Raw genomic sequence first — 144179 nt, forward strand, 5'->3', positions numbered from 1 at the left:
TTATCATAAAATTAAAATGATGGCTATAATTCTATATGAAGTTTAAAATATGGTTACTTTTCCAAATTTCCCGATTCGGGACCACCCCTTTTTGAAAATTATTATTTTCTCTAATTTTCATCACCGTAACTAATCTATCTCCTCGTCGTGGCTAAGATGCGCCGGTTGATCTCTGAGTCCATCTGCATCTTCGCATCCTCGTCCTAGTCAGTTATCAGTCCTATCGCCATCGATCTCGTCGAATCCCAGCTCAGCTCGCCCACGACACCCATCAGTCCTATCGCCATCGATCTCGTCGAATCCCAGCTCAGCTCGCCCACGACACCCATCAGTCCTATCCCAGCTCAGCTCGCCCACGACACCCAGCTAGTAGCTGCCGCTGAAATCAACGGCCGAAACAAACTTCTGTTTACTGATAGATTTAACTAAGAAGAATCAGAATCAGAATCTCCACTTTGATCCTTAGTCGATGAGAGGGAAGGGGAGGGCCCGCGGGATTTCAGTTTCCTTGTCGTTTCGTAAGAAATGGAGGAGACAGAGAATAACGGAGAGATGCATAAATGACAAGGGATATTAATCGGAAAAAAGCTTGCCATCAAGGTAAAATTGAGAACACAGTGTTGGGACCATTTTAATTAAATAAAGTTATTAGATGATTTTTTTATTAAAATTTAAAGTTTTCAAATCATTTTCAGTAGTTTTTCCTTATAAATTTAAATATGCTGCAACGATATTGAACTTGTACTCTATGGGTGTGTTTGTGGCACCGGATTATTTCGGACTGGATTAACTTCAGGGATTAAGCTAGACTGGCTTAGACTAGATTAAACTGAATTGATTTAGTGAAACGTTTGATGCAGTGTCGGATTAAGAAACAAAATAATTAATAAATTTTAATATTATATTTGTTTAATTCATAAATATTATATTGTATTATTAATTTATCATTTTCCTTTCCAATCTCTCACTATCCTCTCCCTTATTTTCTGCCTTTTTTCCCTCTGGCCCACTATTTTCTTCTTCCTCCCCATTCTCTCACTCCCCTCTCCCTCATTTTCTTCCCTTTTTTTTCTCCGGTCAACCATCTCCCTCCTCTCTCTCTTTTTCTCCCCCATTTCTCCCAATTGCTTCCTCAAAGGAGGATCTGTGTATTAAAAAGGAGGATCTGTGCATTTTCTTCCTCAAAAGGAGGCCTTTTTTCTTGTTCCTCAAAGCAGAGAGAGCATTGCAAATTGGAAATCACATATCAAATTTCTACTATAATTTATGTTTTACAACTCCAAATTTGATTTCGTTTTTTCCTACAAATTTCTGGAGTAGTGCACTGCAACCCAAGGTAATAGATTTATGGGTTTATCACAGATTTTGATATTTTATGTAATTGGATTTATAAGCTTTAATCTTTGAATTGAATTGTTGTTTATGGTGGATTAAACTTATTGCAAGCTTAACTGGACAAATTCATCGCTGAAGCAAAGAGGGGGTTGGGTTCGTGGGACAAAGATCGGCGAGTTTCTGATTTGATGACTGGAGAAGGGGTTGTAGCTCATGGACAAAAGAGAAGGCAAGATTTTGTGACTGGGTTCACGGGATGATGGAGATCGGTATCGCATGCTTGTAGACGACGCACGCACTAGAGATGGGACTAGCAATCCTCCAGTTTTTGGGGGGTCTCACTAAGAACAGCTAGTAAAGCTGTTAGTCCGTGCGAGTCCGACTTAGTGTCATTAAACTTAATCCTGGTGCAGACCAAACAAGGGACTATAGTCTAGTCCAGTCCAATCTTTCCTAATCCGATCAAACAAACGGGCCCTATATTAATTACTAAATATAATCTTTTAAACTAAAGTTAATTGATTCGGAATCTTCTTCATAATTATTGTTTGTATTATAGTAATCCAATTTGTAATTGTAATTAATGTATGATTCCTACTTAAATAGAGATTTGACGTAACCCTATATATGGTAATACTTTACCAAAATTCATAAGGAGTCATATTTCTACATGGTTATAAAACAAGTTCTCCCTCGTGTGAAGCCCAACATTCATACGAGCTCCACGTTATTCTGTTTGTGTTGTCCACATGTTAGGCTTGAAAACTCTTCACATGTGAGATGACGTGTTAAGAGTATGAATCTCGTATTGGAGAAATAAGCGACTTTGAATGTGCTTATAAGTAATTAAACTATTTCTCATATTGCTAATTGATTTTATGGTAGAACCTCAACTTTCTTATATCAATCATCAAGTTTATTATATTTCTTCCACCAATCAACCTCGTCATGGTGAATTTGTTATATTTCTTCCATCAACCAGCCTCGGCATGATGAATTTTGTTACACTTGTCTGATCAAGCTGTGTGTGTTAAATAAAAATTAAATAATTCAAAATCTTCTCTGTAATTATGGTTTGTTTTATAAGAATGTAATTTTTAATTGTAATTAGTGTTAACAAGAGCTGCAATTGTCAACAGAAAAAGCTGATGTTTGTCAACATGGACATGGCAATTGTCAATGTTAATTACTATCCACATAAATGTTGTCAAGCTCGATCACCATAATAAGTAACTTATTCTTCATTTTTCTCATATCAGTTTGATCTGTTATTTCAACTTCACTGATTCTAAGCCTACTTAATGGCTAGTGATGATGAAGTATCGAACCCACCAAACCAATCCTTCACACTAGGTGAATCAAACTCCACCACACAAGTTGTCACCATTCAAAGTGATAATTCCAATTTCTCAGCAGGAATTCAACTTGATGAGGGCGACTATTCTATATGGCATCAAGTCATAGAGATGAAAATTGCTGGTTGAGATAAACATGGGCATCTTTGCAGTGATACTAAGCAGCATACAGTTACAAACCCACTGTACAACAAGTGACGAGCTGAAAATTGCCAAGTCAAAAGTTGGTTATTTGATGCTATGACACCCAATCAGATGAAGCGATTCATTTGTTATGACACTGCCACGCAGGTATGGGATAAAAAAGACTTACTTAAATGGCTCTGATGAAGCCAAAATTTACAATCTTCATAAAAGGTCATTCACCATGAAGCAAAAAGGAGCTCCTACTACTAATTATTACAGCAATCTCATCGAGATTTTTCAAGAACTTGATCAACCTGGTCCCACAAACATGAAGGACCCAGATGATATCTCATCAAGGCAACAAGAAATCGAGCGACTTCGAGTCTATATTTTTCTTGCAAGATTAGGTAGCAAGTTTGATCAAATTTATGGTGAGATTTTGAAGATGGAGCCTAAACTTGGTCTTGAAGGAGCCTACTCTCATGTCAAACGTGAAAGCAACCAACAAAGAACCATGTTAGAAAGTGCCACCATGCCTAAAGCTACCGTGCTCTTTACCACAAATTCTCGATCTCCACAAGGACCTCGACTTTAGAATATAAACTCATCAACAGCTGATCAATTTCATAATCGACCACCCATGCAGTGCACCGAATGTGGACTGAAAAATCATACTATTCAAGGATGTTATGAGATTATTGGCTATCCAGAATGGTGAGTTCACAAAGGACGAAAGAAGGAATCCAGCAGAGCATCATTCACCACATTTGAGTCTTCTCAAGATGTTAGCTCATCTGACCATGTCCCAAAAGCCGTGAACACCTCAGGTATATCTAATTCTACATTCGCTAATACTTGTAATAGATTGTGGATTATTGATATAGGTGCCACATATCACATGATGTCTGATGCTAACATTCTTCACTCATTAAAAACAGTCAACCAGACAACCAGTGCCAAATTGCCAATGGTTCAATCTCTCCGGTTACCAAAGACAACTCTTTTTCACTAACTTATTCATTCAATCTTGATCATGTCTTAGTTGTACCATCCCTAGATTACGATCTTTTATTTGTTTCTCAAATTATTGACTCCCTTAATTGCTCTTGATGAAATTGGGGTTCCACCATAAAACTAATTGGCAATATAGGGAGTAGCTCAATACCATATAAGCCTATAGCAAGGCATGTCCCTCATCGATGTGGGACAAACTTTTCCTCATATCATCAAATTTCAACAAGTCATCACATGTGTGGCCGATTTTCAAGCCTACACATGAACAACAACTGGGGACACGTGAGCATGCGTGGCCCTTGGGCTTTCACACGAGGGACAACTTGCTTTGATACCATGAAGAAAGTTGAGGTTCCACCATAAAACCAATTGGCAATATGGGGAGTAGCCCAAAACCATATAAGCTCATATCAAGGCATATCCCTCATTGATGTGGGACAAACTTTTCCTCACATCATCAAATCTCAACAACTCTGTTTCTTTTTTACCACTATATTGTCTTTTCTAAGATTTGCTCACCAGGGCTGTGATTGGTTGTGGTATTAAAAGAGGCAAACTATATTATTTGGACTTAACGGAAGAATACAACAATAGATTAAGTCAAGTGCATCATGTAAGCAAAGATGAATCAACCCGGATGAAGAAGATTTAGTTATGGCACATACGATTAGGACATCCCTCATTTGGTTATCTTAAACTTTTATTTCCTTTAACTTTTTTCCTAATTCAAAGAATCAGATTTCATTGTGAAATTTGCATTTTGGCAAAAAGTCATCGTGTTTCTTATCCATTAAGATTAAATAAAAGTTATGTGCCATTCATGGTTGTTCATTATGATGTTTAAGGTCCTGCCAGAATTCTTACCACCTTTGGCTTTAGATGGTTTGTGACATTTATAAATGACTGTACTAGAATGACCTAGGTGTTTCCAATGAAGCACAAAAGTGAAGTTCCTACCAAGTTCACTATTTTTCATCAATATGTTGCAACTCAGTTTGACAAGAAAGTTCAAACACTCAGGTCTGATAATGGAGGAAAATATGTCAATCATGCCTTGCACAACTATTTACAGGAGCATGATATTGTTCATCAAACCACATGTATCTATACACCTCAACAAAAGGTGTGGCAGAGAGGAAGAATCGACATCTCTTAGAAGTGGTTTGTGCATCTTTATATGGTGCCAACATGCATTATAAGTTTTGGGGAGAGGCACTATGTTCTGCAAAATATCTCTTAAATTGTACACCATCCAACATTCTCCAATATCAAACACCATTCCAAACACTAAACCACATTCTGACCTTTCCATTTATCCCAAACTTATAACCACATGTCTTCGGGTGTGTGGCTTATGTACAGGTTTATCCACATCAACAAGGGAAGTTTGATCCATGCGCCCTCCGTTGTGTATTCTTGAGCTATTTTGATACAAAAAATGATACAAATGCTTTCATCCTCCTACCCAAACTCTATATATCATTGCGGATGTCTAGTTTCAAAAGGGAGAGACATATTTTTCAACAGGAAACAGTGAGTATCCTCTTCAGGAGGAGAATATTATGTTTGAAGATGATACCTAAGACATTAGCAACTTTAAAATTGTTGCAGAAATTTTGGAAACTAAGAAAAATGTTGATAAGTCGGCAGATGACTATAATCAAACGATACATGCAAAAATAGAATCATCAACTCCAACAACAGACACAAAAGCACATCCAACAACGTTAAGTCCCGAATGCTTGTAGTTGCCTTCTTCGACAGTACCACACGATCACTCAGCCCCTGAACACAATCAACAAGTAGCTGATCGATCTAATTCTATTTTTGACTGAGTCAAGTCAAATTAAGCTTACTAAATATCAACGTCCCCCTAAAAAATTTCAAGGGATTCCTAAACAGTTATATGATCCTGATCTTAGAGCCAAGGTTAAATACCCAATTGCTAACCATGTGCCCTTTCATTGGCTATCTACATCATGTGAGGCATTTGTAAATCAATTATCCACTGTATCTATTCCTTGTAGTGTAGAGGATTCTATGAATGATCACAGGTGGATTCGTTTAATGAATGAAGAAATTGAGGCACTCCAGAAAAATTCCACTTAGGAGTTAACTAACCTACCTAAGAGGAAGAAAGCAGTTGGTTGCAGGTGGATATACAAAGTAAAATTCAATGCAGATGACATTATTGAGTGATACAAAGCAAGAATAGTGGCAAAAGGCTACAGGCAGACATACGACATTGACTACGAAGAGACTTTTGCCTCTGTAGCTAAGATTAGCACTATTCGTGTACTCTTATCCAACAAACCATGACTGGCCTTTGCAACAGTTTAATGTAAAAAATGCTTTCTGTTTGTACCATACTTGACCAATCCCGAAACTACTGAGCACCGATCAACGTTATACCGTCACAGCGCGACACGTGTCGACATCAGAAGTCAATTATAGCGCGACACGTGTCAACATCAGAAGCCAATCGCAACACGACATGTGTCAATGTCAGAATGAAACTAGAAACTCTCTTCTATAAATAGAGATCATTCTCTCACAATATTTCCTAATGTCATTTGTACTAAATCATTCACTAGTACTCACTAAATGAGAGCTTAAACCTATGTACTTATGTAAACCCTTCACAATTAATGAGAACTCATCTACTCTGTGGACGTAGGCAATTTGAGTGAACCACGTACATCTTGTTTTTGCTTCCCTGTGTCTATCCATTTTGCATACTTATCCATACTAGTGATCGGAGCAATCTAGCGAAGGTTACAAACTTAACACTTTCTATTATACCAAAGTCCTCACTGATTTTGTGCATCAACATTTAGCACCGTCTGTGGGAACGACACTTATTCCCACTCTCTTCAGCTTTGCCAACCTGGTTTCCACCATTCATACACTCTCTTTTGACCAAGCATCCCTCTCCAACATGGGGAGCGAAGGAAGTCACAACACACAGAATGACACCCCTCTTGCACCTAGTACGAAGCAATGAAAGAATGAAAGAAAGCAGGTTGTTCTTCAAGCTAAAGTCGATGAGCTAGAAGCTCAGAACAACAAGATAGCAATGAAGAATGAGGTCCTACAGGAGCAGTATGAGAAGCTCTTTGAGACGCTCCATGAAACTAGGCGTACTCAAACACGCGAGCTCGTTGCCCCTGTGGACATCAACCATCATCTGGTTGCCCCCCAACACTGAGGGTCGCCTCCCTTTGACATGGGTATTCCTGATGAGGAGTGAGTTAATCATTAAAACATTGATCAACATGAGACTTCTCTCAACCCATATGCTTCGACCCGAAGCTGAAGAAGTGGAGGAAGACACCTCCTTGCAGAAGGGTTGGAATGATCAAAAGCCATTTATTATGACTGCCGAGACTTCCTAAAGCAACTTTGAGAGAATCCCCTCCACATATGCTCGAAGATCAATGACCTAAGGGTTTCTGAAAGACTCGGTCCCCTCTCACGACCCAGGTTAGCTGCCAATCTAGGGAAGGAACGACAGGTCCCAGAGGAACATGAAGGTACAAGGGACTCTGAGGTATTCCGACAGACTCGCCCTAGACGTCAGTACGGGGAGTCTAAGAAAAAACCATAAGCCCTTGCTTAAACTTTCCTACTTCCAATAGGCGATGGAGACTTACGAAAGAAAATTCCAGTAGTACATGACTCCACTCAGGACCCCCTTGTCCTACAGCTCTTTGAGGAAGTAAACAAGTTGAAGGCCGAACATCAGGCTGAGATACCTGACTGGAACCAACCCAAGCCTAGCCCTCTCACCAGAAGGATCCTCGACACCCCTTCAAGCGAAGACAAAACAAAAGCTTGGTTTACAACTCTATACTGGAAGGGAGAACCCAATTGAACACCTTAACCTCTTTGAGTCCACCATGGCATATCAGATGCACACTGACGAAGAGTGATATCTTCTCTTCCCCTTCACCCTCTCTGGCGAAGCTTTAAACTGGTATTGCCGTCTTCCACCTGAGACAGTATACTCATTTGAGGAATTGAAGAAACTGTTTGTCTATCAACACATCTTCCAGACCGATCGCTTGCATTCTGCAGATGACTTATACACTATTCGCCAGAAGTCGGATGAGTCACTACGAGAGTATGCCGGTCGCTTCAACCATGAGTATTCTCGCTGTGCTGAGGCAGATGACAAGATCGCCTTCAAGGCCTTCTCGACAGACCTACGTGATTGTTTCTTCAAGTACATGATCAATGCCAACACTTGAAAGACTTACTCTGAGGTGATGGCATATGCTTACAACCACGCCTCCGCCGAAGCAAGGACATACCAAGGGAACCCCCATATGGTTAACCCCTATCAACAAGTGGGAAGTGGAAGTTAAGTTCTACCAAGTGAGGAGATATTGGTCATTCAGATACCCATTGCATCATCTCCTGCCTCATTTAGCTACTCGCTAAGTCACCAAACGTATCTGTCTCTTGGTAAGAGGAAGGATTTTTACTCTCAGCAATCCCATTACAACAAGAGGGATAAAAGTTCGTATCAAGACAACCAGGGGTGAACGTACCGTCGACTATTATGACTATGGGGCCAAGCCTTACTTTTTCAAAGTGAAGGACTAAGTACTGAAGGAAATGCTATTATAAGAAGGCATACACATTACAAATGTTTTGACTCTCAACCGCTTGAGATCTTTTGTCACACAAGCCATTCGATAAATATTTAAAGAGGGAATTCAGACAACTTCTTCTGAGTTTTTTGCGTTCCTAGCACTGGAACACTTGGTCTACACTGACCTACCATTATACTCAAACTCAGAGCTTCAACATGCGTACTTTGACACAAAGTATGTGATACTAAGTGTTACAACCAACATGGTTCACATATTAAAAGCATGGATCCCTTCATGCATAGCAAAACATTAATAAACATCACTCATATCAATTAACATAAACATCATACATTCCAACACATCCATACATAAGTCAACTATGCTTCGAAAGGGTTCAACATACTTTGTGTCTTCGACACTTGCTACAATGTGCCTCAACACCTTACCCTTATTCTCACCAACCAGGTGATGAAATGTGAAGAATAAACTCATCTTCATACCACCAACTAGGTGATGAAATGTACAACCCGTACTCTCTTTTATGCCACCAACCAGGTGATGAAATGTATAACCCGTACTCTAATATCATTTGGCAACTTGCCACTCATGCCACCAACCAGGTGAAGAAGGAACTCATCTTCATGCCACCAACTAGGTGATGAAATGTAAAACTTGTACTCTCCTTCATGCCACCAACCAGGTGATGAAATGTATAACCCATACTCTAATATCATTTGGAAACTTGCCACTCATGCCACCAACCAGGTGAAGAAGGAACTCATCTTTATGCCACCAACTAGGTGATGAAATGTATAACCCGTACTCTCCTTCATGCCACCAACTAGGTGATGAAATGTACAACCCGTACTCTAATATCATTTGGTAACTTGCCACTCATGCCACCAACCAAGTGAAGAAGGAACTCATCTTTATGCCACCAACCAGGTGATGAAATTTACAACCCATACTCTCATTCATACCACCAACCAGGTGATGAAATGTATAACTCGTACTCTAATATCATTTGGCAACTTGCCACTTATGCCACCAACCAGATGAAGAAGGAACTCATCTTCGTGCCACCAACCAGGTGATGAAATGTGATGAAAGGTGACGAAGGAACTCACCTTCGTACCACCAACCAAGTGATGAAAGCAACTCACCATTCATTCCACCAACCAGAAAACGAGTGGTACAACTTGTATATATGAACTCCTAGCATTCACAAATAATCAAAAACCCTCAAGTTTTACAACTCAACTAGGGGAGCACTTATGCCCAACAAGAGTTATAGTCACCAACAAAATCTTATTGCAAGCCAACAACAACTTCAATGCATGGCATACGAAGATCAAGCTATTCAGCCCTCTTGCATTTGCTTTAGACATTTCTCCTTTGTAACAATGCAAACACTACAACTCGTAGAAAGCTTCACACACTCTTAATCAAGACAGTGTGAAGCAAAACCAATTTATGATGCCAACAAGAGCTTCATCAATGGAGGGCAACCACAATTCTCAAAAGCTTCACACACTTTTGATCAAGACAGCGTGAAGCAAAACCAATTTATGGTGCCAACAAAAGCTTCATTAATGAAGCAAACCTTCGACTACTACAAGGTGTGGCTTGCATCATAATCTCTTGCTCAACAGTGTGGAAGCAAAATTTGTATATGTTGTCTCTCCCACATTTTCAAATTTCTAATTTTCCCAACAAAAAAAAACAAAAAAAAAAAGAAATTGGGAAATTCAACAAAGCTTCATCAATGGAGGACAACTACAAATTCTCAAAAGCTTCACACTATCTTGATCAAGATAGTGTGAAGCAAAATCAATTCATGGTAGCCAACAAAGCTTCATCACAAAAGCTTCATCAATGGAGGACAACTACAAATTCTCAAAAGCTTCACACTATCTTGATCAAGATAGTGTGAAGCAAAATCAATTCATGGAACCCAACAAAAGCTTCAACTCCAAATCTTCACCTACAATGCTTCAACTCTAAAGCTTCACATACAAAGCTTCAACTTTAAAGCTTAACCTACAAAGCTTCAACTCTAAAGCTTCACCTACAAAGCTTCAACACAAAAGCTTCACCAACAAAAGCTTCATTAATGGAGGACAACTACAAATTCTCAAAAGCTTCACACTATCTTGATCAAGATAGTGTGAAGCAAAATCAATTCATGGTACCCAACAAAAGCTTTAACTCCAAAGCTTCACCTACAAAGCTTCAACTCCAAAGCTTCACCTACAAAGCTTCAACTTCAAAGCTTCACCTACAAAGCTTCAACTCCAAAGCTTCACCTACAAAGCTTCACCCACAAAAGCTTGAATACAAAAGCTTCACGTACAAAAGCTTCACACACTCTTGATCAAGATAGTGTGAAGCAAAATCAATTCATAGTACCCAATAAAGCTTCAACCTCAAAGCTTCACCTACAAAGCTTCAACACCAAAGCTTCACCTACAAAGCTTTAAAATATATATATATATATATATATATATATTTTCGGAAATTCGAAAATTCGGAAATTCAAAAATTCGGAAATTCAAAAATTCAAAAATTCGAAAAAAAAAAAAAATTTGAAAAAAAAAATTGCCTAGGCCTCCTCTTATTTGGACCTAACAACTTTCATAACAAATGTATATGAAGGAGGAGTTTTAGGCTATTACTTAGAAAGGAAAATGGTGAAGTTTTATTACTTTAGAAGCTTGGCTACTAGCAAGACACCTCATTCGTCAACTCCCTCGACCAGAGACTTGGGGGACTCCTACCATATGCTACTGCACCTTGATACTCGGAAGTCTCACGACCACTCAGTGACTTGGATTTTTCAAGTCTCCAACCAAGAAGTTTTCCTCACTCGGAAAATTAAGGGAACACTACCTCAACATACATGCTTCACTCATAAAGCTTCAACAAAAGAAAAATTTCAAAGAACTTAGTGAAGAAGGCTTTGGTGTATTTAACACAATACGTTGAAATGAAGCAAAACTTATTTATTGATATCTCCGATAAGTTAAAAATATGTACATATACATGAGTCAAAATAAACAAACAAGAGGGAGCCTTCATAAAGGTTGCTTAAGAGAAGTCTCAGCAGTCGGTAGAGCCCCAGAAAGAGAAGGCACCGGAGGGTGATCATTTGGAGCCTCAGTGTGTCAACCTCCATGCTTCGTGGCAAGGCAGACTGGCAAAAATGCCCAACCTTTACTCACATTCGAGAAAACACTCCCAACAAGATTGCTTGCTCAAAAATCAAAGAGGCACCGCTCTCCGATTCTCAAGAGCCAGACTCCTAACATGATTACTTGCTCAAAAATCGAAGAGGCACCGCCCTCCGAATCTCGAAAGCCATACTCCCAACAAGATTACTTTCTCAAAAATCAAAGAGACACCGCTCTCCAAATCTCAAGAGCCAGACTCTCAATAGGATTTCTTCCTAAAAAATCGAAGAGGCACTGTTCTTCGAATCTCAAGAGCCAGACCTCCGATAGGATTTCTTGTTCGAAAACCGAAGAGGCACCGCTCTCCGAACTTCGAGAGCCAGATTTCCTTGGATAAAGCTTGTCTGCAATCTTCACACGCAATATCAGCTTTCCAGATACCACAGATCACTTTTTCAAAGTGCTCTGACAAAGTTAAAACACGTGAAGCTTGCAGTTCCCACAACATTGCTATGACCAAGAAGGGTAAAGGAATATCATTACTACTTGTTGTTAGGGAGACTCCTATATATGTCGACCTTCATCCTCCACGGACAGGCAGACCTGCAAAAATGCTCAACCCTTCCTCATATCTGAGAAGACACTCCCAACGAAGCCTCTCGAAATACTCAGCTTTCTTCCCCCCAATAATACCTATGCAAACCAGCCACACCAGAGCAAGAGTATCTCATATCATCAGGGTTAAAAGCAAGAGTGTCCCATATCATGTTTTTTCCCTATCTTTTCCTTTGCCCTTGCTCTTACCTGTAGGATAAGGAGAAAAAACGCAATCAGTCGGAACCTGAAATCAAACTTCCGATCTGGAACTGATTTCCCAGAATCTTTGCATGGTTGTTTGCCTAACATTGCTCTCGAGTACTCATCCTCAACTGTTGTCAAGGTCACGAAGTCCTTCTGCAAATATCTCAGAATAGTTGATACGATATTGACGTTTTACACTGAAACTGCCACGCATAGATGAGTCGCTGAGAAGTAGTGCTCTGAAGGACCATTTAAATGCAAAGGTTGCATTGCACTCCTGCATCGGGGACAAATGCTGTAAGAGATTGAAGTAGAATGATCAATGATGAGCTGAAACAGATCACTACAGCACGATGCCCTTCCTGCAGAACCACATAACCCAGACAGATGAGTCTAAATCAAATCTAAACCCAGCATCGCTGCTCTATCCGAAGAACTCAAGAAGCTTCAACAACCTTTCACTGACACCATCGCCAAAGAGCAAAGCCTCGCCATACCACACCCACTACTTTGTCGACAGCAAAAGTATCCCATATCATTAAGGTCAAACGTACTCTAGATTTGATAGACTTGTTTTGACCCTCAAATTCTTGAGTCGGCCTTATACTCTGGAGGAAACCAGAAAACCGTCTTGCCTAGTTCAAGAATAAGCATGTGGAAAGTTACTTCTTCAAAAGTAAAAGTATTTCATATCATCTTTTCTCCATTTGCTTCTCCTTATCCTGGTTGTTGTTTACGACATAAGGAAAAGGAGAACAATCAACCGGAAGTCGAAGTTGAACCTCCGATCCAGGTTGCTTGCTTGGAAGTCTAATTGCTTACCTTGTCTGTTACCTCCTTCGGAAAATCTCCTAACTCGGTAACTTGGGGGACTCCTGCTATAGGGTTTGTATCGCACTTGATCAAGCCCGAAACTACAAGTAAGCTTCAAGTGAAATTGATACATTACCTTGTGCGTCTTCATCGGTTAAAGATACCACCCATGGATTGAGGAAAAGTACTTCCAGAGAAGACGCCACATCTACATATGAGACAGATAAGGCAAGTGAAAATGATACCATACTTCGGTACTTAGAAGTTTTGTGATTACTCAATGGCTTGGATCTTGCAAGTCCCTAACCGAAGAGCTTCCCTTACTCGGGAACTTAGGGGAGCACTGTTTGTACCATACTTGACCAATCCCGAAACTACTGAGCACTGGTCAACGTTATACCGTCAATGACCTAGAAGAGTTTCCATCCAACCAGGAGGCCAATCACAGCGCGACATGTGTCGACATCAGAAGTCAATCATAGCGCGACACGTGTCAACATCAGAAGTCAATCACAACACGACACGTGATGTCAGAATGAAACTAGAAACTCTCTTCTATAAATAGAGATCACTGTCTCACAATATTTCCTAATGTCATTTGTACCACTGTCTCACAATATTTCCTAATGTCATTTGTACCACTGTCTCACAATATTTCCTAATGTCATTTGTACTAAATCATTCATTAGTACTCATTAAAGGAGAGCTTGAACCTATGTACTTGTGTAAACCCTTCACAATTAATGAGAACTCCTCGACTCCGTGAACGTAGCCAATCTGGGTGAACCACGTACATCTTGTGTTTGCTTCCTTGTCTCTATCCATTTGCATACTTATCCACACTAGTGACCGAAGCAATCTAGCGAAGGTCACAAACTTAACATTTTCTATTGTACCAAAGTCCTCACTGATTTTATGCATCTACACTTTCCTTTATGGAGATTTAGAAAAAGAAGTTTATATGGAGCTTCCTCCAAGATGCAAGCTAGATCTCAATCAGACCAACACATTTCTAAACTAAAAAAGTTATTTTATTGTTTAAAGCAATCACCGAGATCTTAGTTTGGGAGATTTACCAAATCGATGAAAATTTTCGGATATAAGCAAAGCAACTTAGATCATACTCTTTTCTTAAAACATAAGAAAGGTAAAATCACTACTCTTATTGTATATGTGGATGACATGGTGGTTACAGGAAATGATCCAGAAGAGAATGCAGCACTACAAAAGTATCTAGTAAGTGAATTCGAGATGAAAGATATCGGTGCCTTAAAGTATTTCTTGGGCATTTAGGTTGCCAGCTCACAACAAGGAATATTTCTATCACAACAAAAATATATTCTTTATATTTTGATGGAAACCGGGATGTTATCAAACAAACCAGCAAATACCTGAATATCCTAATCAAATACCTACCAACAAAGAGAGATAGCATCGACTTGTTGGTAAACTAATATATCTTGCGTATACTAGACCAGATATAGCATATGCAGTTAGGATGGTGAGCCAGTTTATGCATGCACCAAGTGAAACACACATAGATGTTGTAAATCGTATCTTGAGATATTTAAAGTCAGCTTATGGGAAGGGATTAATGTTTTCAAAACATGATCATCTAGACGTTGAAGGCTACATTGATGCTGACTGGGCTGGTGATGTAACTAACACACGATCAACATTAGGATACTTTGTTATTGTTGGAGGGAATCTAGTCTCTTGGTGTAGTAAGAAATAAAAGGTCGTTGCTAGATCAAGTGTTGAAGTAGAATACCATAGCATGGCACATGGAGTATGTGAATTGCTTTAGGTAAGGAACTTACTGAGAGATTTGGGATTTAGGCCCAAGCATGCTATGCGTCTACATTGTGACAACAAGGCTGCTATTGACATTGCTCACAATCCAGTTTAACATGATCGAACCAAACACGTGGAAGTGGATAGACATTTAAATTTTATTAAAAAAAAACTTGAGGCAAGACTCATTGAAGTACCATTTGTAAAATCTGAAGATCAATTAGCAAACATTTCACCAAAGCAGTCACAAGTACAGTATTTCACAGCTCACTAAGCCAGTTGGGCATTCATGATATCTATGCACCAATTTGAGGGGGAGTGTCAACAAGAGCTACTATTGTCAACAAAAGAAGCTGTTGTCTGCAGTGGCGGAGCCAAAAAATGAAGCTAAAAAGGGCCTCTAAGCCATATGAAAGAAACTGAAAAAATTAAAATATAATAACTAACAGGGGGAAAAAGGTTTAATTTTTGTAGTGGAATGAAAAATTTTAAGAGAGTAATAAAGTCACATTTTTTTTTTTGAGAGATAATTATATCGTAAGCACTGAACTTCTTTATAAGTTCCTAATGAAGTTGATCACAAATTAATAAGCATGGCTCAAAACAACAACTATAAAAATTATCTTTCAAGGTAAATTCTTCCTCTATTCTATATATGCGTGGTTTCACTGTAAAACAACACTTTATCATGCAAAATAAGGAACTGACTAAGGGGTGGTTTGGGAGTGAGGTGCTTAAAAAAAAAAGCACCCATGAAAAAAAGCTGTGAGGGTTTTAGGTGTTTGGTAAACTGAAAAAAAATGGCTTATTTTGGAAGCTACTGTGAGAATAAGCTGAAATCAAAGGAAAAAGCTGAAACTGCTATTTGTAGCTTTGGAAAACTGGCTTTTTTTCAAAGCACACGGAGCTACAATGCTCCTTTAATGAAAAGACCCACTATCAGATTGTTTTTTTTTTCAAAAGCACTTTTACAAAAAAGTTTACCAAACATTCTGCTGATTTTTTTCACAGCCGCTTATTCTCACAGCAGCTTTTTTTCAAAGTGAAACAATTTTTTTTTTTTTTGTTTAATAGAGAAACACAATAAAACTAGCTAAGAGCAAACACACATAAATCGAAGAATACAAAGTATCCAACTAAAAGCATACAAACAAAAACTACAAAATAAAACATTTCAGGATAAGCCAGGATCTCTCCCGGTCCTTAAGTGGCTCCGCCACTGTCTGTCAACATGGACAGGACATGGCAATTGTCAATGTTAATTATTACTAACAATAAATGTTGTCAAGTGAGGTGGAAACATGTTGTTGTTATAAATAGGCAAAATTTATAGAGAGATAACATTTACTCGGGACAGGAACGAAGCAGTTGCAGAGTATTATACCAACACAAGCTGTTGCTGAGGAAGTAATGTATATTATTGCTATTAGATATATTTCTCTTTTCTTTCTTCTTCTTATTCACTCTTTTGCACAAATGAAGTGCTCTATTTATAGAGCCACTTCAATGGAAAATTACAAAACATTACTATTTAGATTGTGAGTATATAGTACACACATGTGGGCAAACATACCCATTATTTACAACACTCCCCCTTGGATGCCCACATATCAACATCAGTTGCCTTATTAAAACCTTGCTTGGAAAAACCCTGTGGGAAAAAAACCATAGCGAAGGAAAAAGAGTACAACTTTACCCGGATGGTGTTGAGCATGCTTAGGTTGCCTCGTTAAAACCTTGATAAGAAAAACCCAGTGGAAAAAGTCCTAAGCGAAGGAAAAAGAGTACAACATGCATGTATCATGGATGCTCCCCCTGAATTGTATCTCCCCCTGATTCCGCATTCTTCAAATCTGTAAGCCGACGTAATCCGATTTCCTGTACCAACTTCTGAAATGTGCACTTTGGTAGAGATTTGGTGAACAAGTCTGCTAAATTTTCATTGGAACGGATTTGTCTGACTTCAATAACTTTAGCCTTCTGAAGCTCATGTGGGCTGAAAAATCTTGGAGATATGTGTTTAGTCTTATCACCTTTGATAAATCCTTCCTTCATCTGGGCGACACAGGCTGCATTATCTTCATGGATGACAGTTGGAGTGTCTGTCTTTGAAGGTAGACCACATGAATTCCGGATGTGATGGATCATTGATCTTAACCAAGAACATTCACGACTTGCTTCATGTAGAGCAATTATTTCCAAATGATTGGAAGATGTTGCAACTAGCGTTTGCTTCGTTGATCGCCATGAAATTGCAGTATCTCCATTCGTGAACACATATCCATTTTGTGAGCGGGCTTTATGCGGATCGGAGAGAAAACCAGCATCTGCGTATCCAACAAGGATTTGTTCATTTGTGGGCTTGTCTGAGTAGAAGAGACCCATATCTGTTGTCCCACGAAGGTATCGTAGAACATCTTTGACTCCCTTCCAATGACGAATTGTTGGAGCAGAGCTGTACCTGGCTAACAAGTTAACTAAAAAAGCTATATCTGGTCTAGTACATTGTGCTAAATACAATAAAGCACCTATTACGCTCAAATATGGTACTTCTGGACCAAGGACCAGTTCATCATCTTCCTTTGGACGGAATGGATCTTTCTTAATGTCTAAAGAACGAACGACCATTGGGGTGCTAAGTGGATAAGCCTTGTCCATGCCAAATCGCTTCAGTATTTTTTCAATGTAAGCTGATTGATGGACCAAAATTCCACTAACACAATGCTCGATCTGCAGGCCTAGACAATATTTGGTTTTCCTAAGGTCTTTCATTTCAAATTTGCTTTTCAGATATTCAGCAGTTTTATGGAGCTCTTCAGGAGTCCCAACTAAGTTCATATCATCAACATATACTGCCACTATAGCAAATCCAGAGTTGGATTTCTTAATGAACACACAAGGGTAGAAGACATTGTTGATATATCCTTCTTTAATCAAATACTCACTGAGACGATTATACCACATTCGCCCAAATTGTTTCAGCCCATATAGTGATCGCCTTAATTTGATTGAGAACATACCCCGTGGTTTGTTTGTTGCTTCAGGCAACTTAAGTCCTTCTGGGACTTTCATATATATGTCAGTATCTAATTCTTCATATAGATACGCGGTGATGACATCCATAAGTCGCATGTCAAGTTTTTCTGAAATCACCAAACTTATTAAGTAACGGAACGTAATTGTATCCATTACAGGAGAGTATGTCTCCTCATAATCAATTCCAGGTCTTTGTGAAAAGCCTTGTGCAACGAGTCGTGCTTTGTATCTAGCAATCTCGTTTTTCTCATTGCGTTTCCTTGTAAATACCCATTTGTAACCTACAGGGTTTACATCAGTTGGGGTTTGGACTACTGGTCCAAAAACACTTCGCATTTCCAAGGAATTTAATTCTGCCTGGATTGCATCTTTCCACTTAGGCCAATCTTGTCTCTGTTTGCATTCATCAACAGAGCGGGGCTCAATATCATCACTTAATATGATTTCAGTGGCTACTGCGAATGCAAACATATCGTCAATGATTATTTCATTCCGATCCCACAATTCATTAGTACATGCATAGTTTATGGAGATTTCTTTGCTTTCATGTACTTCTGTCTCTTCAGGGCCATTTTCTTCTTCTGGAAGTCCAGAGTCATGAATTGTGGATTTGTCATTTACTCTCTCTTCCTGAATGATTTCATTTGGATTCAGTTGTGCTCTCGTCTTTCTCTTCCGAGGGGCTGAATCTTTTGAACCTGGTGGTCTACCACGCTTCAGGCATGCACCAGATGAATCATTCGCTGCCACTTTATTTTGTCCAACAGGGACATCAATTCTGGCAGGTGCATTTGCAGCTAGTATATGCGATTTTGTCACTTTCATAGCGTCATTAAATGCATCTGGCATTTGATTGGCAATGCTTTGAAGATGAACGATCCTTTTCACTTCATTTTCACATTGAAGGGTTCGAGGATCAAAATGAGACAAGGTGGGAACAACCCATGTCAGCTCTTTCCGTTCTTCTGGAACGGTCTTTTCTCCCCCTAACGATGGGAAGACTGTCTCATCAAAATGACAATCAGCAAAATGAGCTGTAAACATATCACCTGTCAAGGGTTCCAAATATCTAATAATAGATGGTGAATCAAAACCCACATAAATTTCCAGTCTACGCTGAGGTCCCATTTTAGTGCGTTGCGGGGGTACAATAGGCACATAAACAGCACAACCAAAAACTCGTAAATGTGAAATGTTTGGCTGATGTCCAAACACGAGTTGTATTGAAGAGTATTGGTGGTAGGCTATAGGTCTCAATCGAACCAATGATGCAGCATGTAGAATGGCATGTCCCCATGCAGAAACAGGCAATTTGGTTTTCATAAGCAGAGTGCGGGCTATTAACTGAAGCCGCTTGATCAATGCTTCTGCTAAACCATTTTGAGTATGGACATGAGGAACAGGGTGTTCAACATCAATGCCCAATGTCATGCAGTAATCATCAAAGGTTTGAGACGTAAATTCACCAGCGTTATCAAGTCGAATGGACTTAATGGGATGATCTGGGAACTGTGCTCGCAACTTAATTATCTGAGCAAGAAGTCTTGCAAAAGCTACATTTCGAGTAGACAATAGGCAAACATGTGACCATCGGGTAGATGCATCAACCAAAACCATAAAATATCGAAATGGTCCACAAGGTGGTTGAATAGGTCCACAAATATCCCCTTGAATTCTTTGCAAAAATGATGGGGATTCATCATCAACCTTTAGTTGTGATGGTCTAATTACCAACTTCCCTTGGGAACAAGCCTTGCAAGGTTTATCATTCGAGATATTAATGTGTCTGCTCAGTAATGGATGTCCATTAGAGTTGGTAATGATTCTACGCATCATGGTAGATCCTGGATGACCTAGACGGTCATGCCAAAGCATGTAAACCTTTGAATCAATGAACTTCTGGTTCATGACAGTATATGCCTCAACTGTCTTTATGTATGTACAATACAATCCACTCGATAAACCATGCAACTTCTCCAATATACGCTTCTGGGTATCATTGGAGGTAATGCATAAATATTCCACATTTTCTACACTTTTCGTTTCAAGGTGGCATCCATTTAGACGTATGTCTTTAAAACTTAACAAATTTTGAATGGACCGAGTAGCATATAATGCATTCTTTATAGACAATATTGTTCCATTTGGTAACATAATATGGGCTTTTCCTGAGCCTTCAATTACATCTGATGGTCCTGATATTGTTGTTACCTTTACTTTTGCAAGTACCAAATTCGAGAAATACTTTCGATCTCGAAGTATTGAATGCGTGGTTGCGCTATCTGCAAGACAAAAGTCTCCGCCATTGATCTTGTTTTGAGAATAACCATAATTTTTATCCATGATCTCTGAGTAAAGAAAAAGCAGTTTATTCATACTGGAATACTACTTTTATTGAATTGAAAATGCGAGCATTAAACCACATGTACAAATAACATGAGTACATTAAACATAAATAATTCAATCGAACCCATAAACTTCATTCCCTCTTTCATTAATAAAGTCTGTAGCATCCAGGTGGGTTGTGTTTAACTGTCCTGATAAATTGGTCACTGGATCAGGGTTTTCCATTGGTTTAGCCTGGTCAAGGAAATTGATCTCGACACCCTTCTCCTTGAAGGAGGCTTGATATAGTTCCACCAGATGCTTTGGGGTGCGACAAGTACGCGCCTAATGTCCGTTGCCACCACACATATGGCAACCTCCTTCATGATTTCTAGGAGTGTTCACATGAGCTTTTCCTTTCTGCCGATTGGTATTTTTAAAGCTCGGGCCTGGATTATACCTTGGAACCTGGTTGTGAAACTGGACACCATGGTTCTTGCTTTTCCCTTTCCACCGACCTTGCTTGTGGCCACGTCCTCGTTTGTAATTATTGCCACGGGAGGATATGGTATTCCTTTCAAGGGAAGCAACATTCACTTCTGGGAACGGTGCTGATCCAGTAGGTCGGGAATTATGGTTTTTCATGAGAAGCTCATTATTCTGTTCAGCTACCAGGAGCACAGATATCAGCTGGTTGTATTCAGTGAAGCCTCGCGCTCTATACTGTTGTTGCAGTACCATGTTAGAGGCGTGGAATGTGCTGAAAGTCTTTTCCAATAACATCTCCTCAGTGATAGTATCCTCACAGAGTTTCATCTGAGAGGTAATTCTGAACAACGCCGAATTGTACTCAGCCACTGATTTGAAATCCTGGATCCTTAGGTGCGTCCAGTCATAGCGAGCTTTTGGAAGAATCACCGTTGTCTGGTGATTGTATCTGCTTTTCAAGGCATTCCAAAGGGCTAACGAATCTTCAACCGTTAAGTACTCGCTCTTTAGTGCCTCATCAAGATGGCGACGAATAAAAATCATGGCCTTTGCCCGATCTTGAGAGGATGAGCTGCTCTCTTCCTTGATGGTATCTCCAAGATTTGCTGCTTCCAGATGGATCTTGGTATCCAGTACCCATGTAAGGTAATTCTTTCCAGTAATGTCCAGGGCAGCAAAATCAAGCTTTGCCAAGTTTGCCATTTTCTTTTCTGAAAGAAAAATGAGGTGTGTAAGAACTTGCAGTAATATGTGTACTGGAGAAATATATTGTTAGAACTTCTGGTTCTTACAAATTTTTGATCTTCAGGCCAAAATGATAAGTACTCGAAACTTCAGGCTCAAGATTTACACAATTAATGAGAAGGGCAATTGTACCGCACCATTCTCATTGAAATAAGTATAGGATGAACGATTATTCTGCACTACTTTAAACAGCAGGAAAATTTAAATATGTAGAGCAAGGTGGACGATTATACCGCACCACCTAAAATTGCAATAAAATTTAAATTGCGATAAAATTTAAATATGTAAAGCAGGGTGGGTGATTATTTCACACCACCTAAAATTGCGATAAATTAAATATGTAAAGCAAGGTGGGTGATTATTTCACACCACCTAAAATTGCGATAAAATTAAATATCGGGAAAATTTAAATATGCAGGATAGAGCGGGCGATTATACCGCTCCACTTAAAATTTGCAGTAAAAGTAGATCTGCAGTCCAAGATAGGCGATGATACCGCACCATCTTGGATCGCAGTAAGATGAAATTTGCAGTTCAAGATGGGCGATTGTACCGCACCATCTTGGATTGCAGTAAAATCAATATAAATACTATGTTAGTAATCAATATCCAAACCAAACAAGTAATCAAAGATGTATGTAACCGCTAGTTGGAGAACTACGAGCAGGCATGGAGCAAATAGTTCGTCGCGAGGATATACCGCGCAGTTGAGGCAGATGAAGAAGATGAACAGGAAAAACCTTAGAGGAAACATTTTTTTTTTTTTCGTTCGGCAGAGAGAAATGAGAGAATGATTTCCTTTATTGTTTAGTGAATGTAAATGAGACATGGTTATACTTAGAGACTCGTGCTGATAACGTGTTATAAATAGGCAAAATTTATAGAGAGATAACCTTTACTCGAGACAGGAACGAAGCAATTGCAGAGTATTATACCAACACAAGCTGTTGCTGAGGAAGTAATGTATATTATTGCTATTAGATATATTTCTCTTTTCTTTCTTCTTCTTATTCACTCTTTTGCACAAATGAAGTGCTCTATTTATAGAGCCACTTCAATGGAAAATTACAAAACATTACTATTTAGCTTGTGAGTATATAGTACACACATGTGGGCAAACATACCCATTATTTACAACAGTTGTTAATGGTTTTAGATATTAATCATATAGTTTGTAATATAAGGAGCACCTTACAGAGCCAATGTAATAAAATGAAAAGAAACTTACAACCCATTATTTCTGAGAATTAGCATAAGATTCCTACTTCAATATATACTAAATAGGGATTGACATAACCACACATACATACATACATACACACATATATATATATATATATATATATATTGTAATACTTTACCCAAATTAATACAAGGAGTTATATTTTTACATAATCAAACTACTCGTAAAATTTCGTAGATACATTGAGTTAATTTCAAACTCTTTCAAATTTTAATTATTTGCTTTAAGAATGTATTGGCTCTTTTAAAAATGTGAAATAGAATTGTAGAATGGGAAGCATCATATGATGCTTCACGTAAGAACATGGTAGGCTTTTGACCAAATAAAAGAGCATGGTAGGCGATCTTAGTTTGCGGTAAGCACATAGCGAGAGTAAGGGGGATATCTCATTGAATATTCAGGTGTCAGCTTATGATACAGGCAACAAGATTCTGCTACTTTTGAGCAAAGATTCACGGGACGAATTGCATCTTCAAGGCCAGTTGTCCTTAATTTATTTTGATTTATAATAAAGAAAGAAAGTCCAATGGCCCAATAATTCGACAAAAACCATCGTAATTAGTATCTTAAATTAGAACCTTAAAACTTTTGTGCCAAATTACACTGCCTGACTTTTCCCAGCTCAAGAGAGGATCTAAATCCTTAAATTAGAACCTCAAACTTTTGTGCGAAATTACACTGCCCGACTTTTCCTCGTATCATTATGATCCACCAATCTTGAGATTGAATTTCAACCCCATCTCCACTTCTTTATCTACCAGTTTTATTTATTCTTTTTATTTGTCGAATTGTACTAGAATCTGCGGTATCCACATTTATATAAACCGCCTTTTCCCTGTGCTGTATTGTTATCTTGTATAATCGAAACCCCTTCAGTCTCCACACACAAAAATACTGGAGTAGTCTCGATTTATCCAGTTGGTGCATGATGGCTAGTCCTCCTCCAAACCCAGTGCCGATTGCATACCAGGGAGGGGCGGGGGCAGTGCCAGACTGGTTGAACAAGGGGGACAACGCATGGCAAATGATATCTGCCACCCTCGTTGGTCTGCAGAGTGTGCCGGGTCTCGTCATCCTCTACGGCAGTATCGTTAAAAAGAAATGGGCGGTTAACTCAGCCTTCATGGCTCTCTACGCTTTTGCCGCTGTGGTCCTCTGCTGGGTATGCTGGGCCTACAAGATGTCCTTCGGGGAGAAACTCCTCCCGTTCTGGGGCAGAGCTGGCCCGGCTTTGGGCCAGAAGTTCCTCATCAACCGGGCAGCTCTCCCCTCCAGCACCCACAAATTCAGCAACCACACTGTCGAAACCGCTGAGGTCGAGCCGTTGTATCCGATGGCTACGATGGTGTGGTTTCAGTGTGTGTTTGCGGCCATCACACTGATTCTGCTGGCGGGGTCGGTGCTTGGGAGGATGAACTTCAAGGCGTGGATGATGTTCGTGCCTCTGTGGCTGACGTTTTCGTACACGGTGGGTGCTTTCAGCTTGTGGGGTGGCGGATTTTTGTTCCAATGGGGTGTCATGGACTACTCCGGGGGTTACGTCATTCATCTTTCTTCCGGGATTGCCGGCTTCACCACTGCGTACTGGGTACGTTAATTTGACCCTGTAAAAACCAAATTTCCACAACTTACTAATTTCTTCCCATTTAGTCAAAGTCTAGTTGTCCTTTATTTAAATTAATTATTTGTCCATTAATCCTTTCTCATGTTAGGAAATAGGAATGAGGGATCTTTTTCGAATTTTGTTTGCGAGGATCAAGGAATCTTTTAATAGTGTCCATTTGTCGTAAATTGTGCAGTCAATTTTTATCAAATACTATTTGTATTCAATTTTAAATATAAAATTTAAAATAATTTTCGATCGCACGATATATGATGAATAGACATGATTGAAAATCTTCGGAATCCTCACAAAGAGGATCCTCATTCAGGAAATAGTGGCTCTCCTTTAACTTGTTTTCTTATTTTAATTTTAACTAATGCTAGGGAAACTAAAAATTTTAAACTAAATTTGCAAATCAAATAATGTAATTGTTGATGATTAAACTATTACTTAAGTATTGATTAATGTGCTTATTTTCTATTAATAACAAATTATTTAATTTAAAATTTTGATTTAAAAATTTGATATTCTTAACATTACTCCTTAAATTGCATGATTGAGTTGTGACTTAATGTTCATTTCTTTTGGTATCTTCCAAAAATTATTAATTATTTGATTTGACATTCGGTGTAGGTTTTGTTCCACTGGATAGCCATCAATCACACTAGTTATTTGACATATATGCAATTTTTTTTTTTTTTGGAAAAAGACATATATGCAATTATGCACTGTATTCAAATAAGAATTAATTTTAATAATGATAGTTGATATAATCACATTAACATGTTATTTCACATGTTAGACTCCTATATATATGTGGGTCATTCCGTTGAAGGATTCAGCAAATAAATTTATTTGAAGGATTATGGGGCCTAATTTATAATGAATTTTGACAATTCAACTGATGAATACTTGTTTCTTAATTCATTAATCTTTGCAAAAATTCATCAAATTCAAAAATCATTAGGCACTTAAATAGAATAAAACCATTTTTTCCATTACAACAAGTTTATCTTAAGGAAAACTAATGAAAAGGGCTTGAAAACTTTAAATAAAGGGTAAAGTGAATAGTACCAGGATTGACTTTTTAGTGTAAAAATGTGGTTTTTCGTTAAAGTGAACAGTACCAGGTGTTTTTCGTTAAAGTTCCCTAATGGCCATCAGATATACAGACTGTTTCAAGAAAATGGGCCGGGTCAAACTCTCTAGATTCAATTACAAGGTTTTCTAGCTATGTTCATGTAACCATGGAAAAAAAAAAAAGAATTAATGAGTATATGTTCAAAACTCCATACAAATTGTTCTTTTTCTGCTTAAAAAACAATTGTTTATATGGATGGTCTAACGTGTTGGAATGACAAAATTGATTTGACTAAGCTTAAAGAATGAAGGCCAGATCATGCTGCGTTAATTTGAAGTTGTAGCCGCATGCTTTGTGCTTGGATGTTAGTATTTGAATCTTAATTAGGGTTTAGATTAAAAATTACTTAACCCTGCTGGACCGTGGACATGGACATCAAAATATTAAAAACAAATCTAATTGCAAATAAACAAAAAGAAAAGATTTCTATATGAATTAGTATTAAATGTCGTAGTTGCAAGCCTTGTGCTTGGATGTTGCGTGCTAATTTTGAATCTTAAATAGGGTTTAGATTAATAACAACTTAATAAGGGTGGATCCTGGACGTGGACAGAAATTTTTTATATTTATGAGTGTAATATAGTATTGTGAGATGTGGACGGACATGTAAGTTTGTATTGTAAGAGTTGACAATATAAGGTTGTATTGTATGAATTGACATGCAGGTAGGACCAAGAGTGAAGAAGGACAGGGAGAGATTTCCACCAAACAATGTACTGCTGGTGTTGGCAGGAGCCGGGTTGCTGTGGATGGGATGGGCGGGTTTTAACGGCGGAGATCCGTACTCGGCAAACACGGACTCATCGATGGCCGTCCTCAACACCAACATCTGCGCTGCAACGAGCCTCTTGGTCTGGACTGTGCTTGATGTCATTTTCTTCGACAAGCCCTCCGTCATCGGAGCTGTCCAGGGAATGATCACTGGCCTCGTCTGCATTACTCCTGCTGCAGGTATATACATGTCTTGTATAACTAGCGAGGCACCTTAAAAACAAGTTAAGCAAAGTTGACTTTTATTTTTCATCTAATTTCATACAAACATTTCTCTCTCAAAGAAAGTTAATACATAATTCGATGCCTTAAAAATATTTATTTATTATCAAACTATGTATGTCGCAATAGTTGACAACTTGAAACACACTACGTACCTACATCCTTTGTTTAAAAAAATTCTAATTATAGAGCATATTCAGATTAAATATCAATTCATTATATAGGTTTTAAGGAAAAATGAAATTATCAAGTCCAACTCATTCTATTTGGATTATATACATCACAATTTGTGGACCAACACTTATGCATATGAACATATACATTTTGCCCTATTGCACATGGCACATATGCCACCAGCACAAATGACGGAAATTGTTGCAAGTCACCGTCATTGGTGTTGAAAAAATTTCCAATTGACGGAAAATTTTAAGTCATTGTGCAATAGTGGTATTAAAAATAACAATATGTGCAAGTGTTTCATTTTCAATTACGTTCGTTGTGTGAGTTTATTAGCATTTCACATGTATATACAATAAAATTACATAACTTATTAGAAAATTCATCATTTTACAATTTTTTTAAAGTCATTTTTGGACTGTGACCCTGAGATTGAAAAATTTGATTGTTCAGTTGCTAAAAATATTTGGCCAGTCTGGAAACGTAATAGGATTGAGTGGCGATCATTGTAATTATTTTGCATTATAGTAATATGTATAGAATTGTTTTGGTTGACTTTTCCAACGGTACTTAAACTAAAAATTAAACAAAAAATATGATATTTTAATTAAAAGTTTTCTTTGAATTTAATATTTAAACTAAAATATTTCCTATTTATACTTTGCACTTCTATGGGTTTGGAGCTATTTACAAGAGTCCACAATGTAATTAAATCAAAAAATTATTATGTTAGTGTGTGCGGAAAGACATAAAAAGAAAATCCTGATTATAATGTACAATGTTTTGGCGAGGAACTTCTAAATTCTAATGGATTTAAGTATAGTGATGAAAAAATAAATCACAAAAAGTTAGATGACAGAAGAGTTAGAAATACACCATATGAGCATTGCAAAAGGTATATCAGAGGGATTTGCATATGACTATTTTGAAGGAGTCATTTACAAATTCTTCCTACATGCCTTTGTAGTACTCATATAATGCATTTTCTAATTCCTTCTACATAAGTTTTTGTGATTCGTTTCTTCTTCATTTTGCCTAAATGTCTTAGAATTTAGAATTCCCTCACCCCAAGCATACCTTATGATTGTTATCCCCCTACATCTATGACCTATATACTCTTTTCTTTTCTTTTTTTATCATAGAGTACTGATAGAAAATTGTCGCGTGTGTATGCTATTGAATTAGGTCTTGTTCAAGGATGGGCCGCAATAGTGATGGGAATTATGTCAGGCAGTGTGCCATGGTTCACAATGATGATCGTAGACAAGAGGTGGAAAATGTTATCCGCAGTTGACGACACCCTCGGCGTAGTTCACACCCACGCTGTGGCCGGCTTTCTTGGCGGCATCTTAACGGGTCTCTTCGCAGAGCCCCAACTGTGTGCACTCTTTTTACCGGTCACAAACTCACGAGGAGGGGTTTACGGAGGAGGCATGCAAATCCTCAAGCAGATTGTAGGAGGGCTGTTTGTCATTGGATGGAACCTTGTGGTCACCTCCATTATTTGCATCGTCTTAAGGTTTATAGTTCCGTTGCGTATGCCGGAGGAACAATTGCTGATCGGGGACGACGCAGTGCACGGGGAAGAGGCGTACGCATTGTGGGGTGACGGTGAGAAGTATGATGCTACTAAGCATGGGCTTTACTCCGATGATACGTCACACCCTCATAACCATCCATCAAGTGGTGCCACTCAGGTGGTCTAGCTTTCTTATTGCATGTGGTACATTATACTGGTGAATAGTGTGTTAAGTTTCTACTCATGTATCCGTGATTTGAAACTTTCTCATCTCTTAAATTATTGTAATAGTTTTGAACTTTTCCTTATGTATATCTTCTCTCTCTTTTATAGGGAATTACAATTATGTTTCACAACTTATCACCCCTTGTACAATGGTACTAAGTACTTGTAAGTACTATAGCCAGTCCCCATGAATTGTTTGTAATTGTATATTGCTTTCTCGATTTGCATTGGCATCACCTATGTTATGGATGTATCTAAATCAATTGTTATGTGTTGATTTTTTTTTTTTTTTTGACAAACCACAGTTATCCACCCCTTCCAGAAACCGGGAATTGTTAAGTTTTGATAAAAAGAAGAGGAAATTAGGCTTGCATCCCTAATGATGACATTGCTTTGATAAAAAAATTGAAAACCATTAAGATTTTAGTCACAAGATGTTAATGTCTAGCATCCGAATTGAGTCTCCCTAAAAAGAATTCTATCTTTAATCAACTCTGGCTCATTGTAATTTTGGGCATAGGGTTTTCCTATAGACCAAGGGAGCTTTCAAGATTTTGCATGGCAGAAATAGCGATATGGGGCAATATGGCGCCTTGGCGCAATATGGAGCGAGTCGGCCCAATCTATGGGTTTCAATTAGGATCAAGCGTTACAACGACAAATTTGTTTTATGCGTTTCATGTAAGAGATAAGAGTCTGACAGAGAATTGAAGGTGATGATGGTTTGCCAACTTTTTTCTTCTGACTTTCAGCTTAACAGATCAAGTTCGTTTACAACGATAATATTCTTTCGTACCACTGAAGTTTCTAAAATTAATGTAAGATAAAATAAAATAAATAAAAAGTTCGATTACAACAAATATATTCTTATAAATGGACCTAAACGAAACGAAACTTGTTAAGTGTGGCTCACTACAAGGTGTTCAACTGAAGCTAGTACTGTTAATAAACTAGCATTTATCTTCTTTCAAATGCCAATTTGGGGAAACTTTACTTTGTTTCCGATTCCGAACTCACAAAAGTGAATTTTCCGAAACAACTGCCTAATGGCTGTTATTGGAAAGATGAATTGATGATCAAGTTTCTTGGTTCAATCGAACTCAACACCTAAAGAAATATCTCATGCATATATAGACCATACGAACATGTTCCAAACTCATATATAATATCCCACAACTTTATTTTCCTTTCTCCTCTCTTATATATCTTTACACACAGATTTATATAATTATTACTAAGATATGATACAATTAATAATTTGTAATATTCGAGATATGAAGTGAAGTTTTTGGATTAATTTAGATTAGAGCATCTAATTATTAAGGAACACTATCTTGCCTTGGACAACTGTATAGCTTCTTGATCATGTGTAGACTCTTCGGCCCAAGCAAACTGGTGAGACAAGAGTGAGAATTCACGATTCCTTACACCTTCGAGCTGCTCCCACTCGGCCCATCTCTCTGCTAGATCCACTCCTTGTAGCAATCTAACAACTTCTGCCATTTTTGGACGGTCCTCTGGTGAGCTTTGAGTGCACAGCAACGCAACCTGAATGACTGTCTCAACTTCTTTTGGATCATGCATCTTCATGTTTCTGTCCACAATGTCGTCAAGCCTATTTTCTCTCAGCAACTTCTTGATCTGTCGACATCGTATTTAGGTCATTCAACACAACAAACAGAAAGTAGCAACAATTAAAGCACAAAATATGAAAAAGGAGTTCAATGTGGTTGAAACTTCTTCTCAAAATATCGAGAGCTGCATTGGAACCCGAATAAGTTTGAAGTTAAAACGACAATTTATCCTAAACCCTAAACCATAAAACGTACCACTTTAACAGGAAAAAAAATCCCATTAAAGAATTTGTACATATGTCGAAAGAGTTCGAGAAATTATAAAAAGAGACGATAAATCTTACATGATCAAGCAGAAGAACATCCTCCTCTTCTTCCAGCCGAGCAAAATCTATTGCACGCTGACCAGTGACAAGTTCGAGAAGTGTGATACCGTATCCAAAAACATCAGTCTTTTCTGACGATTTTCCGGTGGACAAATACTCCGGGGCAATATGCCCCATGGTTCCGCGTATTTGAGTGGTAACATGAGTTGATTTTGTATCAACCAGCTTTGCTAGCCCAAAATCTCCAAGAACAGGCTCAAATTTATCATCTAGAAGAATGTTTGCAGCCTTCAAGTCACGGTGTATTATCTTCGGATTGCAATGCTCGTGTAAATACTCCAAACCATGGGCTGCACCGAAAGCAATGTGTTTCCTTGTCGACCAGTCCAACCCTTTCTCACCAGGTTTTAGATCTGAAACATATACCAGGGATAAAATGTATAATCAAAATATTAAACAGTCAAGCATAAATAGAAGTTCAAATTATGGTTGAAAACATGCTTGTGTTCCAAGCCACTCACACATGAAACAAGGAAATAGAAAGTTGAACTCACGCAATGCTCGTTTGGGGACATACCTCTCAAGCGATATGCAACACTAAGATTTTTCATGAACGGATAAACAAGGATTCTCTCAGATGGGGTTGTACAATATCCAATCAACCGTAAAAGATTCCTGTGAACTGCAACACTAATGAGTTGTACTTCTCTAAGGAATGCAGCCTCTCCACCAGGACTGTTATAATCAGTAAGGCGTTTCACTGCAACATGTACATCGTTTGAGAGGACACCTTTGTAAACTCTTCCAAAGCCTCCTTGTCCAATTATGTTGCTTTCATCAAAGTTATCCGTGGCGAGCTGAATTTCACGCCAAGAGAATCTTTTCAACTGGCCAAAGGAAATTTTGCACTCATCTTCACCTGCATTTCATGCATTTGAAACGTTCAATGCAGTTCATCGGTAAGAAATATTTATTCATCTGATTTACTAACCTCCTACAAATCAATTCTTACCTTGTGAGAGGGACATGATAGGTTCTACCTTAATTCGGTTGAGATGATTTCAATTTAATTTTCCATAACGATGCTTAGTAGAGAGTAAAAGTGATCGCAAAAGTTAAAAGGCAAGGAAAATTTACCTGCAACGTCAACAAAGACATCATATTTTAGTTTGTGCATGCGATAGTATCGATATGCGAAAAGAGCCCCAATCAACAGAATTACTGATACACTGCAACTTGCCGAGGTTATAACTGTTCCAAGTTTTGATTTCCTGTTTGAAGCTGCCAAATTTTGAAGTATTAGGTTATTCCTAGGCAATTCAAACATAATTGGTAAACCGAAACAGTAGAGTTGTACAAAGCATAAACCTTGGAGAGAAGAGCCAGAAACACAAGGCTGCTTCAAGCTAGAACCACAATCAAGATGTGATCCTGTGAAACTGTATGGCAAAAAAAAAAAAACAGTTTATAACGAGGCATTAACAATGTATAATGCAGCAGCGGGAATCGAGAATCAGAGTTGGTGATAGGAATCGTACTTGAAATTTGGAATGGTAAAGAATTGCATTGGAATTCTTCCTGTCAACTCATTCGATGAAAGATCCCTGCCAAAAGAAGATTTAGAATTGGTAAAGAATAAGACCAACAGCAGGGTTCTGAACCAAGAATTGCTTACAGTTGAACCAACCACAGGAATGTGCAACACTCGGATATAACAGAATACATACAAGAACGTAATGTCGCACATATGATATGCAAGCTCACTAGGAACAGAAATTGCAGCTCTTACAAATGCTTCAAATTGGAAAGCTGACCCCAAGCATTTGGTATAGGACCTCTGAAATTATTATTTGCAAGATTTAGATTCTGCAGGTGTGTCAAGTTTGCAAGATAAACGGGCAAAAGGCCCGTTAGATTATTATTCTGGAAGTCCCTGCATAAACGAAATTGTTTTATCAAAACTCATGACTCGGATGCAAAAATACTATCTTCAGAACTAAACAAACAACTAAATAACAAAGATGTTGGTAGTGCAAGATTATTTAAGAGAAACTAGCACACTCTGGACAACACCGTTTAGGGGAAATAGGATATTGACATTCAGTGGTTATGTCTTGGCTTAGAACTCAGCGCGACGAGAATCAGGAAAGGATTATTTACAGAGGACAAAAAAAGAGATATGGACAGTTGCTGCTCGGATGTATAGGCAAAGTATTCTGTGGTGGCGAGGAACATGGCTCAGATTTTTAGGGCCTGTTTAATACTCTTATTTGAATTCAATTTTTTAAACTCAAAAACAATTTTTAAGTTTTAGGCTTTAAAAATTTGTTTGGTAAGACTATTTTCAAAAACTAAACTCACGACTAACTCAAAAATATAGTCTATTCTCTAAAAACATATAAAATGAGTTTTTAGAGTTTTTAAACTTAAACTCACTCATTTCTTTTCTCTTCCTCCTCCCCACTCACTCCAAATCTATCTCTCTATCATTTCTTCTTTCTCTTCTTTTTTTTTTTTTACTTTTTTCGTCTCTCCTCTAATCTGCTATCTTCACTCACTCGGTTCTTTCTCTCACTTATCTTTCTATCTAACTTGTCCAATCCTCTCTCTTCTCTCTCTTTCCTTCAATCATCTCTTACTTTCTTTCCTCCTCTCTCCTCTTTCTCCCTCTCTTGCGACCCCCTCTTTTTAGATCTCTTGGTCTAGTTTAAGTTGTAAGATTTAAAAAACCAATCAAGTTTTTTAGTCTTAAAGAAAATTATTTTCAAGAAATGTTTTGAGAAATGATAAAAAAATTCAAATAGGATACCAAACAAACCCTTAGTGGCCGAGGATGTTTCCAAAAAAGTATACCATCACAAATTTGAGTGAGGTCCAGATGCCTTCAAGTTTCACAAGCTTAATTTCCGAAAATCATACGTGTGCATCGACAAGTATACTTACAGGCTAGCCAAATACTTCAGCTTAGTAATCGAAGGAGAAAGTGTTCCAGAAAATCCATTTGAAGCCAGGCTCCTGCAAAGACAAATCACTTTCAAATACAGCAATGATCACAAAAATTAAAGACCAGGGAATCATGTGTTACATTTAGATGCACTTACAGGGATATGACATTTCCATTTCTACAAGTGACATGAGACCAGCTAAAACAGGGGCTCACGAAATTATCATTCCAATCTGTTATTCGGCCACTCGAATCTTTCAATGCGGTGAGCAAATCGGTCAATGCTTCACCTGCACATTATCAAAGTGAAGAATGCAGTTCTTAAATATAAACTACATCCATGCATATCGATAATGTCAGAACATGAACCGACGACCAAAAAATCTTGCTTAAAGAGTATATCACTAGCATTGTATATATACCTTCCACGTCTGGCTCCGTAGATGCAAACCCGATTGTTGGCAAAAGGAGTAAGATTAACCATTTTATGATTGGCTTGAAAGGATGCGAGCGAGAAAATACACGAGACATGTCTCCGACTTCACCTCTAGGCTCTAGGCTCTAGCCACCTCCTTTTGAGCAGACTATCTAAAGAATAACAAAGCATGTTCTACTAGAGTTCAAATCAAACAGAGACAGGGAAAATCAAAATACACCAGAATCAATAGAAAACTTAACTTTTAAGATGCATGGAGGAAAGGTTTAAAATTAGGTTAAATTAAGGATATTATGTTGTGGTACTAATTTGACGCTTGCTTGCCCCACAATCAACTGTGTTCAAGGATTATGTATGTGTTCCCACTTCCCACGTCTAATTTGATCGTTTTTTCTTCCGAGTTAGATAATTCTCCTTCAAATTCATTTATGTTTCCAACTAGTTTACCAGAATCAAAATTCATTTAGCTAAGTAAGAACTCAACCAAACCAAACCGAACCGAGCCAATAAGAATTGAGATAGTAAAAAACATTCCTCCTTGTCTAAGGTTGGAAGAATCAGATGATAATGCCTATTAATCATCCCTTGGGTGAAAAGAAAAGGCAGAAATATATGTATGAGAGGGAGTGGTTTAGTAGTCCTCCCAATACAAACACAACCATTAAAAACCTGAGAAATAAAACAACAAGGCATGGCACACACAAAACATGAATAAATAAAAGAAAAGAAAATATAAAAAACTAAAACAAATGGAGGGAAAGACAAGAACTTGCTAGTTTCAGGCAGGCATAGGCATGGGCGTGGCACACCAGGAGACCACAGGAAACAGCAAAGGACAAGGAGGACGAGGAAGGACTCTTTTAAGTTAAATAATCCAATAATCCAGTAATAGCAATAATTAAAATAAATTATCATGATTGTCAGTGCAAAGGTTGGTCCACAACCTTCCCACTGGAATAAAAAAGGAAAATATATCGATCGATCAGAAAAAGAAGAGGGGGATTTGGTTGAGTAGAGGAGACAGGAGAGTAGAGAGAATATGAAGTTGTGCGCTACTGGTTGCTTGCTGGGTGTGTGGGGGTGTGGGTGTGTGGATGTGGGTGTGGGTGTGGAATAAGAATTCGAATCCGTCAAATCAAATCATGGCATCCCATCCCATATCCCACTAATCGTTATTATTGCGTGCTTTAACCTGATAACTACAACCATTATCTTCTACTACATCCTCTTCTCGTCCTTTTTATTCAAGTCAAATATCAACCATTAGCAAGTGGTGCATGCATGTTCTTCCTTTTTTGAACCAAAAAATTATATTTATAGTGTATAATATTATTCTTCCTGGTTAATCCAGTGTTGTCGGGTTCAAACGCTTTCTTATTTCTCGTGTAACTTAAAGCAAGTCCACCCATTTTAGGAGGGCAAGAGCAAAGACGAGCAAGAGCATTATCTTCTACTACCTTTCTTCTCGTCCTTTTTATTCAAATCAAATATCATCCATTAGCAATTGGTGCATGTTCTTCCTTATTTGAACAAAAAAATTATACATATTCTTCCTTGTTAGCCTAATGTTTCTCAGGTTCAAACCCTTTGTATTCTTTGTGTAACTAAGAGTAAGTCCCCCACCCTTTTAGGAGGGTAAGGGCAAAACAAAAACAAGGCAAAGGCCATAGCATGTAAATTAAGGAAAACATAGCATTATAAAAGCATAATTAATTAACAATAAAAGGTGAATGAAGAAGATGGATATTTATAGAATAAACAAATTAAATTTCTTTCCTATTTTTTACCCTTTTTTTTCATTTTTATCGATTGAATTAATTTAACCGTTTGATTTTTCTTATTATTGAATTTGACGTTCCAGAATGTGCCACATGGCACAATCATAACTTTTTCAAAAAAATTCTAATGGTCCAGACCATCAGACCATTGGAAGTCCAATAGCTCTGCGTGCCACGTCAGGCAGCCGTTAGAATTTCTCTTGGAGCTCTAGTAGTGGGGCCACAACAGCAAAAGTTGTTGGCCCACTCACCCATTTCGCACGTGTATTACATGCGCCAACAAAACGTGACTGATATCATGTTGACATCAACTTTGCCCACTACACAAGGTCAAGCTCAAATTGCTCGGGCATTTAGGCGGGCATGTATTGGCCCACCAATTGCCCTCAACAAAATGACCTGCTAGAAGCATGTTTTTGGATTAAAGGGCAGTTCCAAAGCCCTTGCCCTCCAAAGGCACAACCGGCGGACTTGCTCTCAAATCCTCTCTCCTTTCGCTTCCATTTTAACCTCGTCATATGAATTAATTGTTTTTTTTTTTATTAAAGCCGGTCGAGGATTTTTGCGCAGTAGTTTAATTTGCTATTATACTGAAAACCACCCATCAAAATGGCACCTATTAGAATTACTGTACTAGTAATAGTGCAATATAACACACACAGATACATCGAAATCCAGATAATTTAAAAATAAACAAATAAAATCTACAAATACAAATATAAATATTTGTGCCCAAAAGCACCCATCCTTGAGCTCTATACACCCCTACTCAGAAAATCAGTCACTCACCACTCACTACATCCACACTGTACATATGCCTTCCCCCTTTTTTTTCATGTTTGGTCGAAACATTCACGATGTATAAGCATGGTGAAAATATGCACAGTAAATTTCTCCCCCCTTGCCGCACATACCACTTGACTCGTCTCCGCCGAATGACGTCTATAACACATAACATTCGGTAAACTCTATGTGATTGTGAGTCCGTCCACTCTATCTATAACATCCAGTGCTTTTTCCTTATCGATACCAAAATCAACGCCAGACGAGGGCCTACTCAAATGTAACAATTTCTCGCTTCCTTGCCCATGTGAGTAGCTGTTACTCTTACTCAATTTTCGGCCCTCTGTTGAACTAGAGCTGGCACTGTCAAAGTCCTGACTCTTACTATTACCTGGAATCCGTTTTCTCTTGCTCACATCCTGCAGCATCTCCGCGTCTTCAGTTGTTAGCATGCTTGGTTGAACTCCAGTGGGCAGCTGCTTATTTGTCTTCACGAGGGTTGTACTGGTTGTGGACTTGACAGGTGACTTCATGCCCCCCTTATCGGCACTAGACTTGGTTTGACAAGCCAAATGGTGAAGCCATAAGATTAGATCGAGTATACAGGCTTCTGTTTTTTCCTTGTCTGCATGATGGAATGTCTCAATTCGAATCGCTTCAGTCTGCGATATTGGCTTTCGGTTTGACTCGGAACTATAAAAGCAGAAGTATAAATTACTACAAAAACAGTGAAAGCCTTCAAAACACACAAAAATGAAAAAATTGTAAAAGCCAAACTTTGAAACAAGCAGTATATTGTTACTCACCCAGAGCCCGCCCACTCTCCTACCCAGCCAAAACCATGATGGGCTCTGTTATTAGTTTTTGCATCCAAACCAACAAAATCATGATCAATAACATAGAAACGTTACAGCTTACAGCTACAAAAAGAGTTTCACAAATACAAAAAATATGTATGTTTTGCAGAACAGCTAGCCATCTTACTTTGCTGTGTTTGTAGCAACTGGAACAAGCCAGTGTAGAGTTTTCTCCATCTCAGCTTTGATATCTGTAATACTAAGCTGCAGAAAAAAAAAATTGTCAAACAATTTAGTGGACACAAATCTCTCCAAAGAATGATTTGCAACAACAAAAGAACCAAAGTACCAAAATGCTGTCCACCAAAAGCAGTCAAAAGTTATGTTATGCATATTCAAGGTGCATATTATAATTATATATATAGACATATAGAGTAAAGTTCTCTTGCCATACAATTACATATGTTACCTACCTGAATTTGAACCGAACATTCAAACAAGAACCAACCTGATAGGCAAGAGAACATTGACCTAGGAATATATTTTATAGCTAAAGATAAAGAAATGAGATATTACCTCTTCTTTAACATGAAAAGACTGTAATTTGGAGCGCAAGGATGATTTTATATTAGGCGGCAAGTTCTGATATAATGTATCCTTTGTATTTTGAGGCATAGAACTTGACCGGGCTACCTATACACCGAAGCAGACTCAGAAAAACATACATATCTTTTGTAATAAATAATACCCATAATTTTATCCCTGAGCAGCTGAGCCCAAAGATCTGAAGTTACCTGTTAGAATACCATAATTTAATCTAAATAAATTGCGTAATGTCAGTGCGTGCCAAACTAAATAACTTGATTATAAAACCCCCATAATCTATTTGTTTGATTATGCATATGTCGTTAGCGCAATGAGAAACATTTAGGGTCACCATGAGAAAGTGCAACGCTCGACCCCTGATAAAGAAGCCACTTGGAGCATGAATGCTAAGTTAGGACAGCACCAAATATCTCCAATACTAGTCCGTAAAGACGACTATATAAGGTGTAACAAAAAAAAAATGCCGTCAATATTATGGTTTGAACTTCAGAGTACCTCTTTATATTATTTTGACTTTATGGTGTACTATATTTAAATTTTAACAACAAAAACAATGTCTACATTATGGTTTGAACTTCAGAGTATATCTTCATATTATCTTGACTTTAAGATGTATTATATATTCTGTTAGACCGATATATGTTTCTATATGTTAGAGAGTCATGCATAAGTTTTGACACAAGTTCTACAGACAAAATGGTATAGACCTAATGACCTTGGTGTATGTTCCAAATTTGATGACAAAGACAAAGTCAAGATTACTGGGTATCTACCATTTTGTTTGTAACAGGCACCACCTTTCTATGTTTCCACATGCTTTTGAAAAGCTGAAGCAAGTTTCTAAATGTACTCCATCAAATTTCATGCACGAAAAGGACCAAAACGGATTTTTCTTTTTTTTTCTTTTTTTTTTTTTTTTTTTTTGAAAGAAAGAGGAAAGAACAAGAAAGAGAAAAGTCTCCTTGCTCAACTTACCAACTTTGATTAAGCAACCTACCTTTCTAAGTAATATGGCACCAAATTATCGTACCTCCCTCCAAAACATGATGAAACATTTTGTTTTCTCTCATTGCTAAGGAGGGCCAAAGCCCCGAACAAACAATAATAAAGATAATTTCCTCCCTCAACATTCATATTGAAAGCATATCCTTTTATTTGGAAGTTCAGGCCATCTTATGCCTGAGTTTTGTGGAATCATCAACAATCCCCCCAATCTCTATGATTTGTTACCCTAAACATTGTTCATATTAGTTTAAACTTTAAATACACCCAGATAAAGTCTGAATGAATAAAAACAGACAAAGTAAATGATGCAACGGTAAAACTCTTTATTTTCATTAGTATCGTGTAAAATGCAAGAAAAGGACAGAATAGAGTAGTACACTCACAAGACTATCAATTTGGAGGATTATATTTGCATAGTGTAAAGAAAGTCCAGCTGGTCCGAGTCTTTGATGATTGCTCATAGGTCCCTCCACTGCTTCATGACTATCTGCATATGTAATGAAGAAGCATCGTTTCCATCAGCTCTCTTCAAAGGAAGAGGAATTATATAGAACACTTTAAAGACAATGCACTTTCATTGAAGAACTATTCCTACAGTTTAATAAAACATCTCTGCGACGACCATCAGCGGCAAAGAACAACGTCGAAGAAAATAATTTGAGAGAGAGTATTTGAGAATTTATGGGATGGCAGAAAATACCTTCTAAATAGCTTCAAAAGTAGCATGGGTAAGGGATTAAGCTCCTATCTATACGCTAATGGACTAAACCCTACAAACTAATCTATTAATAAGACTTCTGAACAAGCTTGTTGAACAGTCATCTATTCTTTGTATCAATATCTTTCTTATTTTGTAAGTACACTAAGCATGAAATGCTATTAATTAAACTAAAGGCTGTTTAAGCTAATTTATTTAAGTTAAAAAGAAAATGGCTCTTTAAGTAGTAAGAAAGTGATAATTATATGCAAAATAAGATTAAGTTGAACCACAAACTCAACTATTAAAGCAAGAGTGATAAATAGTTCTTTGTGCAACTCCAGACGAATTGGATATAGGTAGGGACACCCAAGATATAACATATTTGGTGCAACACTTGACATACTCGAAGTGGGATTTATATTCTCAGCACGCCTAATTGTAATTGGGTAGATAGGTCCAGGATAGTGTATATCATGGTGCAAGGTACCCGATGTGAAATATATTTTCTAAACAAGATAAAAGAGAAATTGTAGTGGCGGTTCACACACTCTAGATTTTTAGATGTGATCATGAATTTCATTAATTAGAAAACCTTTTGAGCCAGAAACACTAGGCTCTTTAAAGATGAAGATGAATCATTAACCAAGGCAGGCATATGCATAGTTTAAGAACCAAAGAACCATAACAGATACATACCAGCACCACCAAAGGCCGAATGTATTTCTAGATGTAAAAAGTGGACAATATCAACAAGCTTCTCCATCACCTGTATTCCAAAATGTCAAATTTTCCAAATTACAAAATGCCCTTCCTTTTTTAATGAATCAGAGAATGAACTTTCAGGTTTATATTTAATTATTTATCTATAGAAAAAAAAAAGATACATAATATAGCAAACATATTATTAACAATACAGTGCCAAAAAGATGAAACAAAAAACCTAGGTCATGTAATTGATCTTTCAGGGAGACAGATTGTTTGGATGTGTTAAGATTTTCAATTTTATACTTATTTCACTGTCCTTAATGGCTTTTCCACATTTCTTCTGCGCTCTGGAATGCAACAAGCAGTGTAAAGTTATGGTGCAAAACATATCAGAGTTTACCTAAAAGAGGGCATAGTTTAAAACAAGAAGTGTTAACAGATAAGTAATACTCTCCTTTGGGAAAGTTGCACTTATACCACCAGAAATATGAGGGGTATGTGATTGCCAACCACCCACCGAAAAGAAAATAACAATGTCAGACCCAAAATTTGTTGCAACGTGTCACCTAGGTCCGTTCCTATCGACATTTTTGTTAGGGGAAACAATTTTAACACTACTCTTTTCTTCTCCTGCACTCCTGTGCTTGTTTTTGTCCCTTCACTCACTGTTGAATGTTGACATATTCAATCATGTTGCAAGAAACAAGAGGGGGAATGCAAAGGGATAAAAAGAGAGTGTGGATATCATTTCCTGTTTGTTAACTAAGTCACGTACCTCAACTTCATCAATGTCTTCCATATTTACTTAAAAACCAAATTCAAAAACAAAAGATTAAAAAAAAACTAAGACAAATTTTGTTTTCATTTACAAAATGCGCCCCAGCTCATCCTCTTTATTTTGGGGATTAGAGTACTGAATAACTTATTAATTTCTGACAAACAAAAGAACATATTTTACAAAGTAAACTTAAAATTTCGTAATATTACACATTAATTAGCACTGGATAGATTAGCATTATCATTTATCTTGCCTATTGCACAGGTTTAAACTTTTAAAGATGGTAGACAGCACATAATAGGAAAGCAGCCATATATAAATGCAGTAACAGGAAAAGACAAATGCCTAAAAATAAAACATAATGAAGTTTTCCTATGGTTACCTCTTACCTCTTCCATACTTTTGGACCAAAGCGACTTTTTCTTTAAAGATTTAACTATTTTCCTTTGGCTTTTTAATCCTGACCTCAAGCTTCCAAGGCTGTCACCTATGAGATGAACAGCAACACTGAATTATTTAGCAGGAAAATTAATGAAAAGGGCTTCAAAACGTTGCATTTTAACCAAAAACCATCTAATAACTGTATTTAATGATAAGGACAAAAAGGAAAAAACATAAAATATAAACATGTGTGCCCAGCGCACATTAAGTCTCATAAACAATGCAGTACCGTTAAGTTTCATAAACAGTGTAGTAAGTTTCATAAACAGTGTAGTACCATTAAGTTTTATAAACAATGTAGCACTGTTAAGTTTCATAAACAATGTAGTACCGTTAAGTTTCATAAACAGTACGTGTGATGAAGAGTGGGTCCTGCGAGTCTTTTTTTTTAATATTAAAATTATGTCTTTTTCATTAAAACTTTAAGTTTTTTGTTCTTTTTATTAAAGTTTAAACTTAACCGAAGACCTTTTCACGAAAGTTCCTTTATTTAACATGCATTACTTAATGCAATGTTAATGAATACGGAAAAATAATGACTACTCTACATCAGAGCATAAATCACGACTTTTTCACATGAATGCACAAAGTAGCACATGGTGATAGACTCTAGGGTCTCAAGGTTCATCACTATGCAAGTAATACAAAGAAAGAAAATCTATTAGTCACTTTTATGATCAAATAATAAATAAATGGAAAGACAGAACTACAAGACGATAAATTATGTGAAAAGGAGATTTTATGTCTGTTCAATATCCTATCTATTTGTGATGGACACAACAAAGAAATTTATACTTATTTTAGGCATGCAGAAATTTATACTTATTTTAGGCATGCATATAATTATAAGGATAAAATTTGCATTTCTTATGTAGTATTTTGGGGACTTAGTTTTCAAGGTTCAATTATAATGCCTTGCAATATTTTGTCATTTTCGGGATTCTATTATTTTGGAATGCCTGTATAGTGTTCACTCCTCAAATGGTCCATACATCTAGTTAGTTCTGCCTACAGTTCAACCTGTATAAAGAAATGTCCTAAAAAAGAAAACAAATCATTTCATCACCCTCTTTGTGTGGAAACTGAATTACCTTCTTCCTGACGCTTGCGTGCATAGATTTGTTCCAATCGGTCCAACGCATGAAACTCATGGTATAATTCCTGCGGAGAGATGAATATAAATGTTTTGATTTTAAAGTCAGATCACTTTAAATTGAACACTGAGCTCAGTGTTGGATACAGTATTTGAGGACGCAACGGAAGAAACTTTCATAAAGGACTCTCCTATGCTTTTATGGGTCAACTATTATCAAAGCTGATGTTCTAAATATTACTACTAGTCAGTGAAACACCTAAATATTGATTCTGTTATTTTATGCTAATTGGTAATTAGTAATTACAAATAATCAGATTGCTTAATTTAAAAAATTAGATGATTAGCAGTCAACACTCACAACAGATCTCTTACAAATGATGACTAGTAATGAGGAACTAGTTTCTGACAAGATAGCTAAATCAAAGAAGACCATCTTTCAAGAGAAGAATATACTGGTAAGATGGAACAGAATTTAGTCAAATCTAATTTAAGATCCCCAAACAATAAAATATATTAGACTCAGTACAATACTCCCAAATCAAGAAGAATCGCATCAGAAAGATTGTCTTTAAAATGCTTAAGCCAACAACAACAACAACAACAAAGCCTTTTCCCACTAAGTGGGGTCTATTCACATCCCAAAGTTACTCCATTTCCTCAAAGATCCTTATGCATTTCCTACCAAACAATCCAAAACCTCCGAGAATGCAGCCCAAATTTTCCTAGTAAATTGCACTGTAAAAATGTATGGTCACAGCTCTTCCCCTTCTATGTACACCACTCACACCATTGTGAAGACAAACATACAACAGGCCTTCTCATGGAGGAAGTCACAAGTAAATATTTTCCCATGAACCACCAACCAGATGAAAAGTGGCATTTTACTTGGAGAACCAAACTCGCAGAACAACTTATATGGGTCAAAGCGTGGATCCAATTAACTAGTTGAAGAAAGATCACTCAAAAAAACAATGTACGAATCTGAATATTCTTAGAACTTTGTTCCACTCAAATTCAAACAAGACGATACTTACAGCAGTAAACAAGACCAAAGCCATCAGTTGCTGCATCAACGAACCTACATCCTCCTTCAGATGCTTCAGAGGGGTAAGTTCTCTGCTGATTCTGTAGAGCAAAATAAGACGTCACCAAGTAAAGACATGGCATACAAAAAATGAAAATGGCATTCCTAAAATAAGTAATGCAAGGCAAGTATATAGTACTTGTCAAAATATCGGTCCAAGTTGTGCCACTGAGACTCCTTGCATTGATTTCCAAAACGAACAACCTCCCCCGAAAAAATTTGTAGTTCTTCCCTATAAACCAAAGGTAAAGTTGTACAAATGAGTTATAAAATAAAGCTCACTTATCGGCAGAAAAAAAAAATAGATGGTAAGTATTTGGCACTAGATTGAGCTTCCACCTTTTGTCAGCTCCAACAATCCTTAATAATTCATCCATATCTTTGGACACCAAATGCTGCACACCTTGTGAAACAAGCACCACTTCTTTCAACTGGCGCATAGATCGCTTGGAAAGGGATTGCATTAGATTGGAACCCTTAACAATAGTGTTGGCAATCTCAAACGAAATGATTGCAATTTCATTGCCTTTGGCAGGTGCTGCGGAAGCGAAACCAGGGCCGGAATTCAAATTTGTCATGCTGCTCCCGAGTGTGTCCAAGACCTGGACTGCCTTTCCAAGGCCAGCACTGCCAGCTCTGCCCAACCGCGAACTCACCTCAGAAACCTGCAGCACTTTGCATTAACACCATTTTCATGTGGAAAATTAAACCCTACTCCCTATATACCCAAAAGGGGGCAGCAGAGACACAAGCAATCAATATTATAACCACACACAGTAAAAATAGTAAGTATTATATAAGAGAATGAGAAATGGAAGAACAAGTAACCTTAGCGGCGGCCTGCTTAGAGCGAAAGGAGCTGGATTTCTGAGACAAGGAGGTGGGATAGCGCGGAATTCCGTCGTAGAATTCATCGTCAGACTCATACGCAAAAGGATTAATTCTATCCATCTGAATCTGATTGTCTTCCTTGTCTGAAAACTGTTCCTCGTTGTCATCCCTGCGCGGAGGCTGAGGCGAGGACGGAGTGAAGCCGCCACCCGTCTTCAAGCTTGACTTGGGCTGCTCAACTTGAACTTGTTGCCGATTGATATCCCAACCGGCGCTCTTCACGCTCGTACTCCTCGACTTCTTGGAACAAACCGCTCCCATCTTCTTAATTTCCTAATGATCACCACCGCAACGACAGAGATTGGGACTTTGATAGATGAACAAGTGATTGATGATGATGAAACCCCAATTCAGAAAAAGTCCACCACCACCAGCAGAAGCAGAAGCCGAAGCCCAGAAGTAGAAGCAGCGGCTGCAGCCAAAGAAGCAGGCCGCGCTTTGGCTGTTGTTTTAATTTATTATAATTAGTGGTTGAAATAATAAGATTAAATAAATGCATAAGAATTCGATAGAGCAGCGCACTCAAATTCATCAAGTAGACGAATTTCAGCAGCCGTCTAGTCCTCTCTCTCTCTCAGACTTGTGAAACTTCACAGGGTCAGACGGAGAAATGGTCAATAGTCAAACTTTGCGCTCTGACCACGTTCATTGCCATGTGGAAGGTTTTATCCACCTTCTTATTTTATTATTACGATCTTATCATTTAAATTACTTTTCTTTCACTTGTCAAAGTAAGAATGATGATCATCAAATCATGTTCGTTTATCGTACATTGTATAATTATAAATTATTATAAATTTTTTTATTTAACATTAAATATAAATCATGTTTGACAAAAACTAACCGTACAATGTATGATAAAAAAAATGTGATTTAAGGATATTAGAATCTTTACAAAAAGAATCTGAAAATGATCTGAAAAAGATCCGAAGAGGATCCTCATTCTCAAAGTAATACTACTATTACTGTTATGGGCTATTTTGCTCAAGGAATAGACGGCAGAAATACCATAACATTGACTTTGAATGTGTAATTACTCAAGTAGTTTTAGTATCATATTTTCATGAATAATGTATAAGCAGTTGATGAAGTCATCTCATCTAATTGACACATTGAGTGAAGGTGAGTCTGCAAACAAACCGAAAAAAATGCATATAGAAGTCAACTTCACAAAACCTGAATGTGGTAAAACTCAAGGCATAACAAAACTCATAAACTAAGAAGAAAAGTGAAAAGATGAATTAAGTCAAAAGAGTAGTGGTTAATTTTTGTCCATTGATCTTCTTGAATTCATTAGATCTGAAGGACGGAAATTGAGAGGTGTGTGAGAGGTAAAAATAGGTGTGTGGATAGCACCACCGAAGTCAAAACTAAACGTCTTCAGAACGCACTAGAGGGTAACAAAAATCTAATGGGACAAAATAATCACGATCGTTGAGAAAAGAGTACACTACGGTTAAGTGAGTATACTTCTAGATACTCCACCTGAATTTGACAAATCTTCAAAGAACAACTACTAGCATTGCAAATCAAACAATTTATGCATACAATTTTCTTGAGCAAGCTTTTGCAAAGAAAATGATGATAATACTTGAACACTGATTTGTGATTACTCACTTTTAGATTTTGTCCAATGGAATTTAACACATGTTTATGTTTTTTTTTTTAAATAATGGGCTATTTAACTTTTCTTGGTCTTCATTTTTTTATTGAGTCATACCTACCTACTCCAAATCATTGAAACTCAAATTTTAGATTATAAGCTTACCTCAACTTACTCCAACCCTTGGATCAAATATAAGTTTTAACCCAAAATTAAAAATCATTAGAGGCAAATTAAAGCCAGGATTCTCCCTGGGTTAGTGGGTTGACCCACTATATATGTGTATTTTTTTTTATATTTACAAATTTACTAAATCCAACGGTTAAGGTCTAATATTATCAAATCCAATGGTAATATAAAAAAATTTAACAGTCTAAATTTAAATTCAACAACTAAAATAATTATATAAAAAAAATATTTCATGTGTTTCATATTCTTTCATTGTGTTCCACGAGTTTTATGGTGTCAATTTAATAATTTTTTTAGTTTTATCAGAATCTAAATATTTTAAGGTTAAAATGTTCATAAAATTAAATTTGGATGGTCTACATAAATTTTTTTTTTAAAGTTACTTTAAGAAAAAAAAATCATCCTGAATTCATTATTTAATAATCTTGGGCTAAAAATTTAACCCATAAAAGGGTTGGAACAAAAAAAACTGTTTGTGAGTTAAAACCTAAATTTTATGGGTTCAAAATTTTAGGTTTTAAGTCAAGGGTTAAAGATGGTCTAAGCGAGGGATAATGCTTACGTCCTCCATTTAATGGACATTTACCATCTGAACATCATAGTTAGAATCATTTATTATCTTTATTATTTTATAAAGATCATATATGCAAAAATTATTTAATTTAGAGATCTTTTAACCATTCATATGCATAAAACAAATTGATAGTTTATCATGAGAATGCTACTTGTACCAAAACAGTTTATTGGTTTAACACACATAAATGACTAAACGACTTCCAAATTCAAAAAATTTTAGATAATGATAAAGAGAACAAACAATTTCCTTTTGAACGATAAATGTTTGTTAGTCGCAAGTGGGATAACAAATGAGTCTCCTAGAACATAGAAAGCAGGCGAGGAGCCATGAGAAAAATATGGGGGAAAAGGGTGGAAGCAGAGCAGGAAAAAGACAAGAGTCCAGGACTAGGCTATCTCCAAGCTAAGAGTGGGAAATTCCAAATTTTAGTCTCGTATTTACCTTTAACAGTATGAGAACTATAATTCCCACCTCAACTTTATAATTTGTTAGATTTTGCATTTCGTTGATTTTTTTTTCTAATAATTTTGAATTTAGTTATTTTTGTAAAATCTATCTTGTTTTATTTTTGCGAACATTTTGATGTAAAAATTCAAACTTTGAACGAAAAAAATTAAATTTTTATGGATTAGAGAACAAGTGGATGGGTGTGTATAGAATTTTGGTGTTGAATCTGATTTGGATTATTCTGATCGTTAAATTTATATTTGAGTCGTTGGGTCTTTTATTATCGTTAAAATTGATTAGATTGAATTTGAGTCGGTGAATTTAAAAAAGATGTAGTTTCCTTACCACATTAGATAAAAATTCCAAAGGCGCTACAACCATTGGATCTCAACGATGCGCCAATCTGGGCCGTAGGCCCGTAGAACCCTTGCTTGTCGTGCATTCCCCCTAAGAAATCCCTCTGCCATCTTGTTGTAGTTGCGTGAGGCCGGCGTGGCTTTGTTTCGCATGATGAAACAAATTTCGCAGGACCTCGGTCCACTAGAAAGCTTATCAATTTGGGAGGGGTAAAAGACATAAATACCTACCTCAAACCCAAAATTCTATTTTACTCATCCCAAAATACATCCCTTAGAGATGATTTGGACCTAAATTTTGGGTTTTTTTTGCCACCCTCCCATTGGAGACAGCCTAAGGCCATTTTCAACTGAAGGCTGGTCAAATGGCTCGTTTTAGCCATTTGGCCCTCCAAGATATTAATATTTCAAAGAATAGTATATGACCATATTTGCCTTCATCTCCAACTGAGGCCCAAACATAATTTATTATTTAAATTTAAAAACTACAACAACTTATATTTAAAAACTAAAAATTAAATTTAAAAACAACATTAACTTAAATTTAAAAACAACTTATATTTTTGAAAGAGGTAAGAAAATATGAGAATTGAAATGGTGAAAATTTTGTGAGGAATGGTGAATGAATGATTTAGGTATTTATAGGAAAAAAATTAGATTTGTTAAGAATTAAAAAAAAAATGGCCCAAAAAAAAAAAAAAATTGAATCCAACGGTACCTAACGTAAGCTAGCTGTTGCATTTGAAATTTGGCCTAGCATTCTTGTCGGTTATATTCGACAAAAATGCTCAAATTTATTGCTTAGCTCAGGGCTGGCTGACTGGCTTATTTGGGCTAGTTGGTTGGGCCTTTGGCCATTTTTTGTCCAGTGGGGCCCATGACCCATCTGGCCTATCCTTCGGTTAGAGAAGGTTTTTTGGTGTTTTTCGGCCATCTAGACCATTTAGTTGGAGATGGTCTAAGAGCATTCCTAAAGGAAATGTCAAAAATGCCACATAAACCTACAACAATAAAAAATGGTAGCAATATATAATAAATGTTGTGTGTTATAAGTATTTGATTGGTTACCTCAATAATTGAAACCCCAAAAAGATAAAAATAAAATATAGAATGACATAATTATTTAGAGTAAACTGTCGATTTGCCCCCTGAACTATCACCCAACTTTCGATTTGCCCCCTGAACTTTTTAATTGGAAAATTAAGGACTTAAACTAATTTTTTTTGCCGATTTCCCCCCTACCGTTAGTTTTTCATAAATTTCATCCAAATTAACGTTAACTCTTATCATGTGCAAACCACGTAACTCTCATTTGTGGACAAAAGCGTCATTTCACTAGACCTTCAGACAGAAAAGCTATAGAATCACACATATTTGCATAGGTTTATATTTTAGAAATCTAAGGTTTTCAATTATTTTAAAGAATGAAGTGACCGAACTACCCACACATGTTGTGCATATGCTTCCATTTAACAGAAATTTGGATGGAATGAATGAAAAATTAACAGCAGGGGGCAAATCGGCCAAAAAAATTAGTTTAAGTCCTTAATTTTCCAATTAAAAAGTTCAGGGGGCAAATCGAAAGTTGGGTGATAGTTCAGGGGGCAAATCGACAGTTTACTCTATTATTTAATATATCAGGTGGAGCAAAAAATTGTAAAAAATGTTAAATTGCTACATAAGCCATCAAATATCATTGATGTTTAAATTTGACATCTACTTAGCAAGTGACCCTTTACCACAATGGTAGATAAATACTGCGCTCTTGCATAAAAGTGTGCGTTCAAACCCTATCGGTGACAAATCTAACAAAATCTATCGTTTGATAAAAATAAAAATTTGACATCTACTTTAAAGGTGCTTTCATATGTCAATTCACATAAAATTAACATACCAGTTAAAACTTTTTTCTACCTTTAATTTTTCTTTTTTTGAGAAAATTTTTACCTTCAAATTTGTTTTTTCTACCTTTAATTTTTCTTTTTTGAGAAATTTTTTACCTTCAAATACGTATCAATGGTATTTCCTTCGAAAACGATAGACTTGCTCTAAAACTCCAAGGGCAGCTAATTTGGCTGCAGCAGCATCTTCCCAGAAGCATACGCCAGCGCAAAACGTTTGACTTGCTCTCTCGAAGGCCACACCAGTGTCTATGGTCCAGCCTCCGCCTAGTCAAACCCCCACCCACCCCCGCCCCCACCCTCCATACAAAACACAAACGCACAACACCACCAATTAATAATAAATGCATTTTTATATTGTTGTAATAATATTTGTATCTGTGTTGACCAGTCTTCGATAAAACAAAGGCAACCAAGAGAAGAAAAACGAACAAGACGGCCGCCGGTTCGCTTGGCAGTCCATCCATCCTGGTAAAGGTGTTTGGTTGATGAGAAAGTGGGAGAAAAATACACAGGGAGAGATGAGCGGTCGGACGAGTGGGAAGAGAAGGGCGGCGGCGGAGGCGGAGCTTGCAATACAGTCGATAGGGTTGGGGTATGATTTGACCGTGGACTTGAAGCTCAAGTACTGCAAGAGGCAGCAGTCAGGGCTTGATAGTCGGTTGATCGTCATCGATGATGATCAAGTTCGAGAGATTGCGGTTCCAGGCGCAGGCGGCGTTTGCATACCCAATGTCCCAAAGTCCATCAAATGCGACAAAGGCGAGCGCATGCGGTTCGCCTCTGACGTCCTCTCCTTCCAACAGGTTTAATTCACCATTTTTCTTGAGATATAATTAGAAATTGAAAATCGAAATTGGATGTGTATTCAGTTGGGGTTATGAGGTGTTTTAATTTTTTTGATAAATATAAGGGTATTCAATCAGTATTATAAGTGATTTTATGAAATTTAACGGTTATTCAATCATGATTTTAAGGCAGTTTATTAAAATTCTTAGAAATTTGGATGATTTTAATTTTTTAATAAATATAGGGGTATTCAATTAGTAAGTGATTTTCTGAAATTTAAGGTGTATTTAATCATGATTATAAGATAGTTTATTAAAATTCTTAGAAATTTGGATGCATTCATTTAGTATTTTAAAGAAGTTTATAACATTGTGTATTCAATTTTAAAAGGTTTAGGAATTTGAGGAAATTGGAGAGATTTTGTGGTGTAGGTTAAGCATTCACAAATCTCACCTCTCCCCCCACCCCCAAGATTACGAGGGAATTGAATTAAAATTTTACATGGACTCTACAAATCAATTAAACTCCGTCAAAATTCATGGATTTATAAATCCAATTAAATACACGCCCTTAGACCATCTCCAACCCTGGGCTAAAAGCCAAATTACCCCCCAAACACTCTCCAACCCATGCTAAAATTTTAGGCTAAATGCCAAATGCTATTTCTGGGCCAAATACCCCCCCCAGCTTTCCCCCCGGGCTAAATGCGAAATGTTTATCGGAATTTAAATTTTTTTAGATTAAAATGTTCATAAAATTAATTTACAATAATCTACATATTTATTTTTTTTTAAACAATTGATTTAAGAAAAAAATTTAGGCTAATTTCATTCTTTAATAATTCCGGGCTAAAATTTTAGGGTAGAAGGGTTGGAGCAGAAAAGATGTTTCTGGGCTAAAAGCTAAATTTTCCGGGCTAAAAAATTTGGCTTTTAGCCCAAGGGTTGGAGATGGTCTTAATAAGAATGCGTGAGAATTAATTAATTGTTAATTGATTGTAGATGTCGGAGCAATTCAACCAGGAAGTGGGTGTGTCAGGTAAAATACCAACAGGGCAGTTCAATACAGCTTTTGAGTTTACAGGAGGATGGCAAAAGGACGCTGCCAACACCAAAACACTTGCTTTTGATGGAGTCTCCATCACCCTCTACAGCGTTGCTCTCGATAAATCCCAGGTTGCCTTGTGTGACCATATCAAACAAGCTGTCCCCTCCTCCTGGGATCCCGCCGCACTTGCTAGGTTACTGCTTAATCCTCCCATTCCCATCGAATGCTCATACCACACAACTTTACAAAACAAACAAACAAACTCATTTAACATTTCATTCACCCATTCATTCTTTCTTTCTTTCCAGGTTTATCGACAAGTATGGCACACATGTCATCGTTGGGATCAAAATGGGTGGAAGGGATACCATATATGCCAAGCAGCAGCACTCCTCGCCTCTCCAACCTGCTGATGTTCAGAAAAAATTGAAGGACATGGCTGATAAAATATATATAGATGCAACTGCTCACTCTAGTCTCACTTCCGAAAAGTTGTATGAGAGAGATAAGGTTTGAACAATTCAATCCTATGCTACGCTTAATACCACTCAATTCAAACAAACGTGCTTTTGGTTGTAGCACATAGAAACAGCTTTTAAAACCGCACATGCTTTTACATACTCTCTTTGAAATGCTTCCTAAGAAACCACTTAGGGAGTGTTTCTGTGCCAGAAGGTTTTACTCAGGAGCAAACCTAGCACTTTTATTAGTAATGCTTCTGCAGGTCATGTAAACCATTTTGTCAGAAACCCTAGTGCAAACTATGATCCTTGAAGAAGAACTGGAATAAAGGATTGTTCCTATCATTGGATTGCTGCAGGTTTTCGTGTTTCACTGTTGAGGAAGATGTACAATTTACATTTTGTTTATCAATTTAGATGCAGACTATTGTTTTGTGTATCCTTTGTTTTTTCCACCTGCAACAGTAAGAAGGTTCTTGAAATTTACTTTGGTCAGTGCTTATGTGCCTGGACTTAATTAAGTTGGTATCTGCTCAAACCTGTCAAATTGTATTCGTGAATTTTGTCCCTTTCTTTTTTTTGAATAGCTTTCATGTGTGATTTCACTATAGAGGTCGTGTCTTGTCACTTTGTGATGGTTCTTTGTGGTGGTTCATTATAATTTTCTTGAAACTAAAGTCTTTATTTAAATTTGAGTACTATTTCAAACATATTATGTTATTGAGACTCAATATAGAACACTATTGAATGTATAATGGAATTGGTTTGATTTAGCTGATGCATTTCTTTTGCTACCGTGCCTTCATACAATGAAAATAATGCCAGATTTATATCATGTCATATTCTATAGCTTACTTAACCTCTGTTTTAATTTGTTTCAGTTAGTCAAGGAGTCAAGGGCTATCATGGATAATATCCCATCCAGTTCTTATGCATCTGTAGAGGTGAGAAAAGACAAGAAATATCTCTTTTTAAATTGGACTTTTGTTGGGTCAAAGATTCTTCTTGGTACAACATAGACCAAGTGTACATTGCAGGTTCTGATTGTTATTGAACACTCCTGTAACCATCTGTATCAGTAACAATGCTGTCATTGTCGTCATGTTGTGGTGCTTACCAAAATCATATTTTTCATATTGGGTTACCCATAACATGTTATATGTCCTTATCTTTTCTTGCTATAAGCTTTTTGATATAATTATAAGCTTTTTGATATAATTTCTTGCTTCTAGTCACATCTTAAATTTTGGAGCGTGCAGAGGTTAAAACTGTATGCAGTTCTGCAGGGGATGTCTTTCTAGCCTCATTTGTTTAATGTCTTAAATCTTGGGTTTGTAATTCAGTTTCAGGATATTAAATTCATGTGCAAGCGGAAGGGTGGAAGCTTGTATAAAAATCTGCCCCACAATGATTGGTGTCAAACAGTTCAGACTGAACCTGATGTGATCTCAATGTCATTAGTTCCTATCCAATCCTTACTGAGTGGGATACATGGGAGTGGATTTTTGAGCCATGCTATTAATCTCTATCTTCGTTGTAAGCTGAATCCTACTTTCCTTAGCAAATTAATTTATTTATAAAGTTCTAATTGCTTGCCGAGGGAACTAATATCCTCTAAAAATAATATCCAATAAGACACAACACAACAGGCTTTTTATGAAATTTACTTGTGCCCTACAGTTTCAAAATTCACCTAGTTATGCTTAGCTTTTATAATGTCCTTTTTTGTGAGTTGCATCTGAATCCAGTACTCATTTGAGGGCGATGAAGGTGTCTTTTTTGGTGAGTTGCATCTGAATTGAATACTCATTGGAGGGCAAGTATGTAGGTGTCCTGTTTTGTGGTAACCTCCATGTGCTTTGTTGGGTTCTCCTCCTGGCAGCTTAAGCTTGGATAGCTGTGATAACAGAATAGTTTTTGTAGTCATAATTTTGTCAACAGCATGCTTTACATAAGACTATCTATTCTTAATGAATGCACTTTCTAGAGAACGACATAAATAATAGTCCGAGTGTTTGGATTTTTATTCCTGTGATTTGCCGAGTTTCTTATGAATAAAGGTTAAACTTATGTTAGTGACTCCATCCCAGAAATGTATAAACATCCAATTCTGTAGAGGTAGATTCGTATATCTTATATTTTCTCCTGGTTCTTAGTAGCAAATCGACAATCTACCATTTTCATACTAATCCAAATTTCTCTCAAATTTCTGTTTAATTTTTTGTACAACTTACGAGAAATAAAGGAAAATGTAGTACAATTGTTTTACCTTTTCCAATTTTCATCAAGCACAGATAAACCGCCAATTGAAGAGCTGCATCAATTTTTGGAGTTTCAACTTCCAAGGCAGTGGGCACCGGTGTTTGGTGAGCTTGCTCTTGGTCCTCAGAGGCAGCAGCAAAGCGGTGCATCTTTACAGTTTAGCTTCATGGGTCCTAAGCTTTATGTTAACACAAATCCGGTAATGGTATTAGTATTGTGTTTTCTTGAAGATAGAAAAGCTTTCTGTGTTTTCTTGAAGATAGAAAAGCTTTCTGTGTTTTCTTTAGATCTTTGTCCTCATAATGCATGTAAAAATGGATGTATTCTCCTGGATTTTCCATTAGTTAAAGTTGACTGAAAAGATGATAGATTAAGCATTAAGCATTCACAAACAATTTAGGGAATGTATGATCATTATTTTCTGTTAGCATAAGCTTGACTATGATATTTTACTAGTGATACCTCTACGTTATTAGCAGCTATTTAATAGCCTATACCCTCACTCTCTCAACAATGCATATTCATAGTTAAAATACCAAAAACTTGAGTGTTGCGGTTAGTCTCTTCCCCCCTCCCTATCTCCTTATGATACAGGAAAAAGTGTTTAAATAGTTTACAGGAAATGACATTGCAGAGTTCTTATGGTGGTAGATTATGGTTTATTATGCATTTAGTTCATGGTGATTGATTTTTGATGAATTACATAATAGGTTGATGTGGGTAAGAAGCCAGTGACTGGCCTCCGGTTGTATTTGGAGGGAAAAAGAAGCAACTGCTTGGCAATTCACCTGCAGCATCTCTCTACGCTGCCAAAGACCTTCCAGCTCCAGGATGCAGTGAATGGAAATATCTCTAAACTTTCATCAGACCGTAGATACTTCGAAAAGGTTCAATGGAAGAGCTTCTCTCATGTCTGCACAGCTCCTGTTGAGGCTAATGATGATTTGTCTGTCGTCACTGGCGCTCACTTTGAAGTTGGAGACTCTGGCCTGAAGAAAGTTTTATTTTTACGGCTTCATTTTTCTAAAGTAATAGGTGCGACTAATGTTAGACAGGCTGAGTGGGATGGTTCCCCTGGCTTGGCGCAGAAATCTGGATTAATTTCAACCCTTATTAGCACCCGTTTCTCGAGTGCTAAGAAGCAACCTCCTCAGCCTGCTGATGTGAACATAAACTCGGCTGTTTATCCTGGGGGCCCTCCAGTGCCAACACAGACACCTAAACTATTGAGGTTTGTGGACACGACGGAAATGACAAGAGGACCGCAGGATTCACCTGGGTATTGGGTTGTGTCGGGGGCAAGGCTTATCGCTGAGAATGGTAAAATATCTCTACGAGTCAAGTATTCTCTGCTGACCATGATTTTGCCTGATGAAGAGATGCAAGATAACTACTGAAAGCTCGTGTGCCACATACTCGGATGTTCGTATTCGCATCTCTCAGATGGAAGGCAGGGATTCTGTTGAAAAGTTTGTCGAGTTTGGGTTTGGTTGTACATAATTTATTTTGTAATATGTAACTTCCTATGTAAATTCTTCTTTATTCTTTTGTTACGTAGATTGAACTTGTCTGTCTTTGTGGTGATATTTGGATATTTGAATTGGGTGAGTTAATTGACTAGGTTGGTTTGTTGTGGTTTCGTTTTTGAATCTCTGTGTTGTTGTTTTTTTCCTTGTCTAATCGTATAACAAAAATGCTACTCTTATCCTATTTTTCACACCACGTTTGCATCACACCTCTAGTAGAGATGAGACCTACACGTGTCAGTGAGTTCTACTCTTACCAGAGAATAGGTAGAAATACAATATGAAAAGTATGATAAGTGTCGCTTACGCATCATATAACTCATAATCTTGTTATTTCCTTTTACTTTGGATGGGCGATGTACGATGAATGATCACGATTAAAGAGTCCTTAGGATCCGGCGAGGATCCTTTCCAAAGATGGAAGGGGTTTTTAGGTTCCAAGAAAGGGAATTTTGATTTATATTTGTTAGCAATTTGAAAATGGAAAATATAAATTACAACTGTGAAAAAGAATGTTTGGATTAGGAATTTTCAGAAACCGTTACATGGACATTCAAATTTGTCTAAAATTGTTTTTTTTTTCCTAGGAATGGTTTTCAAAATTTTCGGATTGGATAAAAATAATAACTGGAATTCCCAACACGACACGCCGACGATGTTCTAAAAATCGATAGATGGTAGTCCGGCAGCAGGTAAGAGCCTAGCACTTAAGGAACAAGGCAGTTTTTTTAATTTTGATTAAATTTATTATCTAATTTATATAAAATATTATAGCATGTATAAAATATGAGGAATAAGCAATAATGAGTGATTCTTTAAATATCTAACTATTTTTTTACATTTTGTTAAAAATATAACTAAAAATTGTCTATATTTTGAGATGCGACCCAAGCTATTTTCTTAAATATAATTTAAAACAAAAAAATTCATAAAACCGTCTGGCCTATTTAGACCCACCTTGTAGCAGGCTAGGCATAAAGCCTAGACGGGCTCGAGACCCTTTCTTAATTTTTAAAGTCTTAAGAATTCATCGTGGTGATACCCAACCGCCTAGCGTCTTGTGCGGGACCTTTTACCCGTAATGGCATAAAGATAAGCAACCCCAAAGGATTTGAAAAGTACAATTAAAATCGAATAATTCAACTTGCCTATCAACCTAATAATCATGTCACAAAATTGATGAAATATTTCATGCTCCACTACTCTAAAAGCAGCCAGAGCCAGTAAGAAAAATATTACAGAAACAAATGAAATATCAAAATGTGGCATTATCAATGGGACCAAGAAAAGTGAACATATTCAAAGTTCAAACAAAGGACCTAGTTAGAACACTCCCTCCAACCAGACCAAAATATGATCACCTCCTCCGAAGAGCTTACTTACCCTACCGGCCATGGCCTGCAACCAAACATTTACTAAAACAAGACCTAATTTAAATACGTAAACCAAAAAGGAGAAAACAAGATTTTGAGAATAATGTTTACCCTAATTGAGTTACAATTCGTTGTACAAAACCGAAATCATCTATAAAACATCACAGCTTATTTGGTTTTCTTCTCCTCTTCTTCTTCCTTAACAGCAGTGACATCTGCACCATCCGTGATCTCTGCACCACCCGTGACCTCATCGTCACCACTGAAACCAAATTCATTGACACGCTTCTTGTCGACTGGGTAGACCCATCTCTGGTATACGTATATCAGAAATATGACATCTGCCAGCCAAGAATGAAAATCAGTAAAAAGGGGAGATAAATATACGAACCAAAGTCCAACCAGCATTCAAACAAACACAGAATCAGCTACTCTCTTACTGGTTTCAAATAAGCATTCAGAATAAGATAGTCGCTTAAATGTAACACGCTAACCTAGGTACAAGAATGGGCGAACTTGAGGAGAAAATTTTCAGTGTGCGGGAATACAGCCCGATCCACCAAGTGTAATCATACAATTGGATGGAAAACATTTTTATTTTTTTTACAAGTGTCCAACTAATTTTATTATTACAATGGGTATTACTGCACCGTGTTCCCGGCACTCGAACTTGAGAAAGAAAAAGCTAGACACAAATTTCTAGCTTAGTAGTAGTGTTTTACAAAAGGAGAATCCAGAACACAAATGCAAATCACTGACAGTTTACCCTCCAAAGATTAATCTTAACAGCATTTCAAATATCATAACTAAGCATCTGCACACTGCTTCCCAAACATGAAGATTACGGTTGTTTGGGTTTTCAGTCCAACACACAGCTTTAAGGATGAACTATTTTTTATGAGCCACGTCACACTGGTTGACATATCAACATGATGGTAACCTAAACAGGATTCTGCCACCAATGTTTACTAGCTCACTCAAATTTCAACGAGGTAACAATGTAACCCCAAACACACAGGTTATGGACCAAAAAAGAACACAGATTTTATGGTATATGACTACTGCAGAAAATAAACCACAACTCACCATCACGGAAGACGGAAAGGCGATGTAACATTGGCATTTTTATGACGAAGGCAAATAGATCATCAATGATGGTGTTGAGGAACTTGTATGTCATCTGCCTCCACGGCATATGAGCCACTGACTTCAGCTTATAGTTAATGAACAATTGAGGGCACATCATAATAAAACCTGCAGTGACAATGTATTAAAAACAAGTGTGACACCAGCAATCATCAATTTTTAACCACAAATAAGACTAACGACCAATATATGCAATATAGGAAGATTGACATTTATGTCGTCAACTCATTATTTTGAAGTGCAGACTCTCTTCAAAGTCAATTAAACCAGGGTTACCAAAGTTAATGAAAATGGTAGTACTAACTTAATTCTCACTGGAAAGTGAAAAATATAAAGCTATCCTGAAATACAGTTATAAATTATAGTGATTAGTGCAGCCTCAATATGAGGTCCCTCATACCATCTTTGATACAATCATAGAGAGTACTGAAACAGTTTAAACTGATGACCAAGTTGTGCAATTTTCGACTACAGTAAGGAGAAATATTAGCATATAAAAACAATGGGGGGAACCGAGAACTTACCAAACATGTAGACACAGCTTGTGAGTGAAGACAGAATCCAAGAATACCAGCTCTTGTGACGCTCGTACTTAAGTGAGTAAATAGCAGAGCATGCAACAAGGAAGAAGAGCACATATGACAAATACTTCATTGCCATATCATCATATTCTTTTGTCCTATTCCCTGCATATGACTCACGGTCTCGGAACCTCAACTTAGGTATCCTCCCGGTTCTATCAATCTGGAGATGGAAAAGACGCAAATATTAAGCTTATAAGCTAGAGATCAGGATCATTATTTAAAATAGCTTTGTTATGGCACTGAGTTTCAAATCTGCAGAGTTTCAAATGTATAGAGGATTCCTGATATTTTGCAGGAATAAATTTAAAAGAAGATGCAAACAAACGTTCTACACACTCATTCCAAACTCATGAGCGTAACTCCAAAAGAGTAGCTAGAATGTCAAAAAAATGAGGAGAAACAATACAAAAAACAAAGTGAGGTGATTTATTTGGCCTAATCACTTCTGCAACATTATGCAAATTTAATCCGATACCTCTATGTGCATGGCCTTCCCAATTTTCCAAAACTCAATGCAGCAGCCAATTCCAGAACTTGCAAGTATCATCCATGAAGTATCATTATCAAGTAGATAGAGGAAGACAATGAGCTGACATATGAAGCTCACGATAACAGACTTTGCAGATAGTCCTTCCATAGATTTATTTTTGTTCCAAAATTGAATATCTGCAGAGAAAGAAAAATTGGACTAAAAATCCATCACATATCCTCATTATGTTTTTAAGCAAGCAAAAACAAAAGAGAACAATACTTACCATTCTTGAATGCCAAGAAGTCAAACACTGAATGAAGTAAAGAAACAACCATTGTGATTACAAGGAGGTAAGGGTTTCCTTCCAAGAATACTCTCTGGAAGGCATAATAAATCAATTAGCATTTGAAAAAACAAGAAAACCAATAAATATCACAAATTTGTCCTCAAGCAGCAATATTCATGAAAAAACATTAACACTACAGCACATATCCCCAGAACCACACCCCTCCCTCCAAAATAACTTATGCATCTTGCATTACAAAGCCACACAATCCTGGAACAACCCAGCTCAAATTTGGCTACCAAAACCGCCTAAACCATAAGCACAAAACAGCCAAGGCAGTGCAGAAACAAATTATCTTCACTCTCAGCACCCTCCCATTAGCATAGAACCTTCATAAGTAAGATTTACAAGAAATGTCCCTGAAAAATCCAACTTCCAGTTCTTCCGAGATTGCCTAGAAGGATGCAGTTTAACACTAATTGTGATAAAACAAAAAAAAAAAAAAGAAAAAAAAAAAGGAAACTCCCCCATTTCCGCATCACTAAGATCCATATGAAACCCAGGATTCCAGATCACTGCATAGGAAAGAGGTGACGACACATACTAGCAATCGAAGTGGTATTGGATAGTGACACTGTAAAACCTAGGAAAAGAATGGGAAAAAGCAGTTTCCCAAACTCAACACTACACCCAAACCCTCACCAGAGAGAATTGCTATCCATGGGCAGCAACTTTTGCCCCTAATCATAACATTGGAATCTTTACCATTCTCCTCCAATCATCCTACAATGCTTATATTACAATACATTGCATATCTTTTGTTTATTTTTTGAAATCCCCAGTTTTTTTATCGACCCAAACAATAATCTGATTTACCATACTTCAAGCACTGTAGGAAGTATATCAAAATCTGATAACTGATTTTATTAAAGGTAAACGCCAGAAATCTCCTACAGTAACAAAAATAAGCAATACCTTCAGTTCATCAGCCTCACCCTCGAGCATGCTTCCATAACTACGGTGAATCTGAAAAGACTGATCAATCTGCAGGAATAGTTGCCATTTGGTCATGCTTATGGGACCTATTTCCAGATTTAGAGGCAATTCTTTCACCGTCTCATTAATTGGTATCAACTTATCTCGAAGTAACCAAAATTCATTGAAGAAAATAGTTGGAAAGTAGTTCCCTGAACTAGGCTCAACATTCAAGTCTGCAAATCTAAAGTTAAGAAAATCAAAGATCCAGTCTTAGGATGTTTTACCTCAGACACCCCACATTTTAGTCAAGTTAATGCTTGATACAACCAAAAGACAAAGGTGACAAACATAAATCAAAGAACTTGTGAAGATCACATATTTTCAATCGATGATGTTAACAATAAAAACACAAATTCCAAATTATTTTTTTCCATACTGAAAAGCACCATACCCATGTATACAACCACCAAGAATACAATTTTTGTACGTGTCAAGAAATGAATGAATAAAAAAACATGAAACTCAGAAAGCAAACCAAAAATAGAAATGAATGAATAAAAAAACAGAAGAAAATTATAATGTTGGTACGTGTCTAGTTTGTGTGCAGTGGCAGAAAACTAAGACGTTTTTAACTGGTATCTGTTAACCACCAGGCATAACTTTGTTGTAGCATGTAGTTAGACACAATGAATAAGGGAAACATATTAGTCAGCCAATGTCCAGAACTAAGATGTGTTACCACGAAACCAATCATGCAGAAATTTCAATGATATGGTGTAGTCCAATCGATCCCCATCACCAGCAACCAAATTAATAGGGGAAAGTGTACAGCACTAGATTCTATAATATGCCAATATTTGTTGGTGAGTGTACTTACATGCACATAGACAAACACAACGTACTTCACAGTCAAATTAGTATACGCCACAGAAACATGTAATGCAACGAACTGTAGCATTAACAAACATTCCAATACAGATATTTCACCGTACAAATTTCATAAAAGACCCTAAAGTATGGCTGTGAAAGACAGTATGGCAAATTAGAAGGATACAAGGGGCAACATTAGGTGGAACAGCATTATGAGGGTACCTGCAGAGGAAAAAATAAAGTCAAAAAATGGAAAATTCATTTGAGAAAAATATGCTTGTATGTGGGAGAAAGAAATGCTAGCAATATGAAATAAGCACATTTTCTCTTTAAAATATAATTCACCAATTGCAATTTTATAAATAGTTTATCTTAGGAACTTGGCAAAATGAAATACCATTGAAATTAGCCTACAATATCTTAACTTTCGAATTCGGAAGCAAGTTCTGCTAAATAAAATATTCTGTCAAGAACTTGCAAAACCTTACAGTTGCATCATACTCAGAAAGCATACCGTGTAAAATCATCAACCAAATTAATAGTAATATTTGGTTTCCAATATGATACCCACTCCACAGGACCATCATCTTCAGAATCACCTTGAGTATCATCAACTACCTAGAGTAACCAAGATAAATTTCATCAGGATAAATAACCATAGCACTATAGAAGAAGAAAAAAAGGACGGAAACTCATGTTTTTTATCATGAGAATTTGAAGTTGCTGTTCTAACTTCTCTATATCTTTTTTTTAAAAATAACATACAAATATATTGAAAACCAAGACAAAGATACAGAGAAGTTGGTCAAGGACCAATCGACACCAAACTTGAAGTAACTGTAAGAGTTCAGAAACAAATTAGGCTATTCTTCATTCTCCCCATCACCCCACCAACAGCCACAGTATCCGACTCCCTTGATCGCATATCACCAACCTTCTAGTCTTGAACTATTAAAAAATATTCCTCCCCACCCCCCAACCCCCAACCCCCCGGACCCACCAGGGTCCACAATGTTCCAATCTCCATAGTTCAATATAACCACTTTTAAGTGAGAAAGAGGACTCGGACAGTGTGATCCATACCAAAAAACTTTTAAATTAGCAACCAACCATGAGATAAAGCCAACAGTTGAAGCTCTTTCTAGGTCCATTAAGTCTAGAACTCAATCGTCCATATCTCCATCCATATCCATAGTTCCCATTAAAATTCAGCAAATATCCCTTTCGACCCTTTCAGGTGGACTCTTCTAGCCCACCCAACCCCTTATTCATGGTGTAATTCTTTATAAAATTACTGTTTCTTCTCCCAAGAAAAAGACCAAACATATAGATAAGAGATTCTAGTAATCAAATTTCAAAGTTCATTTATTAATAGTAATCTTTTTGTTTCTTTTTATTTGAGATACAGACAATTTTATTGCTAACAAACAATAGCACTAGAGGGAGCAAAAAATAAAAATAAAAAAATGGTCAAGAAGAGAAGCAACTGGTGCTCAGTAGTAATCTAAACAATTTCTGTAAATAGAAAATAGAAAAGAATACAACGTACCTCAACAAGTGGTTCCTTCTCATCAGAATCTTTCGGGCCCCCAAGCAAACTCCTCTTTTTATCAGCTTTTGACTTTGGCAGGTGTGTCACAATAGCTGACAGCAACAAAAAGAGAAATTAACTGCAGTATTCATGATGAGATGGATGAATTTGAAAAGAAAATGTGCAAATGAAATCTAGGAGACAATCTTACAGTGTGTCTTTCCAAATGCAGCAAGAGGCTGATATTCCGGATCAGTTGGGTCTGGAGGGTAACCAGAGCGTGCAAAGAAAACATGAGCATAGAGACTTCCATTGTGCTTTACGGCCTGAAAGAAGAAATATTTCTACTTATACCTTTGAATTTGGCAGCCTACCAAATACTAGTACATGAGAAAACACATGGACCGTGTCAAATTTACAGAAGTTTAAAAGTAATACCTCAGATGGATAGTACTTTGTAGACAGAGTCCGGGTACTCTCTGGCCCCCAGACAGCATACGGGATATTAGTTTCATGCCACACAAGTTCACGTTCACTGCCGAATTCATTGAACTTTTCACGTTCGGAAATATACAACCACATATCCTGTGGAGAATACATAAATTACAATAATTTTAATTCTAATAATAAGAAAGGATTCAATAGTATTAAGGCAAAATCAGGCATACTCCAGAAAAGAATAACACTTAGCAGCAGTATTGACTTAACCCTTTTAACTGTTGAACCAATCAACACTTTTCATTCGGCGTATATCTTTCCCTGTATATCCACTTTGGTTCTACAATCATAACGTATGTGTTCATTTCCTTTCCACTTCAAAATTATCATTTCAACGTCCATATATATACACACACATATATATCTCGTAGCTGCTACAAATATGTACATATATATCTCGTAGCTGCTACAAATATACATCTGATACAACCAGCAAGTAATGAATATTAACTTCAATTTGTAAATTTCTTGAGGAAACAAAGGCCGGAACTTGAAATTGATGGGTGAAAAGAAAGAGAGATGGAGAGAGAGATGCAGACCAGGGGTTCAGCCTTTTGGAAGAGATTGGAGCTGAGCTGAGAGGGGTCAGAAGGAGCCTTCTTGGGAGAAAAGAATTTGGAAGCGAAGTACCAAAACACAGCCATCCGTATGATTCCAGTGATGCTCTGACCAAACCCGCCTCCTCTTCCTTGCTGCTGTCCGCCTTGGACTTGACCATCCGCTGCCGCTGCCACTGGCGGCGCCATAATCTTCCCCTGCTTCTCCTTTTCAGTTGGAGGTTTAGGTTTCGGAGAAGAGAGAGAGATCGGTGAGATCGAATTAGAGGCGTGATGGAGTGAGAGAGGGATATTTGTAGTTGTTTATTATTTGATGATCTATCGAAAAAGTGGGAAGGGAACTAGTGCTTTGCCGAATCTCTAATTCCACTCCCTCTTTTGATTGCCGACCCCAAAAGCTCACATGACACACCAAATTGATCTTTATTCCCGAAACATGAAACAAAAATGCATTTCTCGTACATATTCAAACTTAAGATATCTCATTTGTAACTGAATTGAAGTACCACTTTTCTACAATTAAGTGGAAATCCTAAGCCTTTAATGATTTCTTTTTAATTCATCTCACATAATGATATTTTACACTAAGTTGTAAAGAAATTTAGACTGTTCCACATTATAAGTTTATCGTAATAATGTTCTATTGAACTCGTGCTTTGCCGAATCTCTAATTCCACTCCCTCTTTTGATTGCCGACCCCAAAAGCTCACATGACACACCAAATTGATCTTTATTCCCGAAACATGAAACAAAAATGCATTTCTCGTACATATTCAAACTTAAGATATCTCATTTGTAACTGAATTGAAGTACCACTTTTCTACAATTAAGTGGAAATCCTAAGCCTTTAATGATTTCTTTTTAATTCATCTCACATAATGATATTTTACACTAAGTTGTAAAGAAATTTAGACTGTTCCACATTATAAGTTTATCGTAATAATGTTCTATTGAACTCGTGCTTTGCCGAATCTCTAATTCCACTCCCTCTTTTGATTGCCGACCCCAAAAGCTCACATGACACACCAAATTGATCTTTATTCCCGAAACATGAAACAAAAATGCATTTCTCGTACATATTCAAACTTAAGATATCTCATTTGTAACTGAATTGAAGTACCACTTTTCTACAATTAAGTGGAAATCCTAAGCCTTTAATGATTTCTTTTTAATTCATCTCACATAATGATATTTTACACTAAGTTGTAAAGAAATTTAGACTGTTCCACATTATAAGTTTATCGTAATAATGTTCTATTGAACTCGTGCTTTGCCGAATCTCTAATTCCACTCCCTCTTTTGATTGCCGACCCCAAAAGCTCACATGACACACCAAATTGATCTTTATTCCCGAAACATGAAACAAAAATGCATTTCTCGTACATATTCAAACTTAAGATATCTCATTTGTAACTGAATTGAAGTACCACTTTTCTACAATTAAGTGGAAATCCTAAGCCTTTAATGATTTCTTTTTAATTCATCTCACATAATGATATTTTACACTAAGTTGTAAAGAAATTTAGACTGTTCCACATTATAAGTTTATCGTAATAATGTTCTATTGAACTCGTGCTTTGCCGAATCTCTAATTCCACTCCCTCTTTTGATTGCCGACCCCAAAAGCTCACATGACACACCAAATTGATCTTTATTCCCGAAACATGAAACAAAAATGCATTTCTCGTACATATTCAAACTTAAGATATCTCATTTGTAACTGAATCGAAGTACCACTTTTCTACAATTAAATGGCAATCCTAAGCCTTTAATGATTTCTTTTTAATTCATCTCACATAATGATATTTTACACTAAGTTGTAAAGAAATTTAGACTGTTCCACATTATAAGTTTATCGTAATAATGTTCTATTGAACTCGTGCTTTGCCGAATCTCTAATTCCACTCCCTCATTTGATTGCCGACCCCAAAAGCTTACACGACACACCAATTTGATCTTTGTTTCCAAACACAAAAACAAAAATGCACTTCTCGCCAATATATTAAATTCGTCATTCACAATATTTGAATTTAAAATATTTCACTTGTAATTAAATCGAAGTACCATTTTCTACTATTAAGTGGCAATCTTAAGCCTTTAATGATTTTGTTTTTTTAATTCCTCTCACATAACTATATTTTACACTAAGTTGTAAAGAAATTTAGGATATTTCACATTATAAGTTTGTCGTAATAACTTCTATAAAAGTTTTATTTAAAAGCTCTCACTAACAAGTTTCATTAGATGGGGACACCGTTTACAAAACTTTCTTCTGTTGTGTTATATTCTAATTTTAATTCTAAATATTTTTATACTTTTTCTCCTCCTACAGTATGTTCCATACTTGTGTTCAAATAATTTTTTTCATTTGATATTTTACGTAATCCTAACAGTTTATCAATAACTTCTATAAACTTTGACCAAAATTTTGCTTAACTATGTTAATGTCTAGATTATCAAAGGGCATTCAACACTTCCATGAATTTCACTCTCATCATCTTCTAAATTAACTTGTTTATAATTACTAAATCTAAATGTTGCTTCTCTTGAGTGAGTGTTATAAATTTGTGTTTTATTTAGTTGTTTATTTCTTGTTACTTGTAAACCATGTAGTGTGTCCTGTGAGTTCATTTTAAAATGTCATTGTTTACGGATTTTGCTTCTATCATATTGATATGTTTGCTACCAAATGGTAATTCACAAATTTTTGTATCCTTGTTAATACTCAAAATTGGGAAGTCCAAGGACCAGTACGGTCAACCATCGATGGGACCTTCAAATTAGAAACAACAAAGAATCCCGAGCTGGTGGCTCAGTGGTAAATGTCAGACTGCGAGGCTTCCTTCAAATTAAAAACTGGAGGTCTTGGATTCGAAATCCACTGCTGGTATGGAAGCTAGACTTGTGGACATGAGGAGGCTGAAATGCCTGAAACAACAAAGTTTTAGTGGTTTATCCTAAAAATTGAGTTACATCCGTTGTAGTGATTTGTATACATTTGATGTGGATTGCAAAAATGCTCCACAACAGTGTGATGTAAATTTTCTTCTGTGTGTCTAGCCGCTTATAAAAGGTACTCATCCTTCTTATCTAGCCCCTTAGTAAGCTCCAAAAGTCATGAGATCTCAATTACTTTACCGCTTTAGCATTAAATGAATTAAACACGTAGGCACCGCTTGCTGGCTGCTCCATTATTCAATTGATACATGGACATGGAGATAAAGTAACACTTGCTCAGAGCTAGTTACAAGATTTCCTGGACCAACAAATGCCAAGCACCTCGCTCGGCCAAAAGTGGAGTGCATGCAACGCTTCCACTATTTTAATTTCGTTTTAGTTCTTGCATGTACTTTGTTAGTCCATAATCCGAATAGAGATCACCGTTTTCCACTGAGCAGAGACTGGCTGAAGATATAGAGAAAGAATGCATATTCTTAAGGCTCAAGTATTTAAATATCATGTGATGGTAAAACTCAGCTCGCTCCGTCATCCACACGTCACTGTGGAGCTTCAGGTCGTCTAGTATGGTAACTTCTTTAACTGGAGGTTTCAATAAGCACATGTTACCTCTCTTCTTAACTTGAAGATAATCGTCTTCGGAGCAGCAGAAAGGAACGCCATAGTTGATGACCCAATAGAGCTCTCACAGATGGCAAGAAACAACCCAACTTGAATTGCAGTAGCCTGCTATCAAATCTCCCTGCAACATCACCAATCTAGAGACCATTTCGCTGTAAAACAGTGGATGTGATGAAGTCGAGAGACCATTGTGCCCTCAACAACAGGTTACAGCAGCAACATCACCAGTCTAGATAATATGCACCATAGCTACATGATAAGATTTGATAAAGTTGAAGATTCCTTGATGCATGCCTTTAATCATATAAATTAAAGCGGAATTTTGTTCCAAGGAAACTAAATACGAATGGTTAATACTCATTTTCGGTAAGATGTAAGTATTTGTTACCATTAATGAAAGTAATTCCATGTAGGAGAGTGAAGCTGCTAATTGACAAATTGAAACGGCAAAAAAATAAAGAGCTTCAAAAATAAAATGTGCCAGAGGATTGGTGTTCGAAATCTGACAGAGGAGACATTGTGTTTGAATCAAGTTGTTCACTAGAGAAGATAATAGCAAGTGAACTTGACGACAAAGAAAAGTTGAGTGATTCATTCTGGTTCTTGGAGAAATGTACGAGAACCTAACAGAGTTCAAGAAAGCCCTTGACTGGTACACAAGGAGTTGGAAAGTACCGGTTAATTGATGACTTGGAGGTACGTTGACATTTTCTATAACATTATACAACATGCCTTGTGTTTTGTTTTTTTTTAACAAAGAAATAGCATAGGTAGAATTAACAAAAATGCTTTTATAATTTGTTAGTGTAAATTAACATGATATGTACTATTTTCTGTTTGGTAGATGTTTAGGCTTGAGCATAATCGCTAATCCTTAGGGGCAGTCATTAGCTAAAATTGATGTAGGTAATGTTCTAACAACGCTGACAATCGGCAAAAAGCATTAGAGGCATACGAAGAAAGTTGCAGGTATGGTTTCTCTAAAGAGCTATTGCATTTATGCTCGTGGTTGTGCGTATTTGATATTGTAAAATACAAGATTTTGATACGACAAACACCGAAGGTCAAATAAAAAAAAGAAGACACCAACTTGTATTTTATAATTTCAAATATGCACAACCACGAGCATGAATGCAGTAACTCTTTAGAAAAACCATACCTACAGCTTTCTTCGTACCCCTCTAATGCTCCTTGCCGATTGTCAGCCTATCTAGAACATTACCTGCATCAATTTTTGCTAATGACTGCCCCTGAGGATTAGCGATTATGCGTAAGCGTAAGCATCTACCAAACGGAAAAGAGTACAAATCATGTTAATTCACATTAAGAAAATTATAAAAGCATTTTTGTTAATCCTACCTATGATATTTCTTTGTTAAAATGAACAAAACACAAGGCGTGTAGTATAATGTTATAAAAATTGCCAACATACCAGTGACCAATTAACGGGTACTCTCCAACTCCTTATGTACCACTCAAGCTCTTTCTCGAACTCTCTTAGCTTCTCGTATGTTTCTCCAATAACCAGAATGAATCGCTGACCTTTTCTTTGTCGTCAAGTTCACTTGCTATTATCTTCTTCATGTTTGCAAACTCACAGAGCTAAAAAATAAATACACAATAAAGGCAGCAACAAATTTAATTATATATGAAGAATCAGTTATATTTCATGGTAATAAATTTGCAGTTAAACATGAAGAAATTTGAGCGTTGATGTGAACAGAGTAATGACCATCCTCGGATCTTAAATACATTTCATGACAGGTTCGACCTAGTTGGGTACTCGTTCTTTGCTGGTCTACAAGATCATTGGCATCCTCAGCAAGCTGTAAATGTTTTTTCCTGAAACAAAGATAACAATAGTAAAAACATCAACCTTTTCTTCGAAAACGCACGATTAAAGCATCCACGCCAAATTAAAGATTTCTAATTTAGGGTAATTGGCTAAAATGATCAAAAATTAAATCTCGATTGCCAAACTGATCAGACACCCTTATAAACCCGTCATATCGTTATCACCTTGTTGACCCTAAAAACTACCAAGCCTACGTGGCACGCAAGCCGAGTAACTAATGAGCTAACTATGTCATTCAGTTGTGTGCGAGGCGTGCCAACTCGTTGGCCGAGCTCGGCTGGGGAATAAAATTTGTTGATATTGCGTTGGGTGCACGGCTGACTTCTCGATCTTGCGACTACGGTCGAGGAAGGAACACTCTCGGCCTTCGGGTTCTAAAGCCTGAAGACAATGTTGCTAGTTCTGCGAAGTTCAATATCAAATTCGGCTTTCTATGTGTCGAATGTAGTAACTTGTAACACCTCACTTCGCCGAGAAGGCTAATGAGATGACCTCTGCCAATAAGGATTCGAAAATCTTTCTCGACCGACACTTGGATAGATAACCAGTCGGCCCTATCACAGTGCTGTTTATCCAAACTGAAGGTACTTCACGGTTGGCTGATTCTACGGCAACAGTGATGTTTATCCAAACTGAAGGTGTTCGCCGGTTGCCTTCACAGTGTTGTTTATCCAAACTGAAGATGTGTTGGCGAAAAAGAAAAATAAAAATCTCAAAGTTGTTGAGAGGTTTCGCGTAGAGCGAGGGTTTGCGCAGGGCTGTTTGTGTGTTGAATTGAATGTCCCTTTGTGTTGCACGGTTTCTCGTATTTATAGGGATGATGAGTACACGGTTGATAGGTTCTGAAGCTCTACCATGCTACTAAAATTCTTCCATCGTTCAAGCTTTTGGCCAAATCCTAATCTCTTTAGTATAATCTGCATGCATCTTTATCCTGTGTCTATGCGAAGCCAAACAATATTTCATGATGAGACCACGTTTTTAATGAGACGTATTTCTATCTCAAATGGACTCTGGGTTGATATTTGCATGGCTGATGGTGTTCAACTGTGACTTAAACTCTAGGAGGAAAACTGATCTGTTTGTCATCTATGACTTTTCAAACAAACTAAAAAGCCTATCTAGGAATCACATCATCACCAAAAGCCTAGCTTTCCTAGACTTCCTGTCTCATTCGTCACCCAAAACCATCATCTTTATTGTTGCATGCATCTTGACCCCAACTAAATGAATTTTAAATTCATTTTGAATTGTGCCGCACATCCACATCCAAACATCCACGTTAATGCTGATTCCTAGCTTGGAGATATATTATTTTTATAAGAAAATGTCAAGATAAATCATTATTAAAAGATAATTGTGATAAAAACCATAATGTTATCTTTTAATAAAATTATCTTTACTTTTTCATTGATGGTGTGGAGGTATACTTACTCAACGGCCTCGATTACTCGGGCCGATGGTGAAACTTTGGGTCAAACACACCTATCCACTGAAGTTATCGTTTCCTAGTTTTCTAATTTCTGTTTCCCCATATTTCTTAGCACGCAAACCACCACAAAATTCCCAACCCGATAACTGAACATATGTGAAGATTGAATGCAACTGAAAAGCCAAAAGCCAAAAGCCAAAATTGTATACCTGAAAAAGAAGAGCGTGTGGAAAACCTCGAGGCAAAGATAGAGCTCGCCGATTGACTGACAAGCGCCAGACGGGGAGGAAATGCTTTTGGGACAAGTACTTGACAGAAAGATGGTAGTCGATGTTGGCCACTTGAGGGCCTCCGTGTTAGAAAGTCAATGTAACTAGATAGGAATGTTTTATTTAATTGATTTGTAATTGATACTTTCTGTTATCGTATTCCTAGTTTCTAGGTCTTCTTGTTGTACAAGGAAAGGTATTGTATATATATTGAGCATTCTATCAATGAAAGATTATTCTGGCTAAATACAGTTTTTACATGGTATACAGAGCAGGTTCCAAACCCTAGCTCTTTTCTCTGCCGAAACCACCAGAACCTTTTTTTTCGTTCGTTGTTCTCCTTCTCCATGGCTGACAGCGACAACACCATTATCAAGAGGGGCGACGGCGAGAGTTTTGCCGACCCTTATTTTCTTCATCCTTCAGATCATCCTGGTTTGATTTTAGTCTCCAAAAAATTGACTGGGGACAACTACAACACTTGGTGCCGAGCTATGGAGATTTCTTTAGGTGCCAAGAACAAAATTGGTTTTATTAACGGCAAGGTGAACATGCCATCTGAAACAAAGCAACCCGATGCTTACGCCGCATGGCAGAGGTGCAATAACATGTTACTTGCATGGATCATCAATTCCATTGAATCTGATATTTCAGATTCAATTCTTTACTTGAAGACAGCCTATGAAGTTTGGGAAGATCTTCGGGAAAGATTTTCTCAAAGCAATGCTCCACGAATTTTTCAGCTTCAAAGAGAGATTGCCTCTCTCACCCAAGGCCAACAATCTGTGGCTGTTTATTACACAAAATTGAAGAGTCTTTGGGATGAGTTAGCATCCTATAGTTCTTCGACAATCTGCACTTGTGGCGCACAACATGAAACCAATAGACTTATGCAGTTCCTCATGGGATTGAATGAGTCTTACAGTGCTATTCGTGGACAAATCCTATTGATGAATCCACTTCTCTCCTACCGACAAGCGTATTCCTCGATCATCCAAGAAGAAAAACAACGGGAGTTAGGCACTGGATCCCGCAGTCTAACTGAACCAGCAGCCATGGCGGTTCGCCATCAGCAGCAATCTTCCAAGAAACAGCACCAACAGTCGCAGACCAGCAGCAACAGTCGACCTCCTCTTCACTGCTCTTACTGCGACGCTAAGTATCATACCGTTGAGACTTGTTGGCAGAAGAATGGTTATCCACCGGATCATCCCCGTCACAATCCCAACACGACACGCAACTCCAAACAAAATGGTGGTGGCAGCGGCTTCTCTCGTAGAAGTTCTTCTGCTCATCACGTTGCTTCTACTCCCACCATCAAGGATCTTCAAGCTGCTGTGCCCAACCTGTCCGAGAAGCAATATGCAGACATCTTTTCTGCCTTGACTTCCAAGAATGACAAATCACAAGCTGCGAATGAAGCACCACAAGCCCATGCCGCTCTCACTTCTCCACCACCCTCAGGTTTGTCTCCACTTGTTCCCGGTCGATGGATCATCGACAGCGGAGCAACGGATCACATCACTTGCTCATCTAGTTTATTGACAAATTCCATTAACAATACCTCTTTGCCGCCTGTCTCACTGCCTAGCGGAGAGAAGGCTTCTATTACTTCGATTGGCAATATTCAATTAAGTGATTTACTACAATTGAAAGATGTTCTATGCGTGCCTTCTTTCCAAGTTGATTTATTATCTGTTGGAAAAATTACAGATGGGTTACATTGTTCAGTGACTTTTTTTCCCTCTTGGTGCATTTTACAGGACCTGATTTCGAAGGTGACGATTGGTGTTGGTAAGCGACGGGGCAATCTCTATTACCTTGTGGCGTTGGCTTCTAATTCCTCTCTGCAAAACCGACCCTCCTGTCACCTCATTACCGTTTCTGCTGACCTTTGGCACCGCCGTCTGGGGCATCCTTCTCTTGGGCGTCTACAATATTTAGCAAATCAAACCTTAAATTTCCCTTTTGATTCAAGTCATCGTTGTCATGTTTGTCCGTTGGCGAAACAAACTCGCCAACCTTTTAGTCGTAGCTCCATTTCAACTTCTAGTTTTTTTGAACTTTTGCATTGTGACATTTGGGGTCCTCATAAAACTGCCTCCTTTACTGGTGCTCATTATTTCTTAACTATCGTTGATGATTTTTCTCGTTTCACCTGGGTTTTCTTAATGCGACACAAACATGAAACACAACCTACCCTCAAAACTTTTTTTGCTTATATTGAAACTCAATTTCACACCAAAATCAAACAAATTAGAGTCGATAATGGGGGTGAATTTTATTCCATGCGGGATTTCTTCTCTGACAATGGGATCATTTATCAACACTCTTGTGTTTACACACCACAACAAAATGGTGTTGTAGAACGCAAGCATCGCCACATCCTAGAAACCGCCCGAGCTTTGCGTTTTCAGTCTCATTTACCAGTTAAGTTTTGGGGGGAGTGTATTCTCACCGCCACTTATCTCATAAATCGTCTCCCTACACCATTACTTTCCAGAAAATCACCATTTGAGATACTATACAACAAACCACCTTCTTATTCCCATATACGTGTTTTCGGTTGTCTTGCCTATGCCACGTCTGTCCATCCTTCCTCCAAGTTCTCTCCGAGGGCTCATCGATGTGTTTTTCTTGGTTATCCCCCAGGTCAAAAGGCTTATAAGCTTTATGATCTTGAAACACATAAAATTTTCACCAATCGGGATGTTATTTTTCTTGAAGACACATTTCCTTTTGATCCATCCAACACCGCTGCACCCTCCCCTCCCTTATCCGATTTACCTCATTCCACACCTTTACCCATCCCACTTGATCCCATCACCCTTGACCATTCCACCACTACTCCACTAGATATTGTCCCCCACACTTCCACACCGCTTGATCCATCCCCACCGCCTGACTCATCCTCCCATCCTCCCACCTTTCACCCCCTCACGGACCCCCCCACGGACCCCACCCCTGACCTTCCTATTTCTACTCAACCCACCCGTTTTTCCACACGCCACAAGGAGCCCAATGTTCGTCTCCGTGACTACGTTTGCTCGCAGGTGATGCTGCCCCCACTCCAATCTTCGTCGCCTTCGTCATCCGGTTCCACCAAAGGTACTCGTTATCCCATTTGTAATTCTATTTCCTATCACAGATATTCACCATTGCATCTTTCTTTTGTTGCTCACATTAGTCGAAGTGTAGAACCTTCTTCTTTTGCAGAGGCTCTTCAAGACCCTCATTGGCGCGCAGCTATGGATTCAGAACTTGAGGCACTTTCTTCCAACAATACCTGGACTCTTACTCCGCTTCCTCCCGGCAAGCGTCCCATTGATTGTCGGTGGGTCTACAAAATCAAGCATAATGCTGATGGTTCTATCGAGCGTTACAAAGCTCGTTTAGTGGCCAAAGGATTCACTCAAGCCGAGGGGATTGATTATCATGACACTTTCTCTCCCACTGCAAAAATGATCACCGTTCGCTGTCTACTTGCTCTTGCCGCTGGTCAAGGGTGGTCTCTTCAACAATTTGATGTTCACAATGCCTTTCTTCATGGCGACCTTCAGGAAGAAATTTACATGTCCCCTCCTCCTGGTCTTCGGCGTCAGGGGGAGAACCTTGTATGCCGCCTCAACAAGTCCTTATATGGTCTCAAGCAAGCCTCTCGACAGTGGTTTGCAAAATTCACAGAAGCTATCCTTGCCGCTGGCTTTACTCAGTCCAAAGCAGATTATTCTCTCTTCACCCAAAAGAACGGTACATCCTTCACAGCTTTGTTGATTTACGTTGACGATATTATTATTACGGGCAACAATTTAGATACCATTAATGCTCTCAAACGGTTTCTTCATACTCGCTTTCGTATTAAGGATCTTGGCAATCTGAAATATTTTCTGGGTATTGAAGTTTCTCGTTCAAAAAGAGGACTATGTATTTCACAAAGAAAGTATGCCCTTGAAATAATCAAGGATTGCGGCCTTTTGGGTGCAAAACCAGTAGGATTTCCAATGGAGGAAAACAAACTTTCAGATAAAGGTGAATTACTCAAAGACCCATCTTTGTATCGAAGATTGGTTGGACGGTTGATTTATCTTACCGTTACTAGACCAGACATCACATACTCCGTGCATGTACTCAGCCGTTTTATGCATCAACCGCGTCAACCACATATGGATGCAGCATTTCGAATTGTGCGGTATTTGAAGTCTGCACCAGGTCAGGGCTTATATTTTCAGTCAGATAATAAGTTAACTTTGAGGGCCTTTTGTGATTCGGATTGGGCTGGTTGTCCGATAACTCGACGTTCTACGACTGGGTATTGTATATTCTTGGGGAATTCGTTGATTTCGTGGAGGACTAAGAGGCAGAAAACGGTCTCACTTTCTAGTGCTGAAGCCGAATATAGGGCTATGGCTGGAACATGTTGCGAGCTCATTTGGTTACGGTATTTGTTAACAGATTTGCATGTACCCATTTCAGGACCTGCCATTATGTCTTGTGATAACCAGGCAGCATTGCATATTGCTGCTAATCCTGTCTTTCATGAGAGAACACGCCACATAGAGATGGATTGCCATTTCGTTCGGGACAAGATTTTAGACGGCTCTATAGCTACTCGATATGTCAGTTCTTCTCAACAATTGGCAGACATATTTACAAAGGCCTTAGGCAAAGAAAAATTTTCATCCATGTTGCGCAAGTTGGGAGTTCTTGACATCCACTCTCCAACTTGAGGGGGAGTGTTAGAAAGTCAATGTAACTAGATAGGAATGTTTTATTTAATTGATTTGTAATTGATACTTTCTGTTATCGTATTCCTAGTTTCTAGGTCTTCTTGTTGTACAAGGAAAGGTATTGTATATATATTGAGCATTCTATCAATGAAAGATTATTCTAGCTAAATACAGTTTTTACACTCCGCGTACTGCCCTCTCTTCTTCAACATGTTACCGACGGCTCCCTTCTGCTTTGGCGTTCTCGTACGACTTCTTGGCTGAGCTCGGAGTCGCCATATCTCTTATATTTGCTTCCTTCCTTTGGTCTGAGGGTTTGGCCTCTGAGGGAAGGGTTTGGGTTTGGGCGCTTTCAAACAACACGGGGAGACGATTGAGGGATCAACAACTCCCGCCAAAACCTGTTCGGTAACCCCGTGAACCGCGACTCGATCCTTGTTATAAATATTTTTGGACCGTAGAACATACGTATCTCACGTTTTGCTGTATCGTATTCTCACCATATAAATTTAATAATCAAGATTGTTTTAACTTTTTAAATTTTTATTTGAACAAATTCAAATAAATATTTGAATTGGAGATTGTTTATACATTCAAATGTATGAAACAGATTAAAAGTATGAGTACTAAGTAACATCATGAACCGTTTAATATTTTCATACATGTTAATGGCTAAATGATCTCCGATTTGAATAATTTTTTTTTATAAAAAATAACTTTAAATGAAAATTAAGAAATTTAAAGGTTCAAAATATGAAATTTATACTGTCAATAAATAATTTGTAAATAGTGAGATATGTGCATTACCCCGTGAATGATGCAAGTGTTATCCAATATATTTCTTCTCTATTCAATATTTGGTATTTCTTTTCGAAACTCATTTTAAAGCATTACGTGTGTTCCTGTTACTAGTAGTTTATGATAATTGTTTTTTCATCTAGGAACATGAATGATAATAAAGGAGTAGTTTCTGCTTGGAACACGTGAACAATTCAAAGTAACTCGGTGGAAAATTCCTTCATTAAGAATTGGCGTCATTGGAGAATGAAGTGGGGGTGGCTGGTTCATGCATTTTTGTTGGTCGATGCATCATGCACAATGCACATTGGATTAATAAGATCATTTCCTAAGAAGATGTCAAATTTTAAACATAAAATTTAAATTTGAAGGCTTATGTGGCACATTGATTTTTTTTTTTAAATTTTGTTCTCCAACCGATATGTCAAATTTAAACTATTATTTACTTTTTATAGTTGTAAATTTGTAATTAGTATTTTAAAACCAAAGATAAGTACAAAAATTATTAAAAACATTTATTAATTTCTAAAAATAGGTTTGAAGCTGCTGTTAAATTTGACAGCAACTTCCTCTGCTATCTTTCTATGTCGTCCACATATGAATTGGCATTTCGGTTGGAGAACGCTAGTGATATCTTTTTTTACAGTTATTACTGATGTGGACTTTTTAACATCTCATTTGAAGATGCTCTAAAGCTCTTCCTCTCCCAATTTTAATATAGGCATTTTTTCCCTATTAATTACTATGTAAAGTAATGACTAAATAGTTATTATATAAAATAATTAATTAACATCCATATATAATAATGACAATTTAGCAATCATATTTGTTTCCATTTTGAGTAAGGTGAATTGGCAAACGATTTAAATAAAATCAATTCCATCCTAGTTTGATTCCACATAATTTAAGTAAACAGTTTTAATTTAAATATGATTTTGTTAATTCACTTCTTATTTCATTCCAATCACACATTAGCAAACGTGCCATAAGTGTGGGAGATTGTTGTTCGTGTACTCTCCTATGTTCATCGAGTCTAGGGTAGCTCTTGTTGTACCAGTTATTTGATATAGTGGAAGAAGTTTCTACTGTTGTTCCATGGACAAAGGTATTGTAGAATCACGTAAATTTCTTGGTGTCCATTTTTCATAACTAATTAGACTAAAAATAGGAAATGGAACCAACCAACAAGCATGACTCATTTTCTCTTTTACTAGTTAACAATTGGTTATGAAAAAAAAAGAAAAAAAAAAGCTAAGTCAATAGTCAACATGACAGAGTGATTAGTGGTAAAATCCTCCAAAAATGGAAAATGTTAAAACAAATTAAGCAAAGGCAAATCTGGTAGATAGTTTTGTTTGCCTTGCCTTGCCTGTCCTCCTTCCCTCACTGCCTTAATTGGCTTCTGTTCTGAGTGTAGGCCAGCCACACCATGCCTTCATTTTTAGCACTCTTCCTTCAACTAATTTCTTTCTTTCTTTCTTTCTTATATATAATAATTATATACATTAACTTCTGTACATCTCCTTAATCTCTCCCTAATTTTATTCCTACTTGTTCAACATTGTTAATTTCTTACAAATCCAGTCCATCGGCGTCGATGGCCACGTCAGAATTACGCGCAACTAGCACCACCAGTCCATCGACCACATTTGTCCAAACAGACGCAAACACTTTCCGAGAAATAGTGCAGCGTTTAACAGGCGACAGCAGCGGCGGCGGCGAGCATCATCATGAAACAGCTACACCACAAGTACAAGGGAAGAACAAGAACACCACCACCAACAATACGATTAATAACAGTAGTACTAGGAAGGTGGCGGCTTCTTCTTCGACAAGCAAACTCCATGAGAGAAGGCAATGTGCGAAGATGAGGCCCAAACTCGAGATTGTTAAACCCACAACCACCACCTTCCATTCCAAACCGCCGTCCCCATCAGTACTCAGCCCAAGTACAATGTTCTCAAAGCTGTCCATTCTGCAGCAGGAACAACTTGAAGAAAAGAAATTGTTATTACTGGGATCATCGTCACCAACGCTAAAGTTGACATCTGGATCATTGGATCACCACCATCATCACCATCACCATCAAGCAGTAATTATTGCTCATCATCAAGAACAAGAAGAAGAAGAAGAAGAAGAGAAAGCCATCCAAGAGAGGAGATTTTACATGCATCCATCACCTAGAGGGGGCAGGCCACTAGAACTCCTTACCTTGTTCCCTTTAACATCTCCCAAATCAAGTCAAAACGAATGACAATTAGTTTCCTTATATAATATTTATATGCTTAATTTCAACTTAATTATTTGTCATTTTAATTTCTCAGTTTTTGTTTTTCTTTTAGCATTCTGTTCCTTTTCAATTAAAGTCTGTTTTTGCTCAACCTCCTTAATCCTGGTGTCCATTCCGAATGTTTTAAGAAGCGAAACCAAGGCATTTCATAGATTACACCGGAGTGGACTTTGCCCAGCACCCTGTTCAAATAGCAGCCCAGCACCATGTTCATGTCCTCCAGCCCGCGCAACAAACTGGCACCCAGCCCAGCTGGTCTCTGGGCCAGCACAAAACAGGCTGACCAAGAAGCTGGGCCATTTGCTGGTGTTGGCCACGTGGCCGATCCTGGGCTCTCGGATTTGAATATTTTCAAATCCAACGGTCCAGATTAATTAACTACATTAAAATTAATTAAAAAATATAAAAAAATACATAATTTTTTTTTTAAATACAGTAAAATTAAAAAAAAGCTATTTTTTTTCTATAAATACCTAACCCTCATCTTCCATCTTACACCACATTTCAATATTTTCTACACCTTCTACCAAAGCTTTCATATACTTTTTGTGTGAAAAAAAATACCAAAAAGCTCATCCTTAATTTTTTTGTCCATATAAACCATACATCCCTACATCCATCTTCATCGTGTATTTGAAGAATAAAGTTTGTGGTTGAAAAATAAAGTGTATTTGATGAGTTTATGTAATTTCATTTTAGTGTGTTTTTTTTAGAGTAAATTGTACAAATGGTCCCTCAACTTTAATCAAATTGGAGCAATGGTCCCTCAACTAAAAATCCATTACCTTTGGTCCCTCAACTTATCAAAACATGCAGCTATGGTCCCTCAACTAAAAATCCATTACCATTGGTCCCTGAACTTTAATTCAAGTGGAGAAATGGTCCTTTAACTTTAACTCAATTGTAACAATGGTCCTTCCAATATAACTCGTTTTGACAAATTTTTTGACATAGTTGACGAAAAGAACCATAATTATATACTTTGATGAGTTAAGGGACCCTAATTATATAAATGGTCATTCCAACATAGCTTATTTTGACAAAATTTTGACAAAATTGATGAAAAGGACTATAGCTACACATTTTGATAAGTTAAGGGACCAATGGTAATGGATTTTTAGTTGAGGGACCATTGCTCCAATTTGATTAAAGTTGAGGGACCATTTGTACAATTTACTCTTTTTTTTATAGTTTATTTGATGAGTTATGTAATTTTATTTTAGTGTGTTTTTTTTAAGTTTATTTGATGAGTATGTAATTTTATTTTAGTGTATTTTTTTTAAGTTTATTTGAAATTTTATCCGAAATTGGTTAAAAATCTTATCTGAAATAAACTTAAAAAAAAAAAAAAACACAAAAAACACACCAAATAAATGCGTTGGGTGCCAGCACATTTTTTAGGGGTGGAGATGCCTTGGCCTATTACTGCTCACTCCGGTCTATTACTATTCACTTGAGTGGATAAATGCGCTGGGTGCTGGCGCAAAGTCCTTAGGGGTGGACTTGCTCGGGGACCTAAACAATTAGGGACTCCTGTGGGTTATATAAAAAAAAAATTAGACTTGGTCAAAACAATGTCGTTTTGGACCAAATCATTTAAAAAAAGTTAAAGACTTGGCCAAAACGACGTCGTTTCAGGCCAAGTCTTAAGAAAAATATTATTTTTTGCAATCGTCTTCTTAGTGAAGACACGGCCGTTGCAATTGATTAAAAACAAATAATAATAAATAAATTTAAAATTAAAAACAATAAACAAAAATCCAGAGCGCTGAGACCCACGAGGATTACAACCGCCTCAGAATGCCCTAAGGCGTGCCTCGACCACGCCTCCAAAGCCGCCTAGGCACGGCCCGAGGGGTGTTTTGTAAGACACTGGCCATTACCCCCTTTTTGAATCACGCAACGTGTTCAACAAACTATACTTAGCACAACAAACTATACTTAGCATATACGTTTAATTATTTCCTTTTGGACAATAATTAGCAACAAAAATTACGAAATTAATCTGACAAAAAAAACTCAAGATAAAAAAATGCAGCATTGCACTGTAGTCAAACTCCATAGAACGAATTAGCATTGCATATTCAAAAGCTTTACCTGCACAAATTAAATCATCTGAAATCTCAACAAGTTCCCAGTGCATAAAGGTCATCAGTTATATATCCAGCAAACAAGGATCCAAACCCAAAAATTCATCACCCACGACGACAGCCAGGAAGCTCCTTCCATCGTCATCGCAGGCAACAACCAAATTTACCATATCAAGGCATAGAAAATTGGAACATCAATTTAATTTGCTAATGAACATTCCCTACATGACATGAAATCAGAAGAAAAAAACACAAAACTAAATTATTCAGTGACAGTATGCCTTATAGACCACGACTAACAAATGAACTATGACCTAATGGATATCCAAATCTTAATGTTTTGCAACTTTATTTGGATAATTCTGCTGAAGAATGCGTTGCAATAATACGGCTTGATTTGAGCTCTGACCTGCCTTCCAAATTTTGAAGTCGGGAGGAAAGTAGTCCGCATCACTCCAGCCCTTCAACAAAGCAATTGAAAATGGACCCTGTATGTTTCCTTGGGGATCGAAATAATGCCATATCGAGCTTCCCAGCTGGTCAGCAGGGATCCTCTCTCCTTCGCATTGTTCTTCATCTTCATCGTCACTTAAATCAATTACCTGTGGTGCCTGTACCAGCTTATCCAAGCCCTTGGTGTCTATGCTTCCATGCTTATTCTCGCCATTGCTCCTCTTTATGGACTCTGTTGGTTGTTCTTGAGATGTCTGTACCAGCTTACCCACCAGTTCCTGAAAGCCCTTGGTGTCAATAGTTCCATACTTTTTCTCACCGTTGCTAGTCTTTATGGGCTCTGTTGGTTGTTCCTTCCATTCTTGCCAGGAAATACCACGCACTTTTGCTGCAGAATAATCACGAGGATAAAGATCAATGATTAATTGCTTTTATAAATGTTATTTTTTCCTTATATTTATCAATATTAATTTCTTTGTTGAACCCTACACGCAATAATAATTAAATACAGTAACAAAAAGATAGATGGGAAACACTCTTTGAGCCAAAGATTAGAACCGCTGTGCACAAACAACTGCATCCACTAGACAAAGAGCACTTTCCTACGGTAAAGAGGCTTTCCAACCAAATAATAGAAAAGAGAACTTTTCACAGCACAAGGAAGCCCAAAAACGCACCCTTTCCCATAAGCACTCCACCTCCTAGCACTACCCCCTTTTTTCTTTCCACCAAAAAACTTAAGCTCCCTAAACGGTCTCGGTATGGACCAACATAAATCTGCCTCCTAGTCCATAAAAAAGAAAAAAAAAAAACCCACCAGACAATGCAATAACAAATGATCCAAACTTTCTGGAGCCTTTCTTAAAAATTAATATTCATGGGTCCAATATTATGTTATACTGAGAGATGTGGGGCATGTCTGGCCAACCTGGGCCTGACATATTGATGAATTACCTGCTTCTATATCATGTTAACTTGGAGCATCCAATCCAAAACCAATAGGCCATGGGTTAAGTTGATACGTTGAGCTGAACGGTTTAGAATACATAAGATAGAAGTTTTCATATTCTCAAGAACGCACCTTCAGAAATTATGCCAGTTGCGGTCCAAGTTATTAGATTTTTCTCTGCTGGTATATCACAAACAGGAGCTTCTGAAGCTCCTTTTATAATATCTCTTGTTGAACTTCGGTTCTCTTCTTGTATTTCATCTGCACAATCCTTCGGTGCATCTTCTATCTCTAGTTCATCTGCAATGACTTCTGGAACCTCACGCAACAATCGTGCCTGTTCATCTGGAGTCTGAAGCAATTGCCTTCTCTCCAAGTACTCAAACAGCGTAAATATCAACCAAGTTAAGGATTCAATCACCAGATTATTTCAATGTTAAAAATACAAGGCATCTTGACTCATCGTGAGCTCAAAGTTGATTGGGCAATACTTCTGCAAATTAGGTAACATATTATGGAATATAAAAGAAGATATTTTGAAAGGATATTCTCGACGCCATCCCTTTTCATTGGCTCTATCAATTTGGTTCTGTAACAATGCAAGTTCTCTCGCAAGCCACTGAAACAAATCCAATACAAGATGAAGAAAGTTTCACACAATCAACCTTCACTTAACATCAAGGGCATCAGAAGAAAGTCCAAGGTGAGTAGTGTCTAGCCCAACAACGGAGGCACCAATATTTTTTTTTTGTCGAAGGAGGCACCAATATTAAATAAGTAAAAGGTAATCAAATACTGCAAAGTCTTCTTCGAATAGTCGCTGAAATAAGAACCCAGCAGAACTGCAAAAATGTTTTGTAGAGCTAATATATACAGAACACATATTGTCCAAATTAAGAAACATTCTCAGGTATATCCCTTAGATCAAATGGTAAATTATGTGGAATTCAAGTCTCATCACAATCTGAAACTAAATAACAACCAAATTACTTAATTTAGAATACTAGATCACACTATTAAACAAACACAATTTCTGTTAAGCAGCCTGGGTTATTCATTCATATCCAGCAACTTGCTATATATTTAGATAGAATCCATCATTTAAGAATAATCATAGAAACCTCAAAAGATGTATGTAACCTCAAACATCAAAATGATTCAATGATATGAACCGTCCATTTGTTAAATTTCTATTCAAGGATCGAATAATACAAAGTCATTTAATTATCAACAAATAGATAGAAGAACACAATCTTTACAAATATTCAGGATGACAATCAGATGATCAAACAATCTCCAATATGCTAACTTTTTGCAAGGATGGTTCTTAAATAAAGATATAAACATTAGACAGTCTGGAACATTGGACTTCAGGTGGCTCTGACAGTGCGACCCACAAACACGTTGCAAGCTTAGGTCACATACTGAGACAAAACACAACCTGATCAACGATTCAAATACAAAGTATGGAGACAAAAGGTGGTTACATAATCTGGCAACCTAAGATTCATAAGAATCTTATGTTTCCAGACCGTCCGCCATGAGAACATTCTCATGTGTGTGTGTGAGAGAGAGTTTGTATGTGGAGTCCCTTAACAGGTCAAAGGGGATTGATTTGTTGGGCTACTGCCACTACTCTGCAATGGGTTCAATGAATTGATCCAAGTTCAATGTTTTTTTAAGTATTACAAATATTAGGAATAACATAGTTAAATGTTACAATTTCATGATTAATGCAAAAGCTCACGCTAAAAAATTTCAATGGGCGTCGACTGCCCCTAATGGGGCGGGGCTATGCTAGAACCTCTATTATGCAAATATAGTATATCATATATAGGATCCTTCTATTAAGGTTTGGCTAAAACAAGAGACATTGTTAGCACCCAACCGCAAATTTTGTCCAACGATCAAAACCGTTTTTAGGTTTCACAACTTTCACTAGTGGAAACCGGGTGTTCATTATCAGATGTCCTCATTTGTTCATTACAAATAAAGGGTATTACAAGGTGTAAAATGGAAACTTTTCGTGAGTTGTGCATTGAAATTTGAAGGAAAGATTTTCTTCCTCCATAAGGTTGCCCAAAAGCATGTACCAGCGCACATTGGCCCCAAGTATCTTTTATCATTAAGAAAAAAGAGAGAAGGGAAGGACGAGAGAGAGGAGAGTTTCATTTATTGTTTATCATTTATTTAGGGTATTTATTGTTTATCGTTTATTTAGGGTATTTATGAACATTGTCGGAAACTTCGACATATTACAACAAGGAGAATTTAAAACATGGGGTGAAAATTTCAAGAGCAAAGTGAGTCCAAATTCATTCATGGGGGAAAGTGGCACATGGGCTATAATTCATGGGGACAGATTCATTTGGTGACACCGTGACACACATAAATTTATCTATAATTGAATACTTACATGCTTCATTATATCCTCATGCAATATCTGGACCTTCTGCTGAAGCTCCACCTGTCAAAAGTTAAACAAGCTCATTAACAAGATTACATGTGTAGTGAAACATAAAGAATAGAAGGAAAAAAACTAGAGAGAATATGTTTGTCAGATAAAAAATCTGATTAATCAATATCACAGTAAAGAGAAATAGAAGTCTACCACCAAAGAAAACCAAGATTACAATGCTCAGCAGCTGACTATGTTCATGGAGAAGAGAATCCACAAATTAGCAGTAATAATTATAAAGGGTACTATGCCGTCTAGGGTGCTAATATATTGAACAACAAATTATAGTCTTTATTCCATTTGTATTATTTCAAGCAATGAATATCTTTGCTTCCTGGTGCCCTCACAATGCTGCCCACCTGCAACCTCTTTGCACTACAGTGCTTAACATGAGGTTAGGCGGACCAAGTCCATGTAATACTCTGAGAAGTATTTTATTTAGGACTAGCTTAGTAAACATCAGCAGATACTTTCAAAGCACATCTCTCATACATACTCTTGTAATTAATAAAACTGTGGTTTCCGTTAAAAAAATATATAAATTCCATTACAAATCAAACCCTAAACCCTAAAATATATATATATATATTCCATTATGAATCAAACTCGATGTCATAGTGAAGCGTTCATAGGGGAAACTTTATTATTGGCCAATTCAGTGCCTTCTTTCCTTTTTGATAGGATACTAAAAAATTTCCCTCATACAGAAAACTATTAGAGTTCAAAAGGGTAAAGTTCAAAACAAAATCCAACAGAAAGTGAGCTAAGAAAAGAGGTGCCCTAATTCATCACTCAAACAGCCACCTCAATATCTTAGCGTTCGCTTTTACAATGGAGCGTTCTACCGTTCAAAAGCTCTAATTTATCTTCCTAGCCACTAGGACCAGAAACGCACAGCTTACCACAAAAGACTGTGGTAAAAACTACTGCAGTAAATGATAAAAGAATCTCCGACAGACAGAACATTAGCGAAAAAATCTATTAGTAAGATCCTCAGCACAGTTTGCATCCATCTAACCTCACTTAAAACCAACCAGAATAAATGATTTAGTTTCTCCCTTAAGCGCATTCAACACTTGTTTCCAAAAAGTTTCCATGTCCGGTTCATCAGGGCCAGGCTACAAGACTAGAGATAGACGAGACTGGTACAAGCCACTAAATACACGCGAAACTTAAACACAACAAAAATATGAAACACGAGACATGTTGCCCAACTCATTATCTGATTTCAGGGACATCTATGATAAAAGTACATTTGACCAACTGATTTTCATATCAGTATGCCAGTGACACCTAATAAACCAAAGGAATACAACTGTTTTGGGGCATTGAAAGAAGGCAAATCATGGGGCCTTTAACCGGGGGAAGAGGGAGGGGAATGCTTCTTGATGCGCATTGTTTCTTCAATGTTTCCGGAATACTGACTACATTTTCATCAACTCCAACAGAATAGAAACTTTTAAAGGGAAAAATCAATGAAAGTTACCACTGTAAGGCTCTTGAGCAAGCCCTCTTTTATTCTTTGACGCAAATCCTCGCATTCCTCCTGCAACAGAAATGATCAATGAAACATTTCGGAGATTGTTTGTTAGCATTTCCTACATTTTCAGCAAGACTGGGACTTTATGAAGAAATGAATACCTGCGTGAAGTTATCATTGGAAAGCTGGGAGATTGGGACCTCTTTGACGAGGGCAAGGCCGGAAAGGCAAAGCAGAAGAACTCCGGAGGAGGAGGAGGCGGCGGGCGGCTTGTTGAGAGCAGTAACTTGGAGTAGCAGGTGGGAGTTCTTCTGCAAGTAGTCATTGGGGTCCGACTTGATTCTCACAAAGCTTCCCACAACTTTACCCTCATTCTCCTTTTCCTCATTGAGGAGAAGATGCTCCACCAAAGACCTCTTCAAATACACCAACTTTATGTTCTCCGGAATCACCGCCGCAAAGCAGCTTTTCGGGGGTCCCACTCCCACTCCCGCTCCCACTCCCACTCCCATTCCCAATCCCAATCCCAATCCAAAACCACCCTCCTCCGTGAATCTCTTGGCCTTTTTTTTCTTCTGCTTCCGATGATTGCCGTCGCCGTCTTCTTCTACCTGTTCTGCACTGACATTGAGATTAATGTTTAGGGGGCGGTCGTTGCCGTCGCTGTCATCGTCGGAAGAGGAATCGTCCTCCATGTTGTCGGCGAAATGCTGCTGAAGCAACTCGTAGATTTTGACGCGGCCGATGGTTTTCCGGCCGAAGAGGAGGAAGAGGCGGTCGTCGCAGACGATTCTCTTCTTCTTGGTCGGGTGCTGAAGCTGATGCTGCTTCACGTAGTCGGTGACGATCGATTCGACGTCGTATTGGGAGATTTTGTGGGTCGTGTCCCTCCCGATCGATTCCAGAAATTGAAACAGCCGCCTCGACCCCCACCCCTCCAAATCAAAATCCTGTTGCTTCCTCGACCGCGTCCGCTTGCTGCTTCCTCTGAATGGACTCGGAATCGGACGCGAACCAGGACTCGGACTCGGACTCGGACCCGAACCAGGACTCGGCTCCGCCATCCAACTGAATGAATCCATTCGGGTCCCTAAATCAAAAAGTCGTCTTCTTTTTTCAGTACTCCAAACTCCGGCAGTGCAGCCGCTCAGTGACTCACTAACTCGGTTCCAGAGGCCTGAGTCACTCGGTAACTGACTCGCTCACTCCCAATGACATAATACAGTAACCGACTGACATTGCCTCTGCCTCCGTCCCTCTCTGGAGCAGAATGACGCGCTTTATAACCGGGCGGCAGGTGGCTGTCTGTAACCGTCACACTGCAGCAAATTTGGCAATCTACCAACCAACAGCAGATTGCCACATGTTCTTTTCGCCTCTTCAATTCATTTCTTTTGATTGTATGTTTTTTCAAAATTTGTGAGTTCAAACAGGCGAATCTGAAAGACAAAGGATGCAGAGAAAAACTGTACTTTCACAATCTATGTAGCGTTTTCCATATCATATTTTATATAAAAAATGGTCCCTCTAAAGAACTATTCAGCACAATTGCGCAACTTTTCGTTTACTAGAAGAGAAGTATGTGGGATCTGACGGATTAGGGTTTGGTACTGAGATTCTTTTATGAAAAATAGGTATTAAAAAAAGTTGAGTTAAAAAATATGTTTGGTAAACATTTAATAATAGCTTATTTTTATAATTTTAGATGAAAAAAAAGTTAAAAATGTGAAGTAGCAAAAATGAACTCATTTTCACACCACAGCAGAAGTAATTTTTTTTTCAAAACACAGTAATACCAAACCAACCCGTAATATACTCTTCTGTCATCGGTTTTTTCACTCAATTAGTGTTTGAAATTAGTTGCGTATTTTTTAAGCTTAAATTTCAAAATAATTCCTATATTTTACCTTATCGGTCAATTTAGTTCTTGTGTTTTTTATTTGGTCAATTTGTTTTATATATTTACATCTGTCAGCCAATTCAAGACAATCTGTTAAAAAAAAGTTAAAATTGACATATCCTAAGTCATATAGTACTCAAGTGAATCGAATGAAACAACAATTTCTAAAGATAAGCATCGTATCTGTTAATTGGGTGTACATAAAATTATGTTTTTGTCCTTGCACGTGCTTGATACATGTCAATTTTACTGATCCTTTAACGGAATGTCTTGAATTGGTTAACAGATGTAAGACCATCTCCAACCGAACGAGGGCTAGATAGCTCGTTTTAGCCTTTTGGCCCTCCAATATATTAATTTTTTAATAAACAGTACATGACCATATTTGTCTTCATCTCCAACTGAGGGCCAAAGGGTCATAGGGCTTATTTTAACCCTATCACAAAAAACCGTCTCCAATCGAGGGTTATAGGGCCAAACATAATTTATTATTTAAATTTAATGTTATTTCATATTGTTTAATGTTGTTTAATGTTGTTTCATGTTACTTAATTTAATGTTGTATAATAGCTTAGGAAGTTATACGAAAAAAATAGAATTTAAAAATTTTGTTAAAAAAAAGGCCTACCATTCCTGTCGAATATAACCGACATGAATAATGAAAATTCTGGACAACCCGAGGTTGCCTAGCTGGCTGAGTTGGGCCAGCCGGTTGGCCCTTTGACCCTTTTTTGTTCAGTGGGGCCCACGAGCCTTTTGGCCTAGTCCTCGGTTGGAGACGATTTTCGAGATATTTTCGGCCATCTGGCCCTCTAAACCCTTCAGTTGGAAATGGTCTAAACACAAGGATCAATTTGACGAAATTGAAAACCTATAGACTAAATTGGCTGATGGAGTAAATTGTTCAGGTCAAATTACTAATTTTACCCCTAAGTTGATTAGTAAATTAATGTGTAATTATCTTTTCTTAAATTTATGTAATTATCTTGTGCTTAATTATAGGATTGACGAAAAGAGTTAAAGATTGTTTCCTTTCAGACTCTTCTTCTCGCCGTATCTCATGTCTTTCAATCTATCTCTATTACAAATTAATTATATTAGCTACCTCAGTTATACATTTTAATTTTGTTTTTAATCAAACTCTCGAAATGTTTCTTTTTAATTTTTGTTAAACTTACAAGATTTTTTGTATATGAGGTTTTAAAATATTTCTTATAAGATTTATGGTAAATAAAAGCATTTAAAGATTCAAAATTCAAAATCTAAATTTAAGGAACTTAAATATATTTTTATTTTTAAAGGGTAGAATGGATGTAATCAAAATCAAATGAAATTTGACTTAATCTGAAAACTGTTCAATTTTTTAGACTTGGATCAAAATACCGCAACTAACTAATTACTTTTGAAGTTGGCTACTTGGAGGGAGTAAGTAAACTTTTCTTTGAGGGATTGGATCGGAAAACACGTTTCCAATTTCTGATTTGAAATTTCACAATCAAATCAAAACACAATTTTTAAATTTGAAAGTTTCGGAATTTCATATATTTTACAAGTTTTTTAATACTCTCAATTTTTTTTATATGTAATTAATTTTTCTTCCTAAATATTTGGTATATGTGGATGCAAATTTCGGCCAACGCTATACTGTCAAGGACCCAGAAGAGTTCCCCTCCGACCAGGAGGCCAATCACTACTCGACACGTGTCAAGATTAGAAGCCAATCAGAGCGCAGCACGTGTCGACATCAAGAACCAATCATAACATGACACATGTCAATGTGACAAATCTACAAGTTTTTCTATAAATAGGGGTCATTCCCCCACAATATTGGCTAATGCCATTTGTGTTAAATCATTCACAAGAACTCACTAAATTGAGAGCTTGATCCTTTGTACTTGTGTAAGCCCTTCACTACTAATAAGAACTCCTCTACTCCGTGGACGTAGCCAATCTGGGTGAACCACGTACATCCTGTGTTTGCTTCTCTGTCTCTATTCACTTACGTACTTATCCTCACTAGTGACTGAAGCAACCAAGCGAAGGTCACAAAACCTGACACTTTCTGTTGTACCAAATTCTTCGCTGATTTTGTGCATCAACATTTGGCGCCGTCTGTGGGAAACGACACTTTTTCCTACTCTCTTCAGCTGTGTCAAGCTGGTTTCTATCATTCGTACACTTTCTTTTGATCAGGCATCCCTCTCCAACATGGGAAGCGAAGGAAGCCACAGCACACAGAATGACACCCCCCTTGCACATAGTGCGAAACAACGAAAGAAGGAAGGAAAACGAGTTCTTCTTCAAGCTAAAGTCGATGAGTTGGAAGCTCAGAACAACAAGATAGCAATGAGGAATGAGGTCCTCCAGGAGCAATATGAGAAGCTCTTCGAGACACTCCACGAAGCTAGGCAAGCTCAGACACGCGAGCTTGTTGCCCCCGTGGAAGTCAACCATCAACTGGGTGCCCTCCAACATGGAGGGTCACATGCATTCGACATAGATATCCCTGATAGGGAACAGGTTACCCCTCGACTTGATAATCAACATGAGGCTTCTCTTAACCCAGTTGCTTCGACCCGAACCATGAGAAGTGGAGGGAGACACCTCTTTGCTGAAGGGGCAGAAGGATCGAAAGCCGTCTTTCGCGATTGTCGGGATTTCCTGAAGCAACGTCGAGAGAATTCCATCCATATAAGCTCAAAGATTAATGACCCAAGGATTTCTGAGAGACTCGGTCCACTGCCACGGCCCAAGCCGGCCACCAATTTGGGGAAGGGGCAACAAGTCCTAGAGAGACATGAGGGTACAGGGGACTCAGAGGTGTTCCGACAGACATACCCTGGAAGCCAGTACAGCGAGTCCAGGGAAAAATCACATGCCCTTGATCAAACCTTCCTAATTCCAAGAGGAGATGGAGATTTACGAAAGAAAGCTCCAGTGACACATAACTCCGCTCAGGACCCCCTTGTCCTACAACTTCTTGAGGAAGTAAACAAGTTGAAGGCTGAACGTCAGGCTGAAATACCTGACTGGAACCAACCCAGGCCTGGCCCTCTTACAAGGAGGATCCTCAACACCCCCCTTCAAGCAAAGACAAAGCAAAAGCTTGGCTTGCAACTTTATACTGGAAAAGAGGACCCGATTGAGCACCTTAACCTCTTTGAGTCCACCATGGCATACCGGATGCACACCGACGAAGAGCGATGTCTTCTCTTCCCCTCCACCCTCTCTGGTGGAGCTCTAAATTGGTATTGTCGTCTTACACCTGAGACGGTAGACTCATTTGAGGAATTGAGGAAACTATTTGTTTCCCAACACATTTTCCAAACCGATCGCTTGCACTCTGCAGATGACCTGTACACTATCCGCCAGAAGCCAGACGAGTCATTACGTATGTATGCTGGCCGCTTCAGCCATGAATACTCCCGGTGTGCCGAGGCAGACGACAAGACTGCCCTCAAAGCCTTCACGGCAGGCCTACGTGATTGTTTCTTTAAATACATGATCAATGCCAATACTTGGAAGACTTACTCTGAGGTGATGGCGCAGGCTTATAACCATGCCTCCGCCGAGGCAAAGACATATCAGGAGAAACCCCCTACAACCATCCTTTATCAACAAGTGGGAGGTGGAAGCCAGACTCACCTAAATGAGAAGACCTCGACTTCCCAAACAGCAGTGGCACCTCCCCATGCCTTGCATAATGCTTCGCCGAATCAACAGACATATCAATTTCAAGGCAAGAGGAAGGATTTCCATCCTCACCACTCTCCTTTCAGTAAAAAGAGTAAGGGACACTATCCCGATAACCAAGGGTATCGCCACAATAACGCTCGCCCCCAGGCAGTCAATGCAGTGGGTCAAACCCGCGTCAAGATACCCCCTACCCCAAGGTATGAGACATACACGCCCTTGAATGCCACATGCGCGGCCATTTACCCCAGCATAGCTCACCTGATACCAAAGCCAAAGCCGAGGCACCCAGATTACACGCCCCCGAATAACGCGGGCACGTTTTGTTGCTACCATGAGCATAACGGCCATGATAGCGAGAAATGTATCATCCTCCGTGATCGTATTGAAGCTTTGGCACGAGAAGGAAAAATTGATCAATTCCTTCTTCACCCTCAAAGGGATAACCGTAACCAACGCCAGGTGAATGTCATATATTCCATAAGCGGCGGCACACCCATATCTGAATCTTCCAATAGGGCCATGAAAAACAGTGAACGAAGTCTGAGGCCTGATCACCAAGTGTTTCACGTGGAAGACATCAGGGGAGGGAAGTATCAAAAACCTAACTGGGATCCGATATGTTTCTACCCTGAGGAAGAAAGAGGCATCATCTACCCTCATAACGACCCATTGATCGTGGAGGCTCACATAGCCAACTTTGATGTTCGACGAATCCTCGTAGACACAGGGGCTTCGGTCAATATCATGTTTGCCGAAGCTTTCAGGGCACTCAGTGTAGCTAAACACTTGCTCGATCGCTCGATTTCTCCTCTGATAAGCTTCTCCGGTGATATCGTGCAACCCTTAGGGAGCATACATTTACCCTTTACTATTGGTACAGGCCCTTACACGGCTACCATTACCACTAACTTCCTAGTGGTTGACTGCCCAACGGCATACAATGTCATCTTTGGGCGCACAGGCATCAATGATCTCAAGGCTATGGTATCCACGCATATGCTGTTGATGAAATTTCCAACCCCCCATGGCAACGGCTACATCAGAGGAGATCAGCTTAGTGCACGATCATGTTACAACACTTCAGTTAAGCAACAACACTTGCCCGGACCCAAGGAAACCCTGTCTGTACATGACCAAGTCACAAAGACCAGCCTAGATGAAGCGAACTTGGATCTTCCTGATAGCAACAATCAACCCGATGATCCTCGAGATGACTCTTTCACCCAGCAAGCCCAACCTGCTGAAGAGTTGGAGAAGGTACCTATCTCAAGAGATTATCCAGATCGCATGGTGAAGATTGGCACCACATTGTCACCACCCCTTCGGTTAGCATTGATATCTTTTTTGAAAGAGAACACTGAAGTCTTCGCCTGGTCATACGAGGACATGCCAGGCATCTCTCCCGATGTCATCTGTCATCGTTTGAGTATTGACCCCAAGATCAAGCCGGTGAGACAGAAGCGAAGATCTTATGACGCTGAACGATACGAGGCAATGAAAGCAGAAGTTGAAAAACTCAAAGGCATAGGCTTTGTCCGCGAAGTCAATTACCCGACATGGGTAGCAAATGTGGTCCTTGTTAAGAAAAATCCGACCAAAGAAAGTCTTTTGCTTCAAAAGGTCTTATGGAGAATGTGTGTTGACTACACCGACCTAAACAAAGGGTGTCCGAAAGATAGCTTCCCTCTTCCTCTTATTGACAGACTTATAGACTCTACGGCCGGGTGTGAACTCCTGAGCTTCATGGATGCTTACTCAGGATACAACCAAATCCTCATGAACCCTTCGGATCAAGAACACACAGCCTTCACTACCGACAGAGGACTATACTGCTACAAAGTCATGCCTTTCGGCCTAAAGAATGCAGGAGCGACTTATCAGAGACTAGTCAACTCAATGTTCGCCGAGCAGATTGGGAAGAGCATGGAAGTTTACGTTGATGATATGTTAGTCAAGAGCAAACATGCTGACCAACACATCACCAACCTATATGAAACTTTCACTATTTTGAAGAGGTATCGAATGAGGTTAAACCCCAACAAATGTGCCTTCGGCGTAGGCTCTGGCAAATTCTTAGGTTTCATGATTAGCCAACGAGGCATTGAAGCTAATCCTGAGAAGATCAAAGCAATCCTCGACATGAAGGAACCGGTAACTTCAAAGGACATCCAGAGCCTTACTGGCAAGGTGGCAGCCTTAACCAGGTTCATTTCTAAGGCCACAGACAAATGTGCTCCCTTTTTTAAAGCACTTAAGGGAAGTAGGAAGTACATTACATGGACTGATGAATGTGCCGAGGCATTCAAAAACCTCAAGGAGTACATGAGTAAAGCCCCTCTACTCTCCAAGCCCGAGGTAGGAGACATTCTCATTATCTACCTATCGGTATCAGCTTCAGCCGTAAGTTCCGTTCTCATTCGAAAGGATGGGAATATTGAGCGACCTGTCTACTACGCTAGCAAAGCCTTACAAGATGCGGAGACACGGTATTCTAACATTGAGAAATTGGCTCTGGCATTGGTCATGTCTGCTCGAAAACTCCGCCCTTACTTCCAAGCGCACTCCATCATCGTGCTTACCAATTATCCTCTTCGACAGATACTCCAAAGTCCTGACACTTCAGGGCGAATGATCAAATGGGCAATAGCGTTGGGTGAGTTTGACATCTCCTACCAACCAAAGCCAGCTGAGAAGGGCCAAGCAGTAGCAGATTTCATCGCCGACTTCACATATCCTGTTGACATTGCTTCTACACCTGAAGCAGTAGCTTCATTACCATCGGAAGCTCAGAAAGTAGAATCAACGACCTCAGCATGGAGTTTGTATGTTGATGGCTCATCCAACCAACAGGGCTGTGGAGCGGGACTAGTCTTGACTACGCCCGACAAAGTAGCAATGGAGTATGCTCTTCGTTTCAAATTCAAGGCATCAAACAATGAGGCCGAGTATGAAGCCCTTCTAGCAGGATTACGTTTGGCCAAACACCTCGGGGTTAAACAAATTGATATTTTCAGTGACTCCCAATTAGTGGTCAACCAGGTTACCAACAACTTTGATGCTAAGGACAGCTCCATGGCAGCATATCTTGCGCAAACACAACTTTTGCTCAAGCACTTCCACTACCAGATCACCCAAGTTCCTCGAGCGGCAAACAGTCATGCAGACGCCCTGGCTCGCCTCGCCTCAGCTGTGGAAGACAAGATTGGAAGAAAAATTCATGTCGAACTGTTGGCAACACCAAGCACCATGGCCGCAGAAGTATGCAACTTACAACGGGGGGATAGTTGGATCACCCCGATCTATAATTTCCTTGCTCATGGCACCCTCCCAAATGATAAAGTCCAGGCTAAGCAAATTCGATACAAGTCTACCCGCTACCTGATCATCAATGATCAACTCTATAAGCGAGGTTTTAGCCTGCCATACTTAAGGTGTCTTACGCCTGCCGAGGCGGAAATCGTCCTTCGGGAAATACATGAGGGAGTCTGTGGAGATCATGCTGGATCTCGGTCCCTAGCACACAAGACTTTTCGCCAAGGATATTACTGGCCAACACTCCACCAGGATGCCATCAAAGTATCCCGCTCATGTGACAAATGTCAACGATATGCGGCTATTCCTCATTCCCCTCCAGAGCCTCTTACTCCTATGATCAGCCCTTGGCCCTTGGCCCAGTGGGGACTTGATTTGATCGGCCCAATGCCGGCAGGGAAGGGCAAAGTCTGTTACGCAGTCGTTGCAGTGGACTACTTCACAAAGTGGGCCGAAGTAGAACCCTTGGCAACCATTACTGAGGCAAAGATAGAAGACTTCGTGTGGAAGAACATCCTTTGTAGATTCGGCATTCCCAATGCGATAGTCACTGACAATGGGCGACAGTTTGACAACAAGAGGTTCAGGTTGTTCTGCTCTAAGTTCAACATCAACTTATGCTTTGCCTCTCCAGCTCATCCCCAGTCTAATGGACAAGTTGAGGCCATCAACAAAATAATCAAGCGCACTTTGAAAACCAGCTTGGACAAAGCTAAAGGCTGTTGGCCAGAATTTGTACCCCAAGTTCTTTGGTCATATCGCACTTCATATCGGACTTCAACAGGAGAAACTCCATTCTCACTTGCCTTTGGCACAGAGGCGGTTGTCCCTGTTGAGCTCGAGCAAGCAACATTCCGAGTCCAGAACTACATTCAAAGTGAAAATGACAAACAACTCACCCTCAACTTGGATTTAGTCGAGGAACACAGAAACCAAGCTCACTTGAGGAATGTCGCCTACAAGCAGCGCATCTCCAACTATTATGACTCTAGGGTCAAGCCTCGTTCTTTCAAAATAGGAGACTGGGTCTTAAAGAAAAGATTACTCTGCGACAGAGTCCCGAGTGAAGGCACACTTAGTCCAAACTGGGATGGACCGTATGAAGTCATTGGCATCAGTCGCCCTGGCTCTTACACACTTAGAAGCTCCGATGGCAAGACCCTTGGCCATCCATGGAACGCTGATCACTTGAAGTACTACTACAAATAGACTCACGATGTACAAGTGTTGAGCTATAGCCGTTCGGCATCCTATGTAATGAAGGCCATTTGGCAATGAATTCAATAAAGAGGTAATTTAGCCAACTCAGCCCTCACTCTTTTACATTCATAGCAAGCGATGCCGGAACCCTTCTCAATCAGAAAGCAATCTGTCTTCCACAGTCACTACAAAACAAGCAAATGAAGACCGTGTCAAGCGCCAAAAAAAAAACAACTTCATCCAAAAAGCTTCACCCGAAAAGCTTCACCTCCAAAGCTTCACCCACAAAGCTTCACCTAAAAAGCTTCACCCAAAAAGCTTCACCATCAAAGCTTCACCTAAAAAGCTTCACCCAAAAAGCTTCACCCAAAAAGCTTCACCATCAAAGCTTCACCTAAAAAAGCTTCACCCAAAAAGCTTCACCCGAAAAGCTTCACCTAAAAAGCTTCACCCAAAAAGCTTCACCCGAAAAGCTTCACCTAAAAAGCTTCACCCACAAAGCTTCACCCGAAAAGCTTCACCTCCAAAGCTTCACCCGAAAAGCTTCACCTCCAAAGCTTCACCCACAAAGCTTCAACACCAAAGCGTCACCTACAAAGCTTCAACACAAAACCTTGCTCCAAATAAACAAATTTTGTTCAAAAAACCCAAGATGCCCTTGAACTTGTACAAAAACACTTGGGTAAACATAAACATTTTTTGTTTTACACCCACAAGGGCCCAAAATTTTCCTTCTTATTTATTCACTTATATATGTTCCCAAACATATTATAATAGATCCAACAACAAGCCAAAGTCCCAAATTTCATAATGGACAAAAGTACAAGCAATTCATCAATAATGAAGGTGCTACAAAAATTGGAATCTGCCCCAAAATAGAAATCCAACCCAAGAGACTTTTTCTCTCTCTCCCTCTTCCGCCTCCTTTCATCTATCAAATTTCTGCAACCTCTGCTCTTCTCCAATGGAGCTGAATTTTGGACACCCTATAGTTCTTGAGCATATGAACAACTTTCAAGAAGGAACCATTTCTGTTTGAGCGACGGAAATTAAAGTGTTGAAGCTCCAAACATGATAGTCGGCTTCTTGCAGATTTCGAAGCTGTTGTGATGTTTCGAAGATCTGGAAATATTTAACCGTTAGTTCATCCTGAATTTTTGATATGTTATGAAAGAGTCGATGAGGAACAACTTCAATGAAGAAAGCATACCGATCTGAACAAGAGAAAATGGAGTTTCGAAGCTCACAACAAATCTGACGGGTTGACAGACAAATAATAACCAGTCATTCATCATACCTGAATTTCTTGAGTTATACAGCTCCAAGGGATCTCAAATTTGGATATGTTGTAGTTCACAAGCTGAGGAACAACTTCAATGAAGAAAGCATACCGATCTGAACAAGAGAAAATGGAGTTTCGAAGCTCACAACAAATCTGACGGGTTGACAGAAAAATAATAACCAGTCATTCATCATACCTGAGTTTCTTGAGTTATACAGCTCCGAGGGATCTCAAATTTGGATATGTTGTAGTTCACAAGCTGAGGAACAACTTCAATGAAGAAAGCATGCTGATCTGAGCAAGAGAAAATAGAGTTTCAAAGCTCACAACAAATCTGACGGGTTGACAGACAAATGATAAACAGTCACTCATCATACCTGGATTTCTGGAGTTGTACTGCTCCGATGGCTCTCCAATTTGGATATGTTGTAGTTAAGGAATTAACGAACAACTTTCATGAAGACAACTTTGTGATTCGACCTACAGATGATGGTGTTATGTTGAAAAACAATTCCGGTTGTTAGGGGAAATGAAAAACAATTCCACCAAAGAAACATCATTATGATGTTTCATCATTATGGTGTTTTCATCATTATGATGCTTTCATCATTGTGATGCTTCCATCATTGTGATGCTTCCATTATGATGTTAATGCACCAACGGTTACACCTTCTGCAATTCCACTTATTCGGGCCTAGCAACCTTCATCAACAAAATCTATGAAGAAAAAGTCCGGGGCTACCACTTAGAAAACAAAAGAATGAAGTTTTGGTACTTACGACATGGACTATTAGCAAGACACCTCATTCGTCAACTCCCTCGACTAGAGACTTGGGGGACTCCCACCATATGCTACTACGCCTTGGTACTCAAAAGTTCGTGACTACTCAGTGACTTGGATTTTTCAAGTCTCCAACCGAGAAGTTTTCCTCACTCGGGAAATTAAGGGAACACTACCTCAAACTACATGCTTCACTCACAAAGCTTCAACAATACAGGTTTCAACAAAAGCAAAAATTCAAAGAACTTTATGAAGAAGGCTTTGGTGTATTTAACACAATATGTTGAAATGAAGCAAAGCTTATTTATTAATATTTTCGATAAGCCACAAATATGTACATATACATGAGTCAAAATAAACAAACAAAAGGGAGCCTTCACAAAGGTTGCTTAGGGGAAGTCTCAGCAGTCGGTAGAGCCCCAGAAAGAGAAAGCACCAGAGGGTGGTTATCCGGAGCTTCAGTACTTGACAAAACCCCAGAAGGAGGAGGCATTGGAGGTTCATCATTTGAAGCTTCATTACCAGGTACAGCCCCAGAGGACAAAGGCAATAAATGCCTTTGGAACAAACCCACAAACCGCTGATGATCAAGTAAAACCTTACCATCAGATTCCTTCATCTGGTCAAGCTTCCTCTTCATGTTTGTAGCATAGTCATGGGCGAGCCGGTGCAACTGCTTATTCTCATGCTTGAGCCCTCTAATCTCCTGTTTGAGACTCATCACTTCAGCAGCCAATGATTCAACTTGGCGGGTTCTAGCAAATAGGCGTTGGGCCATATTAGACACAGAACCTGCACACTGAACACTAAGAGCCAGAGAGTCCTTAACAGCCAACTCATCAGACCGTTTGGAAAGTAGTCTATTATCTTTGGGAGTGAGAAGGTTCCTGGCCACCACTGCAGCGGTCATATCATTCTTCATCACAGAATCCCCTACGGTAAGAGGACCAGTAGGGGATATGAAGGATGGGCGCCATATGTTGTCTGGAGAAGGCGTGGCTGTCTCTTCTCCAAGGTTCAAGTCAAAACGACGGTCGGAGGGTCCAGACATTTTCAAATGTGTTGAAGAAGGAAGAGGTCAGACAAATCAAGATCTTAGAAGTGCAAGAAATGAGCTTCTACTGGTAGAGATTCAAGTGTGCTGTGGAACTTAATGCCAGCCTCTATAAAAATCTGCACTCGACGGAGCTTCAGAAATCGAAGAGGCGTTTGCTTTCTCAAAAGCTGGGCTGCTCAGAGACCACGAGGGCCGATCTCAGAAATCGAAGAGGCGTTTGCTTTCTCAAAAGCTGGGCTGCTCAGAGACCACGAGGGCCGATCTCAGAAATCGAAGAGGCGTTTGCTTTCTCAAAAGCTGGGCTGCTCAGAGACCACGAGGGCCGATCTCAGAAATCGAAGAAGCACCTGCTTTTTCAGCCTCGTCAGCACCTGTCACATGCACACTCAGCTTTGCGGAAATTACGGGAAATCTGTCGAAGATTTCTGGTGAAGTAGAAAGCACGTGAATCTTACTGTTCAATCACCGCTCTCCATATGCACCATCAACTCCTCGGGTACCACATATAACTTTGTCAAAGATCTCTGACAAAGTTTAGGCACGAGAATTTCGAAGTTCCAGCTACCCTACTATTACCCATAAGGGTAAAGGAACAGCACCACTGCTTGACAACTGGAAAGTCCCTATGTGTGTCGACCTCCGGGTTTTGCGGTAAGACAAGTTGGCAAGAACGTCCAACCTTTACTCACATTCGAGAAAAGACTCCCAACATAATTACTTTCTAAAAAACCGGAGTAGCACCGCTTTCCGAATCTCGAGAGTCAGATCCTCGACGGGATTGCTTGTTCGAAAACCGAAGAGGCACAACTCTCAGAACTTCGAGAGCCAGATTTCCTTAGATAAAGCTTGTCTGTAATCTTCACACGTAACATCAGCTTTCCAGATACCACATACCACTTTTTCAAAGTGCTCTGACAAAATTAAAACACGTGAAGCTGGCAGCTCCCACTACATTGCTGTGACCAAGAAGGGTAAAGGAATAGCATTACTACTTGTTATTGGGAAATCCCTATATACATTGACCTCCCTCCTCAACGGAAAGGCAAACCTGCAAAAATGCTCAACCCTTTCTCGCGTTCGAAAAGGCACCCTCAACATAACCTCTCGAAATACTCAGCTTTATTTCCCCCCGATAATACCTCAGCAAATAAGCCACACCAAGAACAAGAGTATCTCATATCATCAGGGTCGAAAGCAAGAGTATCCCATATCATGCTTTCTCCCTGTCTTTGTCTTTGTCTTTGTCCTTGTCCACACCTGCAGGACAAGGAGAAAGAGAGCAGTCAGTCGGAACCTGAAATCAAACCTCCAATTTGGAACTGACTGCCTGGAGCCTTTGCCTGGTTGCTTACTTAGCATTGCTCTCGAGTACTCATCCTCAACTGCTGTCAAGGTCACGAATTCCACCGGCAAATACCTCATGACAGTTGATCAGATATTAGCTCTTTACACTGAAGCTGCCAAGCGTGGATGAGTCACTATGAAGGAATGTTCTGAAGGACCATTTAAATGCAAAGGTTGTACACCACTTCTGCCATGCAAAAGATTGAAGCAGAAGGTTCAACGGTGAGCTGAAACAGATCACTACAGCACGACACCTTTCCATACCACATTCATTATTCCGTCAACAACAAAAGTATCCCATATCATCAAGGTCGAACGTACTCTAGATTTGATGGACTTGTTTTGACCCTCAAATTTTTGAGTCGGCCTTATACTCTGAAGGGCACCAGAAAACCCTCCAGCACAGTTCAAGAATAAGCCTGTGGAAAGTTACTTCTTCAAAAGCAAAAGTATCTCATATCATCTCTTATCCATTTGCTTCTCCTTATCCTGGCAGTTGAATGAGAGACAAGGAGAAGGAGAACAATCAACCGGAAGCCGAAGTCAAACCTCTGATCCTGGGTTGCTTACTTGGAAGTTTGACTGCTTACCTTGTCTGTCACCTCTTTCGGCAGATCTCCTAGCTCGGCGACTTGGGGGACTCCTACTATAGGGTTTGTATCACACTTGACTAAGCCCGAAACTACAACTAAGCTTCAAGTGAAATTGATACATTACCTTGTGCGTCAACATCAGCTAAGTACACCATTCCCGGATGGAGGAAAGGTACTTCCAGAAAAGGGCAGATGAAGATCAGACCACACTTCGGTACTTAGAAGTTTCGTGATTACTCAAGGGATTGGATCTTGCAAGTCCCCAACCGAGGAGTTTCCCTCACTCGGGAACTTAGGGGAGCACTGTTTGTACCATACTTGACCAATCCCGAAACTACCGAACACCGGCCAACGCTATACTGTCAAGGACCCAGAAGAGTTCCCCTCCGACCAGGAGGCCAATCACTACTCGACACGTGTCAAGATTAGAAGCCAATCAGAGCGCAGCACGTGTCGACATCAAGAACCAATCATAACATGACACATGTCAATGTGACAAAGCTACAAGTTTTTCTATAAATAGGGGTCATTCCCCCACAATATTGGCTAATGCCATTTGTGTTAAATCATTCACAAGAACTCACTAAATTGAGAGCTTGATCCTTTGTACTTGTGTAAGCCCTTCACTACTAATAAGAACTCCTCTACTCCGTGGACGTAGCCAATCTGGGTGAACCACGTACATCCTGTGTTTGCTTCTCTGTCTCTATTCACTTACGTACTTATCCTCACTAGTGACCGAAGCAACCAAGCGAAGGTCACAAAACCTGACACTTTCTGTTGTACCAAATTCTTCGCTGATTTTGTGCATCAACAAACACCTTAGGTTAAGGCCAAGAGCCTCACGCGCCCACGATGAATGGGGGGGGCTTTGGCCGAAGAACCTCCGATGCCAAAGTTAGAATTTAGAGAGAAAGAGTGTTTAGAGAATTTTGGGATTTTTGCCAAAGTGTTGGAATTAGCTTTTTGGTGAGAATGGGAGTATATTTATAGGGATAGGAGGTGGCTAGGGTTTTTAGGTTTAATTAGCCAATTTATTTGGCTATTAAACATAAAATGAATGTTTTGGTGGTTTTTTGTATAATTGGCTAATAAAAAGGAAGAAATGGTGGGAAAAGGTAGAAAAAAGGTAATGGATTAGGTTTTGAATGGGATAGACGGCCCTCTTGTGTTTTTAGGTTTGAGTGGATGTTTCAAATTGACAATTAAGGGATTGATTAGGTAATTAATCCCTTAATTAGTCAATTATTATGATTTTATGAAATATGAAAGGAATAAGTATATTATTTAGCTAATTGATTAGCTAAATAATGAAATGGGAAATATATGAATAAATTAGGTTTTAAGTTGATACCTATTTTGGGCACTTTTGACTTGGTTGAAAAAATGATTCTCTACTGCTCGCGTGTAGGAAACCCGGTATGCCTCGAGGGTATTTTTGTCCTCTTTTGTCCAAAAGTCCACGTGTCGCCTAGTGAATATTTTTGGCTCCACAGTATATGTTATGTATAGATTCAAGTAATTTTGTAGTGTGCATAGAAATTGGAAGTTTTTGGAAGTTTTTTCAGGAATAAGTTCTGAACTATTTGGAAAGTTTCGAATTGAAAATTCATAATTATCAGAATTACTAAATGCTCTGTTGATCAACAAAATCGGAGGGGTCTTGGAACAACGTAAATCCAACTGTGAATCTACAAGAAAGTAAAGAACACAAGATGTATCATGGTTCACCCCAATGTTTAGGCTACGTCCACACTGATATTGTATTTTTCTGTTTGTGAGAGGATTGTGAGGGTGAGAGCCCGAGGATTGTGAGGGTGAGGAGGCCCTTTTATAGACTAAGGGCTCCTCCCATTTTTACATATTTGCCCATTCATTTATTACATAATTACATTTGAGTCCCCCGAGTATTTATATGAGATCTAAATGCGGAAGCCCTAAGTATGGTACAAACAGTAGTCTCCCAAGTCTTCAGTCAAAAGAGTCTTTTGGTTGGAGACTTGAAATTCAGTCCATGTGTGGGCCGAAGTAACTAGATGTCGTCTAGAACTGATACTCGATATGAGGCAGTGCCCAATCTGAAATGATGTTCAACTAGAAGTAGCACATGTTGCGAGGCTGCTCTGTTTGTGGCGTTGAAGGTGAGAGAGTCTCTTTTATAGAATAAGGGCTCACTCCTCAATACATAAGTGATGAATTAGGAGTGATGCTGGCGGCGAGGCGGTTGCTCAGCTGGCGACGATGCTCTCTAATGAAGGTGAGTGAGTCCCTTTTATAAAATAAGGGCTCGCTCCTCAATACATAAATAATGGGTGCTCTCTAATGAAAGTGAGGGAGTCTCTTTTATAGAATAAGGGTTCGCTCCTCAGTACATAAATAATGGGCTAGAGTCCCCCAAGTATTTTTCACGAGGCCCAGTTGTGGAAGCCCAATATATGGTACATAGTGTAGTCCCCCAAGTCTTCAGTCAATAGAGTTTGTTGGCTAGAGACTTCAAATTGAATCCATGTATGGGCCGAAGTGGCGGTTATTCGGAGGCGGTATTTGTATACCCTGCACTGAAGCTTTGTAGGTGAAGCTTTGCAAGTGAAGCTTTGAAGCCGGAGCTTTTGTAAATAAAGCTTTTGAAGCTAGAGCTCTGTAAATGAAGCTTTCGAAGCGGATTGACATGAGTGATGCTCATGGATGTTGACATGAGTGATGCTCATGAATGTTGACATGAGTGATGCTTATGAATGTTGACATGAATGATGGTCATATGTGATGCTCATAAATGTTTATATATGATTGACATGAGTGATGCTCATGTATAATTTTGAAGTACTGGACGTACTTTTGATCACCTGTGATAATAGCGGCAGGCTGCCGAATAATTTTGGAGTACTGGACGTATTTTTGATCATCTGGTTGGTGATAATAGAGACAGGCTGCCGAATAATTTTGGAGTACTGTGTGTACTTTTGATCACCTGGTTGGTGATAATAGCGGCAAGCTGTCAAATAATTTTGGAGTACTGGACGTACTTTTGATCACCTGGTTGATGATAATAGAAGGTGAACCTTAAATGGAGGGATGGAGTTTGGAGTTTGAAGCCATAGGGCCTGGTTCTTTTAGGCATATGGGTCTTCGCCCTCCACATAACATTCCAGCCCATTATTTTGGGCTTGCCGTCTTTTTTATTACCCTCTGATGGGGTTTATACAGATGTATCCGAAAGGTAAGAAAAAATAAATCACATCATTCAAAAAAGTTTCATCTTTTTCAGCATGTTGATGGGCATCTTCTGATCCAACAGAAAGTGGAGACGAGGAACCTTGGTGGGCATCTTCTTATCTTTGGTGGTCGACAAAAGCAAAAATACAATCTTGGCTTTTTCCTTTTGGTATTCCTTTTCTTCTTTTTTTCTTTTTCTGAAATGTTCTCTCAACAACTAGTACAGCCCACATTTAGCCCATCCTCCTTTTTCTTTTTCTAACATTATGATTGATTCCAACCTTTCCATTCTTATTCGATGGATTGTTGTTGGAGATGATAAAGGCACTGAGGATGTTGAACACAACAGGATTGACAAAACATGAGCAATTTGTTGTGCATGCGTGTGTGTGTTATGTGTTGTGGGTGTGTGGGTGTGTTGTGTGAGTGTATGTTATGTGTATATGTGTGTCCGTGTAAGTATATGTGTGCAGTGCCGTGTGTGTGTATGTACAGCACAGTGTGTGTGTATGTGTATATGATGTGAGTGCATATGCGCATGTGTGTTGTGCATGCATGTGAGTGTGCTGCCGTGCATGTGTAGTACGTATGTACGTGGTGCAGATGTGTGTGGTATGTGGTGTGTGTGCTGTGTGGTGTGCAGGGTTGGCCCAGGCCCAGTGCAACCAAGGCCATTGTCCAGGGCCCAAAATTTAAAGGGGCACCCAAAAAAAAAAGTCCAAATAATTAGGTATAAAAAAAAAAAAAATTGTCCAGAGCCCAAAATAGGGAATGGAGGGCAAGAGACCCAAATTTGACAATAAAGGAAAGGGCCCAAGTTTTCAAGATTTAAAAAAAAAAAAAATATATATATATATATATATATATATATATATAATTGGACCGGCCCAAGTTTTGGCCTTTAAAAAAAAAAAAAAAAACAATGTAAAGGGACCACTTGTCCCCGGTCCCCCCCCCACCTAACCCTAATTCCCCTTTTCCCAATTTCCCACCAGCCCATTTGTTTTCCCCCAGTGCCGTCTGTTATTTTCCCACCCCACTGCCATCTGCACTACTGTTGCAGCTTCCAGCCTTCCAACCCCGACACACAGGCTCACCACATGTCCTTGTCTTTCTCAGCCACAATCCCTGCTGCTGGTTACCATTGTGCATTCACCAACCCGAGTAACTTTTGAGGTAATTTGATAAACTAATTTTTAAAATTTGAATTATTAATTCATAATTTAAATTAAATTTTGCAAGTGACATAGAATTATATGATAATTGATGTATAGAATTGTTGTTGTTGATGGATTGAATTCTTGATTAATTGAATTATTTGATTTCATATGTGTTAGTGCTTTTATAATATGTTAAACCATATGTGTTAGTGCTTTTATAATATATAATAGATGTTAGTGTTTTTATAATATATAATATGTGTTGGACTTGGAATGATAATTTTAATAGGAAATTTTTGTTATATCATGTGTAGGTAATTTTTGCAAACAAATTATCAAAGCCATATCATTTAGGAAACAACTCTCTGGTAATATGAAAAGGAAAAAAAAAGCAAAGGATAACGAAATTGCCGAAAGTTTAAGAGGATATCTTAATAAATTTTTTTCTACAAAGAATGAGTTGGTTGAAAATTTGAGAGAAAATGATGTTGGTGAAGAGTCACAAAATGTTGTTGGGGAGTCTCATGATCATGAAATTGGTGGTTATGTGGAGGAAGATGTTAATGACCAAGAAAATAGTGGTGATTTAGAGGAAAATGTTGGTGATGAGTCTTAAGATCATGAAAATGGTGATTATGTGGATTTAAATGTTGATGATGATCATATTGGTGAAGAGGAAAATATTGAATCTCCTGAACCTATTTTCCATTTAAACATTTATGATCCAAAAGTTTGGAAGGACCTTAATGCAGAAATGAGAGACTTACTTATAGAAAAGGGACCAATTCGAGAAACTAATTTCACGTATCCTAAGGACAAACTCTCTAGAAAATTTTCATCACACTACTATGGTCGAAAATTACGAACGGGTGAAATTTATGATAGGAAATGGCTTGTGTACTCAAAAGAGTTGGATAAAGTCTTTTGCTTTTGTTGTAAATTGTTTAAAACAATTGCCTCAAAAAGTGAGTTAGCAAAAGATCGAATTAGTGATTGGAGACATCTTGGTGAGAAGATTGACCAACATGAAAAGAGTAAAGAGCATCTCGTTAATTCGAGAACTTGGGTTGAGTTGAAAAGTAGATTGACAAAAAATCAGACAATTGACAAAGAATTTCAAATACGAATCAAGAAACAGACAAATCATTGGAAACAAGTGATGCTTAGAATTATTGCTGTTGTGAAATGTCTTGCCATACATAATTTAGCATTTCGTGGAACAAATGAAAGACCTTATGAAGACTTTAATGGCAACTTCTTAGGTTTACTTGAAATGATTGCAGAGTTTGATCCAATAATGCAAGAGCATTTTCGACTCATTGAGAATAAAGAGATTCATCATCACTATTTGAGCCATAAAATTCAAAATGAGTTGATAGCTACTTTAGCTTCAAAAATCAAAACCGCAATCATTAAAAAAGTCAAAGAAGCCAAATTTGTTTCTATCATTCTTGATTGTACTCCTGATGCAAGTCATGTGGAACAGATGACGTTAATTTTGAGATGTGTTGACTTGTCAAGTAGGTCAATAAATATAAGGGAGTATTTCATGGAGTTTTTAAGTGTAGAAGATACATCAGGATTAGGACTTTTTAATGAGTTGCAAGATGTCCTAAAGTCTCTTGATCTTGATATTGATAATGTGAGGGGACAAGGTTATGATAATGGATCTAACATGAGAGGGAAACACCAAGGTGTCCAGAAAAGATTGCTAGACATAAATCCCAGAGCTTTTTACATGCCATGTGGTTCTCATTGTCTTAATTTAATAGTTTGTGATATGGCAAGTTCATGTCTTAAAGCAAAATATTTTTTTGGAGCGTGTCAATGCATATATACAGTGTTTTCCAACTCTACAAAACGTTGGAATATTTTGCTTGAACATATTGATGGTTTAACTTTGAAGTCATTGTCAACTACTCGATGGGAAAGTCACATTGAAAGTGTTAAAGCGATTAAGTCCTAAGTAGCCCAGGTTAGAAATGCTTTGTTTAAATTGGTGGAAATTACTGAAAATCCCCAATTGAGTAGGGATGCAGAATGTTTAGCATCAGGAGAACTTTCAAGTTTTGATTTTGTATTAAGTTTGGTTATTTGGTATGACATTTTGTTGAAGATTAACATGGTGAGTACAAAATTACAATCTGAAGACATGCGTCTTGATGTTGCTGTAAAGGCATTGGAAGCACTTGTTACGTTTTTCGAAAACTATAGAGAAACTGGTTTTGCTTCTGCCATGAGTGATGCTAAAGAAATTGCACTTGATTCGGAAATTGACCATGTTTTTCAAACTAAACATCATAGACCTAGAAAAAGACATCATGATGAAGTTGATGGTAATGAAAGGGAACAACAATCTGCTGAAGAATCATTTAGAACAGATTATTTTCTTGTTATAGTGGATATTGCTCTTTCTCAACTGAAACACAGGTTTGAACAGTTAAAGGCTTTTGAATATATTTTTGGCTTCTTGTTTGATGCATCGAAGTTAATTTCATTGGATGATCAAGAGCTAAAGCAAAATTGTATGAATCTTGAAGCACATTTGAAACATGGAAATACCATGGATGTAGATGGAGCCGACTTATGTTCCGAATTACAGGTTTTGCAAATGATGTTACCTGAAGAAGCATTTCTCTCTAATAACCCTTGGACATCCATGGAAATAGCAAACTTTGTCAAAGAAATTGACATGTGTCCTAATGTCTTGATTGCTTATCGTGTAATGTTGACTGTACCTGTGACCGTGGCATCTGCAGAAAGAAGTTTTTCAAAATTGAAATTATTAAAATCTTACTTGCGGACCACTATGACTCAAGATAGGCTAAATGGATTAGCAATCTTATGCATTGAAAAGGATGAGATTGAAGACTTGGAGTATGATGATATAATTGATGATTTTGCTTCAAAAAATACTAGAAGACAATTTCTTAAAGGTTGAAATTTGAAAAAGATTTGCTAGGAGTGGTTGTATATGATTGTACTTTTGATTGTCGGGGTTTAGGTATTATGTCCCCCTCGTTGTATATTTTCTCAGGTAATATAATTTGGGCGTGAGGGCCTAGCCCCCCAGCTTCGACTGGGTTCCAGCCCTCATTAAATTTTTTTTTTTAACATATGTTTTTGTATTAAAAAAGGGCACATTTTGAACTTTCGCACTGGGCACCCAAAAACTCAGGACCGGCCCTGGTGGTGTGTGCCGTTCGTGTGTGAGTATGGGGGGTTTAAACCCAAACCACCTCTTGTTCCTAACCTATCCAAACCCAAGACCCATTTCCATTTCCTGGAATTATATCGTTTGGGTAGTTTGATTTATTTGTACATTCTTGTGTTTAGGTGAAATTGCTAGTGAGGAATTCCTTAATCTTTTTCCGCACAATTCTGCTGCTACGGGGTATCTGTGAGTGGACCACCTTCAAAATTGCATGTTTTATTTATAGAATTGCATAATTTAATAGCATGCCTTGCAAAATTATTGATTTGAGGAATACTTTACAGGAAGCATGATGATTTAATGATGATTGATTATATATATATTTTGAACTATTTTCATTATATTGTATTTTTCTTTGGAACCCTTGTTCTGGTAGAATATCCGATCGATGATGATAGGATGCTAAGAATGTGTTTCAAATGATTTTCGAACACCTATTCGTAGTATAGAGGATCGATGAATTTATGCTACGAAGTTGTATTTTAAAGATGATTTATGTTTTGTGCGTACCTAGTGAACACTATGCCGCCTGGGGCGAGGATCTGGTGTTGGCATTGAGGCTGAGAGAAATAATCCCTAGTGAAAGGCTAAGGGACACGGAGACAGGCATTGGGCCGGGGAGGGAGATATCTCTGGCTATGGGCACAGAGACTGAGATGCAGGCATTGGGCCGGGAGTATTATTATTTGGTGCACTCACTAGCAGCACAACTTGTGTTATGCTTTCTGATATGATTTCTGAGTTTGATTTGCAGATAGTTATATGAATTATTTTTATGGCATGCTAGAGGTTTTGAGAAACCTATCATTTATTATTTAGTAGTTTTCATCATCTTAATTGTGGGGGTTAGTATGTTTATAACTATTTTCGTAGTATGTATGTATATAAACTTGGTCCACTCACCCTTGTTTTGTGCCCCCATTCAGGTCTTAGGGACGAGGACTACGACGCAATATACAAGGCATTCCCCTACCAGTAGTTGCGTCCATTTTCTTTGTGTGATATCTGTAATAGTCTTTCCTTTTGAAATCTCAAATTAGAACATGCTCTGCGCACTCTGGCCACTTTCTCAAGCACTGTTTATTTCCTTTAGACCTTCTGATAATTATATATATTTTCTCCTAATCTTTACTCTTGTATTCAATAAATGGCTTTCGTCATCTTGGGTGTCGGCCAGCACGTGTCTATCCTGGTATTCGGGGAATATCGGGGTCGGGGCGTGTCATATTTGCCCCTTCATTTATTACATAATTACATTTGAGTCATCCGAGTATTTATATGAGATCTAAATATGGAGGTCTTAAGTATGGTACAAACAGTAAATGTTGATGCACAAAATCAGTAGGGACTTTGGTACAACAGAAAATGTTAAGTTTGTGACATTCGCTAGATTGCTCCGGTTACTAGTGTGGATAAGTATGTAAATGGATAGGGACAGGGAAGCAAACACAAGATGTACGTGGTTCACCCAGATTGGCTACGTCCACGGAGTAGAGGAGTTCTCATTAATTGTGAAGGGTTTACACAAGTACATAGGTTCAAGTTCTTCTTTAGTGAGTACTAGTGAATGATTTAGTCCAAAAGACATTAGGAAATATTGTGAGAGAATGATCTCTATTTATAGAAGAAAGTTTATAGTTTCATTCTGACATTGACACGTGTCGTGTTGTGATTGGCTTCTGATGTTGACACGTGTCGCGCTATGATTGGCTTCTGATGTCGACACGTGTCGCGTTGTGATTGGCCTCCTAGTTGGAGGGAAACTTTTTTGGGTCCTTGACGGTATAACGTTAACCGATGCTCAGTAGTTTCGGGATTGGTCAAGTATGGTATAAACAGTAGTCCCACAAGTCTTTAGTCAAGAGAGTATTTTGGCTGAAGACTTGAAATTCAATCCATGTGTGGGCCGAAGTAACTAGAAGTCATCTAGAACTGAATACTCGATATGAGGCGGTACTCAATGTGAAATGATGCTCAACTAGAGTAGCACATGTTGCGAGGCTGCTCGGCTTGTGGCTTATGTTGCCTTGGTTGGCCCGGCTTGTGGTGTTGAAGGTGAGGGAGTCCATTTTATAGAATAAGGGTTTGCTCCTCAATACATAAATGATGAGCTAAAGTTGATGCTCCCGATGATGCAGTTGCTCAGTAGGCAACGATGCTTTCTAATGATGGTGAGTGAGTCCCTTTTATAGAATAAGGGCTCGCTCCTCAACACATAAGTGATAGGCTAAAGTTGATGCTCGCGGCGAAGCAGTTGCTCAACTGGCGACGATACTCTATAATGATGGTAAGAGAGTCCATTTTATAGAATAAGGGCTCACTCCTCAATACATAAGTGATGGGCTGGAAGTGATGCTCGCGGTGAGGTGGTTGCTCAGCAGGTGGCGATTTTATCTAATGATGGTGAGGGAGTTCCTCTTATAGAATAAGGGCTCGCTCCTTAGTACATGAATAATGGGTGCTCTATAATGAAAGTGAGGGAGTCCCTTTTATAGAATAAGGGCTCGCTGCATCAATACATGAATAATGGGCTAGAGTCCCCCAAGCATTTTTCATGAGGCCCAGTTGTGGAAGCCCAATATATGGTACATAATGTAGTCCTCCAAGTCTTCAGTCAATAGAGTCTGTTAGCTGGAGACTTTAAATTGAATCCATGTATGGGCCAAAGTGGCGGTTGTTCGAAGGCGGTATTTGTATACCCTGCACTGAAGCTTTATAGGTGCAGCTTTGTAAGTGAAGTTTTGAAGCTGGAACTTTTGTAAATGAAGCTTTTGAAGCTAGAGCTCTGTAAATGAAGCTTTCGAAGCTGATTGACATGAGTGATGCTCATGAATGTTTATGTTGATTGACATGAGTGATGCTCATGGATGTTGACATGAGTAATGCTCATGAATGTTGACATGAGTGATGCTCATGAATGTTAACATGAGTGATGCTCATGAATGTTGACATGAGTGATGCTCATGAATGTTTATGTATGATTGACATGTGTGATGCTCATGAATGTTTATGTATGATTGACATGAGTGATGCTCATTATATTTTTGGAGTACTGAACGTACTTTTGATTACCTAGTGGGTGATAATAGCGGCAGGCTGCCGAGTAATTTTGGAGTACTGGACATACTTTTGATCACCTGGTTGGTGATAATAGCGGCAAGGTGCCGAATAATTTTGGAGTACTGGACCTACTTTTGATCACATAGTGGGTGATAATAGCGGCAGGCTGCCGAATAATTTTGGAGTACTGGACGTACTTTTGATCACCTGGTTGGTGATAATAGCGACATATTGCCGAATAATTTTGGAGTACTGGATGTACTTTTTTTTGTTTTTTGTTTTTATGATTACCCTCTGATGGGGTTATACAAATGTCTCCGAAAGATAAGAAAAATAAATTACATCATTCAAAAATAAATCCGACCATCTGCTCAATGGGTCACGCCCATAATTCCCTTTTCTGCATGCCATCGCCACCGCAATTATGTCTGCTTCTTTTGCTTTCTGGTTTACTTTTGCTTTTGTTTTTGTTTCTTCTTTTCTCTTTTCTTTTCTGCTTTGCTTTTGTTTCTGTTTCTTTTTTTCTCTTTTATTTTCTGATTTACACGACGAGCAGCTTCCGCACTTGGATCTACAACTTGGTGGCGATGAACCCAGACAAATCTTTTGATGGGTCACAACTCGCTCCAATGTTGGCCTGCTTTCACCTTGATAATGATGATAATGATGATGATGATACCCACCCCCTCCGAGTTGGGTTTGACTGGTTTACTGCCGTTGATGCTGAGATGAACAGAAGAAAAGTAATCTCAGTCCCTAGGGTTCAAGACATTACTGGAAGAGGGCTACACCCGTATCCACGCCTCCATCTTCCCCGCCTCCGATCCTTCCCACCTCTTCTCTCTCCCCGGCGCCAACCGCTACACTATCACGGTATTTGAGGTTGACCTCTTCGACGTCAATGCAGTCGCCAGGGGTACGCACGCTGAACTCTGAGTCAGTGCAGAACAAATGCCACTGTTGACTGTGATCATTCCTAAAATGATTGAAAACTCTAGAGAGCCGAATAACTAGCTGGGAATTTGGTTTTTCAGAGGTGTTATTGCACTTGCATGTTGATTGATTTCTTGAAGCCATCGAATTTTCTGAACTCTGGGTTCGAAACTGTTTTTGGAAATCTTGGGAGCGAGATGAATCGCGAATACGAGCGAAGAGATAAGAGGAACGAAAAGTGAGAAGAAAGAGATGGAGGGAGAGTCGGGGAGAGGTCAGCTTGGTCATGAGGTCCGAGTGGGCCCCGCTTGCTGAAAAGGAGGAGACAGTTCATCTAGCGGAGGCGACAGCTCTTACTGCAGCAGAGAAACCCAGCCCGTTTGGGAAGGGTCTGCCACCGTCCATCCCCTTCTTTCTTGATGTAATTTGTCAGCAGCTCGTCCTCTTCGGGAGTCCACGGCTCTCTCTTCAAACCTACCTTTGCCCAACACGGCGTCTTAGTCCCTCCAGCAACCCCAGCCGCCTTGCTCGACGAGGACGACGCTGTTATCGTCGTTTGCATCTTAGCATTTGCTACTGCTGCTTTTGACGAAGACGATGGGTTCCTTGTTGTAAAGTTTTTCAGTGTTTTTTTTTTTTTGGAAACTAGAAATTGGGAAATGTGAGAGAGACAACATATACAAATTTTACTTCCACACTGTTGAGCAAGAGAGTGTTATGTAAGCCACACCTTGTAGTAGTCGAACGTTTGGACGAACCATATGAATTGAATTTGCTTCGAACAGTCTTGATCAAGAGTATGTGAAGCTTTTTACGAGTTGTAGTTGCCCTTCATTGATGAAGCTTTTGTTGGCACCATAAATTGGTTTTGCTTCACACTGTCTTGATCAAGAGTGTGTGAAGCTTTTGAGAATTGTGGTTGCCCTCCTTTGATGAAGCTCTTGTTGGCACCATAAATTGGTTTTACTTCACACTATCTTGATCAAGAGTGTGTGAAGCTTTTGAGAATTGTGGTTGCCCTCCATTGAAGCTATTCTTGGCACCATAAATTGGTTTTGCTTCACATTTTCTTGATCAAGAGTGTGTGAAGCTTTTGAGAATTGTGGTTGCCCTCCATTGATGAAGTTCTTGTTGGCACCATAAATTGGTTTTGCTTCACTATATTGATCAAGAGTGTGAAACTTTTGAGGATTGTAGTTGCCCTTCATTGATGAAGCTCTTCTTGCCACCATAAATTGGTTTTACTTCACATTGCCTTGATCAAGAGTGTGTGAAGCTTTTGAGAATTGTGGTTGCCCTCCATTGATGAAGCTCTTCTTGGCACCATAAATTGGTTTTGCTTCACACTGTCTTGATTAAGAGTGTGTGAAGCTTTTGAGAATTGTGGTTGAACTCCTTTGATGAAGCTCTTGTTGGCACCATAAATTGGTTTTGCTTCACACTGTATTGATCAAGAGTGTGTGAAGCTTTCTACGAGTTGTAGTGTTTGCATTTTTACAGAGGGAAAATGTCTGAAGCAGATGCAAGAGGGCTGAATAGCTTGATCTTAGTATGCCATGCACTGAAGTTGTTGTTGGCTTGCAATAAGACTTTGTTGGTAACTATAACTCTTGTTGGGCATAAGTGTTTTCCTAGTTGAGTTGTTAAGCTTGAGGGTTTTTTATTGTTTGTGAATGCTAGGAGTTCACATGTACAAGTTGTACCACTCGTCTTCTGGTAGGTGGAATGAATGGTGAGTTGCTTTCATCACTTGGTTGGTGGTACGAATGTGAGTTCCTTCATCACATTTCATCACCTGGTTGGTGGCACCAGGATGAGTTCCTTCTTCACCTGGTTGGTGGCATGAATGGCAAGTCGCCAAATGATATTAGAGTACATGTTGTACATTTCATCACCTGGTTGGTGGCAAGAATGAGAATACGGGTTATACATTTCATCACCTGGTTGGTGGCATGAAGATGAGTTCCTTCTTCACCTGGTTGGTGGCATGAGTGGCAAGTTGCCAAATGGTATTAGGGGTTGTACATTTCATCACTTGGTTGGTGGCATGAATGGTAAGTTGCCAAATGATATTAGAGTACGGGTTGTACATTTCATCACCTGGTTGGTGGCATGAAGATGGGTTCCTTCTTCACCTGGTTGGTGGTATGAGTGGCAAGTTGCCAAATGATATTAGAGTACGGGTTGTACATTTCATCACCTGGTTGGTGGCATGAATGGCAAGTTGCCAAATGATATTAGAGTACGGGTTGTACATTTCATCACCTGGTTGGTGGCATGAATGGCAAGTTGCCAAATGATATTAGAGTACGGGTTGTACATTTCATCACCTGGTTGGTGGCATGAAGATGAGTTCCTTCTTCACCTGGTTGGTGGCATGAGTGGCAAGTTGCCAAATGATATTAGAGTACGGGTTATACATTTCATCATGAAGGGAAGTACAGGTTGTACATTTCATCACCTGGTTAGTGGCATGAAGGAGAGTACATGTTGTACATTTCATCACCTGGTTGGTGGCATGAAGATGAGTTTCTTCTTCACATTTCATCACCTGGTTGGTGAGAATAAGGGCAAGGTGTCGAGGCACATTGTAGCAAGTGTCGAATGACACAAAGTATGTTGAACCATTTCGAAGCATAGTTGGCTTATGTATGAATGTGTTGGAATGTATGATTGAACGAATATACTGTGAAACTGTTCGTTTATTTGTATAGTCTTGTTGACATAGACTTTGTTTCATGTTGGAAGCATTCATGTTGAAGCTTTGAACCCAAGTGTTTCATTGCTAGGAATGTAAGAGGATTAGGACCGAGTTGTTTAAATCACCTCTTTATTGAATTCATGCCAAATAGTCTTCGTTACATAGGATTCCAAATGGCTGAAGCTTAACACTTGTACAATGTGAGTTTACTTGTAATAGTACTTCAAATGATCAGCGTTCCATGGATGGCCAAAGGACTTGCCATCAGAGCTTTTAAGCTTGTAGGAGCCAGGGCGACTGATGACAACAACTTCAAACAGTCTATCCCAGTTTGGACTAAGTGTTCCTTCACTTGGGACTCTGTCGCAGAGTAATCTTTTCTTCAATACCCAGTCCCCCACTTTGAAAGAACGAGGTTTGACCTTTGAGTCATAGTAGTTGGAGATGCGCTGCTTGTAGGCGACATTCCTCAAGTGAGCCTGGTTTCTGTGTTCCTCGACTAGATCTGAGTTAATGGTAAGTTGTTTGTCATTTTCGCTTTGCACGTAGTTCTGGACTCGGAATGTTGCTTGCTCAAGCTCAACTGGGACAACTGCCTCTGTACCAAAGGCAAGTGAGAATGGGGCTTCTCCTATTGATGTCCGATACGAAGTGCGGTATGATCAAAGAACTTGAGGTACAAATTCTGGCCAACAACCTTTAGCCTTGTCCAAGCTGGTTTTCAAAGTTTGCTTGATTATTTTGTTGATGGCTTCAACTTGTCCAGTAGACTGGGGATGAGCTAGGGAGGCAAAACATAAGTTGATGTTGAACTTAAAGCATCACTCATGTCAACATTGGGATTTTGAGCATCACTCAATTCCTCATTCACCCTCCAAAGGGTAACCGTAACCAACGCCAGGTGAATGTGATATATTCCATAAGTGGTGGCACACCCATATCTAAATCTTCCAACAGGGCCTGATTGCCCTTAGTCTATAAAAGGGCCTCCTCACCCTCACAATCATCGGGCTCTTACCCTCACAATCATCTCACAAACAGAGAAATACAATATCAGTGTGGACGTAGCCCAAACATTGGGGTAAACCACGATACATCTTGTGTTCTTTACTTTCTTGCAGATTTACGATCGGATTTACGTTGTTCCAAAATCCCTCCGGTTTTATGCATCAACGCATTCAGATTTCCATTCCAATTTTTCAAAAAATATTCAGACTCAAAAAATTTCGCTACATTTGCATACTTTAGAGATCCTCTTACAAATAAGTTGTGAGAAAAGCAGTTAATAAGTCATGTTGATGCTTAAAATTGGTTTAATAGCAAGGTTACCTCTCAAGATTAAATGTTATGTAATTCTTCCAAACTAGCTCAGTGTGATGGAGCATGTCGCGAGGGACATTATTACGATGCCGATCAAAGGTCTTTCGATACCTAAGTTAGAGCAAAGTGTATAGAAAAAGATGTTCGGATGTTTGTTAATCTCACGACGCACAAAACATTTTCGGATGTTCGTTGATCTCACTGAGTCCCACATCACGCGAGAGAGACTAGATACAAGTTGGAAATGCCTTGGTCACTAAGCAAACGATCACCATATGAGAGAGCATGAGTAACAACAAAACAAAAATGGTGTCCAAAGTTAGAAAGCTCTTGCTACCTTCTTCCCAACATTCATGCTTTTAACAATTACTTCCCAGACGAAACTTGTACCGATTAGATTTGGACGTCGGTGACCAAAATATGCGAAAAAGGAATTCAGTTGGACATCGATCTTCAAAAGCATATATTTAAGGAAGAGAAGCTACCTCATACTATACTGTGAAGCTATGATATCACCCCTCATCGATGTCAAAGAATAGCGGTACATGAAGAGACTTACATTGCAAATAACTGAAATCAGCTACTTTCACCGCCTATCATTTACTTGCCACAGTAATAAATAGAATTATAGAACCCTCTCCTTTAGCCTGTTGGTATTCTGAGTCGTGAAAGAAAACCGTTCAGTATTTAGTAGAGAACAACACAGATAGTACGATTAACTGCACATAAGTTTCAAAATCGAGACCAGGCTAGACATCATTTTCCATCTTTCACTAGAGGCAGCAGCGTCTTTGATATGAGAACAACGTGGATTGTCAAAAGTTAAAATGTAAGCTGAATTTTCTGTTGCTTCAGCTACCCAAAAGGAATTAGTTTTGTCCTTTTCTCTCTTGGTCAGATTACAAAACCCAACCTGTAAACAGGAAAGGTAAAAGATCATAAACAAAAAACAAGAGTGGTAAATGGTGATAACAATTATAGTATGATAGTAACCCCCGCAACTCGATGTCTACAGATGAAAACCAACTTTTGTAAAGGTAATTGATAAACTTGTTGTTCTAGGCAAGGAATCCCTTCTGAGGAGGGCCTGCATTTTGTTATGGTCATGTGTAGATGTGGAGTCGAACTAAGAGGCAGCAGATTCAGTTAGCACTTTCAGGGGCGTTTGATTGGCCGTACTAGAATTGAATTGGGCCATTTAATACTAATCTAAGTTTGGTCCAAACACGAGGTTAATTAACAACTGGATAGGCTAACACTATGCGGGCTTATTTTAAGCCATTTAAAATGAGGGGCCTAAATAGAACCAACACAACCCAAACCCCAATCCAAGCCAATTCCTACAATTAGTACATGCCAATCCAATTCTACGTATCAATCGTTACCTCAGTCTTAAAAGATTTTATAACCATAACTAAGAGCATCTTCAATATTTTATAGCAAAATTTTAGCTAAAACCATCAAAAAGTTATTTTAGGAGCTCTCTAAAAAAGTCGTACTCTAACGATGCTCCCTACTTTAAAGAGTCATAATGACTATGAGTCAATAATTAGCCAAAATAAACAAATTATTTATTGAAAATAATATTATAACATTTAACATTAATTATAGAGAGCCCCTAGGAGCTCATTTCTCCCTCCCTATATTTAGGAGCTCCTAGATGAATCTCTATCTTAAGAGGTGGATAGGGAGCATGACTGGAGCTGATTATTATTATTTTTTTTAATCCTCCTTAAATTCTAGTTAGGAGCTCATTTAGGGAGCCCGTTAGAGATGCTCTAATGAGTTATACTACTACTTCCTAGTGAAGATGGAAATATTATAGTTCTCATTAAAGAAACAAGAAAGATGTTCCCAAGCGCAAATACAAACTTAAGGCCTATGGGATTATATGTGTCAACTGTTGGTTACAAACTTACAATATGTTTAGGTATATAAAATGCAGACTTAAAACTTATTTTTAGACTGGAGACAGAGAAAAAGAAGAGAGTAAACAAACAAACATATCATTAAGACATAAGCATTCAGGTATCTATGAATTTCATTCAACATCATATCTACTCAAATGTAGGATTAAAAGAAACCGAAAAAGCCACCTTCGTATTCTATTTCAAAATACTAGTCGTGCCTCATGCAATGATTTGAATCAGTAGCGTTCTGAAATTAACTGAGAAGAAACATTACATGCAGTAGATCTTGCGAGGTTATAGTTTATAGGAGCATTTGAAACATTGTCAATGTATGGTGAAGAGAAGCAGATTGCAAGTAGAGAATCACATAATCCTTCCGACTCAGATTTGGAGCCGTCTGTCACAAACACCCACTGTTTCTTTTGGCGAGCAGCTATATAAGCATCCCCCCACAAACACAACGAATGCAGCAATATCAAATTCACTAAATAACAATCCCCCACAACCCAAAAACATAAGCAATGGAATGTTAGACCCAAGATTTCACTAAAAATTATAGTCTAGTTTACTTATAAGTAATAAGTTTTAAATTTTGTAAATTACGAGTTTCATATCAAATCATTCATCCGTCAAAATCTCATAGAAGGTGATGGATTTGTTAGTTCTTATACATATAGAACCCGTCGAATTCATCGAAATCCGTCACTGTTTATATTCCTTCAAAATCAAATTTTGATGGATTAACATTTTTTTCAAGGTCTGATTGATTAATATTTAATACACCTGAATTTTCATATATTTATATAAAATTTTAATTGAATAAGATTTTTAACCTCTTTTAAAATACTCTTGTACAAACTACTCAGTATTACAGTCTGATGATATTCTTTTCACTTGGAAGTGAGAGGTCATAGGTTCGAATCTCGTGGATGGGGAATTCGATACCAAATTAGGCTGCCCATTGTGTGGCTTAGCCGAACTCCCCGTCTCCTTAGTGTAAAAATATCGATGTACTAAAAAAAATACCCTCTAGATACTTGTCTTAATGTCACCATATCAATTGCTAGAGACCTCCATTCTCAATTTTAGCAGACATAATATATACCATACAAATATTCACTTAAATAATCTTACGATTGGAAACTACTGTAGTGAATGATAAAAGAATCTCTGACAAACATAATATACTCTTTTGTCACCGGTTTGAAACTACTGCAATGAATGATAAAGGAATAAGTTCTGAACTCTTAAGAAAGTTTCGGATCGAAAATTCATAATTATTAGAAATACTACATGCATTCAGATTTCCGTTCCAATTTTTCGAAAAATATTCATACTCAAGAATTTTCGTTGCATTTGCATACTCTTAGAGATCCTCTTACAAATAAGTTGTGAGAAAAGCAGTTAACCTAAAAGTGCTTATAAGTCATGTTGATGCTTAAAATTGGTTTAATAGCAAGGTTACCTCTCAAGATTAAATGTTATGCAATTCTTCCAAACCAGCTTAGTGTGATGGAGCATGTCGTGGGGGACATTATTATGGTGCCGATCAAAGGTCTTCCGATACCTAAGTTAGTCGAGTATTCGAGAGCAAATTGTATAGAAAAAGATGTTCGATGTTCGTTAATCTCACGACGCACTAAACATGTTCGGATGTTCATTAATCTCGCTGAGTTCCACACCATGCGACAAAGACAAGATACAAGTTGGGTAATGCCTTGGTCACTAAGAAAACGGTCACCATATGAAAGAGCATGAATAACAACAAAACAAAAATGGCGTCCAAAGTTAGAAAGCTCTTACTACCTTCTTCCCAGCATTCATGTTTTTAACAGTTACTTCCCAGACAAAACTTGTACTGATTAGATTTGGATGTCGGTGACCAAAATCTGCAGAAAAGGAAATCAGTCAGACATCGATCTTCAAAAACATATATGTAAGGAAGAGAAGCTAACTCAAACTACACTGTCAAGCTAATGATATCGCCCCTCATCAATGCCAAAGAATAGCAGTACATGAAGAGACTTGCACTGCAAGTAACTAAAATCAACTACTTTCACCGCCTATCATTTACTTGCCCTAGTAATAAATAGAATTATAGAAGCCTCTCCTTTAGCATGTTGGTATTCCGCGTCATGAAAGAAAACCGATCAGTATTCAGTAGAGAACAACACAGATAGTACGATTAACTGCACATAAGTTTCAAAATCGAGACTAGGCTAGACATCATTTTCCATCTTTCACTAGAGGCAGCGTCGTCTTTGAGATAAGAACGACGTGGATTGTCAAAAGTTAAAATGTAAGCTGAATTTTCTGTTGCTTCAGCTACCCAAAGGGAATTCGTTTCGTCCTTTTCTCTCTTAGTCAGATTATAAAACCCAACCTGTAAACAGGAAAGGTAAAAGATCATAAACACAAAACAAGAGTGGTAAATTGTGATAACAATTTTAGTATGATAGTAACCCCCGCGACTTGATGTCTAAAGATGAAAACCAACTTTTGTAAAGGTACTTGATAAACTTGTTGTTCTAGGCAAGGAACCCCTTCTGAGGAGGGCCTGCATTTTGTTATGGTCATGTGTAGATGTGGAGCCGAATGCTTGCTATCTAGTTACCATCCAGGTATAGAACTAAGAGGCAGCATATTCAGTTAGCACTTTCAGGGGGGCGTTTGATTGGCCGTACTAGTTTTTTTTATTTTTTATTTTTTATTTTTTTTTGTGGAATTGGCCGGACTAGAATTGAATTGGGCTATATTTAACACTAATCTAAGTTTGGACCAAACACGAGGTTAATTAATAACGGGATAAGTTAAAACTATGTGGGCTTATTTTAAGCCATTTAAAATGAGGGGCCTAAATAGAACCAACCCAATCCAAACCCCAATCCAAGCCAATTCCTACAATTAGTCCAAGCGAAGCCAATCCTATGTATCAACCGTGACTTTAGTCTAAAAAGATTTTATAACTATAACTAAGAGCATCTTCAATATTGTATAGCAAAATTTTAGCTAAAACTATCAAAAAGTTATTTTAGGAGCTATCTTAAAAAGTTGTACTCTAACGATACTCCCTACTTTAAAGAGTCGTAATGACTATGAGTCAATAATTAACCAATAGGAACTAATTATTTATTGAAAATAATATTATAACATTGAACATCAATTATAGAGAGCCACTAGGAGCTCCTTTCTCCCTCCCTATATTTAGGAGCTCCTAGATGAATCTCTATCTTAACAGGTGGATAGGGAGTATGATTGGAGTTGATTTTTTTGAATCCTCCCTAAATTCTAGTTAAGAGCTCATCTAGGAAGCCCGTTGGTGATGCTCCAAAGAGTTATACCGATCTCTTCAATTACTAGAGACCTCCATTCTCGATTTTAGTAGACATAATATATACCGAGCTCTTGGAAATACAAATATTCACTTAAATAATCTTACAATTGGAAACAATTTTAGAATATCTCATGGGAGGTCTCTATGATCTAAGTCAATCATATTTTTGTCCCAACTCACTTGGATTACGTCTTCATCTTTGTGGTTGTCGTCCATGGACCACTATTAAAAATGTTAGGTTGTTTTTTTATCAGCAGTCTTGTGTATTGTTTAGATTAATTATGGACCGGCCGACTGTATTGTCCTGAAAGAATTGCTTCTTCTACTAGTTACAGAATGAAGAGATTTAAGTAAGGAACGTGTTCGCACCACTATTTGTTTATACAATTCTTTATACATGTTTATTTAAAGCTCACTTCGTAATGTATTTTAACGATTCGAACAATCTATCTTTTGGGTTTTTTTCAAGTATCATGTCTACCAAAAATCATCCAAATATAAAACCATATGAATACCTAAAGCAAAGAAAGGGACTTCTTCTTTACCTGATACATAACAAAGCTGATCACCCTACAATATATGCGTACAATAGCGTTCAGCGTTAATTTGTTGGTCAGTATTTATATGGCTCAAGCACCTCGTATTACCCCCTCGTACTATTAATTTCATGATCTAAACTATTTATTTTTAGGTAGTAATTTATGAGAAGATCGTCTCTTCAAATATTCACCAAAATCAGAGAGTTAAAGTATCTGACCGTGACAATAACAAAATAGACGGGGAGAATGACGTTGGAAAGAACTGAAATGTTCAAGGCAATAAGTATAGGGTTTACCGGTTGAGAGAAATTGTTTTTCATTATAGGTTTAAATAAATAGAGAAGGCAGTTTTTTTTCAAGGCATATTATATTAAGGCTTTTTAACTAAAATGATCATTTAGATTTGCATAACACATCATTTTGGTTCCTGAAATTTGAAAGCAATAGAAATGGTATCTGAGATTGTACACCATCAATCATTTTGATCATTATGTTAGATAAGAATCAAAATAAAAAATATACCTAAACAATGGGCCAAAATGATTTGATAAAATTTAAGGGTATTTCGGTCATTCTATTCTTATTTAATGAAGATTTTTCAATGAAGGACCAATATGATTGATGGTTGACAAAATCAAGAACCAAAGTGAGGAGTTATGCAAATCTTAGGGACAATTTTGGCTAAAAAGCCTTATATTAACATCCCACATACTGCTAATATAAGATCAAGTTTAGATAAATATCTGATACAAGATTAAAAATTGATTTTAGTCTCTAGACTCTATTTAATGTCAGCATATGCAATCAATGTCATTTTTTGTCATTTTTTAAAATAATTTCTTGGTGTCCTGAGTTAAATTTATGAAAAATATTGTAAATTCTAATATTCATTTGAAAATCAAATAAATTTGCATTTATTTATTGACATTTGCATCAACAATTGATGATAAGTAACTTATATAAGAAAATATTTAGGTATGTTTTACCAAAAAAAAAATATTTAGGTATGAACTTTTCAATACACTTATATAAGAAAATAGGCTTAAATGTCAACATGGTCCATGTGTTTTACTCTATCGGCCAATTTAGTCCATGTGTTTTCAATTTGGCCAAATTGGTCCCTGCATTTATATTCGTTAGCCAATTCAAGACAATCCGTTAAAATACTGTTAAAATTGACATGTGTTTGGCACATGAGAGGACAAAAACGTAATTTTATTGTACACCTACTAAACTTGGTCACAAATACATAAATAGAGAAAGTCATTCATTTAAATTTTAATTATGAGATTATTGTTGACTTCTTGTTCGATTTCAATATAAATGAGACTACATTTGTTCCAATTAAATCTGCACATAAACTTGATCACAAATATATTCCTATATGCACAAACGAAAACAAAAAGCAACTTCAAAGTGAACTCTAGCAAGATCACAAAGAAAACTAATTCCATGCTTTTGTAAACGTAAAAAATAAAACCCATGCTTTAATTCCAAACAGTATAAAATGAAGTTGCTTTGAACTCCACCAAAAACAAGTACTACATGGTCTTTCTCGTACATAGATACCCTACTGCCAAAGAAAAACTAAAACAACTCAAACTACAATAAAATATTCTTTTTCTTGAACTTGTAGTTGCGTTTGTTGTATAAACAGCTTTGCTAGGTGGTTTCCATGAATATGAAGTTCCAGATGTACTTGAAGTTGAAGCTCAAGCTGTAGTTTGTATGCGTAGCCTGGATATGCTAGGCATGTACATACTAGAGCCTGGGGTTGTTTGCTGCATTGGAAGCCTAGCTTGCAAAGAAGTTAGGGTTGCACTTGGCCTTGGCACATTTGGTATAATGAAAGTGCCTTCTCTAGGCCGAGACATATTAGAGCATAGGATTGTTTGTGGCATTGGAGGCCAGTTTGCTTGTGAAGAAGTTCGGGTTCCAATTGGTCTTGTCTCTATTTGACATGTAATTGGTGTCCTTAACACATTTGGTGTAGTGAAAGTGCCCCCTCTAGGGCCTCTGGTGATGGTTGGTTGAACAAAATTTTGAGGTGGATGAAACTACAAATGTAAGTATTAATCAATTGTATCTGATAATATATGTGTAGGTTGGTAGATGTGTTAAGAAAATGAAGCAAGGAGTGTAATAGGATAACTTACATTGGCATGATTGAAGTATTTAGGTTGGGAAGTCTGTAGGGAGGTCTGTTGAGACTTCATATCCCAAGTCTCTATATATCTCTAACTGAAGCGTTCTCTTCTTAATCTTAGGATCATCTTTAATCCTACCAGTATATCTTTCAGAAAGAAAAGTTGAAGTTATGTTTTTGTTAGAGAAATCTTTTGAACATGAATAACCAGGAGTGTAACTCTTGATTCGAAAAGTATTTTCACCCTGCATCACAGAAGCAAACAACCTCCAACTGCAACCTTGCTTGCATTTAGCAGACAACCTGATCCTATCATTCTTCCCTATCTTACATTCATATGACGCTAGGACTCCATATTTTTGTATAGCCTGCTTTAACACCTTTTTACTAGGAAATTTCATCCCAACATCGAATTGTGGGGTTTCCATATCAGTGTCAACATTTAACTTTTTGCATCTACGACCATATCCTTCTTCATCAGAGTTCATTGGCGAATGTAATTCATCTGAGTTATATTGCTTCTCATCCATATTCAAATCATCAACATGTATATTCGCTTCCTAATTGTTTTTTTTTGTTTCTTACTGCATCCAATGAAACTCTCTGGTGTATCTGCATTGTCATTGAAATTGTCTTCTTCAAGCATTGCATCATTATCTTCATCATATAAGGATTTGTCTGTATCAGAATCACCAATGTCACCATCATTATCGCTTTCCTCATAAAGAGAATTCTCTATATCAGATTTTTGCTCACCATCACCATCATATTCACACTCCTCTGTTTGTGTCGGTACATCATAATAATATTGAGGCTGACCATGATACAAAGCAATTCTCTCTTCTTGAAATAAGAATTCATTGCTAAAACCATTTCGGCAATACCTGTTTTCATCAACTTGACTAAACAATTCCGTAGGGAATTCATTGAATGATTCTTCATAATTTATTTAAGCTTGTGATAATGGTGGTTGGGTTAAATCCTCAATAACTTGAGGAAAATACACATAAAACGAAATATGCATTATTATTAAAGAAAGGCATATGCCGATTACAGAATGCTATGGTTATTAGAAAAAAAAAAACATCTAAATTCAAAGGAGCAAACTTTGGTAGTCATGGTTTCATACGACAAGTTGCAACCAATAAAAACCACCCAGTCTATCAAGCCATCTCAATTGATTATAAAAAGCACACAACAAATCCAACAAATCAAATCCTAGACCCCAACAATATTGAAAGCCGAAGACGATCGTCACCTTGATTGTTTGGTTCAATTCGTCTACTTTTCATCTTCTCAAGAGTAATCACCAAAATCTCAATCGGCAACCCCACAAATTATGACTTAATGGATGAACCCTAAATCACATAGTATTCAAGTGGGTGAAACGAAGCGCCAATTCTTAAAGATATGCATTGCATCTGTTTAGTGGGTCTACAATAAAATTACGTTTTTGTCCTCTCATGTGCCTAGCACATGTCAATTTTAATAGTCTTTTAACGGATTGTCTTGAATTGACTAACAGATATAAACATCGGAACCAATTTGGCCGAATTGAAAACACAGGGACTAAATTGGCCGATAGAGTAAAACACAGGGACCAGTTTGACATTTAAGCCAAGAAAATAATTAGAGAATGTTAAACAAAATAATAATGGGAACTTTAACGAAAAGCATCCGGTACTGTTCACTTTAACGAAAAACCATATTTTTACACTAAAAAGTCAATCATGGTACTATTCACTTTACCCTTTATTTTGTCCTTATCATTAAAACTCAAAGTTTCCAAACCCTTTTCATTAGTTTTCCTATTTCCACTTTTAATAAAGAGGAATACTTACCACTACATCATAGTAGTAAATATCGACATGATTACGAACGTACCAATTATCACCACACAATTTTGAGAGTAAAATTGGGGCAAATGATAAAGCAAAAGCAAATAATATCAGCAATGTGTAAACACACATGGTAACAATATAAAAAGGTGACCCTAAGTCAACAAGACTTCCTATTTTGCGAGAGTTGGAGGAAAGAACGTCACCCTTACTTTGCAAGGAACTATTTTCAAGACTCAAACCTATGACCTTTCGGTATAGAATCCTAAAAATAACTTTTTCGTTGCATCAAGGCAGAAGCAAATTAAGATAGAGATGGATGAAGCTTTTTAACCGATCACATGTTTCTCATAAATGCAGTTGAAGAAATATGAGCAGAGTAACAAGCACACCCATGCAGCTCCTACGTACCTGCAGGAGAGAATAGAAGTGGATACCCCACAAAACCAAACAGTCTTACTTCAACTGCCATTCATCAATCATGCATTGAATTGCAGAAAATCAAGCGAAACCACATATATTCGAATTCAGCAACTTTAAGAAGAAGATCAGAAGAATCTGTCATTGTCATCAACGGAAAGGATTGATTCTAGTCTCTTAAGGTACACAGAAAATTTGGGTGGTCCTTCGATTATCCATGCTTTATAGTTTTTTATAAGAGTTTATCCATTCATTAGTTTCATTTTCATATATTAAAAGTAAATTGTAGCAATGGTCCCTTAACTTTAACTCAGTTGGAGCAATGGTCATTCAACTAAAAATTCATTATCATTGTTCCCTCAACGCATCAAAATGTGCAACTATGATCCCTCAACCAAAAATATATTAACATTGGTTCCTCAACTTTAACCAACTGGAGAAATGGTTCATTAACTTTAATCCAATTGGAGAAATAGTCCCTCAACTTTAACCCAATTGGAGTAATGACCCCTCAACTTTAACCTAATTGTAGCAATGATCCTTCCAACATAACTCATTTTAACAAAATTATGATGAAGTTGACGAAAATGACCATAGATACACATTTTGATGAATTGAGGGACCCCAATTATAGCAATGGTCATTTCAACATAACTTATTTTGACAAAATTTTGACAAAGTTGACGAAAATGACCGTAGCTACATATTTTGATGAGTTAAGGGACCTATAGTAATGAAATATTAGTTAAGGGACAATTTCTACAATTTACTCTATATCAAATGCTTATATAATTATCTTTGTTTACCATTTTTTTTTTGTAAAAATTATATATAACTTACTTGTACGTGTAGTAATATTAATATATATCTCTGTCTTTTGTGTTTTTTTTTAAAGTGATATTATAATTAAATATATTTAAATTACGAAAATGAAGATTTGAACTAAGATAAAAGGAAGGAGCACGTCTTTTTACCCAACTCGACTAAGCCTAGGTTTGCACTAAGGTTTCTTCCCTTGTGTTTTGCTTCATGTTTCTTTTTCGCGGGGTATTAATAAATATTAATTTTCATGGGATATTTTATGTGAATTCACTGAATTGCGAGCATCACTGTTGTTAGCTACTTGTGGATTGTGAACATCAATCACTGTACATTCTGTACTGTGTAATGCCAGCCAGTAACCACTTGCATATATAACTTCCGTTGTATGTCTAATTACACAGATAGTCTAAATTTAACCACATGCACAGCTCGGTAAGTATTGGGTTTTATTCACAAAAGAACTCGGTATTATTAGTAGTGGAACCGTTCATCTGTAATTAGTAATGCATTTTGTCATGTTTCTGATGCGGGATTGCAATTTGCAACGTTATGCATGTAAAGTAAAACTGTAATCTATTCCGGTTCTTCTTGCTCTCTTCAAGCTGTCGCTTTCTATTAGTCTGTGGTTTATTTTATACTGTAATCTTGATAAATACTTGTGTGAACATTCTGCATTCCGTGCAGATGAGATATAAAGGTTACAAGCTGCATTATTGGCTTAGAAATTTGTATACATTGCGCGGTCATGTCGTATCTTGTCAATATTTAATCGATAGTTGAAGTTTACCCGGCGCTGTAGATATGGCAATTGGTATAGGGTTCCACAGACTCTGGATTTTTTTCCCAACTCTCTTAATTTAAATGAGTATAAATATATGTATGTTGGTTCAGTTCATAACTCACTACTCAGGGAACCGACTGACTCCGTGAGACTGAGGGAGCTAGCTAGCGTAAAAACATTAATAATTAGGAAGGAAGGAAGGAAGGATCAAACCATTAACCATGGATGATGAAATTGGTGTCCATAACCCCCTTCTTTCGAGCCATCCTTCTCGACGTGCCTTCGTCCGGAAGATACCTCTTTTCGTAACCTTGGCGAAATGGATTCTCAAGATCACAATGTGGGTGCTTTTCATTTCATGGGTGGTTTTCATTTTTCTGTTCCCTCTAGGCTCTGTGCAGACATTTTTTGGTGATTGGATTGCAGCCACCGATGGAACTCTTTTCGGGACTACAGGTTTGTTGGCAGGCATTTGATCAACTCATCATTGCCTCCCTTGCTCTTCTTTTCACCTAAAACTAATATTAAAGTTGAACTTTGGAATCGGATGCAGGAACCCTGCTCCTTCTGTTCAACGGTCCTCTTCTCGTTATTGCCTTGCTTTCGATAGCATTTCTAGCTATGTCTGGGGAAGAAGAGCTCCCCCACAAGTATGTCTATTGATTTCTTTTGAAAAATACATTGGTCGCTGCTTTCATTTACCAGCTGCTGTTCTGCCTTTACTTTTATCAGATTGATGAGTATATATATATCTTCACGTTTTGGTGTTCTAGTTCAATCATATCACTTGAATATTCACCCAATTGATATTTTATTATGTAATCCATGAACTGTGTGTGCAGGAAGAAGAAGACTTCACAAAACCCAAGTTTCCGCTTGTGGACATTCCCAATTCTTGTGGATGGACCATTTGGGGTTGTTTCTGCTGCTGAGTTGATTGGGATATTACTCTTTGTTGTGTATACTATATGGTCTGTGTCCTATTATGCCGTGAGCATTCTCGGAACAATACCTGGTTCGTTAAGTCTTAAAGCACAAAGGTATAATTTCTATCTCTACATGAGTTAAGTGACTTTAGTTGCCTTGCCTGTAAAATTCGTAAGCAGATAAACCAATTAGCTAGATTGGTGGAATTCACCATGATGCGTAGGTGCTCGCGTGTGTATATTAAGAGCAGCTTCTTAGCAGGAATCCCGTTTTACTATAGATGGAAAGCATAGTATTCTTCTTCATCTAGGTGTCTAATCACTTACCTTTTAGATGACACATGTTCTCTGTAAATGACTGAGAAACTGAGAATCTCAGTTTATAACGTCGGAAAATTACCTTCTTTGCTTATGTATAATGTTGAAAATCTCTGATAAACTAACCAGCAATTCTGTTTGTTGCCCCTTTCCCTTTATTCTCTTGTAGTATGTCATGGTGAATTGTCAGAGAAAAATTTTGTGCTGTCTCTTCGGTTTCAAGATTGGTTTAGTTTGCTGATGGTTGTCCTTGTTTACTTGAACTTGTCAGTTGTTTGTTCCTGGCAATTTTCGGGGCATACTTAGCCTCGAGTGGGATGTTTTGCTTGGCATTTTTGTTCCTTCCTATTGCAAGGGGATCAGTTCTTCTTCGCCTTATAGATATCCCTTTCGAGCATGCTACGAGATATCATGTATGGCTGGGACATCTCACGATGTCGCTCTTTACTCTCCATGGACTATGTTACATAGTGACATGGGCAATGGAGGGCAATCTCCTTGCTAAAGTGAGTGTTCACGCTAAAGAAAGATTTAGTCGCATATAGAATGCTCGAGTGCATATTTAAAATTTCGATTATTGATTTGATGCAGATATTGGAGTGGAGGGAGATTGGTGTTGCAAATCTTGCAGGAGTAATCAGCCTTGCTGCTGGTCTGTTGATGTGGGTCACATCGCTCCCTCCAGTTAGAAAGCTGAATTTTGAGTTGTTCTTCTACACTCATCAACTATATGTCATCTTCATTGCCTTCTTGGCTATGCACGTTGGTGATTTTCTTTTCGTCTGTGCTGCCGGAGGCATATTTATTTATATCCTTGATCGTTTTCTGAGATTCTGCCAATCGCGAAGGACTGTTGGTGTAATCTCAGCCAAGTGCCTTCCATGCGGAACTGTAGAATTAGTCCTTGCAAAACCTGAAAGTAAATATTTTTCTTCGCACGCACGTTTGCTTGTTTCATATTCTGTTATACCATATGAGTAACAATTTGCTCTTGACACCACATTTTAGATCTGCAGTACAACGCGCTCAGTTTTATTTTTCTTCAAGTCCGGGAACTGTCATGGCTTCAATGGCATCCTTTTAGCGTTTCATCCAGTCCTCTGGACGGTAAGTATCACATTTCCGTCCTCATCAAGGTTCTTGGGAAATGGACAGAAAATCTTCGAGGAAAGATCTTGAAAAATTCGGAGGCTGAACAACAACAAAGCGCGCTCTCCTGCACGCCTCCTACGACGCTAACAGTGTCTGTTGAGGGGCCTTATGGGCATGAGATACCATACCACTTGGTGTAAGTACTCTCAAGTCTCTCAATTATTTTGATCACAATTTTTTTGTATCATACTCCCGTTTGACTAATTTATATACTGTACTTTTAATTAGGTATGAACATCTGGTCTTAGTAGCGGGCGGCATTGGGATTTCGCCTTTCCTGGCTGTCCTGAGTGACATTGTCCATTGTGTTAAGGAAGGGAGATTGTGTCAAGTACGAAATATTTTGATTGTCTGGGCTGTCAAAACATCAAATGAGCTTCCTCTTCTTTCAACCATCGACATGGACTCAGTTTCCAGTAAACTAAATATTCAGACTCTAATTTACGTCACTCGGGAATCTGGTCCTCCGTTGGTATGTTTGTTTACATATTGGTTTCGTTGTATTTCTTAAGAAATGTGTTTTATTCAGCTGTTCCTTGACATCTAGTTTGATTGCTACTTGCAGGAAGAGGGTCAAGTTCTGAACAGCGCGCTGGAGTTTCCTCCTCGTTGTCCTCCTAGGCCGAAAAGGTGTAGCATGTCTGTTTTGGTTGGTTCCGGAGATAATCTATGGTCCGGACTATATCTCATCTCATCGACGGTAGGCTTAGTTATCATATTGGGTTTGTTGGATGTCTTGTACATAAACCCGTACCGTATATCTGCATGGTGGTACAAAGGGCTTCTGTTGCTGCTCTGTATGGTTGCAAGTGTGGTCGTCTTTGGGGGTCTTGTGGTTGGTTTATGGCATCTTTGGGAGCGAAAATTTTCGCCGCAGGATCAATGCGAAGACGATACTTCAGATGTATATAAGGCGGAGCATGAAGAAACTGTAGGTCGCAGTGATTCAAATGAGCACCGAGAAAATCTTTCAAAGTTAACAGGCATTCGTTATGGTGCAAGACCGAACTTCAAAGGTATGCCCCCCTCCCTGAAATGTCGAATTGACGTATATTTCCACAGATGCCAAAGACCGACGAGAGAAACGTGTTCCGATTTGTACATTTTCTGATTACTTGTTACTGAATGCAGAAATTTTTGGAACCATATCCAAGGATTGGGGTACCGTCGACGCGGGCGTCATTGTTTGTGGTCCTCCAAGTTTTGAAGCAAGTGTTGCCAAAGAGATCAGGTCACACAATTTGAGGAGACAACGTGACGATCCTATCTTCCATTTCAACAGTCACAGTTTCGATCTGTAGCCGTAGCCGTAGCCGTAGCCTACACTTACAAATTTAGATGGTTCTATAGCCTAATGTGGTCCTCTTATTTGCGGATAGTATGATGTATGCGTAATGATTAAGTACATACAACTACTAAAAAAAAAAGCGATCCCAAGCCAACGAGGCTTCCCCTGTATAATGGAACAGAAGAAAAATGTTCCCTAAGATTAACGCAGGTTTGCATCCGTTATTAGCTCATATGTGATATAATCAACAGATAATCATTCTATCATCATCACAATACGTAATGTAGACGAGGGTCCATTTAAACAAGTCTCCCCCAAACGCATATGCAACAAAGTTTGCGTAAAAAAAAGCATGCGGAACCTTGTAAATACGCTTCATATCAGCTGTCGCAATGTCATAACCTAAACACATTACATAAGTATGTCCACCTGTGGCTGTGGATCATTTCATTTGCCGTGTCATTCAAAAGATAAAGTGCATCCTAAGAAAACGGTCTAAACCTATATATTACCATCAGCGGTATATTAACATTTGCGCCACATTTAACTTAAGATTGGAATTAAATTAAAGGAGCAATACTTAGAAGGGGTTCTGACTCAACATGTAGGTTAGAAGCGGGATCTCACTGGTTTAGTAGCTAGAACGGTGATTTCAGGCAGCAGCTTCGTGAATGCTATACAACATCTAAATCCTATGGTTCTTGCTAGTCTAGAATCATCCTAAAACATGAAACAAGGATGATATTCCATACAGTGAGTTCCATCTTCTGGTACGTGAGGGGCTGGAGGAGTCAATAGTTTTGAATTCTGCTTCATGACATTCACGGTATTTGATATCTCACTCAGCTTCTGCTCTGTTATATACTTCCAATTAAACAGCTCCTGAAACATTTCCTGTCAACAAGGAGATTTTAATGAGGCTTTGTTTACGTCATTCCAGAAAACTTAAAATGAAACAATTCCACATATCAAGTCCTCTATTAATCTGTTGTCAGCATATCACCTGAAACACAACCAGATTGTCAAGATCCGACTTTGAATTTGCAGTAGCAGAAGAATCAGGGGTCACATTAGCTTGATATCCACTTTGCTTCTCCAGTAACAGCTCACACACATCTCTGTTTCTAGCAGCAAAATCACAAGAAGCTCAGCTTAGATCAATTTTTTATGGTTTGAGGTTTTACATTTTATTTGTTACCTCTCCATTTCAGCCTTATCTTCCTTGACTTTGCAAAAAGGGTCCTGAGATGAGCTATCACCATGCTTTGATCTAAGCCGTAGGCCTAAGCAGGGATCTTGGATTATAAATTCTTCCTCAGAATTAACCAGACTGTTGCTCTCAAACCACGGCACAAGTTTATTTCCCTGAAAACCGTCAAGGTTGGTGCTCTCTAGCCAATCTTCCCATTGCTCAGATGCTTCAGTCTTGGTGACAGTGTATTGCTTTGGTCCTTGCATATTATTCAAAACATTTGTAATTTCCACTAGCTGTTGCTCGACTTTATCCTTCCATGTCATTAATTCCTCAAAATTGTCCTGTAGAAAAGAAAAGAAAATGAAATTTCATCAGAACCAAAATACCGTAAACATACGCAACAGAACACATACTTCTTGTCCAATAGTAGATGGATTTTGTAAAACTTGACAGAACAATTTACTGGGATTTCCATTTTATATACCTGCATACCCTTCCAAGAACCTAAAATCACTTTCAAGCTTTGCTCAGACTGAGCTTTCCATTTTGCCAAATCCTCGAGCCTCTCCTGTTTAACCAACACTGAGATTTAGATTTCATCCAGCAGTAGTCCAATATCAAATTGTAATGTCTATAAAATGTTGTTTAACATTCAACTCAACCTGGTTGGCTTGGTCTTTCTCTTGCTTCTGGGATAAAAGCAGCTCCTGTATATCACTTTTAATAAAAAGAGATTATTTATTTATGAACACATATATAAGTTACAAGTTTGTTTTATAAAGATTCCATTTACCTCTTCATTTTATCTACTTCTGCCTTGAGTAGCTTCAGTTCTCCAGCAGAAACAGAATCATCAAAGGGGCCACCACCTGGCATCAACCTAGACGTTGGAATCCAGTAAGGATCATGCACCCCAGCCTCCTGCCGTATATTAGCCAGGTCATCACTCTCCAACCAGTACTCCATTCTTCCGCTGGTGTTGAACCACCGCCGAAACCGCTCGTTCCCACCTGGTGCCACTTTACCATCAAGGTGCTTCAGTAAGTGATCGAGCAGCCCAGTATCACCAATCCGCTTACGAGCTGCCATCCTCAAGTCACTCCTGGAAATTGGGTTTCCAAAAGTTGCATCTTCAGCCTTCAAAATTTCCAGTATAGCTTGCTCTGCTTGCTTATACCTGCATATATACTTAATTTGTTGTGATATCAAAAAGCCTTACGAGCAGTGTAATCAACCAAAAGGTGATAGTGGGTTCTACCTTTCAACTGTCCATCTTTCAATCACATTACTACACTTCTTTGTCATAACCTTGGAACTAGTTGGCCTCTTCGTACAAAGTAATGCTTCCTTCTCTTTCAGTTCACTGAGGCTAAGGCGCTTCCTCTTCTTGATCTCTGGTACCTCCAGGGGTTCAGTTTTCACAGCTTTCACTTCATGTGTTGAATAACTGCTGCCGGATGAAAGTTGAGGTTTATTTCCATCGTGTCTTCCAAGGAAGACAATTCGCCGACGAGTACCCCACTGTGCCATCTGGGTGTCTCCTAGCTGAAACCAGTAGAATATCTCTGTGCTTTGTCAGTCACCTACAACTTCAGTGCACAACAGAAGTACATGCAGATGCAATCGAACACTCTGAACCATTAAAAGTCCTATTAAACTACTAGTTAAGTTTCTAAGAGAAAGAAGTTGATTGGTGTGATTCTAAAAGTCTAAACATGAATTCAATTTCAGTTCAACAAGAGCTAGACATCTAATTAGGCGAACCCTTCATCTACCAACTGTATTCTGAAACATTTGATGGAAAAAATATGGACGCAACTGATGACCTGATTCAATTCTGGTGTACACGCATGAATTTGGAAACAAAAAGCCACATTTCTTAGCAATTTAGATTCTGCAGTTGACAAACCATTTCTTAGACAGTAACTACCAAAACAATTGACCAAGTTCATTTCATTAGCTCCCAAAACACACCCATTTAAGAGCTTGGCACGGAATAAATCTGCAACTTAACTACCTACCCATTACATCTATGAAATTTTAAAATATTCATTTATTATAAGTAACCGCTACGCCTATCCCTCGATCTGAAAGCTGTAGGTTCCATATATCAGATTAAGGGTATTACAACAATTAATGACAAAAAGCGAGTGCTTTAGTCTCCGGCGTAACCGCGGTAGAGCATCATTCATATTCGTATAAACAGGAACCACAAACAAATTACAAAATGCAAAACAAAAGGCGTGATAATGGCAACTATATATCTGCAAATCAAAGAAAAAATAGATAAAGTTTTAAAATTTAAAGGCTGAGCTTTACACATAACATAATGAAATTGAAACCCCTTTAGGCTTTTAGCCCCTGGGTTAGAAAATCACATCCAGACCTTTTTCAGGGTTTTACTTTGTGGTAATTCAAAAATGGGTTTCCATTTTTGTCTTCGTTACCAAACACAACGCATGAAAAAATTTCAAAGATTAAAAAAACAAAATTTAAAAAAAAAAAAACAAAATTCAGAAATTTGTCAGGTTGGAAAACTCTGAAACCAGACGGACGGACCAAGAAGCCGGACAGAAAGAAACGAAAAGGGGTATTAGGAGACAATGTGGTCCGTTTGCCATCCATCAATATAGTTGAAAACCCTAAATTACACATATATATTAACAATCATGCTGAAAAAGTGAACCCCCAAATTCTTCGTTTCGTGTTCGAGCTGGGTACCCCAGAGAGAGAGAGGTTTGGTTTAGTTTACCTGAGTATTTTCGGGGCAGAAATATGGAATCAGGAGTTAGAGCTGAAGCAAGTGCGAAGGTGCCTCCTCAGTCCTCCCAGAAGAGGAATGCAAGCAAGAGAAAACTTAAATAAGAAGAGGCTCGGTGTTTTTTCGCTTCTCCCAAAACCCTAACCGCCAAATTCCCCTCCTATTCTTTCTTAAACCCACACATGACACGTGTTCACCTAGTTGCATCTAATTACACCTATTCGTATTTGTTTTTGGCTCCTTCGAGGACATCCGATAAAATTAAAACGATACAAAAGGATTAGCATATGACTTTGCGCAAGGATGATCCGCATGATTCAAGGTATGGTTCATTTATAAGTGAGAGATTTTGAATTCAAATCTCGTAAATGGCAAGAGAAATAGAAAATAGAACAGTTAGATCAGGCTCTGGGCCTATGACCCAACTTGAACTGTTCAAATTTGTTTCCTGGTTTGGCTCGTTCAAGCTCCGTCCATAAATGAAACGAGCTGAGCTTGAATAAAATATTATGATAAAATCATATGAATTTGAGCTTTGCCACGCATATTTTTTAATGTTAGAGGTGCGATAATTTCAAAGTATTTGTTATTATGTTTTTATTTTAGTTTATTTTAATGTCTTTCACTTTTTACTAAGCTGTGTTGAATAAAATTTTAAATTTGACTTACAAATGAACCGAATTCAAACTTGAAAAACAATTATTCGAGTCAAAGCTTGAACATATTATTTCGAGCTTGAGCTTAAGCTTAAGGATGAGTAATATCATCTCAGCCGAACTTGAACGCCCTATCACTAGTCTTTGCTCAAATTATGCAACTATAAATAAATATAAAAAATTATAATTAATTTATCACTAAAGTAATTTTCTATATTTTTTTTTGAAATACTAAGGGGGTGTATTCAATTGGGAATTTGAGAGATTTTAATTGATTTATAAATCCATAGATTTTTATGGAATTTAACTAATTTGTAGAGATTTTATGTAAAATTTTAATTTAATTCCCTCGAAATCTCATGGGGAGATATGAGATTTATGGATGCTTAAAATACACTACAAAATCTCTCAAATTCCCTCAAATTCCTCAACTTTTCCAAATTATTTAAATTCAAGTTCTAATTGAATACACTTAGAATATTATAAACTTCTTTAAAATTCTAATTAAATACATCCGGATTTCTAAGGATTTTAATAAACTATCTTAAAATCCTGATTGAATACACATTAAATTTCAGAGAATCACTTAAAATCCTAATTGAATACCCCTAAATTCATTAAAATAATTAAAATCCCTCAAAATCTCAATTGAATACACCCCCCTAAGTAAATTACAAAAAGAATCCTCCGCAGATCCTTCATGGCTGATTCAACAATGCGTATAAATTTAGTATTCATAGTCTGGGCCATAACTCATGGGTTTCCAGTCGAGTTGGGCTGCAGCAAAAATAAAACCACAGGGCCTCTAGTCCAGTTTCCGTTCATGGGCTGGGCTAGCTCAAACTGAAATTGATGCCGCATGGAGAGAAGCGCTCATAAAAAGAATAGATCACCGCCGTCAATTGAACCATAGGAAATTGGCAATTAGCGGGATTCCTTCCTTCCGGTTGGTTTCTGTCTCTTGTCATCGTCACTAACTAGTCTGCTCCTCCTCCGTCCGCATCGTCCCGCCGATTCCGTCCGTATTAACACCTCCATAACTCCATAAGCAACAAGCAAAAGCAGCTACCTTGGAGCCGCAGACACACAGAGGATTGAATTTGATTCGAGGAGAATTAAACAAGGTAAACACGCAACCTACTCAATCATTCATGTTTGTTTATTTATTTATTTTTATTAGGGTTTTCTTCTTCTTCTGAATCACATTGTGGGTGTGCTTGTTTATCTAGGGTTTTTCTGCCATTAGGGTTTCATTTCTCAATTTTACAAACTCAGTTTATCTGTTTTATATTTCTGACCCTAAAATAATTTGGGGTTTTGTTTTGTTATCCTTTTCGAAGGAATTGGATTTCTGTTGTGGTTGTCTTACTTACGAGCCAGAGTTGTGGTTTCTTTTGTATTTAGGGTTTTCTGATTGTTTGTTTGTTTGGTTCAGTCATCAATTGTTCCAGTTCCAGTCATAAGCAAGGAACTGTTGACCATGAGTGGTCCGCCTAAACGACCTCACGAAGAGAGTGGTCATTCCTCCTCTTCCAAATACCCGCATCCTCACCCGCACCCACAACCACATGACGATTCCGGACCATACCCCAAGCTCTCATCCTCTGTTTCCAATGAATACCATCCTCCCTATGACATTGGCCCCGATGCTCGCTTGCCCAAGATTCCCCGCACCGATTCTCGCGACCCTGATAGGCGATCTCCCCTCCACTCAATCTATCGAATGCCCTCGAATTCAAGTGATATGCACATAGATCATCCTTCAGCTCCCGACAATAGATTGGAGTCCAGGGACACTAGAGATGTTCGCTTTGAGAACCGAGACACAAAGACAGAGGCAAGAGAGTTGTACAACGACGCAAGAAGGGATGCTCAGAGTTCCAAGGGTGAAAAAGAGGTAAGGTATGACAGCAGAGGAGATGACAACAAGGAGGTCAAATATGATAGGCCGAATTTTAACGATCTAAAGGCTGACCCCAAAATGGAAGGTTATGCTCTGGCCGCTAGTCACTTGAACTGGAAAGAATCAAAAGATTACCATAGAGGAAAACGGCATTCTGATGCCCCACCCGCAACTACAGACACCTGGCATCGCGGCAGTTCACAAGGCCACATTGAAGTTGGAAAGGAACTTCCCACTACGGAGGAGCGGGATCATGTTGAGGCGCATGAGGCTGTTGGGGAAAACAAGTTTGATTCTAAAGGTGATGATAAATTCAAAGAAAAGGATAGAAAAAGGAAAGATGCAAAGCACCGGGATTGGGGCGAAAAGGATAAGGAAAGAAGTGATCGTAGGAGTAGTATTCAAGTAGCTATCAGCAGCAGTGAGGGCAAAGAACCAGCAAAGGAAGAAAGAGATGCAGAGAGGTCGGAGAGGGAGAGGAGGGACATTGGAAAAGACAAAGAAAGAGTAAGAGAGCGGGAAAGGGATCATACCAAGAGAGACCCATGGAATGGAGTAGAGAAAGATGGTTCGAATAATGAGAAGGAAGTTGGTGATGGATCTATTAGAATGTCAGAGCAGGATAATCTTCCACCAGAGCAAAAGAAACAGAAAGATTTTGACAGTTGGAGAACTGTTGATAGGGAATCTAGAGACAGGAGGAAAGAAAGAGATGTTGATGTTGAAGGAGATAGAGCTGAAAAGCACCGTAGGGGATATGACAAAGAATCAGATGATGGATGTGCAGATGGTGAAGGGGCCACAGACAGAGAAAGGGAAGTCTATAATCATGGAGTTCAGCGTAAAAGGATGCAACGGTCAAGGGGTAGCCCTCTAGTGGCAAACCATGATCTGCGTTTTAGGTCTCGCATTCAAGACAATGAAGGGTGGGTTTTAATATTTTCCTTTTCGGTTTCTGACTTTATTGCAAGCATGATGGCTTACCAATTTCACATTATTAAACGTATATGTGAAAATTTGCTTTATTTGTTTATTTTCATAATCATTTTGCATGCATAACTACTAACTTCGAAACTAAATTAGTGGTTTCGTATTTTTTTCTTTATTAGCATGTTTTGCCTATCTTATTGAATTAGAAAGAGTTACCATTATGTAATTATTTGTGCAATGTCCATAAGTAATATATTTTGTAGGTATATTTGAAATTGTGGATTTTATCACAAATGGTCCTTTTATCTTATCTCAACTCATCAGTTTGGTTTTTTATGTTCAAAACTCATCAATATCTTCCCTTTTCTATTCCTCAACTCATCAATGTTGTCCCTGGTATCTAACTCCATTAGAAAATCCGTTACTTAGTCGACATGGGATCGGTGTGGAGCCCATGTTACCAATCATATTCTGACACATATATTTAAACAATTAAATCTACAAGGAAAAGCTTAAGCCCATGTAGGAAAACAAGAAAAAATTGAGAAAAAAGGGAAAACCATTGGACAACATCACCTCCCACTGCCCACCCTTCCTCACCATCACCCCCTTGTCGACACCCACCTGTACCAGCGTCCCCAAGATCTCTCTATTGAAGAATTGGATTTGGTAATTTGAATTTGGTTGGTTCTTTGCCTAACCAACACTGCCCACTCCACTCTCAATATGCAACTTTTAATCCCAAATTCAACTTCTACACCCCATACCCCAGCGGCCCCCTTCACTCCACCTTCGCCTCCCCACTAGATCAACCTAGTCACCCGCACTCCCACCCCAGCGTTGCACCCAGCCATCCCATACCCAACCCTAATCAGCACCCTTCCTGCTACCGCATCCACAACACACCACTGCCCTGCTTCCCTCCCCCAAACCTACCTTCGTTCCACCTTTCAGTTTCTCACAATTTTTTTCCTGTAGATTTCTTTACTTTTAAAATGGATTCTTAAATTTTAAAATAATTAAATATATTTCTTACTAATTTTAAATGATTGACTTTTTATTAATCCAAATGGCATCATAAAATTAGCTTTGAGGCCCCCACAAGATGCCACATCAGCAAACTAACAGAATTTCCAACGGATTTAGATGTTAAGGACAACATTGATGAGTAAAGCAATAGATAAGAGACAATATTGATGAGTTGGGAATATAAAGGATCAAACTGATGAGTTGACAAAAGATAAGGGAACATTTGTGATAAAAACCCTTAAATTGTTTTGAAGTGGATGATTGAACTTTTTGCAGTGCATACACTATTATACAGTTTACACATAAATAAAGTGGCAGTCATCTCGTTACGTCATAGTAGGATAAATATTTGGTGACAAAATTTTTTTTTTCTTATCACAAGTCATTTGCTGAATGATAACATTGAGCTTGTAATTTAGTCAATACTGATTCAATTTGCAATAAATGATAAACATTATTTGTTACTCCAAGCACTTTTTTTTTTGTTTTTTACCCTAAGTCACTTGATAAATGTAATGGTAGCCTAAGGTAACTGCTTAGTAAAGCATTAATCTTATAATAACAGTATAAATTCAACCGTCAAGTTTTTGAAACGAATTATTTCCTTAACAGTGTGCTTATTATTTTGTGACATATCAAAGTGGTTTTTTCCCATAAAATGTCATTTTTCAGTATCTTTTGGTTTTATGCTCAACTTTATGATATTCATTTATCTGTGATGGACATACCTCTTTGGTTTTATATACCCATTAATTTTTCTTCTGTGCCCTTGTGTTTTGCAGATCCCAAGGTGTGCTCTTGTATTCCAATTCTGGCAACAAGAAATTTTTCTTGGTGAAGTTCTTTAGATTGCAATAGAAACCTTTTGACTTTACCCTCCAAAAAATACATAGATGTAAATAAGCTTTCACGTTGATGAAGAAAGTCGAAAGGATGGTTAATGATTGTTTGATGTCCAAAAATTAGCTTTTGTTCATAAAGTAGAAAGCCTTCACCCCGTCCCAGTGTCGAATTAGTATGGTCAGGGGAAAAAAGGAGTTCTTAAGCATCTTCCCTGGTGGAAAGTAAGAAGCAATAAGAACAACTGCTTGTAGAAGGTCATATGGATCATTCAAACTAAAGAGAGAAATATCCAAAAACAAACATTTTCCTAGGAGGAAAAACTTCTCATTGGTTTTTACAGCTTTCTTTTGCACAGGCAGACACGAGGGGAGATCATTTTTCTTGGGTGAATGTAATTTGGAATTTCAAAGAAGGCTGAGCATGATAAACACGTTCTAAGCTTCTTAGAAGTTGTTTGCTAATAGGTCCCATTCTTGTTAATTTTCTAACCGATGCAAGCATGCCAAGACACAATTGAAAGAGGGGAGAGAGTCAGAGAGTTGTGTAGTGTGTAGTAAACATTTTTTTCATAGGGTGGCTGTAATATTTAACATTTCAGATATTTGATGGTAATCTCTACACACAGGTTATATTTTACTGCTGCTATTGTTTCAGGTAAAAGTGAAGTATCACCTGTTGTTTATAAAGTTGGCGAATGCATGCAAGAACTGATAAAAGTTTGGAAGGAATATGAGCCATCTCCAGGTGAAAAAAATGGTGAAAGTTCTCTTACTGGTCCAACCCTTGAGATTCGGATTCCAGCTGAACATGTTACCGCAACAAATCGCCAAGTAAGATCTGAATTAGGTTCATGCCAAATATTGATAAATTAGGTTCATACAAAATTGACCTACAAAGTACTTGTTTTTGTCCATTTTGATTATACTACTTATTTTCAATTCTAGAACTCCTGCTCTAAATTTTCGTAATTTCTGTTCTTGATTTCTATAGAGTGTTCATTATTGTTACATGTCACATCTCCAGTTAATAAGCTGCCTCTGTAGTTCACTTTTTGTATATTATGCTTCTCATTTGTTTGCCCTCATGAATCAATGTGTTAGAAAAGTGTTTTGTTTTATCCTCATTCTTGTCAGTGTTTGAGTCAGGGCATTGCATGCAAGGTTAATGATTGCTTCTTGTTTTTGTTTTGTAATTTTCTTTAGATTTGATTGTGTTCTTTTAATTCCATTGTACGCAGGTTAGAGGTGGCCAGCTATGGGGGACAGATATATACACAGATGATTCTGATCTCGTTGCTGGTGTGTGGTTTTGTCATTGGTTTTTTTAGAATAACTTAGATTAAATTACATATGAAAGCCGGTATTAATGGTTCAATCTTGCATTCCAGTTCTCATGCACACAGGATATTGCCGGCCCACAGCATCTCCTCCGCCTCCTGCTATCCAGGAGTTGCGTGCTACAGTTCGAGTACTACCTCCACAAGACTGTAAGTGACTACTCTTTATGCTTTATAATATGCATGTTGAATTAGATGAACTACATAGATTTTCTAATGCCATATCATCAATCATTCATTCATTAGCTTATAAAATAAATAATTAATACAATCTGCATCTCAATTTTAATCATATAATCAAATGTTGACAATAAAATTATATAAGCACTTAATTACAGTTTTTTGTCTTGCAAGTTGCTTATTTACAAGCTAAATAATGTGTAATTAATTTAATGAAAAATAACAGAATTGAAGTTAATAACTTATAAGCCATCATTGATTGAAAGATCACATGAGTTGGTGTGTGGTGTCCCATCCTCGGTTCCTAAATGTTTATAGAGATTTCCCATTCAGGTTTGTTGAAGCCAAAAATCGATCAACAGTCGTAATGAGAAATAGAAAGATAAATTGAGTAAAGATTGACCTCTCCCTAGGTGAGAGCTGGACCTCTCTTCATGTGGTGGATTTAAATGCAAGAGTTTGTGGCACAATCTCAAATTGGGTTATGTTTATGGGAGCCAAAAACTAAAAGGTTAAATGTGTATGGTGTTTGTGGGTATTAAAATGGGTTGTGGGTTTAATTGAGGGCAACTAAATGATAATCTTCGAAGTTTTCCACTTTCAATTAAGGACAACAATTGCTGAAGTTCGAAGTCTTTTGTTGCTAGCTCTTTTGCCTATCTAAAGTGATTGTGCTTGCCTAGTTTAAGTTGGATGACTGAAGGAAGAGAGGAGGGCTCTCCCTGTATTACTCAATTATAAAAAGCCCAATCTCTCAGTTCTAATTTAATGCAGTGCCTTGATTTGAGTACATCAACATTGTTTAAAAGAGAAACCAAAGATAGTTCC

The 144179-nt window shown here is 38.1% G+C and overlaps 10 protein-coding genes and 1 pseudogene across 17 annotated transcripts in view; 5 read left to right on the forward strand and 6 right to left on the reverse strand.

The window, feature by feature from the left end:
• Window positions 1-23669: 23669 nt before the first annotated feature.
• LOC126604032 (ammonium transporter 3 member 1-like) lies at window positions 23670-28764 on the forward strand. Its single transcript, XM_050271084.1, has 3 exons — window positions 23670-24431; window positions 26253-26538; window positions 27943-28764. The coding sequence occupies exons 1-3, from the start codon at window positions 23769-23771 to the stop codon at window positions 28461-28463; spliced, it is 1470 nt and encodes a 489-aa protein (XP_050127041.1). The 5' UTR covers window positions 23670-23768; the 3' UTR covers window positions 28464-28764.
• Window positions 28765-29647: 883 nt separating this feature from the next.
• On the reverse strand, window positions 29648-34875 carry LOC126604031 (probable LRR receptor-like serine/threonine-protein kinase At5g63710). 3 transcript variants are annotated; one of them, XM_050271082.1, is made up of 11 exons: window positions 34555-34875; window positions 33768-33933; window positions 33503-33635; window positions 33345-33416; window positions 32191-32334; window positions 31940-32005; window positions 31770-31840; window positions 31539-31682; window positions 30979-31320; window positions 30420-30814; window positions 29648-30142 (listed from the first exon to the last, which is right to left on the reverse strand). In XM_050271082.1, the coding sequence occupies exons 2-11, from the start codon at window positions 33874-33876 to the stop codon at window positions 29831-29833; spliced, it is 1788 nt and encodes a 595-aa protein (XP_050127039.1). In that variant the 5' UTR covers window positions 33877-33933; window positions 34555-34875; the 3' UTR covers window positions 29648-29830. The 3 variants fall into 3 exon arrangements, with proteins under 3 accessions (XP_050127039.1, XP_050127040.1, XP_050127038.1); XM_050271083.1 differs by having other exon boundaries at window positions 34551-34875; XM_050271081.1 differs by having other exon boundaries at window positions 33768-34875.
• Window positions 34876-36163: 1288 nt separating this feature from the next.
• On the reverse strand, window positions 36164-45034 carry LOC126603889 (protein PSK SIMULATOR 1-like). Its single transcript, XM_050270900.1, has 12 exons — window positions 44383-45034; window positions 43894-44219; window positions 43694-43786; window positions 43505-43595; window positions 42466-42535; window positions 41323-41420; window positions 40147-40216; window positions 39134-39237; window positions 37716-37832; window positions 37327-37403; window positions 37149-37193; window positions 36164-37035 (listed from the first exon to the last, which is right to left on the reverse strand). Exons 1-12 carry the CDS (start codon window positions 44704-44706, stop codon window positions 36528-36530), a joined length of 1923 nt encoding a protein of 640 aa, XP_050126857.1. The 5' UTR covers window positions 44707-45034; the 3' UTR covers window positions 36164-36527.
• Window positions 45035-49757: 4723 nt separating this feature from the next.
• Window positions 49758-55726, forward strand: LOC126603724 (MACPF domain-containing protein At4g24290-like). The gene is made up of 7 exons (XM_050270670.1): window positions 49758-50324; window positions 51309-51547; window positions 51663-51864; window positions 52697-52759; window positions 53159-53351; window positions 54110-54276; window positions 54788-55726. The coding sequence occupies exons 1-7, from the start codon at window positions 50007-50009 to the stop codon at window positions 55472-55474; spliced, it is 1869 nt and encodes a 622-aa protein (XP_050126627.1). The 5' UTR covers window positions 49758-50006; the 3' UTR covers window positions 55475-55726.
• Window positions 55727-56851: 1125 nt separating this feature from the next.
• LOC126603727 (uncharacterized) lies at window positions 56852-64272 on the reverse strand. Its single transcript, XM_050270673.1, has 12 exons — window positions 63881-64272; window positions 63282-63428; window positions 63055-63169; window positions 62862-62956; window positions 61827-61930; window positions 61497-61534; window positions 60440-60675; window positions 59462-59555; window positions 59182-59372; window positions 58647-58866; window positions 58063-58230; window positions 56852-57317 (listed from the first exon to the last, which is right to left on the reverse strand). Exons 1-12 carry the CDS (start codon window positions 64085-64087, stop codon window positions 57145-57147), a joined length of 1788 nt encoding a protein of 595 aa, XP_050126630.1. The 5' UTR covers window positions 64088-64272; the 3' UTR covers window positions 56852-57144.
• A 16757-nt stretch (window positions 64273-81029) lies between these two features.
• LOC126604214 (uncharacterized protein At5g08430-like) lies at window positions 81030-87775 on the reverse strand. The gene is made up of 6 exons (XM_050271373.1): window positions 86440-87775; window positions 86285-86344; window positions 84757-84807; window positions 82889-82959; window positions 82473-82729; window positions 81030-81779 (listed from the first exon to the last, which is right to left on the reverse strand). Exons 1-6 carry the CDS (start codon window positions 87358-87360, stop codon window positions 81271-81273), a joined length of 1869 nt encoding a protein of 622 aa, XP_050127330.1. The 5' UTR covers window positions 87361-87775; the 3' UTR covers window positions 81030-81270.
• A 25086-nt stretch (window positions 87776-112861) lies between these two features.
• Window positions 112862-113585, reverse strand: LOC126602651 (uncharacterized). Its single transcript, XM_050269567.1, has 2 exons — window positions 113381-113585; window positions 112862-113334 (listed from the first exon to the last, which is right to left on the reverse strand). Exons 1-2 carry the CDS (start codon window positions 113583-113585, stop codon window positions 112862-112864), a joined length of 678 nt encoding a protein of 225 aa, XP_050125524.1.
• Window positions 113586-128796: 15211 nt separating this feature from the next.
• LOC126603414 (ferric reduction oxidase 6-like) lies at window positions 128797-132787 on the forward strand. 3 transcript variants are annotated; one of them, XM_050270247.1, is made up of 9 exons: window positions 128797-129290; window positions 129388-129484; window positions 129677-129874; window positions 130350-130584; window positions 130670-130997; window positions 131087-131185; window positions 131548-131702; window positions 131796-132278; window positions 132313-132787. In XM_050270247.1, the coding sequence occupies exons 1-9, from the start codon at window positions 129056-129058 to the stop codon at window positions 132529-132531; spliced, it is 2049 nt and encodes a 682-aa protein (XP_050126204.1). In that variant the 5' UTR covers window positions 128797-129055; the 3' UTR covers window positions 132532-132787. The 3 variants fall into 3 exon arrangements, with proteins under 3 accessions (XP_050126204.1, XP_050126202.1, XP_050126203.1); XM_050270245.1 differs by having other exon boundaries at window positions 128798-129290; window positions 131087-131366; window positions 131459-131702; XM_050270246.1 differs by having other exon boundaries at window positions 128804-129290; window positions 131087-131366; window positions 131459-131702; window positions 131796-132246; window positions 132362-132787.
• An 88-nt stretch (window positions 132788-132875) lies between these two features.
• On the reverse strand, window positions 132876-136625 carry LOC126603415 (protein DYAD). 4 transcript variants are annotated; one of them, XM_050270249.1, is made up of 8 exons: window positions 136466-136625; window positions 134972-135258; window positions 134507-134890; window positions 134376-134430; window positions 134198-134281; window positions 133717-134054; window positions 133522-133642; window positions 132876-133412 (listed from the first exon to the last, which is right to left on the reverse strand). In XM_050270249.1, the coding sequence occupies exons 2-8, from the start codon at window positions 135241-135243 to the stop codon at window positions 133239-133241; spliced, it is 1428 nt and encodes a 475-aa protein (XP_050126206.1). In that variant the 5' UTR covers window positions 135244-135258; window positions 136466-136625; the 3' UTR covers window positions 132876-133238. The 4 variants fall into 4 exon arrangements, with proteins under 4 accessions (XP_050126206.1, XP_050126208.1, XP_050126205.1 ...); XM_050270251.1 differs by having other exon boundaries at window positions 133522-133636; window positions 134972-135345; window positions 136466-136623; XM_050270248.1 differs by having other exon boundaries at window positions 134972-135345; window positions 136466-136623.
• A 78-nt stretch (window positions 136626-136703) lies between these two features.
• Window positions 136704-136813, forward strand: LOC126606078 (U6 spliceosomal RNA; annotated as a pseudogene).
• A 1214-nt stretch (window positions 136814-138027) lies between these two features.
• LOC126603419 (uncharacterized) overlaps window positions 138028-144179 on the forward strand; it is a 10626-nt gene continuing 4474 nt past the window's right edge. Inside the window, exons 1-6 of the mRNA XM_050270258.1 lie at window positions 138028-138254; window positions 138566-139959; window positions 141775-141782; window positions 142490-142665; window positions 143073-143133; window positions 143223-143321. Of these exons, the coding sequence (XP_050126215.1) occupies window positions 138611-139959; window positions 141775-141782; window positions 142490-142665; window positions 143073-143133; window positions 143223-143321 (1693 nt within the window). The 5' untranslated portion in view covers window positions 138028-138254; window positions 138566-138610. The remainder of the gene's footprint in view (window positions 138255-138565; window positions 139960-141774; window positions 141783-142489; window positions 142666-143072; window positions 143134-143222; window positions 143322-144179) is intronic.

Source organism: Malus sylvestris, chromosome 15 (genome assembly GCF_916048215.2).
Source record: "Malus sylvestris chromosome 15, drMalSylv7.2, whole genome shotgun sequence".
NCBI lineage: Eukaryota > Viridiplantae > Streptophyta > Magnoliopsida > Rosales > Rosaceae > Malus > Malus sylvestris.

Bases quoted from the DNA above. Each gene is read 5' to 3' on its own strand.
- LOC126604032 (XM_050271084.1), top strand. From the start codon at position 23,769: ATGATGGCTAGTCCTCCTCCAAACCCAGTGCCGATTGCATACCAGGGA. The intron at 24,432-26,252 runs GTACGTTAATTT...ATTGACATGCAG, and splicing joins GCTTCACCACTGCGTACTGG to GTAGGACCAAGAGTGAAGAA. The intron at 26,539-27,942 runs GTATATACATGT...CTATTGAATTAG, and splicing joins CTGCATTACTCCTGCTGCAG to GTCTTGTTCAAGGATGGGCC.
- LOC126604031 (XM_050271082.1), bottom strand. From the start codon at position 33,876: ATGTCTCGTGTATTTTCTCGCTCGCATCCTTTCAAGCCAATCATAAAA. The intron at 33,636-33,767 runs GTATATATACAA...GATAATGTGCAG, and splicing joins TACGGAGCCAGACGTGGAAG to GTGAAGCATTGACCGATTTG. The intron at 30,143-30,419 runs GTAAGATTTATC...CGATGTCGACAG, and splicing joins ATGTTCTTCTGCTTGATCAT to ATCAAGAAGTTGCTGAGAGA.
- LOC126603889 (XM_050270900.1), bottom strand. From the start codon at position 44,706: ATGGGAGCGGTTTGTTCCAAGAAGTCGAGGAGTACGAGCGTGAAGAGC. The intron at 39,238-40,146 runs GTATGTATCTGT...TTACATATGCAG, and splicing joins TTCGGCCTTTGGTGGTGCTG to ATAGTCATGAAGCAGTGGAG. The intron at 37,036-37,148 runs GTGAGTAACAAT...CTGCTTTTATAG, and splicing joins GGAGAGTGGGCGGGCTCTGG to TTCCGAGTCAAACCGAAAGC.
- LOC126603724 (XM_050270670.1), top strand. From the start codon at position 50,007: ATGAGAAAGTGGGAGAAAAATACACAGGGAGAGATGAGCGGTCGGACG. The intron at 51,865-52,696 runs GTTTGAACAATT...AATTTGTTTCAG, and splicing joins AGTTGTATGAGAGAGATAAG to TTAGTCAAGGAGTCAAGGGC. The intron at 53,352-54,109 runs GTAAGCTGAATC...CATCAAGCACAG, and splicing joins TATTAATCTCTATCTTCGTT to ATAAACCGCCAATTGAAGAG.
- LOC126603727 (XM_050270673.1), bottom strand. From the start codon at position 64,087: ATGGCGCCGCCAGTGGCAGCGGCAGCGGATGGTCAAGTCCAAGGCGGA. The intron at 63,170-63,281 runs GTATTACTTTTA...TTCTTCTTTCAG, and splicing joins CAAAGTACTATCCATCTGAG to GCCGTAAAGCACAATGGAAG. The intron at 62,957-63,054 runs GTAAGATTGTCT...TGTTGCTGTCAG, and splicing joins TGCATTTGGAAAGACACACT to CTATTGTGACACACCTGCCA.
- LOC126604214 (XM_050271373.1), bottom strand. From the start codon at position 87,360: ATGGATTCATTCAGTTGGATGGCGGAGCCGAGTCCTGGTTCGGGTCCG. The intron at 84,808-86,284 runs GTAACTTTCATT...AACTTTTGACAG, and splicing joins TGCTCAAGAGCCTTACAGTG to GTGGAGCTTCAGCAGAAGGT. The intron at 82,730-82,888 runs ATATCCTTTCAA...GTTGATATTTAC, and splicing joins GAAAAGGGATGGCGTCGAGA to GCTGTTTGAGTACTTGGAGA.
- LOC126602651 (XM_050269567.1), bottom strand. From the start codon at position 113,585: ATGCAAACGACGATAACAGCGTCGTCCTCGTCGAGCAAGGCGGCTGGG. The intron at 113,335-113,380 runs GTAAGAGCTGTC...CCTCCTTTTCAG, and splicing joins GGCTGGGTTTCTCTGCTGCA to CAAGCGGGGCCCACTCGGAC.
- LOC126603414 (XM_050270245.1), top strand. From the start codon at position 129,056: ATGGATGATGAAATTGGTGTCCATAACCCCCTTCTTTCGAGCCATCCT. The intron at 130,998-131,086 runs GTAAATATTTTT...ACCACATTTTAG, and splicing joins AGTCCTTGCAAAACCTGAAA to ATCTGCAGTACAACGCGCTC. The intron at 132,279-132,312 runs GTATATTTCCAC...GACCGACGAGAG, and splicing joins CCCTGAAATGTCGAATTGAC to AAACGTGTTCCGATTTGTAC.
- LOC126603415 (XM_050270249.1), bottom strand. From the start codon at position 135,243: ATGGCACAGTGGGGTACTCGTCGGCGAATTGTCTTCCTTGGAAGACAC. The intron at 134,891-134,971 runs GTAGAACCCACT...GTATATATGCAG, and splicing joins GAAAGATGGACAGTTGAAAG to GTATAAGCAAGCAGAGCAAG. The intron at 133,413-133,521 runs GTGATATGCTGA...CCTTGTTGACAG, and splicing joins ACAATCTGGTTGTGTTTCAG to GAAATGTTTCAGGAGCTGTT.